This window comes from Cynocephalus volans, chromosome 2, assembly GCF_027409185.1.
Source record: "Cynocephalus volans isolate mCynVol1 chromosome 2, mCynVol1.pri, whole genome shotgun sequence".
Taxonomy (NCBI): Eukaryota; Metazoa; Chordata; class Mammalia; order Dermoptera; family Cynocephalidae; genus Cynocephalus; species Cynocephalus volans.
The window spans coordinates 107895874-108017769 of record NC_084461.1 but is presented as its reverse complement, the minus strand read 5'-3'; the positions used below and the strand labels follow the sequence as shown (position 1 = coordinate 108017769).

At 38.1% G+C, this 121896-nt stretch overlaps 1 protein-coding gene across 1 annotated transcript; it reads right to left on the bottom strand.

Moving 5' to 3' along the window:
- Window positions 1–11099: 11099 nt before the first annotated feature.
- On the bottom strand, window positions 11100–67181 carry SNX2 (sorting nexin 2). The gene is made up of 15 exons (XM_063085501.1): window positions 67067–67181; window positions 41457–41574; window positions 35772–35935; window positions 33787–33853; window positions 33586–33629; window positions 31864–32005; window positions 27454–27532; window positions 20450–20525; window positions 19407–19520; window positions 19058–19151; window positions 17454–17659; window positions 14133–14276; window positions 12825–12905; window positions 12633–12704; window positions 11100–11265 (listed from the first exon to the last, which is right to left on the bottom strand). Exons 1-15 carry the CDS (start codon window positions 67172–67174, stop codon window positions 11215–11217), a joined length of 1560 nt encoding a protein of 519 aa, XP_062941571.1. The 5' UTR covers window positions 67175–67181; the 3' UTR covers window positions 11100–11214.
- Window positions 67182–121896: the final 54715 nt, after the last annotated feature.

The window sequence follows — 121896 nt, the reverse complement described above, 5'->3', positions numbered from 1 at the left end:
GCCAATCCCATGAGAAGTGTTTGCAGCACAGGAGGTGGGGGAGACAGGCTCATCAGGGGAACACTGGAGCACAGCAAGGTCAACAGATCTGCCCCCGAATCAGTGAAGGATCACTCAAAGGAGACTGGTCAGGAATAAAGAATTGCATGGGGTGCAGTTTGATGAAAAAAACTCAGGCTCAGATCAGAGTTGTTTTTTTTTTTTTTTTAAAAGATGACTGGTAAGGGGATCTTAACCCTTGACTTGGTGTTGTCAGCACCACGCTCAGCCAGTGAGCAACCAGCCATCCCTATGTGGGATCCGAACCCATGGCCTTGGTGTTATCAGCACCACACTCTCCCGAGTGAGCCACAGGCCGGCCCTCAGATCAGAGTTTTTACACAGCCCAGGTGCACCAGGTCTCTGGAGAGCTGCAAGTACCTATGAGGTCAACCATTAAACCCTGAGCTGCACAAAAAGCCTTCCCTAGGGAATCAGCAGCAAGGCAGCAATTTAGCTAAACCACACAGCTCAAGCACTGGTCCCCACAGGAAGTTCCCCCATTTTAGAAATAAGCAAAGGACAAAAAATTAGTTCTGGCCCAGGTGTACCACCAGCACCTCAGGGCCCACCCTGGGACCTGAGGTATGGAACTGGGGGCCGGATCCCCCTCCCACAACCTGGCACACCACCAGAGCTTCAGGGCCTGCCCGGGGACCTGAGGCTTGGATCTGGGCCTGGATCCCTGCCACAACCAGGCACAGAGACAGCATCAAGAAATGTGCCAAAAACATCACCTCCAGGTGGGTGGCCCACCATAGCCACCACAATAAACATGGCTGCTGCGAAAGCAGATAGATGCTACAACCACCATGCTGATGGTCCACCAGCCACTGTAGTGCATCGAGACAAGGAGAGTCACCAGCAGAGACCAAAGAAAAGAAGAGGATGTCTTTCTCCACAAAGCCCATTCCAGAATGACAGAAGAAGCATATATCTGATCTATGATAACATTGGGGGAACTGAACACACCTCTCAGCATTGGACAGATCATCTACAACAAATCAACAGAGTAACCATTACTCTTTCAGAGGAGAGAAGAAATCTAGGGTTATCAGAGGTGGGAGGAGGAATGGGGGGGATAGGGAGATATTGGACAAGGGGCATAAAGAATAAGTACAATTTGTAACTATATATATGCTTCTAATATTGACTTGATCAACGTATGTCAACATTGTACCCCCAAAATATGTATAATCAATTATGATTCATTAAAAATTAAGAAATAAAAATTTAAAAAGATCAGAGCAAAACTAAATGAAACAGAGACCTGAAAAGTTATAGAAAAGATCAACAAAGAAAAAGTTGGTTTTTCGAGAAGGTAACTAGACAAACCAGTAGCTAGGTTAACAAGAAAAAAAGAAAAGAAAAAAAAAAAAAAAAAAGAAGAGAGAAGACCAAAGTAACAAAAATCAGAAATAAAAAAGGAGGCATTAAACTGATACCACAGAAATATGAACAATCATTAGAGTCTATTGTAAATAACTGTATGACAACAAATATGAAACCCTGGAAGATACTGATAAGTTTCTAGACACATACAGACCACCCAAACTGAACCAAGAAGAGGTAGAAAACCTGAACAGACCAATAACAAGCAACGAGATTGAAGCAGTAATCAGCAATCTTCCAACAAAGAAAAGCCCAGGTCCAGATGGCTTTACAGCTGATTTCTACCAAATATTTAAAGAGGAATTAATACCAATTCTCCTCAAACTATTAAAAAAAATTGAAACAGAAGCTGTTCTTCCAAACTCATTCTATGAGGCCAACTGATTCAAAAACCAGATTAAGACACAACAAAAAAAGAAAATTACAGGCCAATATACTTGATGAACATAGATGCAAAAATCCTCAACAAAATATTAGTGATCAATACAGCAACACATCAAAAAAATTACACACCATGATCAAGTGGGATTCATCCCAGGAATGCAAGGATGGTTCAACATACGAAAGTCAATTAAAGTGATACATCACATCAATAAACTCAGGGGAAAAAACCATATGATTATCTCAATAGATGCCAAAAAAGCATTTGACAAAATTCAACATCCCTTCATGATAAAGACTCTCAACAAATTAGGTATAGAAGGAAAGTATCTCAACACAGTAAAAGCCATCTTTAACAAGCCCACCACCAGTATCATTCCGAATGGGGAAAAATTGAAGGCTTTTCCCTTAAGAACAGGAACAAGACAAGGATGCCCACTCTTATCACTTCTATTTAACATAGTACTGGAGGTACTAGCCAGAGCAATCAGGCAAGAGAAAGAAACAAAGGGCATCCAGACTGGAAAAGACGAAGTCAAACTATCCCTATTTGCCAATAACAAACTATATATAGAAAAACCTAAAGACTCTATCAAAAACTCCTTCAGCTGGTTAATAATTTCAGTAACATTGCAGGATACAAAATAAATTCTCCCAAATCAGTTGCATTTATATTCTCCAATAATGAGCTAACAGAAAGAGAAATCAAGAAAGTAAGCCCATTTACAACAGTCACACAAAAAATAAAATACCTAGGGATCAATTTAACCAAGGAGGTGAAATATCTCTACAACGGGAACTATAAACCATTATTGAAAGAAATTAAAGAAGACAAAAAATGATGGACAGACATTCCATGCTCTTGGATTGGAAGAATTAACATTGTGAAAATGTCTATAATACCCAAATCGATCTACAGATTCAATGCAATCCCCATCAAAATACCAATGACATTCTTAACAGAAACGGAAAAAACAATCTCAACATTCATATGGAGCAACAAAAGACCACGAATAGCCAAAGCAATCCTCAGCAAAAAAGATAAACCCAGAGGCATAATACTACCTGACTCCAAATTATACTACAAAGCTATATTAATCGAAACAGCATGGTACTGGTATAAAAATAGACACTCGGACCAGTGGAGCAGAATAGAGAACCCAGAAATCACCCCTCAGGCTTACAGCCATCTGATATTTAACAAAGGGAACAAAAACATACATTGGGAAAAAGACTGCCTCTTCAATAAGTGGTACTGGGAAACTTGGATATCCATATGTTGAAGAATGAAACTAGACATGCACCTCTCACCATGTACTAAAATCAACTCAAAGTGGATTAAAGACTTAAGCATAAGACCTGAAACTGTAAAATTACTAAGGGAAAATATAGGTGAAACACTTAGCAACTAGGTCTGGGCACAGACTTTATGAACATGAGCCCCAAAGCACAAGCAACAAAAGAAAAAATAAACAAATGGGACTATATCAAACTAAAAAGGTTCTGCACAGCAAAGGAAACAATCAAGAGAATGAAATGACAACCTACAGAGTGGGAGAAAATTTTTGCTAACTATGAATCTGACAAGGGATCAATATCCATAATATACAAGGAACTCAAGCAATTGTACAGTAAGAAAACAAATAACCCAGTTAAAAAATGGACAAAGGAACTGAATAGACATTTCTCAAAGGAAGACATTCAAATGGCCAATAAGTACATGAAAAAATGCTCAACATCACTAGTCATCAGGGAAATGCAAATGAAAAACACATTGAGATATCTCACCTCAGTTAGACTGGCTATAATCAAAAAGATGGTGAATAACAAATGCTGGTGAGTATGTGGAGAGAAGGGAACACTCCTACACTGTTGGTGGGACTGTAAATTAGTACAACCACTATGGAAAACAGTATGGAGGTTTCTCAAACAACTACAGATAGATCCTCCATATGATCCAGCAATCGCATTTCTGGGTATATACCCAAAGGAATGGAAATTATCATGTCGAGTTCATCACAGCTCTTTTCCAAATAGCCAAGATAAGGAACAAACCTACACATTCATTGACGGATGATTGGATAAGGAAACTGTGCTATATATACACCGTGGAATACTATGCTGCCATATAAAAAATGAAATTCTCCCATTTGCAACAACATGGATGAGCTTGGAGAAACTTATGTTGAGTGAAATAAGCAAAGCACAGAGGGACAAATACTGTATGTGCTCTCTCATAAGTGGGAGCTAAGAGATAAACAAGAAAGGAAAGAAAGACCACAGTGGTGCATTGGACTTGCAGAGGGAGAAAACATACTTAGGAAGATAAAGTGGAGTGGGGAAAGTGGGATGGGGAGGGAGATCGGGGATAATTGGGTTGAGGACACAGCCTATAATCACAATTTGTGGTAATGGACATGCTGCCAGTATGGATCTGGCCATCACATCTTAGGCACGAGTGGTAACAATTTGCTTTGTACCCCATAAATATTCATAAACAATAAAATAAATTTTTTAAAGAAGTCCTCTTACTCATCTCTATTTCTTTTTCTTTCTTTTTTTTTTTTTAAAAAGATGACCGGTAAGGGGATCTTAACCCTTGACTTGGTGTTGTCAGCACCACGCTCAGCCAGTGAGTGAACCGGCCATCCGTATATGGGATCCGAACCCGGGGCCTTGGTGTTATCAGCACCGCACTCTCCCAAGTGAGCCACGGGCCGGCCCTCTATTTCTTTTTCATAAACAGATACCATTCTCTTTTGGCTCCCAGTCTTCTTTGGTCTTCCTGCTGACATCATCACTACTGATGATGGCTTAATTTCTTACGTCACCAAGAAAATAAAAACCTTCAGTCTTGAAATAATAGAACTTTTTTCATCTCCAAATATACCCAACCATCCCTTTCCTTTTGTTCAGAGGAAGAAATATCCCTGCTTCTTTCTGAGGCTTTTTCTGTCTACCTAACTTTTCCTGCACTCTTCCCTTAGACTTTATTTTTACCCAGGATTTTGAGATCAATGCTGATCTCAAAATGAATAAATGAATAATTGAAACTTGCCCATTTTTATTTCCATTTCTCTGAACTATCTCCTCTCCTACTTCCACTGCTGTGGTTCAGGCCCTGACCATCACTTGGCTGGATAATTCCCACTCCATCAATTATTGTTCTCATGATCTTTTCATTCTCCATCTTTCTTCAGTGACTACTCTTTCCCTTAGTCTGCAACATATTCAAGACTCTTACACTTGTGTGGAAATAAACTTCTCTTTCCCTAAGCAATCAACCACATTTGCTCTTACCCTTCCTTCTGAGTCTCCAGGCTTCTTTAAAGGTCCCTGACATTTACTGACAACACTCTTTAACTACAGTAGAGTATCTCTGTAGTGTGTGTGTTGGGGGAGGAGGGAGTTCTAAACTTTGGTTGGCTGAATACAAACTGATTTTGACTGCAAGCATTTTTCCCCTTCATCTCTGATTCTCAGGCCCACGGCTCCCAAATCTGATCTCCTAGGGCAGACCATTCTGGGAGCGAATCTTTTTGGTAAGCCCATTTAGACCCTAGCCAAGCATGAACACATTGAAGAAGCCCTGAAGATAAAGTAATTGTAATGCAGGTGCTTTGTTCAGACTGGGATGTTTAAGTGTTCAGTAAACATTGATTGGATGTATAAAAGCTAATATTTATTAAGTACTTGCTATTGCTACGAAATTCACATTTGTTATCTTAAAGCCCATAAAGGAGCACCTGAAGGAGGACTTTCATTGTACACATAAGGAAACTAAGTTTTAGAGAAAAATAACTTGCTCAAAGTCCATATTGTAGGGCCAACGCCGTAGCTCACTCGGGAGAGTGCGGTGCTGATAGCGCCGAGGCCGTGGGTTTGGATCCTATATAATAGGGATGGCCCAGTGCACTCACTGGCTGAGCGTGGTGCGGACAACACCGAGCCAAGGGTTGTGATTCCCTTACCAGTAAAAAAAAAAAGGCCATATTGTAGGTTCTTGAGCCAGGATGCAAAACTGTGTTCTTAATCACTCTGTTATACTGTCTTGGCTGTAATACACTAGGTTCTATGAGAAATAACAAGGGCAGAGTCATTCCTCAAGAAACAGACTAGTCAAGGCAGTAAGGCAGGCAACCCTAATGCAAGACAGACATGGATAAGTACAATCTGAAAGGAACGAAGTGTTATTAGAATTCAATTGAGAGATCAAGAGATTCCTTCCTTCTAGCTAGAGCACTTAAAAGGATATATGTAGGATGTAAACTTTAAGTTCGGCTTTAAAGTTTAAAGGATGGGTAGGATCTAAACAATTGCTGTTAAAAGGGAAAGGTAACTCAGACAAGGGGTATCATTAACAAAAGGTTGTGAAGGAAAAGGGAAAGAATCAAAACAAAAAGTAGTTTGAAACGAGATTTTGGAGCATTTGGACTTTATCTGCAGACTGTAGGGAGTCTACTGAAGATCTCTGAGCATAGTACTGTGACAAGAGTTCTTTAGGAAGATCAATTTAGCAGCAGGTTGTAGGACTGTCAAGAGTAAAAAGAGACTAAAGAGCAGTATTTCTTAGGAGACTTAAGATAGTTCGCGTAAATGGTCACAAGATCTTGACTCTGGGAGAGAGAGTGGAAATGAGAAGGGCAGAGATTTCAGAAATAGAATCAACTCAAGTTGGGTCTTGGTAAAATTATGACATCTAACCGTCATAACTCTGAAAACATAGGCATTTGACTTTACATCTTAGTTACAGGAGGCTGAGAAACATTTTTAACTGAAATTTAAAAACTTAAGTTTGGCTTAAAAGCCTACTCTCATACATGCACACACAAATACACACACACTGTATAAACATGTATAGTGAGAACATTTGAAATAAAGATATATACAGGTTAAAATCAAGATAACTTGAGATTTGACTATGGAAGCATTAAGAAGGCAATTTATTGTTAAAATAGTTTTATTTGGTCTGACTTTAGTTTTTATTAAAGTTACACATATATAAATTTAAAATAGAACTTTTTTTTCTGTCAAAGTACTCCCTTGAAATGGATTATCCCATTAACTGGCCTTAATAAAAAAAAAAAAAATTTCTGTGTATTAACAAGTGGGCAGCTTCACTTTGATTGGCTATAATTACAAAGTTTCCATTTCACCCAGTTAAGAAAAATACTTAAAAGTATTTAATCTTTAGAGAACTTGTAAAAAGTATGTAATAACAGGAGAAGGGAAGATGAGCACTTTGTTTCTTCGTGTGCATTAAAACATTAGACAGCAAGCCACAGTTTCCCTTTTCTTGTACAATCTTCTATTCTTACCATTTTCTGAAGCAACAGTTTGAGGAAATAGGTTCTCGATATCTCGAAGAACTTCCTACAATTCTATATGTTAATGATTAGAACAGGAACCTTGTAAAACTTATACATTTTCAAAGAATGTTCACACAAGGTTAACACACAGATTTAAGGGGAAAAAGCATCTCAATCTTAAGCCCTGGATCTGTTTGCTTATCTGTAAAATGAGGTTGTACTAGACAGTTTGTAAGTTTCCTTTTCATAATACAGTACTACAACTCACTCATAGTAGATGCTTAGTACCCACTACTTGCAAAACAATATGCTATAAAGTCTTGCACCTAAATTGCACCTGCCTGTGAGAGCAACACCTATGAGTATCTTTTATTCGGCTTCAATTTCTTCACTGGGTTCAGGATGGTAAATAAACTATTAGACTCCCTCTCCAATTTCATTTCCACAGGTTTTATCTAAGTCTATGCTGTCCAATATCATAGCCACAAGCCACATGTGACAATTGATCATTTCAAATATGGCCAGTCTGAACGGAGAGGTGATGAAAGTACCATATATCAAAAACTTAAAATATCAAATGATATCAAAAACACAAAAATCATAATGTAAAATCTTAATAATTTTTAATATACTGAATTACATGTTAAAATAATGCCTTGGAGCTACTGAGTTAAACAGTAAAATTACTTGTACCTGGTTTCTTTTTACTTTTTAAAATTTGGCTATAGAAAATTTTTAAATTATACATGTGGCTCACATAATATTTCTATTGGTCTAAACTTTAAGGACCTCATCCATAGATTACCATGACCTCTTCAAAGGCAGGATAACGAACAGTTATTCACATTTTTCTTGTTGCAATTCCCTTTTCTTACTATTTCCATATCTGGCCAATTATTTACTTTCTTTATTACTTGAAACCATATCCTTCACTGTGAGGGTTATGAATGAAACTTTATTCTAAATTTCAGATAAAAGGATGATGATTTCATTCAGTTTTTTCAATACTTTGAAACAATGACTAAATCACACAGAGATAATCATAACACACATATTTCTTGACTAGTGAATATGATTTGGAAATGCCTCCAAAGTTCCTAAGCCAGTGACTGGACTTCCCTTTCACAGGTGGTATTTTCCCTCCTCAATACCAGTGATCCCCCCACCTTAATTTAAAGCAGGACTACTTTGCTTAGCCTATCTGTAGTTACTGTTATTAAGTATCTGCTGTCTCCCTGACTCTTGTTAATCACGACTACCCTTGCAATGCAGGGAGCCATGACAAGAAAACTGAAGTAGCCATTTAGCTTAGTCACATCCCTTATTTAAGACCAAAAAAAAAAAAAAAAAAAAAAAAAGTCTTCATAATTCCCTCAGACACTAAGATTAAGAAGCATTTTTTAAAGGAATATACCTTTCTCTCTCTACTCATCTGACTTCTTTCCTTTAAAGAAAAATAATTATGTTAAGAGGCTTATATTTAAAAACCACTTATGAAACAATTTTACAATGAACTTGGAAAACTTTACTAGATTTAGATAGTAAAGAAAAAAGTTTAAGGAGTAGCACCAATAAAACAAGGGCATTTTAAGATTAGTATAAATATATGTATAAAACAAGCTGAAGAGCTGAAAAGATTCAGTAAAAAAATACAATCAAGAAAACTTATATGTGAAATTATATTTTTACATACATTCATTTTGCTCTAGCATTGTTTTATTTTATCAATAGAAAGTGGTCTTTGATTAGAATTTGGTTTTCTAATAGAAAAATATTTATATTGAAGTTTGATATTTTAAACAATATCTTAAAGCAGAAAGGCACTTCAGGAATCAAGAGTTTTATGCACTTACTTTATAGATAAGATGTATGCCCAAAGTCATACAGCTACTAAGTGACTAAACACAAGCAAGGCTAAACACATGCATGCTGAACCCAGGATCAGTTTGCTCCACTATATTATGCTGCCTTAGACCTTCTTTAACTTTCCATCTGGTTAAAAAATAATAATTCAGACCTACAAAACTAAACGATTTTGTAATTGGAAAATATTTTAGAAATATGAACGAGAGACATGAAGATTGATGGGTGGTGTGTTTAAATCCTGTTAAAATGATGGTAGGTATCAGTGGTTTATATAATTTACTTGAAATTCCAAACACACTCCTTATCTTTTAGTAAACATGAGTAAGGAGAATGAAGTCTAAAATAGAGTCTGGATCTGTTATTTTCTTCAACTTGATTAAGACTAAATATATTTATTATTTTATTTGAAGGTACTAAATATTCTGATGAATGTACCTGAGCCGGATAGAATATTTTGGCTTAAACGACCAAGTTATTATCCCATGCATAAACCATACCTTTGGAAGTAATATAACCCTAGATATAATAAATACTAGGACATCATTCTAGTGAAACTCCGTTACTGGTAAGCCTATTTTTGCTTGATATTAATAGGGTAACAAAATAGCATCTGATATATATTACTATGAATTACTCATTTCTCAAAAGGATTTATTTCCAGTAGAAGCAGCAATAGAAGATTGTACTATTTCTGCTTCAGTTTCTTCTTAAAAGAGCAAACATTATTTTGCATTTTCTGCAATTTTTTTTCTTGTTCAACTCATCAAGTCTTTATTATTAACCTATTGCCTGTCAGACACTCTTCTGGGTTCTAGGAATATAAATATGAATAATACCTACAGTAAGATTAACATTTCAACAAAAATAAGTAGAAGTAAACACATCCTGAGGATACTCGGATATCCAGTAAGCCATTAGATGACTTAGTTACACATACCATATCTTATTCCTATGGAAGGGAGATACGGTCATTAAGCTCAGGAAGAAGGGTTTTTTGTTATTGTTTTTGGCAGCTGGCTGGTACCAGGATCCAAACCCTTGACCTTGGTGTTATAACACCATATTCTAACCAACTGAGCTAACTGGCCAGCCCTGAAGAGGAGTGTATTTAAGAATACTTTTTAAAAAGCAAAAATAACTCTGATACCAGTTATCACTTCAATTTTCATCAGCATTATAAGGATTAGATAACATCCATCTAAGTCAAATACAAAATAGGTAAGAAAGCTGCCAAAGAGAAAGTAAATTTCATTTCCCTTCAAATTTGCTTTGTGTTGCCCTTGGTTATTCATCAAATCACAGTATATTTTACTGTAGTACCGTTCCTTGTCAATTATGACCATAGATGATCTACTTTTAGTATAAAATAAAAAATAAAAGGCAACGAATAAATTAAATATATGCAAAGTCTTGGATTCTGAAGACAAGAACAGAAAATGAGCAAAATCCACGGGACTTGTTAACAGAAGCACATAAATACATTTTTTACCTAATTCTTAAATTGGGCACTTATAATAGGGATGGATAAAAACAAAGACAATTATTCTCTTCTTTAACCAAGACAATCAAGAGATAAATGTTCTTTGGTTTATGCTGGTTACATAAGATAATTTAAGCTTCACTTAGGCATTTAATAATTTAAGAGTTCAGCATTTTCTGTCCATTGAAATAATTGAGGAATCACAGCATTTCCTATACACATCTAGTAGAAAAAGTTTCTTTCTATTAAAAATGCTTTAAAAAGATCCCTAATATGTTTACATATCCAAATAATTTGTTACTAATACTTCACAAGGAATATCATTTTATTATTGTAATCACAAAATCATAATTTCTGTACAGGAATGTATAAGCGAACATTAATCAATGCATTGATAATTAACTTCATAAAGAGGGTAAATGTACTACAGAGCATATTGTAAAGAAAAAAAATATTGTAAAATTCTCTGGCCTTGCAGTGCACTTTTTAGTGCAAGTATTTAAGACACAACAGTGTTCAATTCAGCAAAGTATTGCAGAATGTCATGCCACAGTCCACTTAATTCAAAGAGAGTGAGGACATGCAGCTTGTAATAAAATGTCAGAGTATATATATATATATAAAAAACCACATGTAATTCATAAAATATATAGTGTTTTATTTAGATGGTTTTAAATGATTTAACTGTGGAATTCAGCATAACTGGAACAAACATCCAAGGTCTTCTCAACAGGAATAATCTTATTGCTAGGCAATGGCTTTGGCTTCAGGTAGGAATGCTTCCCAGTATTTTATCAGCTGTGGATGATAATAAAAATAAAAGATATCTTCATTACCTTTTTGTCATTTGTATGCATATAGCCTGTATGGCATTAAAAAAAAAAAAAACTGTACAAATAGCTAACCATGATTAACATTTACTGATGTCTTGTTCTTAAAGGTACTTTAACTTCCTTATCTGAAATCTGCCAATATAAATCATATATAAGTTATTTAAAACAATTACTCCTGGCTAATTTCAGTTTTTGATGTAAACAATACAATTTTCAAAAATCTAAAACTTACAATATTTTTGGTTTATGCAAAATCGTATATAGAAACACACGTTACCATATAGTAAAGTTTACCTTAAATAATACAACTATGATGACCGTTAAAGTGATAACATCTCCTAATTCAGAGGATATTCACATTTTATGTTACTGCTAGCCAAGAAGAATGGGATAAAAGGAGGAAGAAAAGAAAATATTGAGCAAGAATGGAAAAAAAAGGACTAGAGAGAATTAACTGCCAGTCTTCTCTGGGTAGCCCAGAGAACAGATTGAATTATAAACTAAAATTACATTTAAAACAATTCCTTGGGCTGGCCAGTTAGTTTAGTTGGTTAACATCAACGTCAATGGTTCAGAGCCCCGTACCAGCCAGCTGCCAAAATAAATAAATAAAAATAAAATAATTCCTTTAAAAACAAGTTTGTATGTAGTCATTAATGTGGTAAAAATAAATTAATACATAACTTATTTTCATATTTTAAAAATCTGAGTTTTATGAACTGTTTAAATAAAAACTAAGTACAATTTAAAGACACTGAATTCAAAAATATAATCTATTAAATTTTACATAGAGAAGTTTCTAGAGCCACATATTTTAAGACTGGAAGAAATCCTTCTATTCAAGACATTAAATTACTTGATCTGTTATCAAATTAACATTAAAATATACAAAAAATAAAAAATACATTAAAATATACAGAAATAAAACTCTATTACCTTATCCTGTTTCAAAATTTTATTTAATGTATCATTAAAACTCACAGTCTTCTGTAGTTAAGAAGATAAATGCCACTTGCAGCATTCAACCACCACCAACCCCAAACAAAACAAAACTCAAACAGTAGAAATAATAAGAAAAAAAACTTAAAAAGCCTAATATTGGGAAAAGCATATCTCTTTTGCCTGGTGTTTAGGAGAAGCAAAAAGGGCCTGAGACAGTTTCCAATTACTTTATCATTTTTTCCTTTGTTGCCACTGGCTTTCTCTATTCCACTTCTTATTCTTCCTTGAATTTAAAAGCCTATTTCATTAATCACCTCTTTTAAAATGAAAAAGCATACCAAAAATAAACTCCGAAATTTTGTAAGTTTTATTAAAAAAAAATTTGCTTACCTGTTGTTGTGTTTGTACTAATGATTCTAAGTATTTGATGATAACAGTTTTAAAATCCTTCACTCGTTCTTTCTATTAAATAAAGTGCAATATATGAAAAAAGTCCATTAGTATAAAACTAAATTCAATTTTACCACAAAAATACAGCAAAACTTGACCTTGTTAAGAAAAGTGCAAAACTATTATACATGCCTCAAATCTTCCCACTTCTTTTCGAATTGTTTTAGAGATCTGTTCAAAATCTCTTTCTCCTTGTTGTACTTTTGCCTCCCACTAATAAAAACAAAACAAAAAAAGGAGTAAATATTTTATTCTTGTCTGAAAAAGAAATTATATTACCAGCTGTCATGGCCACTCATTTAATTTAAAACTAATACCTGAAAACCCTGAGAAAGCATAATATTGGTGAAGCTCAATTTAGTATCATCCAAATTTCTATCTAACTTTCTAGTGGTCAAAATGCATGTCAGCTTAATTTCCATTAATATTTCACTACCAGATTTACTCAAGATTATTAGAATATTCCAATATTTAATAAACTACAATGTCCACAGTTTAATTAAACATAACTAAGAAAAATTTTAGGTACAAAATTCATAACAAATAAATTAGCAGTGTCACAGTGAAATGTTCTCATTGTAAAAATATCATTAATTATTTCAGAATATATCAACAATATTGATAATTTCAAGAACACATGTTCATCACAATTTATATGCTCATGGAAATACTTGAAATTAGAAAAATTATGTGGCAAACATTTAAAAAACATTTTTGTATGTAATGGTAATATGACCAGATTTTTAAAAAAGTAGAATTATGGTCTACTGAAGATTCATCAGTAAACATTAAATTCAGTACAGAAACAACAAAATGTTGTGGTTTGTGATAAATGGAACAGCTAAAATAAAATAACTGAAAACTTAAGTAATAAAATGATATTTTTCTCACTATGTAACCAAAACACTGGTACATACTCTTCAAAGAGCAGGTACATTTATTTTTAGTAATATAAAGGTTGTCCTACCTCTTCAATTTCCTTATTGAAGCATGGCAAAAAAAGTGTATAAATTATAATAAACTTATACAAATTTTCTAAAGTACCATATATAATACATATATATGGGGGATAATATTGCCTGGACAGCTAAAAGTGGGATAGATCTACCTCTAAAAGCATTTTTAGACACAAAATAAGTAATTATATGAAATCAAATTAACCATCTAAAAAGAAAAGTGTAATTATTAATGTACAGGTTACTTTTAGATCTTATCCTTGTATGTTTCTTTTTCCATTTGATAATCATGTGGAGGTAACAAAAGGGCTCTGGAGATTTCAATAATGATCAAAATGTTACAGTAATTCTAATACAGTTCATAGAAATATGAAAAAATAGCTAAGTGTTGAATGGTTCAGAAAAAAATTTATGAAAAATTATGCACATATGAATGACTCATGAAAGATCTGAGTAAAGAGATAAACTTAGAATCAGTAATCACCTCTCTTATTTCATTTTTAGCTTGCTGTATTTTATCTGGTTTGTTAGCAACCATCATTTTTGCCTCAGTTTCACGTTTTTTGAGCAAAGTAATTTGAGCATCTTCCCATTTCTGCCAGCATTTCATTCGATGGTCAAACACACCCTATAAGTGAATGACATAATGCTAGTAAGTAACACTGTAAAATAATTTCATAACACTAAAAGTGCTGTAATATTGAAAGCAATAAAACCGAGTATTTAAATACTATTCTAATACATTAAGATGCACAAAAGAAGCATGCTGATATCAAAAACAAAATTTCCATATTCATTTGCTTAAAACAAAACAAAGAAAACCCTGTTGCTGGATGAAAAATGAGAGCTCAGAACCAAAAAACTATACTCAAAATCCGTTTCACTAGCCTTTAGGGTTTTAAATGTGGTATATAATAAGATTTCTAACAGAATTTTATGCTTTGAAGAAGGATGTCTATTCGATAGGAAAATGTGTCATACCTACATTGGAAGTTTTCCTGTTAAATAATATCAAAAGCAGATTTACGTATTGGAAAATGTCAAAATTTGAAAAATGAAATGGAAAAAACTCATAAGAAGAAAGGAAGTTAAGTAAAAATGGCAGGAAGAGATTCCAATAGCAAATAAAAAAATGGCAAAGCAATTAAAAAGTAATGGTCTAACAAAATAAAAAATAAAAAGACAGTCCTACATAAAATGAAAAGGGTGGAAGTTTATTTAGTATGTAGAACTAAAGAAAGAAACATACAATAAGACCCTAACAGAACAAGTTAAACAAATCCACACCTCTCAGGGGGTCTAGCAGAACAAGAACAAGTGAAAGGAGAAAAGAAATAAAAATGTAAACTTCTGAGGGTAATTAGAAGTCTCATGAAAAAAACTGATGGGTAGGATGAGAGAATCCACTAAGAATCCTTTTTGTAGTTTGATGCTGAGGATATATTAGTATTATTTTAGTATTTACTAATTGAACAAATGAAGCAAGCATTAATAAATTTTATGAACCAGAAAATACTAAACTAGTTATTTTAATTTATTCCAAATAAAAAAATTTTGGGCCAAGCCCGTGGCGCACTTGGTAGAGTGCTGCGCTGGCAGCGCGGCGACGCTCCTGCCGCAGGTTCGGATCCTATATAGGACTGACCAGTGCACTCACTGGCTGAGTGCCGGTCACGAAAAAAAAAAAACAAAAAAAAAAAAAGCCAAATAAAAAAATTTTGAATCAAGAAGCAGTAAATAAATACATGCTCCTACAGGAACCTGATAAAGAGAAAAACAGCATATTTAAAAAAAAATCAAATTTAGGTTCTAATATTAGATTTGTCACTTGTTTGACCTTGCGTAAATTCATTTAATTTCTCCAAGCCATAGTTCTCCCAAATATAAATGGGTGGAAATGATGCCTACTTTTGTGGATCAGATATAACATGACAAGTTATATCAGAGTGACAACATAGTGGATGTTTGGTAATTAGTAGGTACTATTATGGATTACTTTTAAATAACATATACATGTAAATGTAGTTTATTAACTCCAGATTTCTACTAAAAGTGCAAAGAATCATAACTTGGTAATTTATAAAATATTAATTTTAAATATTAATAAAATAATTAGTAAATAAAACATTATTTTAATAAAATACTAAAATTAAAATATTAACATTTATTAATATGAAATTTGGACAGCATTTATATCATATGGCATATTTTTTTAAAAATTTAAAATTTATTTATTAGCATATTTATTCTTACAAATCATACTTATTCTTCATGCCCTTTATCCAATCTCTCCCCTTCCCCCTCTCCCTTCGCCTTTTCCTCTCTCCCTTTCCCCTTCCACCTCCCCCTTCCCCCTCTAATAACCATACATTTGTTTCCCTAAAACAGTCCTTATTATGAATTAACTTTGTTTCAGCCAAATTAATTTGGGTCAAAATCACAAAAATAATACGTCTAACACAAATAAATTCAGAAAAGGTCACTATTATTTAAAACAAATAAATAATCCCAACCCCTTACCTCCTACATAGACACCGACAGACACAGACGGACACACAGACACACACACAACCAAAAAGCAATCTAAGATTTTAGGCCTCGGCTTTCTTTAGGGGAACAGGGCCATACCAGTTCTTTATTTAAAAATTTGGGTGTTCAATAATGATTTGATTATTTAAAATATGTCCCAATACAGAGCAAAAGCTAACCAAAATGTCCTCAAATTTCATATTTCCTTAAGTTCTTAATATATATCAACTAGATTTTCATTGATATACTAAATTTAAACTAATTTGGTCTCTGCTCAATTTCTTATTTCATAATATTCCAGAACCATCCGTGTTTATTGTGATATAGATGTAGGAGCCATGGTAAAGGTAAGACTACTAAAGTCAGATTATTTCAGAAAAATAAATCAACCTTAACTATACAAATTAACTTTTTCTTCATTTGTTTTCCTACCTTTATAACATAAAAAAAGAAATTAAAAGAAAAAAAGAATGAAAACCATACTCAAACTTCTAACAATGCTATCTCAAATCGATTGAGTCATAACTTAATATTTCCCTTTGTATGACAAGATATTAATCCACTCTAGTAGAACCAACCTTTCCAGTAAAAGGGGTAGGTTTGTCTACACTGATCATCCACTTAGGACCTCCATCCCCCTTGCCAATTTATGACATACATTTGTATGCAAGCCAGTCTAGGTTAGACAAGGCTGCAGGTGTGAAACAGTTTTCCTGGCCCACCAGAAAACTTAACACTGCAATTTTAATTTAATTATCACCATATTTTAATCCAGTGACTCTAAAAGTATGCTGCCTAGCTTCTTGGGGTTTCTAAAGGGATCTTAACCCTTGACTTGGTATTATCAGCACCACGCTCACCCAGTGAGCCAACCAGCCGTCCCTATAAAGGATCCGAAACCATGGCCTTGGTGTTATCAGCACCACACTCTCCTGAGTGAGCCATGGGCTGGCCCACCATTTATTCTTTCTACTGTACTGTCAAGTCATAGGGGAAGAAAATATTAAGTTATGAATACTCAACTTGAAGCCATTTTATTTTATTTATTTATTTTATTGGTGGCTGGACAGTACAGGGATCCAAATCCTTGACCTTGATGTTGTAACACTGCACTCTAACCAACTGACCTAACCGGCCACCCCTTAAACTATTTTATATGTACTAGTATAGTACAAATTTACAGAGTTAAATACAGGCCTAATAAAAAACCAAATGTTTTATAAAGCAAACCAATGAAGTCAGAAGAATGCAAGAAAAATTGTAAAGAAGGGCTTACTTTCACTGCAGCAATAAGACGAATGTAGTCACTAAGAAGTTCTGAAAACATGTAAAAGTCAGCAAAAGCTTGTTCTTGATGTAACTGGTCTATCTTCTCCTCAACCTCTGCAAGCTGAGACAAAGCTCTAGATAAAGCAGTATGATCCTCAGAATTACCTAACATGGCAGCACTTTTAGCAAAGGCAGCTGTGTTAGCTGAAAGTTCTGAAATAAAAAAGCATTAACTTTAAGTGTTCACAAGTAAAGTTTTAAAATTATTGCATTGATTTTGAATTTTCTAAATTTTATCTATTCACTGATTGCTAAAATAATATGTTAAGTTAATTAACATGAAACAATTAGTCATTAAAATGCCTTGGTCATAAATGCCAAGTGCTCAAAGATCTACCGAAAATTAGGAATCATCACTGCCCAGGGGAATGAGCTATGCTTAAATAATTTAATATAATAATATGCTTCCTCTTTCTCCCTCAAAGTGCTCACACACTGTTCATTCCTAAAAAAAGACAAGAAATATATTTTTAATATGAGAATCACTGGGAACACTCATAATTGATTCACACTACATTCTTTGGCCTTTAAATATCTGTCATTAAAACTAATGTCTATAATTTCTAAGGAGATTATAGGAGAAAAGGTAAAATATACACACATTCACATAAACCTTATTCCTTTTTTCCTTGTTATGCAACAATGTTCATTAAAATATTCAAATCTCTAAAACAATTTTTGAACATGACCATCTCAGATATTTCAAATAAAGAAAAATAGATGTTTATAGGTTGCATTCTGTACACTGCCTGGAAATTGCTCTGTTGCTTTAATTATGTAAAATTCTCTAAAAGAAATATAAAGCCCATTCCCTAAGAGATGCATAATATAAATGGCAAAAGCTGTTACAAACTACTTTTAATAATAAATGTATTAGTAGGTTTCTGTAATTATCTTAACAAAGTGTATTGCTGGTAATGTTATACATTAAATTACTTATTAAATATTTTGGAAAAGTGACATTAAAAGCTCTGGATTCTTTAAAAATAAAACAAACCAAAAAAACACCAAAATACCTCACTATGGATTAAAAAATGGAAACTAAACCTTTCTATGAATTTTTACCAAATCTTCCTCCAACCCCAATCAAGGTTTTTAAATACTGTGGTTTGAAAATGAAGAAAATACTTCAAAGGGTTTTCCAGGAAACAGAGGAACAAAACAAATACTTCCGAGAGAATTTTCAAATATCAATTTTTGAATTTTAAGTTTTTTATTATAATCAAAGTTACTAATCAATAGGATTTTACTAATTAATAAGATTTCTTCATCCATTAAATTGTAAAAAACATTTAGCAAAGAGTTAATCAAGTTAGCAACTTTAATCCAAAATTTAAATATAGTTTTATAAGCTCAGCATTTTTCTATTTCTAAACTAGAAGTTAAATTAAAATAGAGCAAAAACTTTTAAATAATGAAGTTGAAATAGGAAACATTCTCCAATTATTATTTTCTCTCTTCTGTAATAACTTCAGAATATTTAAATAAAATTAACAAAATATTTTAATTAGCTTTATGGTACTAAACATACAAATAACAAGGCGAACAAACCTTTTCTATGACAGACCAAGGCTTCAACATTGGCATGAAGTTTCCTAAGTTGCTGATCCAGATTCTCAAATTGCTGCTGCTTTTCTTCAAACCACTAAAAAAAAAAAAAGAAAAATGGAGCTAATTTAGAAAGAACAAACCATTGTAAATTAGGTTACCAATAGCAAGCTACATTCCCTGTTTTAAAGCAACAAATTAACCATGTATAAGCATGGTGAACAACTAATGTGGCTAAGAACTAAACTCAATAAGCAAATTAATATCCTATTTTCTACTTGTACAGCTTTAAAATGCAATTGTTGGGCTCATTAATTCATCTCATTATTCAAGTCGAAAAATCAGCTCTTACTGCATCCGATTCATTCATCTTGATTGTCATTTTGTTGACAGCGTCGGCAGCCTTGTTCACCATCCTCAATATTCCTGCTCCACTCAGAGCCTGTGTATTAACTGCTCTAGGCAGCTGGAATTGAATGACAAATAAGGGCAAACAAACCGGTTAAAAGCCTAGAGGTTTAACTGAGCACAAAAGGAACCCCCCAAAAGAAAAAAAAAAAAAAAAGAGAGGTGGTATTTTCTTCACTCTCATACATTTCAATAGTGAGATCTAATTTCTCAAATACACTTGTACATTCTCAAAGGAAAACTTAAAAAATAGACTTTCCATTTGGTTTTCTCTTGCACGTTTACATTTAGATGAAACAAACACCCTGTTTGTCAAAATATATTAAGAAATTGCCAAGACCCGAACACTGGCCACTTGTATGCTTGCAGAAATAAACTGTTTATAAGGAAAGAAGAAGAAAATCTTGAGAAAAATCTCCTTTTGCTCAGTTAGGATTGTGTGGTTTAGTGTTTTTAAAAAATTCTGGGTCTCAAGTAAATTTTTACAAAATCTCAAACAATAACAATTAGAACTCTAAACTTTACAAGCCTAAAATGTGCCAAACATCTCAAATATAAAGAACAGCATGATTATAATTCAGGCTTTTTCAAATCACAAATTCACATTTCAAAACCTTAACAAGGATATTAGAATGTAGACACACAAGCACATATTCAGCTTTCTCTAAAATGAGTTCTGAATAAACTTATTTCTACATGACACCTAAGCAATAACTTAGGGCATTCAGAGTTAGACTATCTATAAACCATTCTCTTAAATCTGATTTTAAATTTTCAAAAAAGAAACTGATCATCCTATAAATATTGATGCGCAGAAGATATTTTGATAGTAATTTAGTTAAGTAATTAAAACACTAAGCAAAAAAAAAAAAAAAAAGAGCTCTATTCCATCTATTAATCCAATTATTTACTGAATATCTATTCTTATGTAAATGAGAAATTTTAATAAGGAATTTTATATATAAAAATTTTAAGTAGAAATAATACCTCTGAACTTTCCAAGAACTGCCTTAAGTCAGGATCCTGTAGTAAAGTTGGATGTTTTACTGTTCTTTGAAGATACCTAGATTTAAGAGTAAAATTGCTCCTTTATCAGTGGCATTTTGCTTTAAATCATGTTTCAACAAAAGAATAAAAATAAAAAATAAAGAAACTAAGTAAAAAGGTGTCTTCAGTCTGCTTCCTATTAGTCTGCCCTCACTGTAATTATTTAGAATCTTATAGCAATTTAATAACTAAAAAGCTTTTTGTTCATCTTTTAAAAATTAATATGCTACCCTCTTTTCATAATTATATAAAAAGAGAAATGGCAGGGGGTTGGGAGTAGGAGTGGGAAGAGGTTAAATAACTTACCAAACCTCTCACTGCAAAGTATCAGAGTTGTAAAAGGGTACCTGAGCTTGCTGAATAATTTTATCTTCAGATGGAGACAATATATTCCCAGTTATAATTTTAGAGTCCTAAGATACTTATTAGTCCTTATTTCTCTATATATTCCACCCAACAATTTTTTTAGTTGCTATTCTCACCAAAATGGGAAACAGCCTACCAATTTCTTTCTTTTATTTATTTATTTTTTTTAACTTAGCAGCAGATGTAAATAATCACAATCAGCTTTGGTCATTATTTGACAAGAACTAAATTTCCTTCAGTATTTCTATTTTTAAGGTTTTGCTATTTTTGATAAATATCTTACCTAAATATAATACCACATGAAATAAAAATAAAAAAGTAAAGAGAAACACCATTATAAAATCACTATGAACCCAATTAGTCATGTTCCTTTACTAGAAAAGCTCACATTTGCCTGTTACTCATAATAAATTACCAATCAAATTTCATAAAAGAAAAAAAGTCAATATTTGATGATTTTTGATTATTCATCTAATCTCTTTTTTTTTTTTTTTTGTCATTTTTTCGTGACCAGCACTCAGCCAGTGAGTGCACTGGTCATTCCTATATAGGATCCGAACCCGCGGCGGGAGCGTCGCTGCGCTCCCAGCGCAGCACTCTACCGAGTGCGCCACGGGCTCGGCCCTAATCTCATTTTTTAAAAAATTGCTGTTTACCCAGATTAATGACTTTATGCAGTAAAATTTCAATTATAACATTTTACTTCACAGTTAATATACCTTTATTCTATTTCTCTAAAATAAATGTAGTAATTTCTTCTACCTTTTTACAAGATTATAAAAATATGCCTTAAAATTAATAAAGTTCCTGAAGAAAAGTGGTAACCTTCTATAAAGTCAAATTCTACACATGGTCAAAATGACATTTATTAATGTTTAAATGTTAACTTCCGTTTTATATATTTAAATGAAATACATACCATATTAAACTTCATTTTAAGACAGCAGTCCACATAAAAAGTCATTATAACAGAAACAGAGCATTTAACATATATGTCTAATATAATCTATGCTGTGGTTTAAAAAAATATTTGCTGCCTATATTATCAAGGCAAAAAAGATGTAACAAAAACATTGATCCTGTAAGTTTAAGCAATTTTTCCCACTAGAATTTGACCTCCAATTTTAACTGAAATTTTCCCCACACTATCAGGTAAGTTATTTAGTTGTTGAGACTACATATTACCTGAAGGCAGTTTGCATAAGTTGTTCATCTTGGTATACACAATAGCTGGTAAATAGCAGGCACTCAGATATTGGAAAAAGAACAAGCAGGAAGACAAAACATCTAGTACCCAACATTTAAGAAACAGTCCAACGTTTCAAACCTAAATGGAAATACCTAATACCACTTATATTATAAAACAGCTTTCCAAAGTGAGTTCTGTAGAATACTAGTCTCATGCAGTATTCCATAAAGAAGATTGATTCTATAATCCAGAAAGTTTGAAATATATTACACACATATTCCTTTCTCTAAGATTCATATTGGGTGAGGGGGGGAAAAAAGATTCATATTGAGCAGCATTATATTAAGTGCTGTAAGAAGTCCTACAAGAAATAAACCTCGTTTAACTTTGTTAAACCCTATGCTAACAAAACTCAACTGACTACAGATCCCTTTTTTCACTCCACCACATACTGGCATTCTGAGGAATAAATTTTGAAAAATGATAATCTAGAAAAAGAGCAAAATTTTCCTTTTTCTTAAGGGTTACGTGAAAGTAAAGAACTAACTAAAAGAATATATATGTATATATATAAAGCTTATATCCTGTTAAATTAATAACAGAAACATAAAACAGATTTTAAAACAATGAATATACACCAATTCAGAATTAAGATCAGAGAAAGTTATAGACATATAAAGGAAGGAGAGAGAACAAAAATGGAAAAAGTGTAGGAAGAAGGAAGAAGACATAAAAATAGCTATTGGGAGAAATAGAAACACTGAAGGAAGACTGAAATGGAAGACACAATGGAAGTGATGAAAATATCAAGGAGCGAGTCAACAGGGAAAAAAAAAAAGAAAAAGTATCAGACCCAACAAGAGGTGGTCAGTGGTTGTTCTTGACATTTTCTCCAAGTAAAGCTTACTGATAAATTTATTAAATAATTTATTTATTTAAAAGATGACCGGTAAGGGGATCTTAACCCTTGACTTGGTGTTGTAAGCACCACAGTCACCCAATGAGCTAACCAGCCATCCCTATATGGGATCCGAACCCATGGCCTTGGTGTTATCAGCACCACACTCTCCCAAGTGAGCCACCTGCCGGCCCTTACTGATAAATTTAGAAGAATCACTTAGGGCTATCAAGTTCCTATTTACTTACCCAAAACAAAACAAAATAAAGCAGGTTATATAAAATGCTTGACAGTAAAGTTAATATTTCTCTTGCTTGGAACTCAATCATAAGTGCTAGCAATGAGAAAACAGAAATGCAGAAAGAGCCTGGGTCTTGGATGACATTCATCCGTTCGTTCAACAAATATTTACTGGGCACTTACTACATGTCAGGTACTTTTCTGAGTACTTGCAATACATCAGTGAACAAGAAACCAAGATCTCTTCCCTGGTGGAACTTATATTTCAGGACAAGTCAGACAGTAAACTATAAACATAATAAACATATAAATTATGTAGTATGTGATAAGGTGGCAAGTGCTGTAGTAAAAAAGAAAAGACAGAATAGGGTAAGTGGGACCAAGTGTATAAGATGTGGTTGGTGGCAATTTAAATAGAATTGGTCAGAAAGAACCCAGTGATCAGAACAGGCTTCACTGGAAAGGTATTTGAACTTGAAAGAGGAATGGCAGTTAGCCATGCAGATACCTAGAAACAAAGCATTCTAGGCAGAGGGAGCACCTGGTGAAAAGACTCTAAGGTAGGACAATGCCTGAGATGTTTGAGAAGCAGCAAAAAGTCGGTGTAGCCCAGGGCAAAGTGAGAGATCAAGAAGGATATGAGATGAAACAGGTAACAGAGTGAGCGATTCTGGTCATGTAAAGTCTTGTAGTCCATTAAAAGGACTCTGGCTTTTACTGAGTGAAATGGGGGTTAATATGATCTAATTTATGTTTTAAAAAAATTACTCTAGGTGCTGTATTGAAAAAAGAGTAAAAGTGCCAAGGATAGAAGCAGAGAGACCAATTAGGAGACTACTGAAGTTAAGTAAGGCCTTTGGACTGGTAGTCACTAGACTGGTGAGATATGGTTGTATTCCAGATATCAGAAGGAAGCAATAGAATTTCCTGATAAATTAGGTAATCCTGAATCGTTGACTACCTCCAAACTCCTTGATATGAAATAATGAATTAGTTAACCTGCATTAACTGTCCAGGCTTTGCCAGTTGGGTTTTTAGATGCTTGAAATGAACACAATCCTAACTGATATACTTTTATTTTAGAGATAAGAATGCATTTAAGTAATGTGCCCAAGGTCACACAAATAGTGTGGAGTGCAATACAGGTTTCAACTGAAAAGGTATTTTAAATCTTATATTCTATTATCATGCTCCTCTAAATCTCTTAGTTTATATTTGCAGAAGTGCATCCTTACCTATAAAATAAACTCAGAAAGATTTTAAGATGTGAAGCACTCTCAAGAGAACCAAGTGAGCCATCTTAGAAATACTCTTAATGGAAGTAGTCTCTGCTCACTTTACTGAGAATGGCACAGGGGAGTACTTGGGTACTTAACCACTCCCTTTCTCCTCCAAGCTTTTACTTTTTTTTTTTTTTTTTTTTTTGGCAGCTGGCTGATATAGGGACCTGAACCCTTGACCTTGGTGTTATCAGCACCATGCTCTCACCAACTGAAATAATCAGCCAGCCCCTAGCTTTTAATACCAGATGTTTATCCTTTCATTCAAGATAGTCACCGGATTCTCTAAATTGAACATATAAATATGTAAATAAGTATCACAGTATTAAATAAAGTAATACAAAGAGAAATACTTCCCTGACCCACCAGAACCAGGGCTGGATATCCCACAGATATGCCTCTTATAATGTTCAAATTTTAAAAGATGTCACAGGAAAATCATTTTAGAAAGGTTGGCTATATGAAAACGTTAAGAAAAATGCAGTTTTAAAATATTGTACAGATTAAAAAACAAATGTGAGGGCTGGTCTGTGGCTCACTTGGGAGAGTGTGGTTCTGATAACACCAAGGCCGTGGGTTCGGATCCCTATATAGGGATGGCCGGTTAGCTCACTTGGGAGAGCGTGGGGCTAACAGCACCAAGTCAAGGGTTAAGATCCCCTTACCAGTCATCTTTTAAAAAACAAAAACAAAAAAACCAAATGTGCACAGGAACTGATTAAAATTGGCTGGGATAGAAGAATTAGGATTAGAGTAAAACTAAAGAAATCACTCCAGTTCCTTTGCTTCTATACTTTTATGCCTGTATTTTCTTTAGACATTTCTTCTAATGGAAAATGAACTTTTCCCTCATATTATACTGTTTATTTTTTTCACCACTGCAAATTCCACTAAGGTAGCATTTAACAAGCAACGTTTATCAATAAAGAAATTATCTTTACACAAATGCTGGGTCAAGTTTCAATATTCCCTTACAACTCTACTCAACATTTTATACTACATGAAGGTATGGTAAGTACTATGTAATGCAGTCAAGTTATAAGAAAGGTGAATGTAGAATCAAATTATATGTCCTTGGTACGATAAATCTTCATTAGGTTCCTTATCAAGCATGCCGTCCAAAATATTTCAAATTTACTCATAGAAAAATAGGACTTGAAAGGTCTCTCAAAGGGTCATGGTTACATTTTCAAAAAGGACTAAGTGAAATCAAGGCAGAGCATTATCTACCTTTACTCTTAAAAGTATTTAGTCTATGACCTCTCCCACAACAGAATCAATCCTAATGCCTAACCTAAACTTCTTTTGATGCAATTTAAATCCTTTTCCTGGGTAATTGCCACTTCTCACAGACATAATCCCATCTAAATCTTCTCTAATGTAAGATTTTTACATTGTATATTTCTTAGCTTTTCTTACTGCCTATTGTTCAATCCTGACTTTACTGTGGCACTTTCTTAAAATTTAAATAATTCACTACTAAAAACCAGAAATAAATTGCCTTAATATAGTTTTAAGAAATAATTTGTACTCTGGAGATATATATATATATACCCCCCCCCCCCCAAAACCTATCCTCCCACCCCAACCATTGATTTTAAACCAAATGAGAAAAAAAAGAGTAAGCAAATTTTTAAAACTATGAAATTAGATAATGTTTCAAGCCTGGGTAATTACCAACTTATATTCTAAAAGTAGGGCTTTAAGAGAGTTTCAAATTTGTTTTCTCACATTGTCAGCATATCAAGGAAGAAATAAATGTTAAGATTCTGGGAGTGGGATTCCTCCCATCCATTCCTCTTTTAATCTGCCACAATAAAGACAAGTCTTCAAAGCTACAGGAAATGTGCAGAGTCAAGTACTCTAAAGGAAGATAGAGCATATATATTAATCTTTAAGTATACAGTCAACTCAAGCAACGACTAATACTTTTGTACATTAAAGTCAAAATCAAGTGTACAAAAATGAGGGGCAAAAACTGTATTTTCCACTGTATTTAATGATGTTCTTACCAAGTAATAACTAAAAAGAAAAATTAATTCAGATGAACTATAATTAGCTAGATGATCTAACACAGTACACGAATATGGTATAACTTCCTAAGAACCTAAATAACACCAAAGTGAGATTATTTTTATCCAAATATTTTTTTATCAACTCTCCCCCGTTTACAACTTCCATGTATTCCTTTCATTAGCCTAGCAGTTTCTTAGTGCTCTTGGTGACTACATCTGTGATATATACCTTTATATGCCTGCTTGTAGCATATGACACAAAAACAGGTGTTATTTTATTATACAACTATCGATGAAGATGAATAAAAACAGAACAAGTATATAGTATTGTGTTGCTGAAATAAGTAATTTTTTTTTGTCGGCTAGCCTGTATGGGACTCTGAAAATTTCCTTAATAAAATTTAAAGTACTTTTTAGAACCACTAAGTGTACTTTGAAAAAAATCATTAAAACACAGTCATACCATGTAGTGGATTGAATTATGCTCCCCCAAAACTCACTGAAACTTGAGTTGTGTCCCCCAAGTTTTATGTATTAGGAATTTAGCTCCCACTGTGACTGTAAAGAGGGTGGGAATCCTATTACTGCAATTGTAAGGTGGGCCTTGAAGAGCTGATTGCAGGATTGTACAGTAGTGAATGGATTAAAAATGGTGGTCAGGGGCGTGGTTCTGAGGGCTTTAAAAGAAGAGAAGAGTCTATCTTTCTCTCTCTCTCTGCTTCCACCATCTTGCAATGTGAGACCCCTGGTTCACTGTTGCCATCACCAGATGGACTTTGGACTTCCAAGCCTCAGAAACTGTAAACAATAGATTTCATTTTCTCTATAAATCACCCAGTTTCAGGTATTTTGTTATAAGCAACATCAATGGACTAATACATACCATATAATGGAATTAGATTTATATTAATGAAGTAAAAACATTAGAGTAATAAAGTATAGCTATCTAGAATTACCTTTCAAGAGCTGCTCTCCGCTTTTCTACAAACTCAGTGGATGATGAATCTTCTTTACCCACTTTGACCTTGGTCATGCCTTTGAAAAAGGTGAATGAGATTCATGATGATTTTATATTATTTTGACACAGTCTTTTATAATCACTTCTTCATAATTTAAAATACACTTTGAATTTGAGCTTGACAAAAAAGCTCCTAAATTTGCTACTAGTATCTTACTTAAAAAGCGAAACCTTTTGAGAAATTAAATCTCATGATATGTTAACATCTTTACTTTGGAAATGCTTACAACATGAGAGAATAGATAAAGAAGCTGAGCTGTGTTTGTAGTGTTCTGACCCATACTGTTTATGTGAAAGCTTATATCAAAAAGATTCCTTATCTGTTGTGTTTTATACTCCTGGTAAATTAAAATGTGTCTGCATTTCAATATGCATAGTGGAATTTCAAATAGCAAATTTAGGCTCAATTAACATTTTCATTCTTATAAGCAATAATTAAGGTTCTTTACTTTGGGGGTGACGAAAATAAAAATAAATATAACCTATAAATTTGCTAAACGTTTTCCCTGCTGCAGATTCTAAGACCATGCTCGTGTTTATTTATTATAACTTGCTTTTTAATAGTTGAAAAAACAAGCTCTTTAACAGAGATGTTTAGAAACTTCAAGTTTAAAAAATAAAAACCACGTTAATCATTTTCCGTACTGGCAATTTCTATTTTAACACCAATATTAGACTGCAGATTCCTTTTTTCTCCTGTTCTTTTCCTTTCAACGATGTATTCTGTGGAAATAAAGTACTGAGACATGCTACAATATGGAAGAACTTTGAAAGTATAATGCTAAGTAGAAGCAGCTTGTCACAAAAGACACCCACCCTAACTGAACTACTGAATGTGGAATGTTAATGACTTCACATTTCCTGTTTCACTGAAAAAAATCTCACCACTATGTAGTTCTTTGCTTTTTCTTCTACTCTCATGCTACTTCCTAGAGATAACCATTATGGAACACTGTGTCAAAAACCAACAACAACAAAAACCAGTAAACACACACACAAAAAAGCCCCAAAACAACTTACCCTAACCAGTTAAACCTTAAAACTTTTCAACTTTGTTATTGTTCTTTTCTAATAGTTTACATGGAATAGTGTTTTGAAGTCAACCAGGGTCCTATTATAATGGTTAACAGTTATGTGCAAATGAAGACTCTTCTTCCTTCAGCAGCACCTATAGCTTCCACCAAAGAGAAGTTACTACTGTTATTCTAGCACCTCACTCTAAGTGTATGTTACTTTAAAAACACTTGCTATGTAATTAAAAAGATCTGCCATGTTTTTAGTTTTTCTTAGTGTACTCATTTTTTATTAAAAAAAATTTATGGACAATATAAAATTTACAAATGACTGCTTCTCTACTTGGTTGGCTACCAGGAAGTTCAAGGATCAATTTGTTACCCACCTTTAATAATTGTTCAAGACTATGCACATGTTGAGAAAACTGTTTTTCTTGGCTTCATCTTACCATTTGGCTATATGTATTTTTCCTGCTTACATATATACATATATAGATAGATAGATGGGGGGTGGGGTGGGCACTGTATTACATGTGCTTGCCTCAAATCCTTTTTGGAATAAAATGTATATAAATAATTTTTAAATAATTTAATCTCCTTCAAATGTATTTTAGATTAATTCTACAATAACATAGCATAATCATATCAAAATTAGGAGTCAAAATAGACTAGTGGTATAGTGGATTGAATTATGTCCCCCCAAAACTCATTGAAACTTGAATTGTGTTCCCCAAGTTTTATGTATTGGAAACTTAGCCTCCACTGCGACTGTTAAGAGGGTGGGAAATCCTATTATGGTAATTGAAAGGTGGGGCCTTGAAGAGGTGATTGGATTGTAGGACCTGTGCAGTAGGAAATGGATTAAAAATGGTGGTCAGGAGCGTGGTTCTGAGGGCTTTAAAAGAAGAGGAGATTCTGTCTCTCTCTCTGCTCTCTCTGTTTCCTACCATCTTGTAATGTGAGACCCCTGGGTCACTGTCACCACCACCAAACGGACTTTGGACTTTCCAGCTTCAGAAACTGTAAGCAAATAAATTTCATTTTCTTTATAAATCACCCAGTCTCAGGTATTCTGTTATAGCAACACAAAACAGACTAATACAAGTGGTTAAGAGTACAAGCTCTGAAATAAGAGCCTACATTCAAAGCTCAGCTCTGCAACTTAGTTGTGTGATTTGGGGCATGTTACACAATCTTGATTAATCTTAGTTTCCCTGCCTATTAAAGAAGGACAATGATAAGTTAACCTCATAAAATTATGAGGATTAAATGAGAGAATGCAGATAAAGTACCTAGCACAATGCATTAACCCAGTAAGCGTTCAGTGAATGTTAGTTATTCCTATAATTTAATTAATAGTCTTATAATTTAATAGGCTAGCCATGACCATGTACATGGATAATATAAACTTAACTATGTCACTGCCCTCTATTACCATTTGAAAGCTGTAAGAATCAATAACAAAAAAGGTTGCTCTTAAGATTTAGTTTCTTCTATTTTGAATTTACATGTGCTGCTTATTTATACAGCAACAATTCATGGAAGACTGAAGATTATTAAGGCAAAAACTTAATTGAAAACATAATGAATTTGGGCGTAAGAATTTATTCTTTAAATCTTTCTCTCTTTTTTTGGTCATAACGTGAAGATTAGAATAGCACATCTAGCCAACAAATGAGAAAAATAATGTGTTGTTTTACTACCTCTTTCAGTATATAAAAACAGTTGCGTGACAAAGTCAGAGGAAAAAAGAAAATAATAAACAATTTCTGACAAATGAAACTTAAGTTCCCTACATAGATATAGGATGCCAAAAGATACCACTGCAATAGTTTAGAGTACAGAGAAATAAGATTATTAACTAGATAGCAGTTCTTAAATTATGGTGCAGAATACCTGGAGAAAAGGTTTCAGATACTCTTTTGGGGGGGGGGCACTAAGTCTATTTTCATAATAGTAGTAAGTTATTATTTGTCTTTTTTAACTCTCATTCTTTCATAAGTGTGCAGTGGAATTTTACAAAGGTTACGTGATGTGTTATCACAATAAATGCAGAAGCAGATATCAGAATACAGCTATCTTCTAAGAAGTCAAAAATTAAAGAGATTTGCAAACTTTAAAAAAAAAGCAAGTCACTCATTATTAAATCTTAAATTTTTGTCTTACAAAAATTATTTTTCACAAAAATGTTATTTGTTAGCATGCAACGAGTTTGTTATTTTTAAATAAATTAACAAAAATATTTTAAAAAGGAATATGATATATGTCAACAGATATAGCCCACGTAAGTAAAAGCCCTTTAGGGTCCTCCATAAATTTAAGAATATTGGTCTTGAGACCAAAAAGTTGAAGAACGTTTCATCTAGATTTTTAACTTTAGAAAAAGAGAAAGAATATAACAATTTCATCTATATACATCAGTTTTCAAGATCATAAAAGGTACCAGTAAAACTGTTTTTCAAATGAAATGTTTAAAAAAATAAAAACAATTCAAACATCAAAATTCACGTAAAATATTTTTTCAGATTAATAATCTTCAGTATAAAGAAAAGTCAAGTAAGGTAAATAAAAACTTAAGACCAAAAAAAGATTGGTTGGAAAAAATACTACAAAATTTTAAGATGATAGATATCTTTTGATGGGACAATAAAGGATTTCCTCTTCTTCTGTAATGTTCTGCATTTTCTTAACTAAGCCTTTATTACTTATACAGTAAAAATGTTTTTAGGGGCCGAGCCCGTGGTGCACTTGGTAGAGTGCTGCGCTGGCAGCGCGGCGACGCTCCCGCCGCGGGTTCGGATCCTATATAGGACTGACCGGTGCACTCACTGGCTGAGTGCCGGTCACGAAAAAACGACAAAAAAAAAAAAAAAAAAAAATGTTTTCAGGCATTAAATTGAGGTACAAAATAAACTGAGTTTAAATAGCTATTAAATGAGCCAGGCTAGATCAAATCTTTTAGGACAACGTATAGCTTACAGCCAAACACCTCCATCCCTTAGAAAATGTTAATATATTAATAATATTAAATATACTCAATAAAATGGTATTCTAATGACCCTAAAAGGTTAGAATTTTTTAACTGCTTTTAACTTGGTAAATTTTGATCTGATATTTAATATCACTGTATCATATAAACCAAAATCTTCAGGTGTTAGAAAATAAAACTACTGGCTATATATTCCTCAATGGATGTATAATTATTATAAATAAAATATTTAAATTCAGTATCTCTGGACATTATGATATGTTGATAGTAGATGGTTATGGAATCCAAACAGTTAAAATTGAACTAGAACAGTAACAAAAATTAGTTTTTTTTAATTCATGCTTACCTACTATACTCTTTTCTGGAGCTGGTGGCACAATATAACCAACATGTAAATACTTGCTTGCTAATTTGCTATGCAAACCAAGAAAGTCACTGAATCTTCTTTTAACTGAAAATTCATTCTTACTGAACATGGAAAGAGAAGTCTACGAGTGAAAAAGAGGTACTTCAAATTTTGATAGTAAGCAATTATTTAGATGTGAATGTTATACATAACATTGTGAACATACACACATACACACATAGGTCTACTTAGCAAAAGAATGCAGAGTATCTAACTAATAATGTGGCATATAGATTTCTAACAACAAAAAAACCCCCAAACCCAAATTAAAGATGTTTTTTGTAGAAACTTAAGAGGACAGAAAATACTTGCTTTATTCTATCCTTGACTCATCTCATCTACTCTATTTATGCTAATGTTCTTAAATCATTACCTCTGGCCCAGATCTCCTTCTGAGCTTCAGTCCAATATATTCAAATGCTCAAGAGACACCATCAGTTAAATCTAACTAACACCTCAAACTCAACGTATTTTCCCCTGCTGGAACGTAAGTTCCATAAGAGAAGGGTGCTTGTCTGCACTGTTTACTTCTATAATCCAAGGATTGCAATAGAGCCTGACACCACAGCTGTTGCTTAATATTTGTTCAAAGAATTAACTAATCTCACCCCCATCCTGTGTTCCTCCCTGTGTTGCCTTTCTCCATGAATCCCTCCCATAACTACAAAGTTCCTTTAGTCAGTAACTTAGGCATTTCTCTCCTTCCTCATCCCTTATATCCAAGTCCTATTGATTTTACCTCCTAACTCAAGAAGGAATTTATCTTACTCACCTCCAGAACCATTTCCTTAGTATACAGTATTACTTCTCACAGCTAGGATTGCTGCAACAGACTCTCTCTTTTAAGATTTGAAGACTTACAATCCGTTAATAATTGCAGTAGACTCTTAACTGGAAATCCTGATCTCCACTTTGACCCTCCCAATTCACATTGAGGCTAGAGATCTTTCTTTTTTTTGTCTTTTTGACCGGTAAGGGGATCACAACCCTTGGCTTGGTGTCATCCGAACCGCGCTCAGCCAGTGAGCGCATGGGCCATTCCTATATAGGATCCGAACCCGCGGCGGGAGCACTGCTGCGCTCCCAAGCGCTGCACTCTCCCGAGTGCGCCACGGGGCCGGCCCTGAGGCTAGAGATCTTTCTAAAACAAAAATCCAATTGTGCCACATTCTGGTTTGAACCTCTTTAATGACTCTCCATAATACTTATGAAGCCAAACTACTTAACGTGTCTGTTTATAATACACAGAAGCTTATTGCCAAATAATTCAATCATGTACCACTACCTACAGATCCTAGAAAGTACAACGCTTTCTTGACTTCTGGCTTTTATATAAGCAAGTCTCTTTGCCTGGAACAAACATTCTTCTCATCCCCCTGTCCCTCCACAAATTCACTTCCCTCACCTTTGTCTTGGCTTAGACACAACTTTCCCAAGGCCTTTCCTGACCCCTCAGGTCTAAATTAGGTCCCTTCCTGCATACTCTCACAGAACACTTTACTTTACCTATCAAAACACTCACAACTCATTGTAACTACTTCTTGGCAATCTTCACAGGATGGTAACCTTTATAAAGACAGGGATTACTTTCACCTTAATCATCGTAACCTCATACTTCCCATAGTGAGGGTTTAATATTTTTTTAAAGGAGCAAAGTCTCACCTTTGTTGTTACTCTATATGCCATGTAAGCATTCATGCCATCACCTATAAGGAAAGTCAAACAACTATTAAAAATTACATGCTTAAAAATAAAAAATACCATTTTAATACTGTACTAATGCATTTAGTGAAGAAAAACAGCACATAATAGCCAAACTAATAAAAGAGGAGTACAAAATATAAAAGATAAATAATGACTCACCAACTTTCTCTGGATCTGATACACCAATTTCTATATCAAAAATATCTCCATTTGCTTCTTCTTCAATCTAGAAAGCATAATTTTTATTTATTTACATTTTTGGTGTTAAAGAAGATTCCAATTTATATTACTGTCATAACACTAATAACTATAATTTTTACCATCTATTTTCTATTAAGGTCACTATCACAACAAATAATTTAAAAAGGCATTCAGCACTCCATTTCTGAAAAATAATAAAAGCATTCACCTTTCCTATGTTTAAAAAAAAAACAAAAAGAACAATATACAAACACAATGGGAAAAGGATCATTTGTAGAAGTAACAAACTCTTGTGTTCTTACAACTTCTCCATTGTAGAAAAAAATATTTTAGCCTTCTGTACAAATACTATGAAATTTTTTCATTCTATCTACTGAGCCTTCAGATTCAGACTATTAAAATAATTAACTCAATTATTTTTAATAGTAGCACTTTCAAAGTTGTATCTCTACTCATCAATAACCAGGAGCTAGTCACTACTTTTACCAGAAGAATCATACATATCTGTAGAAATTATATTTTACTTAAAAGCAACTCTAGCATCATGATTTTTCGAATTATCTAATAAATACATGTTCTTCTTGAAGCCATGAAAGCACTATATATAAGACTCACTGTATAAAAGCACTGAGGAAAAATGATAACCCTATGAGACTACAGAGAAGCCCTTCTCAATGCCACCATAAATAAGCAATCCAAATAGCAGTTCTACTATTTGTTATTCTCAAAAAGAAAGCTCAAAAATTATTAAAACTTGCAAAATTTTCAAGGTAATATTAACAGTCTAAGACAATCTAAAAGAAAAGTGAGTTTTTTGGGCCGGCCCGTGGCTCACTTGGGAGAGTGTGGCAGTGACAACACCAAGTCAAGGGTTAAGATCCCCTTACTGGTCATCTTAAAAAAAATAATAATAATAAATAAAAATAAATAAAATAAAATAAATAAACAAAAGAAAAGTGAGATTTTTTAAACCATAATCTTTCTTTTCAAGGTTGCCTTCTTGTACACATTTTTTTAAAAGTAAACCTTTCTTGAATCATAACATATATATAGAAAAGTGTATGAATCACACACAATACAGTTCAATGAACCTGCACAGAGAACACATTTTTCTAACCAAAACCTAGATCAGAAACAAACACCATCATTACAGCCCAGAAGGCCCTCTCTTGATTCTCCTCCAGTCACAACCCATCTTTCACCTCTCCAACACAACCACTATACTGACTTCTAACACTGTAAATTAGTTTTACCTGCTTTTAAAATTCATATAATGGAATCATATAATGAGTACTCTTTTATGTCTTGATTTTTTCTTTTAATGTTTGTGAGATATTCATGTTTTTGTGTGTGGTTGTTATTTAATCATTGTCATTTTAATGGTCTATTTCTACACAAATGACTTTTAAATATATAATTTTACCATTTAAAATAACCTCAATACCATGATTTTTTCTTTCCCAAATTCACCTTATTAAAAATTACTGCCAGATCATCAGAATGTATCTTTAACTGATACATATCCCTTCCCTTTAAAAATAAAGGCTAGACATCAATCTTTAAGTATCAATAGTATATATTACATGCTTTTATCAAATAAAATTACTCAAAATACCACTTCATTGTGATAAACAGTTTTCAAAGCACTTTTACATATCATCTTATCTGACCAACATAGGAATCCTGAAAGGCACACATTACCATCATAAGATCACAAATGATAAGTTCCTTCACTTAAGGTAAGTGATATGCCCAGGTCACTGGGTTAAAAGTGGTGAAAATAAAATTAGAAACCAGATCCCTCAACTTCTTTAGGCCAATGCTCTTTTTCCAAAATGTCTGAAAAGCTTTGAATAGGAATGAAAACAGGAAAGTGACGCTGGGTGGGGAACAAAAGAGGTATTATTTACATATTAATTTAGACTACAAACATTTTCCCATACCTCCTCCCTGGATCTATCAAAGATCACAGGAGCAGACATACTCTTTGATTCAATTCTAGGAGCAATGAGTGCAGTTGGGGTGACAGGTGTGACTGCAGGAGAAGGTTCCGAGGAGCGGATAGGTTCCCTTTCTGGGCTGTCCAAAGAAACTTCTTCTGTGGCTTCTAGACACAAGTTAAACAAGTTAGTTAAGGACACTGGCAGCAAATTCCCAATATTCTACACAGCAGTTAATAAATTATGAACAGAATTTTTAAACTACCCACAAATCAATATCAAAATGTTATTTTAAAATAATCATTACAAAAGAATTTTATGAATCCTTCCTTGTAGAGAGCACTAACATTAATAAAGCAAATGTATTTCACAGGGCCTCGCCTCCAAAGCCCTGTAGTTTCAGGTTTAGCCTAACTTTTAAAAATTACATATAGAAATGTTAAGCTTGCAAAAAGACAGGAAACTTTCCACAGGCTAAAGTCTCTGTTGTGGATATAGAATTGTAACACAGCAAAGTTGCTGGCTCAAGGACAGATGTCCTTGGTTAACCTACTGATTGATATGTTAAGAAAGTTACTTGATTATTATGTAAACATACTAAGGAAATTGCTGTAAAGAAAGACAGTGTTTGCTAAGAAAAAGCTTTTGTTGGTGGATTGACTTAACTTTTTACAAATTAATGAGTGTTGCCATGACAATTATCTTACTATTCTTTTTGTAATCAACTATGTTCCTTTTTTGTAACCTCCTGCCCTGGAAAATAAATACTGGGAGAAGACCCCAGTCCAGTATTATTTTTCCAAGGAGGAATGCCTCTCTCTTGAAGGTTCTTGGAAAATTAACCCCTTCGGGGCTTCTCACTGCTCAGAAGAAATGGGCTTTGAGTTATCCTTTGCGTCTCTGTCACCCAGGGAGAGAGAGATGACACTTTCTAGTCGTTTATCATAACTTAAAAACTGACATTAACTTTGTTGGTTGTAAGAAGAATCCTATGATGTCAGATTAATTATCTATACTAGTGGTAGGGTTAGGATATAGGAGAAAAGTAAAGATGTGGATAATTCCACATTCATGTTTGGATTTGTAATATATCTTATACTTGTGATAACTTACCTTCCAAATATTTTATTCAGGCTAATATTATGATTATTTTATATATATGAACATAAAATTTATGGCAGAAGGCTGCCCAGAACTATCCCAACTAAGATTAAAAATTTGTTATGGAAAAGCCACAAAATTAGTAATCTAAAGCATTTAATTGCCAAAGATTACTGGATATTAGTTGAATACACAAATATGACACAAAGCAAATAGGTGTTTAGGTTTTAACTTAAAATGCTCATTCACTTGAAAAATCTCAAATTAAATATATTTAAAATCACACCAAACCAATAAACTGAATGTCTACAGGCTAAGTAACATTGTGCTAAGTACAATGAAGAAAACACAAAGAAATGTAAAATATCATACCTGCCCTCAGGGAGTTTATAATCTAGTTGGGAAAATAAAACATAAGCATGTGGAATGTTAAATAATAATAAAACACTTAAATAATAGCCAAGAGAAAATAAAAAGAATTTAATTGCTATATGAACTACAGAACAAATATTACAATTTGAGGTGAGATGGGAGACAATACTTTGGGTGGGGAAAATAAGGAATGGCTTACAAAAACTTAACTGATAAGATTTAGATGGGGAGAGAAAAAAAGGGAGGAAGAATTCCATGAAAATGGGATCAAGGGTTTGGATCCTCTTGCTGGCCAGTTGAGAAAGAGGGAAGGAGGGAGAGAGAAAGGGAGAGGGGGGAGGGAGGGAGAGAGAGAGAGAGAGAAGGAGGGACAGAGGGAGGGAGGGAGAGAGAGAGAAAGTGAATGAATGGATAAATTCCATTAAAATTGTGTAATAAGATAAGCAAAAAGCAGAGCCAGGAAAGTGAAAATAACAAGTAGTGGCTATAATGTAAACGACAGTTCTGCTGGTTTGTAGAACTGATATCAGGAAAAGGAAGGCAGGACTATAAGGGAAACAGGATCAGCCCAGTGGTTTCTAACCTGAGGTTCTTAGATTCCTAAAGGTTTGGGAAGGTAGTAATGGTAGTCAGTGAGCCATTTTAATTTTAATACCTTAAAAAATATAGCAGTGGGCCGAGCCCGTGGCGCACTCGGGAGAGTGCGGCGACGCTCCCGCCGCGGGTTCGGATCCTATATAGGAATGGCCGGTGCGCTCACTAGCTGAGTGCCGGTCGCGAAAAAAGACAAAAAAAAAAAAAAAAAAATATAGCAGTAATAGCACATTAACCTGAAATAAGGTTGCACAGGTTAACGTTTTATCAAGCTATTCTTACTGGTTATCTCATGTTGATGAGATCCTTACTTGGCGTAAATCGCTTTATATTTTTACATTAAAAGTAAAAATGATTAATAACTAAAATATTTTAAACTATGGCAACCAGAGGAAGTAAAATGAACCATAGACGTTGAAACAGACAACAGATGACTCTAACATTACAAACTAAAAGTTTATATGCAATGCAACTTCAGGCTGTGAAAATTGCTGGCATTTATTATTCTTTTTTTTAAAGAAATGAAACCAATGAGCAATGAGAAAATAAAATAGCAGTATACTAAAAAGCAAGGAGATATGATATCTTTACTCTACAAACCACAAGCAAAACAATAAGCACCAAAGGAAGCATCAAACAAAACAACCCCCAACCCAAAATCTCTGAAAGAGGCACTGTTCTTGGTAACAGATCCATAGTCAAAAAACTGTGAAAAAAAAAAAGTAATTTTTTTGAGATAACAGCCATTTTAACTTTTCTTTCTTTCTTTCTTTTTTTTTTTTTTGTCTTTTTGTGACCGGCCGGACGCGCTCAGCCAGTGAGCGCACCAGCCATCCTTATATAGGATCCGAACCTGGGCGGGAGCACTGCTGCGCTCCCAGCGCCGCACTCTCCCGAGTGCGCCACAGGGTCGGCCCCATTTTAACTTTTCAATCACATTTTACTTCACTGATACCAAGTTTTGTGTCGGGCCTTAAAAACTAACGCCACCTTAAGTGACATTACAAACGGTGCCATTATGGGCCCACAAGGGTGTATTAACGTGGCAGCCTAAGATGGCGCCGGGAGGAAGTAGGGTGGGAGTGTCTGCGGGAAACTTGCCTTAGCCCTTATTGGCCAAATACACGCTTCTGCTTTCCTGAACACTGCGTGATTGCAATAACTAGGCATTGAGACAGGATGCATGCGCTTGACCTTCAGCTGACTGGATTATGTTAAACCTCCCCTCCCCATCTTCCTATAAAAGCAAGTGCTTGTGTGATAATAAACAGAACTGCTTGACAGAACCCCCGCGGTGTCTGAGTGTCCTTTAAAACCGGGCTGGTTGGGGCCGGTGGCTGTGCTCACTTCTCTTCACGGCTCTCTTTCCCCGTCTCCTTCCAAAGGGGACTGGAGGGAAAGAGGAATCTGGGCCATTCGCTCGCCCACCGAAAGGAACGAAGCTAGGGCTGTTCGGGTCGGCTGGCGGCAGACCTGACAGTTTTGTGTTCTTTGCACTGACTAACAGGCTGCTTCATAAATAGGAGACCTCGTGATAAAAAAGCTAACTATGATCTAAATAGCTAATAGGTAAAAGGAAACAAAATAGAGATTTACATTTAGCATACTAATATATAGTCTGCCTTAAATTCTTTTCATGAATTCCTTTAAATTAAGTAAAATAACATACTACAAATTCACAAGATTTAATTTAACTAGATCTAAAGATTTAGGAAGATGTCCCTTAGGTACTAATTATAAAGATTAACTTTTCCTTGGAGACATACTTTAAGGACAAGTATAAATTGATTATGTCAAAGTCAACTAAGTAATAACTTTTACTCATACAGTAGATATAAGAGAATTTTCTAAGTGAAGGAATACTCTTTAAACTTACAACTGGCATCGACTGCTGAACAGCATAAGCAAAATAAGCTAGGTTTCAGATCACTTAATGATACCATTATGAAATAGAGTTGAGTTTAAGATAAAAAAGCATAAAAAGTATAAAAAAACACAGGAAACAGATGACTATGTTTATTGTTCCTTCATCCCCATCTGCTTTTTTTTTTCTTAAACGAGCACTGACATTGACCATATCTGAATCACAGTATTTATTACAGACTGTAATCAAGCTAAGTGTGCAAATATCACTGCATAGACCTCACTTTGCTAATTACCTGATCAGCTCTACACACTATAAAAACACCTTTCCTTGCATGTGCATACAAACATACACAAAATTGTATTATTAGAGTAAGGTTTCAGCATACCTGTTTATATAAAATTCTGAAACTGTCAGGTGAAGGAGTATTTTTTATTTTTTTGGTGGCAGTTGGCCAGTATGGGCACCCAAACCCTTAAACTTGGTGTTATAACACCATGCTCTAACCAACTGAACTAACCAGATAGCCCAAGTCTTTAATAAAATGGATAATCCAAAACCTCTCTGTATGACCCTATATTGTCAGAGGAATAGACACAACATTGGATTAGTATTTGCTTAGCAGAGAAAGGACTTGTGTCACCTTTTAGCTTAAAACAAAATGCCATAAAATAATTTTCAAGGATTGACTGGAAAAAAGGTCCATGAAAGGAAACAAAAGAATGTTAGAGTATAATAACTTTGGGAGAAGGGAAACAAACAAAAAAAAATTTACAACTTTGGTTAACTGTATTTTTGACTCTATATTGTTAGGTGACTTTAAAAAAAGAAACAAAAAAAGAGAACATGACTGATATTTGGTATAATACTTTTAATTTTTGACATGATAAAATACATGAATTCACCTGTCATGAAAATTTTTCGTGGAACTAATTAAGCTGTAAATTATATGGACTTTAGTGATGGAGGACTGTATCTTCAAACTTATTTGCACAAAAAATAGAGAACGGTTTGAATATTGAACCGCCACAGAAGTTGAGAGCATATTATTAAATTTTAACTCAATGAAAGCCAGTTCAGGTAAATTAAGCTATTAAACAACATAAAGATTTACTATTTTAATTTTTGTGTCATTAATTATAAGGAAGATTTTGCTTTTTAATATTAAAACATTAATTTGTACCTAAATCTTAATCCTAAAGCAGATAATTACTTTGAAAAGAGCCCAATTTTTTAAAAAGTTAGAATGGACTATACCAAATCCCACCCCCACATCAAAAATAAATTCCTCAAGCATCAATTTACTCACCTAAGAGTGAATCAAAATGGAACAGGTGATAAATACTGCAGCAATTTATTAAAACAGATGTCAAACAAAATAAAGTGATTTTTTAATCCTTAGCTTAATTTTGCTATGCAATAACTTATAAGTAATAAAAAAATACAATTACTGTTATTTCTCAAAATATGAATGCCACAACCATTAGTCTTTTGAATCTAAGTAATGAATGAAACTATCAAATTATAACGTGTAACTTATTTTCAATGCTTAAAACCAGAAAGGACTACATTTTTGCTTTTCTCTATATTTTTCAGAGTAATCTAATTGGAAATTGCTCATCCTTCTAAGTTGTTACAAGAAGAATTATCACTAATACTTTGCACAGAATTTCAGTTTTGCTTCAGAGAATATTTTCTACCTAATAGAATATGTACTAGGCTTGGCCATTATTAAAAAATAAAGATACGACAATTACCTGCAAAAATATCTTCTCTGTCATCATCTAGCACAACTTCTGTGGGTTTTGGGCCATTGGAATTTGCACTAATATCTTCTGCAGGAAGGCTGGCTGGTTCTGGAGATGATGGACTTGACTGTTAAAAAGAACAATAGGTAATGGATTGGCATGGTTATCTGCTGTAATGTCTCTGTACACGACAGAAATAGAACATTCTCTTGATAGGAAGAGAGGAAAGAACAAGAACAGCTATTTATATTACCTCCTCTGAGGGTAAGAATGAACCAAAACACACTTTTACTCATATTCTCCTTTCTTAAGAAAAAGTCACTTAAAATTTAATGGGCTGGTTGGTTAACTCAGTTGGTTAGAGAGGAGTGTTATAACACCAAGGTCAAGGGTTTGGATCCTTGTACCGGTCAGCCACAAAATAAATAAATAATAAAATAAAAACAAACTTAAAAAAAAAAGATTTAAAAAGAAAACATTTTCTAGTCATCTCTTTAGAGATACTAATTTGTCATGCTGAGTTACAATTAACAAAAACCAAGTTTAATGCTTTATGCAGTCATATACGATAGAATCAAAATCAGATCAAATCCCTTGATTTTTAAGAGTCCATGCTTTTGTTTGTGTTATTGCCATGTTTGTTTTTCTGGTGTGCAGATGTATCCAAACACCAAAATTCCAAACATCAAAATTCCACACAACTCAACAGATCTTGAAAACATACTGCATGTGCAAAAAGTTCAAAGCACTGCTTTACTGTAAGAGGAAGGCTTAATACTAGTTGATTAAGACTACAATTATTCTAAAATTTCTATAGTTTCAAACTAAAAATATTCCCTCTCCAAAAACATTTACATTTCAACTAGGCTAAGGATATTTTTATACTTTTTAAAGTATAATGACCAATATAATGGAGCTGTGCAGCCTCATAGCTTTATTGTAGTTTTCTTATAATAGTTAAAACCAGTTGTCTATTTTAAAAAACTTTTTATTGAATAACACAAAAAGAAAATTGTATATATCAAAAGTTATAGCTGAATATTTTCAAAAACCCAAACTTAGCTGTGCAACCAGCACCCAGATCAAGAAGAATATTACCATCAAGCCCAGAAACTCCATTCATGCTCCCTCCCACTCTGTACTATGCAGGTTTCTACCAGCATGGATTAGTTTTTCCTTCTTTTGCTCTTCATAAAATAAAATTGTACAAAATATATTTTATTTGTGTTTGGTTTTTGTTCTTAATGTTTATATAACATTCTTCTATATTGTTCTGTGTAGTAAATCACTCATTCTTATTGCTATATAATATTCCATTGTGTGAATACCAGCATTGATCCACTCTACTGTTGATGGGCATTTGGGTGGTTACCAGTTTTTTAACTATTACCAATAGTGCTACTACGAACTTTCTAGTGTATATTTTTTAGTGAATGTGAAAAAACTTGTTTGGTATATACCTAGGAGTGGAATAGCTGAATTACAGGGTAGATGAATGTTCAGCTTTAGAAGATATCACTAAACAATCTTCTAAACTGATTGTATAATTTTTACTCCCACCAGTGGCGCATAATAATTCATTGCTCCACATCCTTATCAGTACTTTGACATACTCCATCTTTTTCATTTTAGCTACGTGGGAGGGTGCTGAGTATATACTGTTGTGGTTTGAACATGCATTTCCCTGATGAGTAATAATGCTGAGCAATTTTTCATATGTTTAATGGCTATTTGTTTCTTGGGTTTTTTTTTTTTTTTTTTTTTTGGTGGCTGGCTGGTGTGAGGATCCACAGCCTTTAAATGGCTATATGAATATGCTTTTTCTGTGAAAGATCTCTTCAAGTATTTTGCCCATTTTTCTTTTGTTCTTATTGAGTTGTAGGCATTCTTTACAGATTCTGTATACAAGTTCTTTGTCGGATATGTATTACAAATATTTTCTCCCAGTTTTCATTTTCTTAATGGTGAATTTTGGAACAGTGATTCTCAATTTAATGAGGGCAAACTACCAGTTTTTTCTTTTATGTTTAGTAAACTTTTTGTAAGACCAATAATCTTTTGATGCTACTCCTAATTAATAAGATTTTCTCATCAGCTTTTTAAGTAAACTATGCTCTATGGCATAAAGACATTTCTTTACAGCTTTCAAAAGCAATTTCAAATCCTCATGGGAAAATTTAAAGGAGAAGCTTTCTTTTTTCTTAGGAGCTCATTCTTACAGACCCAAATTCTCACAAAAGTAGGCCTCCATTTAACTTAGACATTTCACTTGAAAGAATTTAAAAAATAAGTTTATATATTATTTCCTCTGGAAGATGTTCTTACCAACTTCAACTGTACCTCTAGCAAGTCTGATTAGGTGACTGGCCTATATGCTTCCACAGAATATCTACTTTTGTCATAATTTCATTTACTACACTCTAACTATTAGCTGTTTACAGACTATAAGCTCCATAAGGAAAGAAAGAATATCTTATTGTGTGTGTGTGTGTGTGTGTGTGTGTGTGTGTGTGTGTGTGTGTGTGTGTGTGTGTGTGTGTGTGTGTGTGTGTGTGTGTGTTTTGGTGGGTGGGTGGTTAGCCAGTAAGGGATCAAACCCTGGTTCCAACCAACTGGGCTAACTGACCAGACCAGAATATCTTAGCTTTTTACTAATTTTTGCTCAGTATCTGGCAGCAAACACTCAAATGACATCTGTTAAGTGAATTTTAAGAAAATAACTATGGATACACCAAAGAATTAAAAAAAATTTTGTCAATCAGATTGTCTATAATACTGTAAAATTTGAAATAGCCTACACTCCCACACAGAAATGTAGCAGAGTGGCTCTAACACCCATTCACGATAAAAACTCTCAATGAACTAGGAATAAAGAGTAACCTTTCAATTTAATAATGAATATTTACAAAAATCCTACAGCTAACACTATATGTAATGGTGAGAAACTTGAAGCATGAGACTTGAAGCTAAGATCAGGAAAAAGACAAGGACATCCCTTGTACCACTCCTTTTCAACAAGGTATTGGAAGTCTTAGCTAATGCAGTAAGTCAAGAAAAGGAAATAAAAGGCATACAGACCGGGAAGGAAGAAATAAAAACTGTCTTTCTTTGCAGGTGACATGATGTCTATGTAGAAAATCCTAAAGAATTGACCAAAAAACCCTCCTGGAACTAATAAGCAATTATAGCAATGTTGTGGGATACAAGGTTAACATACAAAAGTCAATTGCTATTCTATATACCAGTAATGCACTAGTGGAATGTAAAATTAAAAACACAATACTATTTTACATTATCATCTCCCAAAAGGAAATACTTAGGTATAAATCAAACAAAATATGTACAAGATCTACACAAGGAAAACTAAAAAATTCTGATGAAAGAAATCGAAGAACTAAATAGAGAGATATTCCATGTTCACAGATAAGAAAACTCAATATTGTTAAGATGTCACTTCTTCCCAGCTTGATCTATAGATTCAATGCAATGCCAAGCATAATCCCAGCAAGTTATTTTGTGGATATTGACAAATTAATGATAAAGTTTATATGGAAAAGCAAGAACCCAGAATAGCCAACATAATACTGAAGAAGAACAAAGTTGGAGGACTGATACTACCCAACTACAAGCCTTACTACAAAGCTACAGTAATGAAGACAGTGTGGTACTGGCAAAAGAATAGACTATAAGCATACTCAACTGATCTTTGACAAAGGAGCAAAGGCGATACAATGGAGAAGCTAGCCTTTTCAACACATGGTGCTGAAATAACTGGACATCCACATGCAAAAATGTCAATCTAGAAACAGACCTTACATCCTTCACAAAAATAAACTCATCTAAATGTAAAACACAAAAAAGTATAAAATTCCTAGAAGATAACATAGAAAATCTAGGTGGCCCTGGGTTTGGCAATAACTTTTTCGATATGACAAAGGCACAATCCATGAAAGAAAAAACTGATAAGCTGGACTTCACTAAAATTAAAAATTTCTGCTCTGTGAAAAATATTCTCAGGAACACGGAAAGACAAACCAGACTGAGAGAAAAAATTTGCAAAAGACACATCTCATAAAGAACTGTTATCCAACATACACAAAGAACTCTTAAAACTCAACAATAAGAAAACAAACCAGATTTAAAATTGGGTAAAAAAATCCGAACAGACACCTCACCAACGAAGATATACAGCAATATACAAATATATAAGCAAATGAAAAGATGCTCCACAAGGTATGTCATCAGGGAAATGCAAAGTAAACAACAAGGTGCCACTACACACCTATTAGGATGACAAAAATTCAGAAAACTGACAACACCAAATGCTGGTGAGGATGTGGATCAGCAGGAACTCTCATTCACTGCTAGTGGGAATGCAAAATGGTACATACAGCCACTTTCAAAAACAGTTTGATGGTTTCTTACAAAACTAAACATACTCTTACCATACAATTTAGCAATCCTGTTCCTTAGTATTTACCCAATGGAGATGAAAACTTACGTCCACCCAAAAACCCACACAGAAATGTTTACCGCACCTTTATTCATAATGGCCAAAACTTTGAAGTGAGCATGATGCCCTTCAGTATGAATAGATAAATAAGCTGATATCAAGACTAAAATATTATTCGGTGCTAAAAAGAAACGAACTATTAAGACATGAAAAGTCATGGAAGAAACGTAAATGCACATTACTAAATGAAAGAAGCCAGCCTGAAAAGGCTACATATTATATGATTCTGACTATATGACAAAGGCAAAACTATGGAGGCAGTAAGAAGATCAGTGGTTGCCAAAGGTTAGCGGGCATGGAAGAATGAATAGGCAGAGCAAAAAGGATTTTTAGGACACTGAAACTACTCTGTCTGATATTACAATGGTGGATATATGTCATTATATATACATTTGCCCAAACCCACAGAATGTACAACACCAAGAGTGAACCCTAATGTAAACTATGGATTTTCAGTGATAATCATGTACCAAATGTAACACATGTACCAATCTGGTGTGGGATTTTGATACAATGAGAGAGGCTATGTATGCACAGGAAGTACGGGTGAAATCTCTGTAGATTCCACTCATTTCTGCTGTGAACCTAAAAGTGCTCTAAAAGATAAAGTCCATTTTTTAAAAAATGTAGCAGAATTGTTGGGTGGCAGCTACCTTCCTGGCACAGATGGTTGCTACACCTAATGACGACTGCTTGTTCCCTTCTCTGTTCTTCACACATGTTCAGGATAGCGCCTGGAGGATGTAAAGGTGGAGTGACTATGGTGTCCGGTAAAACCTCACCCCACTTACGGGGCTTAGCATCATTGGTGCAGAGAGCCTTCCGGGCTCGTGACACTTCATGATCTTTACTATAAGCATAGGCAGGAGCCATGCCCGCACGCATGACCTATAGGGTGATTGGCTTGTTAGGTGGAGACCCCCGCCGGAATCCCCCTCCCATTTAGCCCAGTTACGCATAAATATGTAGGCTCTGAGTTGAATAAACGGAACTGCTTGACAGAAACCCCACCGCATCTGAGTGTTCCTTTGCGAGCCGGGTTTGGGCCGGTGGCTGCACTTACCTATCTCCTGGGCTCTCCTGCCGCGCTCCCTCTCGCACGGGGAGGAGGAGGCAAGGAGTGATCTTCAGTCTCGTTCCCTTGAGCTGAGCGCGGTTTAGCTAGTTGTCAGGGCGCCGGCGCGCCAACTCCCCCCCCCATCCCAACACAGAATGGCATTTATTGATGCAGAAGGATGCTTATAATAAAACATTATATGAGAAAAGTAGGTAGCTATACACATGATCCAATTCCCTGACAATATTCATTAAAGACAAATGTTGCTTTCTATTCCTTCTCTTTGCCATCCTAGAAACTAAGATATACTTGTACTGAAAAAGATATAGGCACTAAGATTTCACATATAACTTATACTTTCAAAATTTTAAACAATTTTATCTCCAAAATTTCAACATTTTTTTAACCTATCCACTTTGTTATTTTATAACTTCTAGATCTAGAGTCACCTAACTTGATTTCCTTTTGCATTTCTGAACCTTGCTTGATACCTAGTTTTACAAGAAAAAGAAATAAATCTCGAAAGAAACAAAATAGCGAAATTTCTAAAAATTTAAGTGCAATTAAAATAGTAAATCACGGGCCGGCCCGTGGCTCACTCGGTAGAGTGCGGTGCTGATAACACCAAGGCCACGGGTTCGGATCCTATATAGGGATGGCCGGTTTGCTCACTGGCTGAGCGTGGTGCTGACAACACCAAGCCAAGGGTTGAGATCCCCTTACCGGTCATCTTTAAAAAAAAAAAAAAAAAAAAAAAAGTAAATCACAATTCACTGCTATAATTTAATGCCACATAAATTAATTTCTTTTGGCTGTTTGTCTGGCATTGCACGAAAGGGAAATTGAATGAAAGTAATTTTACAGGGATCAATATTAATACAGTCCAAATTTATACTCTAATGATTTGATTAAGACAAGAGCTACATTGCCACTAACTACATCTGGTTACTGAGCAATTGAAATGTAGCTAGTTCAAACAGTAGTCATGTGCTATGAATGTAAAATACACACTGGATCTTGAAAACTTAGTACAGTAAAATGTAAATACCTCAATAATTTTGATATTGATTACATATTGAGATATTTCAGATATATTGTTAAATATTTTGAATGTATTGAATTAAATAAAATGTACTAGTAAAATTAATTACACCTGTTTCTTTTTACCTTTTATAATGTGGCTACTAAAAAATTTAAAATTATATATGTGGTTAATACACCAGACAGCACTTGACTAGAAGTAGATTTTATTATATCTTAGGAATAAATGGAGAGTAGATGCTTCATGAAATTCACTTATTTTCCTAAGCTCTTCTTTTGATAGCAAGTGGATGGCAACAAATTCAAAGGTTTACTCTCTAAAAATTACCTGAATTTTACTATTTCACTTGGATCTATATGCATTTACAAATACTGAGTAATAATAGGCTACAGTGGAAGAACCAAAAATACATAACCTCAATCTAATCATGAGAATATATCATACAAATTTACATTAAGGGACATTCTGCAAGATAACTGGCCAGTATTTTTCAAAAGTATCAAAGTCATTAAAGACACCCCCCCACCCCACCCCAAAACAAACAAACAAACCTCCAACTATCACATTGGAAGAGATTAAGCAAAAATGATAACTAAATGCAATGCAGGATCCTGGACTGGATCCTGAACAACCAAAAAAGACACAAATCTGACAAAATTTGTATAAGGTCTATACATTTGTTAATTTTTAATCAACATTAATTTACTGGTTTTGATAACTGCATTATTTTTGTGTAAGATGTTAACTGGCATTCATGAACTCCTGTAATATTTTTGCAACTTTTCCATAAATCTACATTTCAAAATAAAGTGTAAAAACTTGCAAATGAACATACAGTTGTTTTAAGTTAAAATATTTAAGGTATATATATATGTGTACACACACACACACACACAAAATCATAGGTTTAACTGTTTTGATTATATGACCAATTACTGTTCCCATATTATCTACTATATTTGCATGAATCTAATTCTAATTTTCAAAAAAAAAAAAAAAACATTCACAAGTCACACACACAAAATACTAAACTATTAGAAATCAGAGAAATACATACCAAACAAGATATAAAATTTTGCCTATAAAATAAGCAAAGATTAAAACATATGCCAACGCTCAATTTTGGTGAGCTTATTGAGATTGCCACCTTACATACACCACTGATGAATTCCATTTCTCTGAAATGCTAACAAACACTAAAGTCTTTTTAAAATTTCACATACAACTTTTTACCAGGGATCTAGCCTTAGAAAATAGATGTAGACCAAAAGTTAGATATAAGGATATTTTATTATGTTATGACAGGGGAATAGCTTAAAAATTAAATTATATTTAAATTCATGAATAAATATTTTACAGACATTAAAAAAAAAATCATTGTTACAAAGCACCACCTAATAACACGGGAAAATGTTTATGCTTTAAGGTTAACTGGGAAAAAGTATAATATTGTAAACACATTGTAAAAGTACAAATTGAATAAACTCATTCCTAATTTTGCATAAAAAATGTATGTTACAAAAAAGGTTAGAGAAAAACAGTGTTAACCGTGATCATCTCTGGGTGGCTGCATGTGATGATTTTTTTGTTTGTTTCTTTATACCTTTATTTTCCAAGAGTTGAACTAAAGAATCAAGAGGAGCCAGATAGTGAATGGTCCTGTAAAGCATGCTAAGAACTTTGGACTTTATTGTGAAAGCAATGGGAAGGCACAAAAAACTTTTTAGGGAGAAAATTATACCTGATTTTAAAAGAACATTCTATAAGTACTGAGATTAGAATGGAAGCTAGCAAATGTGTGGGAATGAAGACAGATTAGCAAACTATTAATCTAGACAAACTGTGAAGGAATAGCAGTGGTGAAAGATTCGTGAGCTATAAATTAAAGATTCACAAATACTGCGAAATTAAAGCAAATCAAAGAATCTTCACTTTAGCCATACCAATGATGAGCTACAATGAGGCTGAACAAACCACTGACTTTACTTAGACCCTGAACAAATCAAGTTTAGATTGCTTAATTAGAGTACATTAAATTATCTCTGAGGTTTAGCTCTTTATTAGACCATTTCTGATGCTTGTAACAAAATAACTGGAACTGGGTGATTTAAAAGAAAATGAAATTTATTGCTTATAGTTTCAGAGGCCTGGGAAATCCAAAGTCCAGGGAATACATCTGGTGAGGATCTTGGTGGTGGTAATAGTGACCCAGGGGTCTCACATGGCAGAAACTGGTGGAGCAGAGAGAGACTAACCTCTCATGTGCTCTTTTAAAGCCCTGAGAATCACCTATGACCACCATTTTTAATCCATTCGAATGGCAAGGTACTACAATTTAATCACCTCTTTAAGGCCCCACCTTTCAATTACCATAATAGGATTTCCCACATTCTTAACACCGTCACAGAGAGGACTAATTTGGGGGTGACGTTCAACCCAAGGCATTCCATCCCCCAGACCCCCAAAACTCATGTCCTTTTCACATATAAATACATTCTTTTCATCCCCAAAGTCTTAACTTGTTTCAACTCAAAAGCCCAAAGTTCAAAGTCCCATCTGTGAAATTGAAACAAGTTATCTACTTCTAAGATACAATGATGGGACAAACACAGGGTACATATTCCCATTACCAGAGGTAGAAATAAGCCAAAAGAAAGGTGTTAACAGGTCCCAAACAAGTCCAAAACCCAGCAGGGCAGGCCTTAAATCTCCAAGGCGGCAAATCATGCACCTTGACTCCATCTTCACATCCTCTACACGCTGGTGTGAGGGGTGGGCCCCCAAGTCCTTGGGCAGTTCCTGCGGCTTTCCTGGTCTGAGGTGATGCTTCTGCTCTCGCAGGCTGGCTTTGTACCCTGGTAGCTCCACAATTCTGGGGTCTCCATGGTGGTCTCAACTCTTATGGCTCCACTAAGCATGGTGCTGAGGGAGTTTCTCTGCTGCAACTCTGACCCCATGTTTCGGCTGGGCATTGCTCTAGTGACAGTTGTCTGTGGTGACTCTGTCCCACCATAGATCTCTTCCCAGGCTTTTCCATACATCCTCTGAAATCAGGGTGGAAGCTTCCAAGCCTTCACAGCTCTGGTATTCTGTGAGCCTGCAGACCTAACACCATGGGGATGCCACCAAGGCTTCTGGCTTTTATCTTTCGAAGCTGTGGGTCCAGCCAAACCTGGGGCAAATTTAGCCACAGCCAGAGCAGCCAAAGTAGCTGGGGTGCTGGTGTGGGGAGCAGCATTCTGAGGTAGCCCTGGGCAGCGAGTCTATGAAGGGCACCTGAGACCTGTTCCCCAAGACCATTCTGTGTCCCTAGGCCTCTGGGCCTGTAACTGAAGACAACTTCCAAGATCTTTGAAATACCTTCATGGCCCTTCTCCCACTGTCTTAGCTATAAGCACCGGGCTGCCTCGTAGCCATTTTAATGTCTTTAGCAACCAGTCCCTTTGCTGCACCACTGGATTTTTCTCCTGAAAATGCTCTCTGCTTCTCTACCACATGGCCAGGCTGCAAATTTCCTAAATCTTTAATCTCTGCTTTCCTTTTAAATTTTGGCTTTATGTCATGCCTTTTCTGCCATAACAGCATAGGCTGTTGCAAGTAGCCACGCAGCTTCCTTAATGCTTGGCTGCTTAGAAATTTCTTCTGCCAAATATTCTGGGTCAGCACTTTTAAGGTTCTCATTTCTTAAGACTTTCAGGCATAAACAGAAGGCAGCCCAGCAAGGTTGATCTTTGCCTCAGTTTCCAATAAACTCCTTCTTATTTCTATCTGAGACCTCCTTAGAATGGTCTTTACAAGCCATATTTCCATAAGCATTCTGGTCACCACCATTTAACCAGTCTCTAAAACATTCCAAACTTTATCTGGTTTTCTTGTCTTCTAAACTTTCACCAGCATCTAGGTTTTTCCTAGCCTGTACTTCCAAATTCTTCCAGCCTCTCCTTAACACCAAATTCCAAAGCCATTCCCACATTTTCAAGTATATGTTATAAGCAATACCCCACCTTTCTGGTACGAATTTTCTGTATTAGTCCATTGCTGTTGCTTATAACAAAATACCTGGAACTTGTTGATTTATAAGAAAATGAAATTTACTGCTTACAGTCTTGGAGGCTGGGCAGTCCAAAGTCCAGGGAACACATCTGGTGAGGGTCTCAGTGGTGGCAACAGTAACCCTGGGGTCTCACATGGCAAAAACTGGCTGAGCAGAGAGAGACTAACCTCTCGTGTTTTTAAAGCCCTCAGAACCATGCCTATGACGACCATTTTTAATCCATTCACTAAGGCATGGTCCCACAATCTAATCACCTCTTCAAGGCTCCACCTTTCAATTACCAGAATAGGATTTCCCACCCTCAACAGTTACAGTGGGAATTATGCTTCTAATATATGGACTTTGGGGAACACAATTCAATTGCCCCACAGCACTTTGGATGAAAGAAGTGCAAGAGAAATTGTAAATACCTGAATGACTAAGAGACTGTTTTTTCCCTCAAGTTCTTTAAAATAGATATGACTGTTAAATATTGTAACAGAGTATAGCTATAATAAATGTGGACTATTTACAGTCTATACTGTATTCTTATCACAATGAAATGTGCACATTATGCTAATATCTTGAGTACTCATAGTATTCATAGTATTCTGACACTATGAATCAGAGAAAGAAAACTAACATGTTTATACAACACAAAACAAACGTATTGTCTCACAGTCCAGAGCCCAAGAGTAGAACGTGGAACAGGAATTGTATAGAAAATGGGCCAACTCCAGTAGAGGCTGCTGCTGCAGCAGTCACATCACTAGGGAGAAACTATGAGGCATGCACTTCTTTGGGGTGTCCATCTATCAGCAGCTTGTAGTGCCATGCTCCACTGCTGAGGGAGTGGTCATGAAACAGTCACTCACTAAAAGGCGTAAAGACCTACTTATCTCTACCCCTGCCTCTTCCAGGTTCCTCGTGAGTACAACAAGAACTGTTGTTCTCTAGTGGATGGAAAGGAGGGTGGAGAGTGACCAGCAAAGGAGAAATGATAGTGGAAAGGAATACTGATGGCTTCTTAACCTGGAGCACAGGTTCTGTGTGATTAGAACTACAGATGTCCAAGACATCCAACTGAATAGACACCAGTATTCTTAGTAAGTGTATATACTTTTATCTCCCTATAATATCACCTAGCAATGTTCAGGAGATTTTCTTTTACAAAAAAATTCAAGGTTTTTGCTAATATCTCTTCAATTAGAAAGTGGTGCTTTTGGGCTGACTGGTTAGCTCAGTTGGTTAGAGCACAGCCTTATACACCAAGGTCATGGGTTCGGGTCCCCATATAGGCAAGCTGCAAAAATAAATAAATACATACATACATACATACATACATACATACATACATACATACATACATACAAACATAAATAAAATAAAGTGGTGCTTTGTATTACAACCATGATGAAAGAAGCTCACTACAGCCCCTCTCTCCCACAGACTGACACTAAAAACTATGGATAGAATACAAAAAGCAACAATATAAAAGCAAATAACAGCAGGCAGACTGGGGAGGGAGCCAGAATGTGAAAAATGATCCTTACAAAGTTCATTTTGAGATTTTTTTTTTCTTGTTTTCTATCTTGCTGTTTCCTGAGGATGGTGCCAATTACAGAACTGTGCTATGGGTGTGTGCAGCAATAAATCCAAGAGAAACTCTTCGTCTTTCTGGCCATAACATCAGGGCCCCTGCAGCCTAGAAAATATGGGTGGAAAACTCTTTTTACTTTCCCCTTCTTCACCCTGTTTTCTTTCCTGGCCCTGCCCTGAGGCCAGACCAAGTTGCTTAGCTGTATGACATTAGCAGCGATGAGAGTACTGACACCTAAAACCCAAAGAGAAAATCTAATTCTCTGGCAAAGTGAACCAGGAAAAGGGGACACAATAGTCTAAGAAGTTGCAGGCAGAAGACCTCACTAGTATTTTCTCTCCTTTTCTTTAGTGCTTTTCTGAAAGTGTGGCCCATACTGGGTAAAAGTGCATGACAGTGCAGGCAGATAAAATTCTGAGAGAAGCTTGTGTTTCTGGCCAGAGGAACTGGGAAGAGAAGTCCCTGAGAAGTCAATAGTGGAGAATGGGTAGATCCTGGAGAAAGGACAAATGGAGAAGTGTCTCATTCCCAAGCAAAGACCAGGTTTATTTATTGTGCAGTACAATAAAAAGAATGTCTCCTCCAAAGCAAAGAATTGGCAGACTTATTGCCTATTATAAATGATTTAGGTTCCTTAAGCTGTGTTTCTCAGCTGTGACACAAACCAAACACAGGTGCAACATTTGCCTGGGCCCATCCCCTCACTCCACTGAGACATGAGAAACCGTCCCAAACATGACACTCATGCTGCTTGCTATGCTTTGAGTAATAAAGTTCTTTATCGTGCCTTCTTCCAAGTAACCATAAAACTGGTTAATTTATTAGCTTACAATGAAGGTAAAATTGCAGACCCTTTACAGTTCTTCAGATAAAATGTCAGTGAACTTGTAGATCAACAGAAAGTATTCAATCTGAATAACAAAGAGGAAAAAAAAGAAAAGAATCTCACGGACCTATGAAACAATATAAAAAAGTCAATAACATTCATGTAGTAGTCCTAGAAAAAGGGAGAAAGAGACCAATGCAGAAAAAAATATTTCCAGAAATGATGGGTAAAAACCTTCCCAAATTTGGTGAAAGACATAAATTTACAGATTTGGAAACAAGCAAATGCAGAACAGGACAACTTCAAAAAAAAACCAAACAAACCAAATTTGGTTACATCATAAACAAATGGCTAAAAAGCAAAAATAAAAAACTTGAAGCAACTAAAAAAAACAAAAAAATTACATTTTGGGAAATGATTATATTTCTCACCAGAAATCACAGAGACCTCTCTTCCTAGTTCCTCTGGCCAGAAACACAAGCTTCTCTCAGAGTTTTATCTGCCTGCACTGTCATACACTTTCACCCAGTTTGGGCCATGCTTTCAGAAAAGGAGAGAAAATACTAATGAGGACTTCTGCTCCCTACTTTTTAGACTACTGTGTCCCCTTTTCCTGGTTCACTTTGCCATAGAATTATATTTTCTCTTGGGGGTTTAGATGTCAGTACTCTCATCACTGCTGCTGTCATGCAGGTTAAGTAACCTGGACAGGGCACAAAATCTTTAAAATGCTAAAGGAAAGAAATGTCAACTCAGAATTCTATACCCATCAAAAATATCCTTCAGGAATGAAGGTGAAATAAACACATTCTCAGATGAAAGAAAACTACAGAAATCTGCCACCACTAGGCCAGCTCTAGAAAAAAACAAACAAAAAAACCCTAGAACTAAAAAGTTATTCAGACTGAAGATATATGATAGAAGAAAGTAACAAAAACTTGGAAACTATTAAACTATTTATCTTCTCTAAGTTATTTAGAAAAGGCATGACTACTGAAAGCAAAAATTATAACATTAAGATTTTTAATATATGAAATATATATGAAAACTGTAACATAAAGGAGGGGAGGTAAGTAAATTTATATGGTTGTAAAGCTCTGCATTTTACTTTAGAAGTTTATTATTAACTCCTTTTTCTTTTTTTTGGTGGCTGGCCGGTAAAGAGATTGAACCTTGTAGTTATCAGCACCACACTCTAACCAACTGAGCTAACTGGCCAGTCCTTTTATGAACTCTTATTGGGCTGTAAAAGGGGTTAAGTATGTACATTGTAATCTCTAGAGCAATCATTAATATATATATATATATATATATATATATATATGCACATAAAGAGATAACACAAAAAATCCAATAGTTATAATTAAAATGGAACACTAATAAACATTAAAGTAATACAAATAGAGGAGAAAAGGGGAAACAGAGAGAAAAACAGTAAACAAATAAAATGGTAGATCTACTCTAACCACATCAATAATTACATTAAATTTTAATACCCGAAACACAGCAATTAGAAGACAGAGATAGCCAGACTGTCAGATTGGATACAAAAATAACTACATACAACAATATGCTGCCTACAAAAAACCTACCTTAAAGACATAGGTAAATTAAAACAATGAAAAAAATGTCATGCAAACAATCAAAAGAAAGTTGAAGTGCTATATAAACAACAGAGTAAACTTCATAATAAGAAACATTATCAGCTATAAAGAGAGGCATTACATCTTAAAAGGATCAATTTTCCAAGAAGACAGAATGATCCTAAATGTCTATGTGATGAACAACAGAGCTTCAAAATACATGAAGGAAAAACTGATTGAACTAAAAGGAGAAAGAGGATGATCTGAAGGTAGTAAATTTTGTCAACTGATTGTTCAATTAAAGATCGAACTCCTTATTCTACTCCTTCTCCCTTTCTCATTACTGCACTTATCAGTCTTTTTTAAAAGATTAGTAAAAAATAAATGGAGAAGTAAAAAAATTAAAAATCCACAATCATACTTGGAGACTTCAATACTTTTCTCCCAGTAATTGATAGAACAGATCATGGAGAAAGATAGAGAAAACCTTAAAAACACTACCAACCAATTTGACCTAACACTTATAGAACACTCCACACAACTACAGACTACACATTCTTTTCAAAAGTACACACATGGGCCGGCCCGTGGCTCACTCGGGAGAGTGCGGTGCTGAGAACACCAAGGCCCCGGGTTCGGATCCCATATACGGATGGCCGGTTCGCTCACTGGCTGAGCGTGGTGCTCACAACACCAAGTCAAGGGTTAAGATCCCCTTACCGGTCATCTTTTTAAAAAAAAAAAAAAAAAAAAAAAGTACACACATAACATTCACCATAATAGACCATATTCTGAGCCGTAAAACAAACCTTAACAAATTTTTAAAAATTTTGAAATCATAAAACAGTCTCTGAGCATCATCAAATTAAACTGGAAATCAGTAATAGAAAGTTATCCGGAAAATCCCCAAATTTTGGAAATTAAACAATACATTTCTAAATAATCTGTGGGTCAGAGAAGTAGTCACAAACAAAACTAGAAAATATTTTAAATTGAATGAAAATGAAAACACAGTATCAAAATTTGTAGAATGCAGCCAAAGGCAGAGCTTAGAGGGAACTATATAACTAAATACTAATACTAGGGGAGAAAAGTCTCAGATCAATGATCCAAGCTTCTACTTTAAGAAACTACAAAAGCAAATTAAACACAAAGCAACCAGAAGAAAGAAAATAAAGAGCAGAAGTCAATGAAATTCAAAATAGAAATAGGAAAAATAAATAAATAAATAAACCAATGAAAGCAAAAGCTGATTCTTTGAAAAGATCCTAAGAAAATAAGCTTCTAATCAGACCAAAATACACAAACAAACAAACAGAGGACATAAATTTCAAATTTCAGGAATGAAAATGGAGGAGTACCACCCATAGGTTCCACAGACTTAATAGGATGATAAGGGAGTATGATGAAAAACCTTATGCCCATAAAGTTCACAATTAAGACTGAGTGGACAAATTCCTTAAAAAACACATATTACCGACTGGTTCAATGGTCATGGGTTATAAGAACTTATTAACATTAGTGTCACTAACATTGGTATACTTGGACAGCCTCTCACTGCTAAATTTGACTATATCAAATTAAAAAGCTTCTGCACAGCAAAGGAAACAATCAACAGAGTGAAACAACAACCTACAGAGTAGGAGAAAATTTTTGCTAACTATGCACCCGACAAAGGATTAATATCCATAATATACAAGGAACTCAAGCTATTATACAGTAAAAAACCAAATAACCCAATTAAAAAATGGGCAAAGGAGCTGAATAGACATTTTTCAAAGCAATCCCACTTCTGGGTATATACCCAGAGGAATGGAAATCATCATGTCGAAGGGATACCTATTCTCCATGTTCATCGTAGCTGTTTACAAAAGCCAAGACATGGAACCAACCTAAATGTCCATCAATGGAGGATTGGATAAGGAAACTGAGGTATATATACACCATGGAATACTACCCTGCCATAAAAAAGAATGAAATACTCCCATTTGCAACAACACAGATGAGCCTGGAGAAACTTACATTGAGTGAAATAAGCAAACCACAGAGGGATAAATACCACATGTATTCACTCATGTGTATTCACTCATATGTGGGAGCTAAGAGACAAAGAAGGAAGGAAAGAAAGACCACAGTGGTGTGTTGGACTTGAAGAGAGAGAGAACATTCCTTGGGCTACATAGTGGAGTGGGGGGGAAAGGGGGAGGGAGAGGGAGGTTGGGGATAATTGTGTGGGGAAGACAGGGTACAAATAAAATTTTTAGTGATGGGTATGCTGTCAGTATGAATCTGGCCCTTATATAATGGGCAGGAGGGTGACAATCAGCTTTGTATCTCATGAATATTTACAGCCAATAAAAAAAGAAAAAAATACTGAAAAAGACACATACTACCAAAATTCAGCCACACCTCCCTGACATCCAGCCCAGCAACAACAGAGCTACTGCTGGAAGCCCCCTTGTCTCCCCTGAAGGAATGAGGGGGGTGCCACGGACCTCAACCATGTCCCCCCCTTCCTCCTTCTCCTACCCTATTTCTTTCCCCCTTCTCTCTCCCCCTCCCCTCCAACTGCTCTGCAACATCTCAGAATGTAAAAACATAATATTAATAAACTTGAAAAAAAAAAATTAATTTTTAAAAATAAAAAGACACATACTATCAAAATTTACCAGGAAGAAACAGTCCTGTATTTATTTCAAAAGTTGAATTCATGGTTACAAACCTTCCAACAAACAACAGTTCAGATGCTTCACTAGTAAATTCTATCAACACTTAAGGAATACATAAGACTAATTCCATACAACTTCTTCAAGTATGCAGAAGAGGAGACATTCCTCAATTCATTTAACAAGCATTTCTGATACCAAAACCAGACAAACACATTATAAGAAAAAGAAAACTACACACAAATATCTGTCATGAACATAGATACAACACCCTAAAACAAAATACTTGCAAACTGAATCCATCCATATATAAAAAGGATAAATATATTACGACTGTGTGGGATTTATTCCAGGAATGGAAGGCTGATTCACTATTTGAAAATCAATCAATATAATCTACCTTATCAATAAACTAAAGGAAAACCATATGATCATCGTAATGGATGCAGAAAAAGCATTTGTCAAAATTAACATCCATTTATGAAAACTCTCAAAAAATTAGAAATAGAAGAAAGCTTTAATTTGGTGAAGTTCACCCCTCTCCACACACACAAAACCTTACAGATAACATCATATATAATGGAGAAATAATGAATATTTTCCTCCTACAATCAAGAAAAATGAAAAGATATCCAGTATTACCACTTGGTTGATATTATACTGGTGGCCCTAGCTAGTACAGTAAGGCAAGAGGGAAAAAGGCATAAAGACTGAGTAGAAAGAAATAAAACTCTAGTTATAGACAACATGATTATTTACATAAAAAAGTCCCAAGGACTCTACAAAAACCCACTAGAACTAACAAGTGTTTAGCACAGCTGCAAGACAGAAGGTCAATATGCAACTAATGAGTAAATGTAAAAAGTAATACAAAAAATGAAAGCACCAAAAAAACCATGAAATACTTAGGTATGAACTAACAAAATATGTGCTGGATCTGTATGTTGAAAAGTACAAATAGTGATGAAAAAATCAAAATAAGGCCTAAATAAATGATTTGGAGAGAGAGATTGTGCTTGTAGCTTAAAGGCTCAATGCTGTTAATATGTTAATTCTCCCTAAACTAATATATGTATTCAACACAATTAAAATCTCAGAAGGATTTTTTGGTAAAAATCAATAAATTGGTTCTAAAATTATATGGAAAGGCAAAAGAACTAGAATAACCAAAACAATTTTAAAAACAAGGTCAGAGGACCTCATACAACATGATTTCACACTCAGCTACAGTAATCAAGATGGTACAGAAGGGCAAAAAGTCCACAGATTGATGAAACAAAATAGAGTCTATGCATAGACCCACCCATACACAGTCAACTGATTTATTTATTTATTTATTTATTTTAGTTTTATTTTGTTGATATACATTGTGGCTGATTATTGCTCCCCATCACCAAAACCTCCCTCCCTTCTCCCCCCCCCAACAATGTCCTTTCTGTTTGCTTGTCGTATCAACTTCAAGTCAACTGATTTTTTGACAAAGATACCAATGCAAAAAAGACTAGTCTTTTAACAAATGGTGCTGGAACCACTGGATATTTATAATGTCCCCCACCAAAATGAACCTCAACCTATATTTCTTACCTAATATGAAAGTTAACTCAAAATGAACTCTAGGTCTAAATGTAAAACCTAAAACTATAAAACTTCTAGAAGAAAATATAAGCAAAAAACCTTGGGTTAAAGTCAGCAGAAGATTTCGAATACATGGCATCTAAAGTACTATCAATAAAAAAAAGAAAGGATAACTTCCTTTACCAAAATGAGAAACTTGTGCTCTGTGAAAGATATTATTAACAGAACAAAAAGACAAGCCGCAGGCTGGAAAAAAATATCTGGAAAGCACATATCTGGCAAAGGATCTGTATTCAAAATACCTGAAAAATCTCAAAATTCAATAAGGAAACCCAATTTTTAAAATGGGCAGAAGATAGGGGCTGGCCCGTGGCTCACTTGGGAGAGTGTGGTGGTGATAACACCAAGGCCACGGGTTCAGATCCCTATATAGGGATGGCCGGTTAGCTCACTTGGGAGAGCGTGGTGCTGACACCAGAAAGTCAGGGGTTAAGATCCCCTTACTGGTCATCTTTTAAAAAATAATAAAATAAAATGGGCAAAAGATGTGAAAGGATACTTCATTGAGGAACATAATATTCAGATGGCAAATATGGACATGAAAAGATAATCAGTATCATTAATCATTAGGGAATGTATATTAAAACCACAATGAGATAACACTACACATCTGTTAGAATGGTTAAAAAATCAGTGGTGTGCTGGTAAATGTTTAAAAACCAGATTTGCGGGAGAAAAGACTCAGATTTTCAGCTTTTGCTGATTTCTGAGATATAAGCGCACCTGCCATAGCTGGTTATCCCTCATTCAATGTGGAATTGGAAAGACGTACTTTCCACCATACAGACACAACAGACATAAATAACCTCAAGAGCATAAATAGTAACATGCAGTAAAAAAAAAAAAAAAAAAAAAAGGAAGTGATGAATTTTAAATATTACCTTTGTTGTCAATTTAATTTATCTAATTATAAGTTTATACCATTTAATTTTTAATAATGATTGTGTTTACTAAGTAGTTCACAAAATTCCTGACATGTTAACACTTGCTAGCCAGTTTAAACCAGCCTCAAGCTCACCACTGTCTAAAATAAAAACTGACAATAACAAGCGCTGATAAGCATGTGGAACAACTGACATTCTCGTTCATTGCTGGGGGCAATGCAAAATGGTACAGCCACTTTGGAAAATAGTTTGGCAGTTTCTTACATTATTAAGCTTATATTTTCCATACAATCCAGCAACCCTACTTCTAAATATTTACCCAAAAGAAATGAAAACTTGTGCTTATACAAAAACCTGTAGGTAAATGTTTATACTGGCTTTATTCATAAATGCCAAAAACTGCAAACAACTGAAACGTCTTTCAACTGATGAATAGATGAACAACTGTGGTACAATAGAATACCAAATTCAGCAATAAAAAGGAATGAACTACTGGTACATGCAAACATTAATGAACCTCAAATGCCTTATGTTAAGTTAAGAAGCCAGTCTCAAAGTTTCATACTATATGATTCCACTTATATTACATTCCAGAAAAGACAAAACTATAAACAGAAAACAGATTAGTGATTGCCAGAGACTGAGAGTGGGAGAGGTTAACTAACTACAAAGGGAAGCATGAGAATTTGTTGGAGTGATGGAAGTGTTCTGTATTTTGACTGAAGTGTTAGTGAACTTTACTAAATTGAGGTAAATTTTACATTGACTAAAAACTATCAGAGGAAAAAAACACAAGTGTTCAATTTTATAGCACATCCTATATTCAGCCACTCAGAATTACTTGTAGTTCAGGGCCGAGCCCGTGGCGCACTTGGTAGAGTGCTGCGCTGGCAGCGCGGCGACGCTCCCGCCGCGGGGTCGGATCCTATATAGGACTGACCGGTTGGCTGAGTGCCGGTCAAGAAAAAAAAAAAAAAAAAAAAAAAAGAATTATTTGTAGTTCCCTACAATATGAACTGAACTTTAAGTGACCCTCGCCATTCTTCCACTTTGAAATTTCATCCCACCCTTCAAGATCTCTCTTAAATACTACATCCCAATGAGTTTTTCCCAGCAAACAGAAACATTTATTGTTCATCCACTATGTGTCACAAGCATTGATAGGAATTAGAATCTCCTCCCTGTTTCACTAGTACTTTGTGTGTTTTCAGATCATATAATCATAATCTCTCTGTAGTATCAGAATCTTCTGTATGCATTTTTCTTCTCCACTGGAGATTTTTTCCATCCTGAGACTTAATAGTGTTTTGCTGATCTTGTACAATCATTATCATTTAAACAGTATGGAAGAGAGTAAATACTCAAGTATTCACTGAAGTATTGGTATTCACTTACAGCCTGAGGTTATATCATTGGAAAGGAATTCTAAGATCTGTGAGGCTCTCATCTGGAAACTACGGTTGAAATGCTTTATAAAAAATATGTGATAACGTTGGGAAAACTGTGATACTCATCTTAACTTCAGTTGGTCCTTAGATTTGAGGTTAGTAAAAAAAACAGACACAAACACCTATATGGTCAACTGATTTTCGATGAGGGTTCCAAAACCACAACTCTATGGGGAAAGAACCATCTTGTCAACAAATGGTGCTGGAACTGGATTGTCACATGCAAAAAATGAAGCTGAACCCTTACCTCATACCATATACAAAAATTAGCTCAAAATATATAAAAAACCTAAATGTAAGAGCTAAAACTATAAAACTCTTAGAAGAAAACACGGTAAATCTTCATGACCCTGGATTTGGCAGAGGATTCTTAGATATGACACTGAAGGTATGAACAAGAGAAAAAAATAGATAAATTAGACTGCATAAAAATGTAAAAGGCTTGTGCTTCAAAAGACCTCATCAAACTCTGAAAAGATAAACCACAGAATTAGAGAAAATATTTGTAAATCACATACCTGATAAGGAACTTGTATCTAGAACATATAAAGAACTCTAACAACAATAAAAAGATAATCCAATTAAAAAACGAGCAAAGGATATGAACAGGCATTTCTCCAAAGAAGATATACAAATGGCCAATAATCACATGAAAAGATGTGTGACATCATTAGTCACTAAGAAAATGCAAATCAAAACCCCAATGAGATACCATGTACACCCATTAGGATGGATAGAATCCAAAAGTCAGATAATAGCAAGTGATGAGTATGTGAAGAAATTCATATACTCACAACCAAGACTGGATGGAATGTAAAATGGTGCAGCCATTTTGGGAGACCAGTCTGGCAATTCTCCAAATGATTAAACATAGAGTAACATATTACCCAGCAATTTTACTTGTTTGTGAATGTTTACAATAGCATTATTCATAATAGTCAAAAGCTGAAAACAACCCAAATGTCCATTAACTGACAAATGGATAAACAAAACGTGGTATAGCTATACAATAGAATATTTTGTCACAAAAAGGAATGAAGTACTGATACATGCTATAGACTTTGAAACTATTATGCTAATTTTGAAAAAGCCAGTCACAAAAGCCCACATATTACATGATTCCATTCATATAAAGTCCAGAACAGAGAAATCTATAGAGACAGCAGATTAGTGGTTGCTTAGGGTTGGAGGCAGAGGGGATGGAAGAATGGGGGCTGGGGGGACGAGTGAGAGCTAAAAGGTACAGGTTTCTTGAGGTGATAAAAATGTTCTAAAACTGATTGTGCAGATGGTAACACATCTGTGAATATACTAAAAACCATTAAATTGTACACATTAAATGGGTGAATTGTATGGTATGTGAGTTATAACGCGATAAAGCTGTTTTAAAAAAAAGAACCAGGTATGTAATATAAATTCTTGACTTTTTTCTTTAAAAAAGTGCTATCTACTACTCCATACAAAAACGTGCTTAAAGGTCAAGCACCTTTAAACTTAAGGTTGTACATCATTTAAGGAAAAAGCACTATTAGTAAACAATTTAAAGCCTTGCCTCTCAGGTACCAAAAAAGAACAAGCTTTTACCAGATTCTTTCCATTTTCATTCCCTTTCCTTCCCACCCCAGCCCCCCACCACTTTCTTGTTTCACAGTCACGACAGAAACATATAGTAAGGGTTTGAAATACGTTTTATTTATTGAATATAGCTCTATGTGAACATTCTTTACTTTGAAGGAGTTTAATATTGTGTTTAAAAATACACAAAGATATGCTAATACACAGATATACTAATGCACAGTCATAACAAGCTGAACAATTATGCCTTTGAAGCTATCTACAATTTGATTTTTACTTATATAGACTTGAATTGCTTTCCCTCCCAAATCAAATGCCCTCAAATGAAAAGGTTTTCATATGAATAACATAATTTTTTAAACACTGACTTACTTATTTTCTAAATTAAAAGACATTAGGCTGGCTGGTTAGCTCAGCTGGTTAGAGCACAGTGTTTTAATACTAAGGTCAAGGGTTCAGATTCCTGAACTGGCCAGCTGCCAAAAAAAAAAAAAAAAAAAAAGCAGTAAATAAATTAAAAGACATTCATTTATATGTCTTACTTTCAATTTACATTTTAGGTAATATATATTTTCTGTATATATTATATTCAAGGTAATAACTACTCAAGGCAGATGATCCGCATCAGAATCACCTAGAGCTTTGTAACTCAGTATTGTCTAGGGATCAGAAGCACTGTCATCAGGAAAGCTTGTTAAAAATGCAGAATACTGGGCCCTACTCCCGCCCTACATAATCACAATTTGCACTTCAACAAGATCCCCAGGTAACTTACTAAACATACAGATTCCAATGAGGCACAGGCATCTACATTTTAAAAATGAACACTGTGGATTCTTCTGCACACTAAAGTTTGAGAAGCACTGTTTAAAAAAAAAAAGTGGAGTATGAAAGAGCATTTCTTTACAGCAATTTTGGTATACTAGGAAATACTGCTATATACCCTTCCCCAAACAGTTTAAAAAGAAAAAAAATCTGAATTTACAAATCTCACAGCCATACCACCTTCTTAAAATTAATAAACTGATTGAATTTATGAAATAAGGGGTTCAAATGAACTTTATTTACAACTTTCACAGTGCATTAACTGAGATAATTTTAAAGGTTCATAATCAAACTTTGTAGACTTTTACTTAAAAAGTTCCATCCACATGAGAAATACAGATTATAGTTCCTTTTACTCAATTCTAAACGACTTCAATCAAACAGAATGCTCAGTGTTCACAGTATCCTAGTTCACACCAAGGTCAATCAAATTTGTTCTGATCCTTGCTGGTGGAAAACCTTTGTATCCCCTAAAGGGAATACAGGTTTTAGGATTCTGCAGACAATTTACTTTCAACACCTACTAAGATTGCCGTATACTATGTATAGAGTTAAAAGGATACGAACCCCTCAAAATATATTCTGCAAAATAATTTTTACCAATTCTTAGGAGATCCTGGTTTTGACAATTAATCCAGCAAACATTTATTAAACGCAAGTATTCGAAATTTCTGAGAAACACAAAGATGACCAAGGCACTATCTCTAGCCCCAGAAAGTCTATAATCTGAGGGGAGGGAGTGGTTGGCTTGGACACTGCACATACAATTAGCAGAATGTGGTCAATGCTGAAAACGTTATCGGAAGTTCCCAGTTTCAGGTAACCGAATTTCGGATAATGGATATTTTACAGTAATTTCCAATTGATTTGATGCACAGTTCAACAAGCCAGGAAAGCTTACTAAAAAGCACTTTATAGGGAAGCACAGCCCGAGGTAATCAATCCTCTGGGAAATTTGCTTACATTTTAATCCCCATGCACACACTTAAAATTAGGCTACGAGGTGTGTGTGCTCTCATCAAATGCAAAGCAATTCAAACGTGAACTGGATATAGGAGGGCCCAATACAGCTAAATTCATTAAGGGTGTTTCCTTTGACAAAAACAGGAAGACTCAGCTGCAGAGATCGCTGACCATGCGAGCAAAGAGGAAAAAGGAGTGGAGATCTGTTTCTATTCCCCCCCGCCTCCCCCCGTACATTTAAACACACACACCCACACACACGCACCAAAAAACAAACAAACAAACAAACCCACAGCAATTTCCTGGACTACTCTATCCCTTCAACTTTATGAACACCTTGGCCCCTAAAAGTCTAGAAACTAAAGACAGACAAAAACGGGCAAATGCATTTACCTACTTAGTTCAAAAGAGAGGGAACTCCCTCAAGGGGAAGTAGCAGTCCATGAAGGGCCAGGACTGGGAAAAGTGCACCCACACGAACCCTACGGACCCGTGGCCCCTCACAGCTCACTTCATTACTCTCTCTTTTCAGGGGCACACTTCTCCCATGGGAAGTGAAAAGCAAGCACCCCTCCAAAGGAGCTACAGAAGCCCCCGGGGAGCGCGGTGACGTTTACTGGGACCCAGGGCAAGATCTTGGCCCTGGAAGAACAGGGGCAACTGACACCCAGAGAGGCCAGCTGAGCGGGGAGAGATCGCTGCGAAGCTCCGTCCAGTCTCGGCCCCTCAGGGAATTAGGTCGGCCCCCCAGGCCCGTAGGCTGGTCTCCTAAGGAGGCCTTGCCGCCCAGGCCAAGCTGCGGCCCGCTGACAGGCACCAGAGGTGGGGGTCCGAGTCACAGGTGTCACTCCGACCTGGTCCTGGCAAATACGGGGGGTGGGGAGGGACAAGTCCGGAAAGGGGAAAGGCACCCAGAGGTGAGACGCACAGCAGAGGCGCAGCGCAGCACCCACGGCGACGCAGTCTCACCTCTAGGGTGGAGACAGTGCTGGTGAACAGGTCCTCTCCGTCCTCCAGGTCCTCAAAGTCGGTGGACTTCGCGTCCCCCAGCGGAGGAGGCTCCCTCTCCGCCGCCATCTTCGCTAGCCCGGACGACTGCGCGAGCTGCGCCTCGCGGATCTGTCACGTGAGCACGCACGGCTGGGCTGGCGCGTCGATCCACCGTCCCCCGCGCCTCTCCGGCCCCGCCCAGCCGCGTTCGGCCCCGCCCCCGGCCTCGAGACAGCGCCCGCCCTGAGCGCGCCGCGCTTGGCCCCGCCCCTTTGCCTCTGTTCCTCCCACTTCCACGTCCGGGTCATGTCTTTTTCACCGCAGACTTGCTGACCTGACTTAGACGGAGATTCTTGACCTTTGTTACCACGTCATCTTATTAGCAGAACCAAGCCAAATGATTTGTGTTGGCACTACCAGTTTTAAAATCTCCTTTAGGAAGTGGAAGAGCTTGGGGACCAGTCTTTGGGCTTGGATTATACACAGAGAGCAAGATTGTGTATTGGTGGAAGAGAGACAGAGACTCTCTGTTAAATGTCTCCAGAGACATCCAGTAGAACTTTCTGACATGATGGAAATGTTCTATATCTGTGCTGTCTCATCCGGTTGGTTCTGTTTCTCTGGAGAACCCTAGCTAATACACAAGTATAGATTATCCTTTTAAGGAATCTAAATGGAAAAGAACGACAGCATAGGTCAATAACTTGTTAAGACCCAGCTTTGTTTTGTGTGTATTTGTTATTTAATGGGAGAGATTTAAACAGTTTATGTATAAGGGAAAGAGGTCAAAAGAGAGAAAGAGGTTGAAAATACAATATAGAGAGATACAGTTATGCATCGCTTAAGTGGGGATACATTTTGAGAAATACATCTTTAGGCAATTTCATCATTGTAAAAACATCACAGAGTGCACTTACACAAACGTAGTTGGTATAACCTGCTACATACCTAGGCTATGTGGTATAGCCAATCTCATGGGACCACCGTCATATATGCAGTTCATCATTGACCGAGACATTGTTATGCAGCTCATGACTGTATAATCAAAGGGATGAGGTTTGAAATGCAAGAATGGAATAAAGAGCAAGTACAGAATTTGCCTTAGAAAAGAGAATGGATACTCCCTTCTAGTAGAGAGATGTAGGTGAGAGTTTGTATAAGATAGTTATTGTTACAAAACAAACCATCCCCAAACTTGAACGATTTATTTCTCATGAGTCTACAGGTTAGCTAGATGCTTCTACCAAACCAGATTTGGCAAATCCTATCTTTGAGTTTGTTCATTCCCTGTGGTCAGCTGATAGACTGGCAGGGGGTTAGCTGGACTAGGATGGTCTTGGCTAGGACAACTCAGTTCTGCACCACATGCTCTCACTCCAGCAGGCTAGCTTGGACTTCTTTTCAAGGCCCTGGCAGTGTTCCAAACAGAAGGTGAAACAGTACTTTTTCAAGCCTTCACAAAAGGAAGTTACAAGGTCAATCCCAGAGTGAGAATGGGAACGTACTACAAAATTGCAGGGCAAAGGGTGTGGAAAAGGAGGCTATTAATGCAATCAGTTTTCCAGGAAGTGGATGGACTTGTGTGTAAATGTAGTGGCAGGAAATGGAAAAAGTACACACCAAAGTAATATTTTCTTTTTTATGAGGGGAGAAAGGTTGAGTGCTAAGAGAAGAGAGGTCAGTATCAGCATAGGTGGCATGAGGAAATTAAAGATTGTTTTTATTAGATTGTATGTGGAATTGAAGAGAATATTCACCAGGGACATAAAAGGGATTGGCAAGTAGTATTGGAAACCTACGTGAGGTGGAGACCACGTGTTTCTGGTAGGAATAATTACATTTATGAGATTTTCACCACTAGCTTAGCAACGTTGATGTAGGAGTGGAGGTGGATGGTCAGGTTGATTCAAGGTTAGGCTTTTTTAGGATGATTTTGGTGAAAGTACAAGGTGGCTAAGGATTTTGAAGCTTCTCAATAGAGAGGAGTGACTAGAAAAATGTGTAGTTTCCAATGACAAGGAGGAATAGCAGGGGCATGTATCTCAAAGAAGGAGGAATCTTTTTTCAAGGATACTAAAAAGTGATGATATGAAAGTGATATTTGGAACCTAATGCTAGCTGTATTTTTGATAAAAAGTAACATACTCATTTTACTCAAGGCAAGAAGGGGGATACCCAGGAGAGAACTTACTTTTGAGCATAGCTTCTGGTGAGTAGGTGACATGCAGGTCAGCAGCTTTGAACAGGTAAGAATTCATTATGATCATTGCAATCATACTGGGAAAAATGATTGTTTGGTTGCTTAAATAAGTATGATTGGTTATTATTAAGTGAAAATATTTAAGCTTCTTTTTGGAAGATATTGAAGGGTTTCATATTAAAAAGGAAGGGAGGGAGCGAGGGAGGGAGGAAAAGAAGGAGAGAGAAAGTCAAGCATAGTGTTCTTTTCCTCAATGGCCATAAATGCAAACAAATAAAATACCATTACTATAAAAGTCTCAGCCCCTAATCAGTGACATTACTAATTCTTGTGAAATGACTATATAGTATGATCCATATGTCTCAGTCCCTGAAAGATAGCAGAGTCTTCCAGACTAAAGCATCCTTTTATAACTGTTTCTTCAGCTATATTTTTTGAACACCATAAAGGGGGGACATGCACATCATAGCAACACTTGAAAAAACTAACAAGAAAACTTATATCCTGGGCTGGCCGGTTCACAGTTGGCTAGAGTGCAGCCTTATAACCCCAAGGTCCCAGGTTCAGATCCCTGTACCATCCAGCTGCAAAAAAAGAAAGCTTGTATCCTTTCTCTCCATTTTAAAAATCATGTCATGATGTAAACTGTGCCTCTCTCACTCCAAAATGCCCATTAAACAAAAACCTTACCCTTTGTCTCTAAGCATGTTTTCCTGCTGCCCAACTGCTCCCCTACCCCTCCACCCTGCAACAGAAGTGTCCAGAGGTCCATCACTGCATGGACCTCTCGTGGACGTGAGACCTGTTTAGCCACGCAGGACCCACACTCAGAAGTGCTCCATGCTTGGTTTAATGCTGTGCTGTCACCACCTTAGAATTCTTACCAGGGAGTACATTTTCATTTTGCAGTGGGCTCTGTGGAGTATGTAGCCGATCCTGACTCTAGTCTGCCAGTTATGACAGCACCAGGGAACAGCAGGAGGATTGGGTGACTTATTGTGCCCAGGGCAGAGGAAAAATAGTTTGCGTTTCTCTCTCACAGCTTTTCCCAAGAGAATTGACTGGAAAATTGAGAATTGACTAGCCCTCACCTCTCTTTTTCTGGGAGGAGCAGGGGTGAATGTTGTAGACACTTACATAGTAAAAATTTTATCCCATCACACATCCTTTTGAGGGCAGTAAGTCAAGTTCAGGCATAAATTATGACATGTATCTGTACATGTTAACTTTACAACTGGCACATATAAAGAAAGGCTTAAAACAAATTTTTCAGTAGAACAGAACATTAGCAAAAAAGTAAGGAAGGGAATATTTGATATTTCTGAGATACATTTTATGAATACAGCAGTCAAAGGCTGCTGGTTACCTCACTTGGTTAGAGCACAGTGCTGATACCACCAAGGTCAAGGGTTTGAATCTCTGCACTGGCCTACTGTTGGGGGTGGGGTGGGGAAAAGAATTCTAGGGACAGAGTTTTTTACTTTTTTTTTTTTTTTGTGACCAGTAAGGGGATCGTAACCCTTGGCTTGGTGTCATCCACACCGCACTCGGCCAGTGAGCACACCGGCCATCCCTATATAGGATCCGAACCCGCGGCCTCAGCGCTCCCAGCGCCGCCGCGCTCCCAGCGCTGCACTCTCACGAGTGAGCCACAGGGTTGGCCCCAGAGTTTTTTACTTAAGTGAGATAAAATGGTAATGAAAACTATTAAAACTATTGAGAAAAGAACTAAGGAAAATAAGATACAGCATTTGGGATCAGGTAAAGAAACTGGACCCAAACCAAAACTGAACTAAAGTAAAAAACAGTTACTGTAACCTCTTTTTAAAAAATTTTAGTCATGAACACTGTCTCCTCCATCAGAGACTTTTCTTGTTTCCTTGAAAGATTACATGTTTCTGTCCTTCATCACCCTTGACATGGTACCTTATACACTGTAGTCCTCAACTGATATTTGTTGTTTGGTTGAAAATAATAAATCTAAAAAAGAAACAGAGCCTATTCTTTTAGATCAAAGGAAGCAAAATGTTAGCCTGTGGGCGTAGCGTGAATGTGTTTTATTGGCCCATGCTGTTTTTCTTAATAGTTTAATCAACTAGCAACATTTAAGAATCAGGAAATTTCAAATAAAAATCCAAATTTCTGGCTTTTCTTTGAAAAACTAATAGATCTGTTTGGATCCCCCTACCAGCCAGCCACAAAGAAACAGAAACTAAAAGATCTGGCTACCTATGGTTCAGACCTGTGTGGGAACGTGCTTCCCTGTTCTCCATAGCCCCAATTAACCCTGTTGTCCATCTAACATGAATGCATTTTCCTCTCCTATGGCAGAGACTGTGGGTTGATCTCCAAAATTTCTCTCTCCCACATTGTTCCTTAATAATAAGTCTCCTGGTTTCAGCAGCCACCAGGGCCACCCAGAATAAAGAGAACTTTTCCTCCTCCCTTACAGCCATGGGTGGCCATTGTGACTAATTTCTGGTCAGCCAAAAATATAAGCAGAGTTGTTTGTGCAACTTCTGGGAAATGTCTTTAAAAGGGAGAGGGTGCCCTTCTCCCACTTTCTCTTTCTGCAGGCTGGAATTCAAATGTAATTGCTGGAGCTCCTGCAGCTATCTTGAACCATAAGTAAAGTTGGGACTGTCAATAAAGTAAAGGGGCCTGAATCCCTGGCTTCGAGAATATGCTGCATCAGCCCAGAGATATCTGCCTTGAGCTTTTATATGAGACAGAAACAATCTTTTGTCTTGTTTAAGGCACCACTGTTTGGGGATTTCTGTCACAGCCAAGTCTAATCCTAAATAACATAGCTACAAATCATCTCTGAGAAGCAGAATTCTTCGTTGTCATGGCTACTATTACTAAAATGTAAATACTATGAAAGTCACAGCCTTTGGAAAGAAGGATATATGCAGTAGATCACACAGTGTGAAACTGATAGGGTAGTTGTGCACTCCATGAATGCAAATTGCCTGGGTCTCCTCTGTCTGGTAATATTGTGTGGTGGTGATGCATATAGATTTTGGAGTTTCTGAATCTCTCTGTAACTCAATCTCCTCCTCTATAAGGTAAGGATAATAGAAATAGCAACTTCCTTAATACATATGGTCCCTGAATTAACAATTGTTCCATTCATGATTTTTAGACTTTATGATGGTGTGAAAGTGATACACATACAGTAAAAATCATACTTTGAATATAACCATCCTGTTTTTCACTTTCAGTACAGTATTCAATAAATTACATCAGACATTCAACAATTTATTATACAATAGGCTTTGCATTGGATGATTTGGCTCAACTGTAGGCTAACATAAGTGTTCTTAGCCTTTCTAAGGTAGGCTAGGCTAAGTTATGATGTTCAGTAGGTTAGCTATATTAAATGCATTTTCAATTTCATATTTTCAACTTATGATGGGCTTATCAGGACATAACCCCATGATACGATGAGAAGCATCTGTAGATTCTTGGGAATATTAGATGAGATAACATGCATAACCAAACTCATGAAAGAGCTCAGAAGATTGAGCTCAGAAGTTGTTTTTTGCTTTTTCCTTTTTCTTTTTTTTTTCCAGCTGGCCAGTACAAGGATTGAACCCTGGACCTCAGTGTTATTAGCACCAGGCTCTAACCAACTGAGTGACCAGGCAGCCCTTGGTATATTTTTATTTCAAGCCAGCATAGATAGAATCTATTTAAAGTTGAGACTATGACTCATATCTATCTCACTGTTTTTATATCACACCTAAATTATCTCTAAAATCAGTGAATCTGATGGCATTTGAATGGGAATTATATTTTCTTTCAAGACACCATTATTAGATAAGTATATTCTCAAAATAGCCCCAAATTTACCAAGAAATGTAATTTCTGGTGTTGGAGTGAGCTCCTAGTCAGGAGAGGGCACATGAAATAAGAATAATGTACATTCAGAACATAGACATCTCTGCTGTTAATAGAACAATTTACACACATTTGAATAATTTTTTTGTTTTGTTTTGTTTTATAAAACCAATGTGCCAGCAAACTAGAAACAGAGAGAAATTCTGCCCATTGGATAGAGTTTTTATAAAATTGGATGTCTCTCTGGGACAGCATAGCACAATAGAGCACACACCCAGTTCATGCTGCCAGTGTCACAGCCACAAGCTAATTCAGGTTGACCTTGTTTATTGGAGCAAGGTCAAACTCAATTTCCCTGAAGACTTGTTGGCTGTAGGAATGCTTCCACCCAGCCATCTCCTCCACCAGTCTAGAGTGGTGACATAAACTAACTCTTAGCCTCTTCTTGACTAAGGATCCGGTCATGAGAACACGGGGAGATGACAATCAATTTGTTTATGTTTTTGCTACAATCTTTGGGACTGCGTCTTTATGAAAAAGTTTACTTATGGTGAGCAGTGATTCTCAAACTTTAGTGTTCATCAAAATCCCTTGTGGCGCTTGAGAAAACACAGATTTCTGAGCTCTGTCCCCAGCATTTCTGATTCAAATGGTCTGGGGTGAGACCAAGAATTTACTCTTCTAAAAAGGTCTCCATGGGGCCAGCCTGTGGCTCACTCGGGAGAGTGTGGTGCTGATAACACCAAGGCCACGGGTTCGGATCCCATATAGGGATGGCCAGTTAGCTCACTGGGTGAGCGTGGTGCTGACAACACCAAGTCAAGGGTTAAGATCCCCTTACTGGTCATCTTTTTAAAAAATAAAAAAATAAAAAGGTCTCCATAATGTTGAGGCTATTGGTGGGGGGTAACACTGAGAATTTTGAGAATCACTGATAGAGGGAAAAAGAGCCCATTTTTGGTTCTGCCTCTGGAACTAGAAAGTTTGTTCTTCAATCAGCTGATACAAAATTTTAGGTCTTCCAGATCTTTGGGTGTTTAAGCGTAATTTTGTTTGTTTTCATAGTATACATTGCATGGATTCTTATTGTATGTTATTCAAGTAGGTGCTCTTAAGATTCAAAACTTAGAACTCTGGAGTTCTGGTCAAGATGGCAGAATAGATGGTCCCCAGCATCACACTCTCCCACAAATCAACCAATTTCCAACAATAAAAATGTAACAACAGCCAAGCTGGGGCCGCTGGAACTCAGAGGAAGAGGAGGAAAGACCTACGGAATTCATGAGAGGGGAGAAGCCATGATGAGAGAAAGAAAAAACTGTTTGGAGCGTTTTGGGCCATGGCTGCTTTAAGGCTGGAACTGCTGAGTGCATGGAGCAGGAGCTGGCAGAAGCCACAGCTGTGCCCTTCGGATGGAGTTGCTTGGAGGTGGCAGGGGAAAAGAGGGCCTTGGTGGCCTCCAGGACAGCAAGACCACCAATAGGGTTCCTGTGGACCCATGCAGGAGCAAGGAGCCAGAACAGCAGAAAAAAGGGAGCCATTCAGAGGCCGGTGAGTCATCGCCACATGGTGGTGGAGGAGATGGGCCCACCGGGAGAACGCTGGGACACAGCAAGGACAGCCAATCCGCCCTCCAATCAGCACAGGACCACTCAGAGGAGAGTGGTTGGGAATGCAGAATTGCATGGGGTGCAGTTTGATGAAAAGATTCAGATCCAGATCAGGGTTTCTACACAACCCAGGTGATCCCAGTCTCTGGAGAGGTGAAAGTACCTATAAGGTCAACCATTAAACCCTGAGCTGTACAAAGTCTTCCCTAAGAAACAGCAGCAAAGCAGAAATTTAGCTCAACAACACAGCTCAAGTACTGGTTCCCACAGGAAGTTCCCCTGTTTTAGAAGTAAACAAAGGACAAAAAATTAGTTCCAGCCCGGGCGCACCACCAGCACTTCAGGGTCACCTGGGGACCTGGGGTATGGAGCCAGGGACTGGACCCCCTGCCCACACCCAGGCATACAGCCAGCGCCAAGGAGCATGTCAGAAACATCACCTCCATGTGGGTGGCCCACCACAGCCACCACAGTAACCACGGCTGCTACGAAAGCAGCTAGACGTCACAACCACCACACAGATGGTCCACCAGCCACTGGAGTACATTGACACAAGGAGAGTCACCATCAGAGACCAAAGAAAGGAATAGGATGTCTCTCTCCACAAAACCCATTCCAGGGTGACACAAGAAGCATCTGCTCTATGACAATATTGGGGGACCTGAACACACCTTTCAGCAATGGACAGATCATCTAGGCAACAAATCAACAGAATAACCATTACTCTTTGAGAGGGAGAGAAGAAATCTAGGGCTACCAGTGGTGGGAGGGGGGAGTGAGAGAGGGATAGGGAGAGATTGGACAAGGGGCATAAAGAATAAATACAATTTGTAACAATATACATACTAGTAATATTGATTTGATCAACATATGTCAACATTGAATTCCCAGAATATGTACAATCAATTATGATTCAATAAAACAAAACAAAAGAAAACAAAACAAAAAACCTAGAGCTCTGGATAGACACCTGACTTGATTGGTAGTGGGAGCAAACAGCCACCTTCATGATTTGTTTCTTTCTCACTGGCTTCTCATTTGGTTGCCTGACCTGCCAATGTCACCTGAAATTTCTACAGTCACTTTCTAGTTTATATAATGAAGGCCAGAGCATTGTCTCCAGAAGGATATGGTTGAAAGAAATGAAGAAAGGAAGAAGAAAGGATGAAAGGAAGGAAGATGGAAGGAAAGAAGGAAGGAAAAAAGAAAGCTTTAAAGGTTGGAAACATGTTCTGAAAAAAACAATGCATTTAGAGAATGCCTGGAAGGAACTATATTGATTTGATAATAATAAAAAAGTAAAATAGCAGCTTTTATTAAGTGCTTACTTGTGCCAGGTGTCTGCTAAATGTTTTAAATCATTTAACCGTCACAAAAATCCTGTGAAGTAGATACTAATATTATCCTCATTTAAGATGTTTTAGGGGGCTTACCTATTAGCTCAGTTGGTGGGAGCATGGCACTGATAACACCAAGGCCTGGGGTTTGATTCCTGTACTGGACAGCGGCCAAAAACGCAAAAAAGAAAACAAAAACAAAAACAAAAAACAATGTTTTTGGTGATGGTGAATCAAATTCAGAACCAGATTTTAATGAAAAATTTTAATGTATTGAATCAAAGCATAAGGAATGCTTACATTTCACGTAAGCTGGGTAGTCAAAACTGTAACTGTAAAGAAACAGCTGGCTGTTGCCTGGTATTGCTTTTCTACCGCTTCATTTTTGCTCCCATTATTCTCTCTGCTTTTCTGTCCCTTTCAATCATAACTGAACTTCTGCACTTTCTTCTGGTCAAACTCCAATGATACCTCTTTCCTGTTTTCTGTTGTCACCTTGTCTTTTGAACAGTCACTCACATGTAATGAAGAGATGAATGTGTTTCAATACAGAACACCATGGTACTATTCTGTTTTACCACGTTAGCCGTGGAACTTTGAGCACTTAATGTCTGTTTCTCTACTTGAAAACTGGGATCAATAATACATTAATAAACAGCTGTTTTAATCTCATGAATCTTATGAATTAGTAAATAGCTGAGTTTCTTCTGTGTTGGCTGCTAGAAAGCCCAGAGACTAATTGCCATGCTCCCTCTAGAAAATGTACTGTACTGGATCTAGGGCATGCCTTCCCTGCACTACTTGCTTCCCTTTTGTACCTTTTCCTATAGACTTACCTGAAAGTAATAACCATTTAGAAATTTAGGGCCGCCCTGTGGCACACTCGGGAGAGTGCAGCGCTTGGGAGTGCAGTGGCGCTCCCGCCGCGAATCCTATATAGGAGTGGCCGGTGCGCTCACTGGCTGAGTGCGGTGTGGACGACACCAAGCCAAGGGTTGCAATCCCCTTACCGGTCACAAAAAGACAAAAATAAAAAAAAATTTAAAAAAGAAATTTAATTTACAGAGATAATTGAACTCTGTACATACAAATTGGAAAATGCAGACACTCTCCTACACACACTCTCCACCCATAATCTGGCTAATGAGGAATAATCACTAGTAATACACAGATTCTCTCAGTATTTCCTGTCTATCTCTATGTATCTATGTATCTGTCTAATCTATTTTAAATGGTATTCTGCTATACATATTGTTGTGTGGCCTGATTTTTTCTTTCCATTTAGGAATATATTACAAACACTTTCTTATGCCAATAGTTTTCTACAAATGAATATTTATCACCTGTGGAGTTTTCCTTCATAAGGAGTCACCATGATTACTAAATCTGAGCAGGTGGAAGAGGATGGAACCCAGCACGCAGATTTAACTTTAGGAAGGCGGAGAAACATTTCTTCCACTTTCCACTGAAATAAGAAGAAAGGATATGCACAGATAAAGGTAGATTAGAAGGATACACACACGCATGTGCACACACGTTTGGTTTGTTTGTTTTTTGTTCTTTTACTTTAGTTTTGTTGCTATTCTTGTGTTCTGGGGGGGAGGGTGAGAGAGGGAGGGAGGGAGAGAGAGAGAGTTTGGTGAGGCAGGCGGGCGGGCGTCAGCCTCGGGCGTCCGCCTGGCACAGCCATGCTTTCCAACCTATGGCTTCAAGGGCCTTTTGGCCAGTTACGTAGCTCATACACCTGCATGTAAGGGGTCTGGTGACACAGCCTGGTATGTGAGGGGTCTGGGTACCCAGCCTGGCGTGTGAAGGGTTTGTGACCCGGTCTGTGAATGGGCTTGAGGAGTCTGGGAGCTCCAGACCCAGCCCTAGCTCAACCATCAACCCAGCTGGTGCAGGATTATCAGCAGGTAAAAGAGCCCGACAACTGGTGTGGCCGCCTAGCCGGAGCACGAACATGATTAAGAGCTCTACACTTGGTGCTGCGAACAGGACTCCGACATCAGCCTTAGCAGACCGCCACACTACTCAAGCCCCGAAATTCAACTGGACTTAAAGTAAGCACTTACTTAGGACATCATAATGAGTGAAGCTTGTAATGGTAACTAGGAGTTTTCATATTGCTGAATTCTTGTATAGTATTTAAAAAAATTTAAAATAATCCTACTTTAAAACAAATCTTCATAATTTTAATGAATTTATGTTAAAATCCTACTGAGTGAAAAAGCATGCTATGAATTTTTACTCTTGTAAGTACTTGTATGAGAAATGCCAGTTCTCTGTCCTGGTTCTAACTCCATCCTAGCTGTTTGCTCTGAGGACCCCAAATATCCTGTCATTTGCAGATTGCTTTGTTTCCTCAGTGAACAGGGGGATCAGGCATTAGAGCCTTCCTTGCTAATAAGGAACTTGAAAAACTGCTGCAATTGCTACTCAGTTGAGATTTGAAGCCCTGAGCATGTTGTCTGTCAGCCACGTAGTCAGTCCTTATAATACATTTGGGGAGATGGCAGGATTGCTTGGCCTCCTTATACCCAGGACTTTCACCTTTCCCCACAGGGGAAACTGACTGTAAGAACCCAAATGCCCCAAGGGATCACACCCTGATCACATAAGCCCTTCTCGGCCGCACCCCATCATGGCGCTGGTTGCCCTTCTCTTCCACATTCTCCTTCCTGCCTGCGCGAATCGCATGCCAATCAGCTCCCCCCCAAGCCCCATGCGGTATGCTAAATAGGGATTGTGTTTTAAACCAATCAGCTTTCCCTTAAAACCCTATATATATGTGTGTGTGTTGGCTAATAAAATGAGCTCTCTCCGGTGGATCATCAACTGGTGTCGACTCGTCCTTTCATTTGGTGCTGAAACCCGGGGCGGAGTTCCCCTCGAGCGGCGACACTTTTCGGATCACAGTGGCAACACTTTCCGGGTCGCCCCTTGGGGCTCCCTTTTCGAGTCGCCCCTCGGGGCTCCCTTGAGCAGCAACACTTTTTGAGTTGCCCCTCGGGAATTCCGTCCTGCCAGCACCGGGCTCCCTTCCACCGCTCACCACTGACGGTCCACCCTCGTCCATTCTTTTCGGCACTGGTTCCTTCTGCTCACCACCAGCTCATCATTAGGTAAGCCCCCTTTCCTAAAGAGCACCAGCCCTTTTTTCAGGTTACTGCAGGGAGTCTAGCCGTGATCGTCCGGTAGCCCCTAACGCCCAATACCCCACCCCACCACGGTCTTCACGACCACCATAAATTCCCAAACTGTAACAGGTTCCAAAGCCCTGGTAAACTTTTACCTTCATTTTTGGAGGTTAAAAGCCCCATTCTGTTCTCTCCTTCTCTCTTTCAGCCTCCTGTCCACCACTCTCTTCTCTCCACTTCCCGGGTCTGGACCCGACCAGAAATTCCTAGCGCTAGGTTCCTTCAGGCACCAGGCTTTTGCCCTAGAGAAGTGAAGGTCTGAGTGACAACCCACACCTCCGTTCTCTCCTCCTGGTTTGTACCTGAACCTGCCAGGACTGACGTGACCTACTGGGGACGCCCTCTAGGATCTGCCTTTCCCAACTGGCCTAAGGATCTGTCTTATCACTAATCTCTGTCTGATTTCTGTCTAAATTCCCATTAAGAGATGAGAATGGGTGCTTCCTCCTCCTCCCTAGGGGACTCTCCACTTCATTGCCTTCTGAAAAACCTCACCAACCTTTCCCTCAGGCCGGATATTATGCCCAAACTCCTCACCATCTTCTGTACACAAGATTGGCCTTATTATCCTTTAGATAATCAAAACACATGGCCCCCTGAGGGCACACTAGATCCTAACATTCTATGAGACCTCTTTAACTACTGCCAGTACCTAAAAAAAATGGAAGGAGATCCCCTAAATCGAGGCTTTTCACCTCTTGGCTCAGAACCCCACCCTCTGCTCCTCCTGTGCTCCCTCTCAAGTCCTTTTAGCCTGTAAACCATCTTCACAGTCACCCCTCGATTCTTCCACCTTCAACCCTGCTGATGAACCCCCACCCTACCGACCTCCTCCTCCCCCAGTGCCTCCGGCGTCCGCTCCTCCTCCCCCGTCATCCGCGTCACCTTCTGCACCTCCTGTGCCATCCACTCCCCCATCTTTACCCTCCCCTACTCCTGACCCACTAAGCCCCCCTTTCACCCGTTCCCGAGGACCATCCCCGCCCCTTTAACAATCGCCACACTATGTGAGGTAGCTGGGGCTGAAGGAGTAGTTAGGGTCCATGTTCCCTTTTCCCTAGCTGACCTTACAGAATTAGAAAAAAGACTAGGCTCTTTCTCTACCGACCCTACCACCTACATTAAAGAATTCCAATGGATCCTGCAGGCCTACAGCCTCACACATCATGACATCTTCATGCTCCTAGCCAATACCCTCGTCCCTGAGGAACGCCGCAGGGTCTGGGATACAGCCCAAACCCATGCCACTGACACCCATCGTACCAATCCGAATCACCCGCCAGGCCCCCAAGCAGTCCCAGAACAGGAACCTAATTGGGATTATAACACAGCCCAGGGAATCCAGGCTCGAGACCATTTTGCCTCTTGCTTAATAATTGGCCTCAAAAAATTGGCTCGCAAGGTCGTCAATTTCCAAAAAATTCAAGAAATTGTCCAAAAAAAGGAGGAAACTCCCTCCGAGTTCCTCAATAGATTAACTCAGACCTTTCAACAATACACTAACTTAGATCCCAACTCAGAAGATGGCTGGCATGTCCTTATGACCTATTTCCTGGCCCAATCCTACCCCGACATTAAAACTAAACTTAAAAAATTAGAGCAGGATCCTGCAACCCCTCAGACCGAAATCCTGTCAGTGGCCTTCAAGGTTTTTCATAATCGGGAGGAAGAAAAGGAGCGTTGAAAACAAAAGGCCGACCATGCCAACTTCCAGATGTTGGCCCAGCTTACCAACCCCCCTGGGCACCCTCCCACAGCCTCCACCTCTAAGCCTCCACCTGGAGCCTGCTTTAAATGTGGAAAGGAAGGGCACTGGGCAAAAGCTTGCCCCACCCCCAGGCCACCCACCACTCCTTGTCCAAAATGCAAAAAGAAGGGACATCGGGGATCTGATTGCCCCCTCGCCTGAAGGGGTGAGGGACCAGCTGCCCCACAGTCCCCCGAACCGTGGACACCACCTATGGTGGGCCTCGCTGAGGAGGATTGACGGAGCCTTGGGCCCTTTCCAACCATCTCTATAACAAAGCAGGAGCCCAGGGTACCCATGGTTGTGGATGGCCACCCAATATCTTTCCTCCTGGACACTGGAGCCACCTTTTTGGTCTTAAGGGACTATAAAGGCCCCACCACCTCCAGCAGCTCTCCTATAGTCGGGGTAGGAGGTAAACAAATCTTTCCCCCCAAAACCCCTCTTTTAACTTGCTGCCTTCAAGGCACTCAATCCGTTTTCTCCCATTCCTTTCTAGTCATGCCACAATGCCCCGTCCCCTTGTTGGGTCAGGACATTCTATCACGGCTTCAAGTCTCCATTACTTTGCCCCTGTCCTCTTCCTCTTCCCCCGTTTCCTTCCTCCTAGCGCTAGTTCAAGCCCAAGATCCTACTAATCCCACCCCTCCAAAGAAGTCCTTACCCATCTTAACCCACCCTGTTCACCCCACAGTTTGGGACACTGCCAGCCCTGCTCTGGTCCAGTGATCCCCTGTACACATAAAACTAAAAGGCTCTTCCAAATATATTTGTCAGGCTCAGTATTCATTAACCACAACAGCCCTCCTCGGGTTAAGCCCCATCATTCAGGACCAATTAAAAAAGGGGTATCTCCATCCCACTCACTCCCCTTTCAATACTCCCATACTCGCTGTAAAAAAACCTAATGGCACCTTTCGTCTCGTCCAAGATCTCCGCCTAGTTAACACCGCTGTCATTCCCATTCACCCCCTTGTATCAAATCCATACACTCTTCTTTCCAAGGTCCCAGCGACCTCTACTCATTTCTTGGTTCTGGACTTAAAGGATGCCTTCTTTTCCATACCCCTGGAAACCGATACTCAGGACATTTTTGCCTTCACATGGACCGACCCCCACTCCCGTCACTCCGAACAACTCACTTGGATGGTCCTGCCACAGGGATTTCGGGATAGCCCTCATATTTTTGGGCAGACCCTAGCACAGGACCTCAAATCTTTTCGCTTAAACCATCCAGAATCCACTCTATTACAATATGTGGACGATCTCCTTCTATGCAGTCCTTCATGGGAACAATCCCAGGCTAACACTGCCCATTTGCTTAACTTCCTAGCAGGTAGGGGATATCGAGTGTCCCCCACCAAGGCCCAAATCTCCTTACCGTCTGTAACCTACCTTGGTTTTCTCCTTTCCCCAGGAAAGAAGGAAATCACCCTGGACAGAAAACAGCTTCTTACTGACCTGCCCATCCCCCAAAACAAAACAGAGATCCTATCTTTCCTGGGTCTAGCCGGATATTTCAGAGCATGGATCCCCAATTTCTCTTTGCTAGCCCGACCTCTCTATAATATGAGTAAGGGTCCTCCTGAAGAACCTTTACTCTCCTCACCTCAGCGCCCTTTTCTCAAGCTTCGGCAGGCCCTTCTAACAGCCCCTGCACTTCATCTCCCTGATCTAACTAAACCCTTTTTCCTCTATGTTCATGAAAATACGGGACAAGCTCTAGGCGTCCTAGGACAGAATTATGGCCACTCCTTTGCCCCCGTAGCATACCTATCAAAACAGTTGGACCCCACTGTATGAGGCTGGGCACCCTGTCTAAGAGCCTTAGCAGTGGGGCAGTTATTGCATAAGGAGGCATCCAAATTAACATTTGGGGCACCTCTCACCATTCTCTCACCACATCACCTCAAAGACCTCCTTACCTATAAGGCTCTCCAATCCCTCCCACCTTCCAGAATCCTAACCCTCCTATCCTCGTTTCTGGAAAATCCTGCCCTATCCTTCACTACCTGCCCACCGCTAAATCCGGCTACCCTACTGCCTATACCAGATTCCCCCAACACCCCTTTGCACAGCTGCGTAGAAAGCCTTCAAAATTTTATACCTTACCGCTCTTCCATCACTGAGGGACCCCTATCTCACGCTGATCTCACATGGTTCACGGATGGTTCCTCATTCAAGGAAGGAAACACTCATTACGCAGGGTATGCCATAGTCTCCCTTGATTCGGTTATAGAGGCCCAACCTTTATCCAAGGGTCCTACCAACCAGCAGGCCGAACTTATCGCTGCCACGCAAGCCTGCGTTCTAGCTGAAGGAAGAACTCTTAACTTATACACTGACTCCAAATATGTCTTTCATATACTTCTCTCTCATGCCGCCATATGGAAAGAACACGGTCTGCTTAACACCAAGGGTAACACAATCACCAACTCAGCTTTAATCTCCACATTAATTGAGGCATCCCATTTACCCCATGAATTAGGAGTCATTCATTGCAGAGCCCACCAGAGGGACAATTCCCCAATCACTCGCAGGAATTGTAAGGCTGACCTCGCTGCACGCACTGCGGCAATGCACCCACAGACACAAAACCAACTTCCCATTCTTCCATACAGCTCCCAAGGTTCACAGACACCCTCTCAGCCTCAACCGCCTAATGATGATAAGTTCTCTCTCTTTCGCTTGCTCCATGACCTGTTTCACTCTAGCCCCCAAGCTTTATCCCAGTTTTTACAAGCCTTCTTCTCAATCACCCCATCTGACAAAGCTCTCTTGCAAAAAATTTCCTCCTCATGCACAATCTGCCAGCGTACCAATCCTAACACCCCTCTCAAACCTGGGCCATACCCCTCCCACCAGGCCAGAGGTCTCACACCCGCGGCCAACTGGCAAGTCGATTTTACGCACATGCCTTCTGTCCGGTGCCTCAAATACCTATTGGTGTTTGTTGATACCTTTTCAAGATGGGTAGAGGCATTCCCAACATCCAATAAAAAGGCCTCCACCGTAGCCCAGACTCTCCTTTCCCAAATCATCCCACGATTTGGGATGCCCACTTCCATTCAATCTGACAATGGACCTGAATTTACCACCCAGATAATACAAAAACTCTCCTAGTCACTCTCTCTCCCCTGGCACCTACATTGCTCTTACCGACCTCAGGCATCTGGAAAGGTAGAGAGAACCATACTAACTAAATTTTCTCTGGAATTACACCTTGATTGGGTCCGTCTTCTACCTCTCGCTCTACTCAAGACCAGGGCTCTCTCAAAAAGTCCCTCCAATCTTTCTCCTTTTGAAGTCATGTATGGTAGGCCCCTCCTACCCCCGGGGATCACAGCAACTGAAGGACCCATACCACCCACCATGGCCTTACCCTTGCTCTCCCACCTTCGCACCGAATTATGGAAGTACCAGGACTGGCTACTTCCAGATCCGTCACTTTCCAAAAATAACCTTTCACTCAGCCCAGGCCAGTTAGTATTCTACACTTCCCTGGAACCCAAAACCCCCCTAACCCCTAAGTGGGAAGGCCCATGTCCTGTCATCCTTTGCACTCCAACTGCTGCTAAACTTGCCCTGCCAGGTAATCATGTTACTCCATGGATTCATATTTCCAGGCTGAAGCCTTACACTCAGGATCCACCCTTGGCCACCGAGAACTCCAATAACAAGCTGCAAAAGAACTTAACACACCGTTGTTTTAAGTGTATCCCTCATCCTACCGACCCTTTCAAACTCCGCCTATCCCGGACCTCAGCCTTACCCCCAATTCTGGAGACATGAACCTTCTCCTTGGCCTTCTCCTGTTCTTTCCATTTCACCCAGGAAGCTTTCAGACCCCTCTGCTAGCTCCCCAGGGTCACCCATTTACACCTGGCAACAGATCATTTCTGAAACACTCATCTTTCTCTCTCTCTTCCGGAAATTGTTTTCTCTCATGCAACCACTCCTGGTGGCCGTCCCCTTAAACGCTTCCCTTCCTCAACCATTTATAACCACACCGTCGCCCCACCAGGCTCTTTCTTCTGGTGCAATGGAACCCTCTCTACCTCCATCCTGCCTAATCTTACTGCCCCACGCCTTCTTGTCACCATCGTCCCTCAACTCACTCTGTACACCAGTTCAGAACTGTTCCATCTTCTTCATCCCCCCTCAAGGCAAAAAAGGGCCGCCTTCCTCCCGATCATGGTTGGTATTTCCCTAACAACATCAGCAGTCGGAGCCGGCCTGTCGGGAGGAGCCTTAGGACACAGTTTATGGGCAGTCGAAGACGTAAATGCTAAACTTGAAGGGGCTCTGACCTCCACTGCCAAATCTCTTTCCTCTCTACAGAGACAAATTACCTCTTTAGCTCAGGTCACCCTCCAAAACCGCAGAGCACTAGACCTCCTCACCGCAGAAAAAGGAGGTACTTGCATCTTCCTTGGGGAAGAATGCTGTTATTATATCAGTGAATCCGGTCTAGTAGAAACAAACATCATCAAACTCACCAACTTAGCTTCCAGCCTACGAACCACATCCAGTTCTAACCCCTTTTCTTCTTTTATCTTAAACCCTATCCTAACTTGGATTTGGCCCATTTTGGGACCTCTAATCATTATCCTCATAACCTGCCTTTTCTTGCCCTGAATCATTAGGTTTCTTCAAACCCAAGTGGGAAAAATCTCTAATCAGGCCTTTAACCAGCTTTTGCTTAGAAACTACCAGCTTCTAGGTACCGATGAACCCCCCCGCCTCATCTCGTGAGCACCTCAGCCGATGCTGAAGAGACACCACCTTACAGAGGGAACGCATTCCTACATGCCCTTGCCACCGACGCCTGGCTGCTCCCTCCGGTCTCCAACTACGAACAATGGAACCAGTGCATATTCGACTTGTAGCTTCAAGGAACGTTTATGGACTTTTCCCCTTTTGAAATTACTTGTTTCTCCACCCTCCTTTGGGGTTTCATAATGGGTATTTATGTACCTTCCTCCCTTTGCCCCCCCACACAATGCCCCAGTTCAGCAGGAAGTAGCTCGATGACTTCAACATCCCCTTTCCTAAAACAAGAAAAAGGGAGGAATGTAAGAACCCAAAAGCCCCAAGGGATCACACCCAGATCACATAAGCCCTTCTCGGCCACACCCCATCATGGCGCTGGTTGCCCTTCTCTTCCGCATTCTCCTTCCCGCCTGTGTGAATTGCATGCCAATCAGCTCCCCACCAAGCCCCATGCGGTATGCTAAATAGGGATTGTATTTTAAACCAATCAGCTTTCCCTTAAAACCCTATATATATGTGTGTGTGCTGCCTAATAAAACTAGCTCTCTCCGGTGGATCGTCAACTGGTGTCGACTCGTCCTTTCACTGACCTTGAACCCCCACTAGCCAGCTTTTTGTGTCATTTCTGCAACCATTTCCTGGGGACTGGGCCCTGATTTAGCTCTTCCATGTAGATTATTTTCTCTCGGACTTCTCTGGCTCTGTATGATCTTCCAACAACCCTATGGCAACCCCCTGAAGCTGTACCTCTTATCTGATCCTAGATCAGCCCCTCCTTCTCCCTACTCTTCCATTAGCTTCAGATTGCCTCCCTGCCTTGATATCTCTCCAACCACTCCCAAACTGCTCCAGGACATTTTGCTAAATGGATCAGGAGGCCGTGCCTAAACTGCAGGTAAAATACTCATTAGGAAATAACCCCTGGGCTGGCCTGTGGCTCACTCGGGAGAGTGTGGTGCTGATAACACCAAGGCCACAGGTTCGGATGCTATATAGGGATGGCAGGTTTGCTCACTGGCTGAGCATGGTGCTGACAACACCAAGACAAGGGTTAAGATCCCCTTACCGGTCATCTTTAAAAAAAAAAAAAAAGAAATAACCCCTGGGGCATAAACTTAGAAAATCATATTTACAAAGAAGGGCAAGAACATGAGACACATCAGAACAGTGAAGTGTCACCTGACAAACAGAGCCACTGTGTTACCATGACCAGAGAATCTATTCAGAAGTATTGAGAACAGTGCAGCGACTATGAAACACAAAGTTCTTGAGTTGCATCAGAGATGTAGATTAAAATCTTTATATTTAAGCAAAGTTCAGTCTATTCATGTTAATGTTTAAATGACAAAGGAAAATTTCCACCTGAGTAAGGAAAGTCTCCAACCATTAAGTGTACTCACTCTCTGTTCCTATAACGTCCTGTATCCCAGGTGAATTCTTGCTGTAGGTAGTATCTACATTACTTTTTTGACCTTACAATGACTAGTTTTCAGGTGTAAACTTATGGTATAAACAGTCATGTGGTTAAAGGGTTTGAACAATGTGATTCCTTAATGATAGGTTTGTGAAAAATAATAAAAATCAAAATCAATCAACAGACATTGATGCAAAAGGTAAAGCTAGCCTCTATGTTTAAATGAACTTGTTTATTCCCTAACAAAAGATTTATTTTTGACCTGTAGACATGTGGAAAGCATCATAAATCATTACATTTACAGATCATTAATTTAAAATAATATAGATGTAATCAACTAAATATAAAAGGCTACTGTATGTAGTCGTACTTGGAATAAACCAATAAAGAAAACGATGGTTCTTGATCTCAAGGAATTTACAGTGTGAAATTTATGATACATAAAGACTTTAACAGAAGTATTAAAATGTTGAAAGTGCTGGAAAGTCAGCTTAATGAGATAATGGTTTGTCCAGGGAGGTTTGGGGAGTAGAAATGGTCATGGGGGGTTGGGGAGTAGTCAGCAAAGGCCATAAGGGTAAGAGAGAGAGAAATAATGGACTTAAACTCATGATAGCAGTAAAAGATACCAGATAAGCAGGCAAAAATAGGTTAATAGGTATTCATCTAAGAGTCACAAGGCCCAGGGGTTTATAACTCCACAGGAATAAGAATTTTGAAAGGCTCGAAATTCAGATTACAAGGCTAAAGAAGCCTTGTAAAGAAGCCATTCTGTGGCATTCTCTTGTATCCAGAAAACATATTACATTTCTATTTTTTTTTTTTTAGCCAAGTGATCCACTTGGATTCATTAATGTCATTGATGCGTTAAATTCTGTAACCAATTAGATGTTAGAAGTACAACTATGACTGATGAGATTATCCTATCAGAATTTTATAGTGATTATTATGTTGAAGGTATAATTATGGAGTAAAAAAAGAAAGTGCAAATTTTACTTAGCCATTTTCCCACACCAGGAAAAAGGCAAATGGGTTCCTTAGCCATTGATATATGTGCTTCAGAGTGAACCTCTCATGGGAAATGAACACAGAAAAGGTGACAAATTCTTCCTAGAAGTTTTCAGGCAAGGGGTAGCTGTTACCTGCCACTTGTTGCCTTCTGTATGCCCTTCACAGATGTTGGGAAAATAGAATAATTTAATCAGGCCCCCTTGCCTGCCCGTCCATGTCCATTTGGGGGTGGTGCCACGCATTCTTTGTAAATAAGTTGTGTGTGGGTGGAGTTAGTGTGCATGGGCAGTGGGGCCAACTTGCTGGCATCTACTGCCTTGGGCGTCTGCCTCTTGGAGTCATATTCTCCAACCTACGGCTTCCAAGGACTTATTTGCTGGTTACCTAGCTCATAGACCTGCGTGTGAGGGGTCTGGGGACCCATCCTGGTGTGTGAAGGGTTTGTGACCCAGTCTGTGAAAGGGCTTGAGGGGTCTGTGAGTTCCAGACCCAGCCCTAGTTCAACAATTGTCCCAGTCGGCAGGATTATGGGCAAGTAAAAGAGCTTGACAACAGATAAAGCTGAGAATTTGACCCTAACTCAGGTTCTTCCTGTTCCTTAAGATTAGGGAGAGAAGGCTGGGACCACTAGCCCTGATTTTCTATTTTAATACAAAACAACTTTCTCTCTTTGTCTCTTTTCTCATTCTTTCTTTTAGGGTCAGGATCAGGGTGAGAGAAAAGTATCCCAAATGTGAATAGCTTGTAATTTTCTTCATACTCCAGGTTCTTGCCTTTGTCAAATTAAATCTAACCTATTAAATTGGCAAGGTCAGTATGTACCTCTAAGGTTGTTCTGGAAGGGGATGACAGTAAGTGTGCCAAAGGAGAAAATTACAGCAAATTTAATTTAAACCTCATTTGGCTGTATTGTGATTCTACAGTCGGGAAACACTTCATACTACAAAATAGAATAAGTGTTCCAATGAACCAAGCAGAGGAGGTTCATTTCATAGACAGAAAAGGACTGAAGAAAGCAGAAACAAAGAACAAAAAGCGACTGGTCATTTCAAAGTTACTTTCCTTGTAAGGTGGCAACAGGGAAACAGGCAATAGACAAATAACTGATTGGTTAACATTAGATTATTTAATCTTTTTTTGATAAGGATTAAAGCAGAGGAAACTTCATTATCATGCTGATTGAAACTGACCTGTTTGGGAAATCAGGCTGTTGTCTCCCCTGATTTCTCAGGTCAAATAACTTAGTTTTGGTTTGGTGATGTGGAACTTCAGCATGAATGACTTCATCTTGCTTTTTAATCTGGTCTGTTGGGGCCTAGTGCAGGAGCTTAGTCCAAAACAATGCCTCCTATAATTTTAATTTAATAAGGGGAGGGAACCCCAGATACTTGCCAATCTCCACAAAGCAGTGACATATTTATTTCCATTGACCACATTCCATTGGCCAGAATTAGTCCTAAGGCCCCACCTACAAGCAAGGAGGCTTGGAAATGAAGTCCCCAGACTCCTTTCTCTAAGACCCTGGGATGTCCTGTATGATGAATGCTGTCAGGCTGTGGGCTGAATTGGGTCTCAGACAGATTTTATTTGTCCCACACAGTGTTGGACAGGACAATATGTAAAATCTTTTTGAAGTAGTTGTCAGTGTTTTAAAATAAGGAGATTTTTACATTTAAAAAAAAATCTATGTTTTGGATTTCTTTCAAAAAATTCAGATGATCTGGGGCCGGCCCGTGGCTCACTCGGGAGAGTGTGGTGCTGAGAACACCAAGGCCCCGGGTTCGGATCCCATATACGGATGGCCGGTTCGCTCACTGGCTGAGCGTGGTGCTCACAACACCAAGTCAAGGGTTAAGATCCCCTTACCGGTCATCTTTAAAAAAAAAAAAAAAAAAAAAAAAAAAAAATTCAGATGATCTAGGCCTATATTTCTTCATGGTAACTGGTTAGAGCTGAATACTATTTTCCAATTTGCCTTAGTCCCCCCTAATAATTCCGGTTAGTCCATCCAGCTACATTCACTCCTTTGAATTTTTCGTTGGGCATTGCTGGCATTTGAGCTTGTGATTCTGGGGCAGAAACCCAAATTACGGCCTGTCTTTCCTGAGGCTGGGATTGGAGGAAAGCTTTTTGTTTTGCCATATGTGTTAGTTTGCTAGCACTGCTATAACAAAGAAACACAAACTGGGTGACTTAAACAATAGAAATTAATTTTCTCACAGACCTGGACGCTAAATGTCTCAGATCAACAGGTGTTGGCAGGGTTGGTTTCTTCTGAGGAATGTGAGAGAATGATCTCTTCCAGGCCTCTCTCCTTGGCCTATAGATGGCCGTCTTCTTCGTTAGATGGCATTCTCCCTGTATGTATATCTCTGTGTCCAAATTTCCCCTTTTTATAAGGACACCAGTCATGATGAGTTAGAGCCCACTTTAATGAGCTCACTGTAACTTTATTACCTCTGTAAAGACTCTATCCCCAAATAATGTCACATTTTGAGGAACTGGGGATTAGGACTTCACCATATAAAGTTTTCTTTTTTTGGGGGGACGTAATTCAACTCTTAACACCATATTACCTCACTTGGTTTCACATGTATTTCATAATTCCATAAAGATTGGGGAAAAACTCAAATGCTCTCAAGTAGAATGCTGATCATCTTACCAGTAGGTTGAAAAAATTGGGCATATTTTATGTGAAAGTTGAGATAAAATTTCAAAATGGATCTCCTTTCTTTGCAAGGAGGCTCTATGTTCTTGGTTTTCACTGTTCACTGTCATGTGCTATGCCAAGTTCCAGAAGAATCTTTCTACTACATGGAGAAAGGCTTTTTCATATAAAGAGGGGCAGTGCAGAGGGTGCTGTGTTCCTTGACAAAAGAACGAAGCAAACTTATTACTGTAGTTCTACTCATCTTGCATGAACTTTTCTTTTCTCCCAGGCGAAAATTCATGTAGTTGTCCATCCACATCCCCTATCCTGAAAGCAGTTGTGAAGCTACACATTTTCAATGGACAGTCAAAACAGTCAGTAGCAGGAATAGCCCCATAGAACAAGCTATCAAATATCGCCAAAGTTCAAAGTTATGGTAAATTTAATTGTTTACTGTGGTTAAGTGGAAGAGTTGCTAATTGCCATTCACGTTTTTTCAACTTCTCTCACCAAGCATTCACTGAGTTTTCTGTGGGGACGTGAAGCCCTCTCTACGTGGGTTTTCTTGCTAGGGACGGCCAGGACAGGCCATGGTGGTTCGAGTGAAAGAGCTCCCAGCAGCCAGGGCATGAAGGGCTAATATATCATTATTAAAAGTGGGAAACGAGGCCCAGTTTTTGAGTCTTCATGATGAGAAGTAGTCAGTTTGTTTCCTTTTTTCTTTTAGCCAGAGATTTGGCTGACTTTGACAAACAGATCAGATGTTTGGGGCCACATGAGCATAGCTTCACATAAAATGCTATTTGTAAATCTTTAAATAAAGTCAAATTAGAGGGTTATGAAGATAAAGAAACAATTCTGATGAAAAATTACCAAAACATTTTTCTTACTTAGAAAGACCAAAATTTGTAATTCTTGGGGCTATTGAGACAATTGAAGAGAACTTGATGCTAGAGCAGCTAGATGACTCATTTCCTCCCTCATCATATGAGAGAGAAGCTAAACCCTTATTTCATTGGCATAGGTTGAAAAAGAGGATCTACAAATCCTTCTCTGGTTGCTGAGGTGCTGAGTAGCTGAATGTAACTGTGTAGAATTCTATAACTCAGCACAAGTTAAATACTTGATGACTTGGTCTTCTTAGGAACAATGATAGGAAATAATCCATCATCACTTCTCCTGAGTAGACTTTCCGTAAAAGCCAGTGGCTACATCCTCATTTAACCAAGTGTCTGCTGCCTGGGACTCCCAAGCCCTCCATCCTTTTGGAGTCACAGTTTCCTTCAAGATCCAAATAACATGGCCCAAGCCCGCTCCCCGCTCACTGCAGTCAGAGCCCTCTCTAATAAACTCAGGGTATTTTGGGGAGGGGAGTGTCCAAGCTACTATTGCCTGCTTCTAGAGAATGTCCTGGTTCCTTACATCACTCTGGGCTATCCAGCTGTCTTACTTCTATGTTTCAAATATAAAATTATCAGGGCTGGTTGGTTAGCTCAGTTGGTTAGAGCATGGTGCTAACACCAAAATTCAGGGTTCAATCACTGTATAGGCCAGCTGCCAAAAAAAGAAAAAAAAAAAAAAGTGTGTACATAGGTATATGTATCACACTTCTCTTGGAGGCTGGGAGACAACAACAGCCATTCCTGTCCTAAAATTTCTCAGCTATTTTCACCATATAAAATTTCTTCTTATACAACTTTCTCTCCAGACTCTGCCTGCCACCATATTACTTGGGCCTCTCCCTTTTCTAAGTTACCCCAGACACCCCTCCTTCAGGTGCCACTAGAGCCCAATAGCCAATTCTTTTGATATAATGCCTATAATTGAGCTTAGCTTGTTACTTATGGTTATGAGATAAGTTGTTCTAGCGTTTCTAGTTCTAGATCTCAAACCCTGACTGAAATAACTTGTCGATATGCAGCTTCATCTAGCTGAGAAAATACTTCCCCAAACTTAAAAAAAGAAAGAAAGAAAATACTTCTCCAAACTTGCTCTAGAAAGCAAATCCCAAATTATATTTGACATAATTTTTCTTTCGTTCAGGTGTATTTGTAGTGCTGGGAAGATTTGTGATTAAATAAAGAAGTAAATCAAATCCATATTATTAATATATCTTTTGTAAAAAAACTAATTTGTGTTTAAATATTTATAATGTTTTAGATAATTTGGCCTATTTGAAGGGTTAGATGATTCCAGTTTTAAATAAATAATTGTTTTATATTCGTGATTTTAAGTTAAAATCTTACTAAGTTGATGGAGTATTAGAACAATTAAGAGAATGTAAGATTCACCTTATCTATAAATTTAACCTATTTGATTTATAAGAATCACTTGAGTAAGGAGTGAGAACTTTCTTTATGAATTGATTGTGTATAGTGGTATAAAAAAAGAAAAGACAAAAATAATAATAAAATTGATTTTGATGATGGTTTCACATCTCTGTGAATATACTAAAGTCACTGAATTATACACTTTAAATTGCACACTTTGATTTTATACTTTAAAAATGGTTTTAATTATTTTTTTTCGTGGCTAGTTTGTGCAAAGATCTGAACCCTTAGACCCTGGTGTTATAGTACCACTCTCTAACCAACGAACTAACTGGCCAGCCCTAATTTTATACTTTAAACAAGTGAATTGTATGGCATGTGAATCATATCTCAATAAAGCTATTAAAAATAATTACTTGAGTACTTAAGAATGTTTGTGAGTCAACTGTAAAACTGACAAAAGAAAACATAGTACATGTATAAATTCAGTTTAAAAGTACAGTCATATGTTGCTTAACACACTGAGAAATGTGTCATTAGGCAATTTCTTTTTTTTGTTTGTTCTTTCAGGCAATTTCATTGTAGTGTGAACATCATGGAGTGTACTTACACAAATCTAGATGGTATAGCCTACTACACACCTAGGCTATATGGTACAGCCTGTGGCTCCTAGGCTACAAACCTGTACAGCATGTTACTGTACTGAATACAGTAGGCAATTGTAACACAATGGTATATGTGGTCTATTGTTGACCCAAACATCATGTGATGCATGACTGTATTTAAAAGCATTATATTAATCAACTTGTAAAAGCTCTCTTAAAAGTGAGTGTTAGGGCTGGCCAGTTAGGTTAGTTGGTTAGAGCATGGTGTTATAACACCAAGGTCTGAGGGTTCTGATCTCTGCACCATCCAGCTGCAAGAAAAAAAGAAAAATGAGTGTTAAAATTAGCTAAATAGAAAATAAGAATTAAAGTATAATTAAAAGATAATGCAAAAGTAGGTTTTTAAAATATAACTTTAATATATTAAATAACAAGAATAAAATACCTCATGTGCTTAGAACTCTTCTATAGAATAAGAGAATGAGATTTATGTTATATGGTTAGTTATTATAATATAAATGAGCAATACTGGGATCATTGTACAATGGATTAACAAAAATTCCAGGAAAATTGAGGCTGAAAATCTAGTAGTTCTGAAATTAGAGTCAACACCTTTATTTTATTTTAGGCAGCTGGCCAGTACGGGAATCCGAACCCTTAACCTTGACATTATAACACTGAACTCTAACCAACTGAGCTAACTAGCCAGCCCTTCTATAAGCTTTTTGAAGACCCTTTGTACATATGAATTGCTGAGTTACTGGCAAGAGAAGGTGCTGAATAAATGTCATTTATTATTGTTAGTTGGTCAGTGACAGAGAACGTACTGGGTAAATGCACAGAATGGACATTTCATGTTCTTACTATCTGGGGGCCATTTAACATCCCTTCTCTCTTCCCAAGCCTTGATTTTGTTTTCCAAGAGTTACCTATTTCCCATTGTGCAATCCCTTGTATATTAAGGTGTTTGTTCTTATGGGTAGGCAAGTAATACAAGCTAGACTGACTGAATCCCCACCCCCTAATTCTGGAGAACTTGATTCTTGAGTGAGGTGGTGCAAGAAGGGAAAATATTTTCTTACCCGAGATCTGGGCTGTGTTAGTCCACAGCCAGGCATTGCATGGTGAGCCTGGGCCACAGTTGGTTAGCAGCACCAACAGTCGGGCAGATGAACAGGACACAGTACAGAGAGAGGACATGCTAGGATCTGCTGAGTACCTCCGTATCTGTCATTGTATCTGACAACTTCCCAAGAGTCATGTCTGCCGTTTGCTCTGCCTTCCAGATGTCAAACAAGTTCTCCTTTGCCCAACTCTAGTTTGGAACAGTACGAAGAAGGGGATTTTGAGAAAGAGAGCTCCCAAATAAATCAAGTTGACAACTGCACGTTTCAGCACAGTTCTTTAAGAAAATAAATGAAGATGATATACATGAATATACCAGCACAAGGCCTGGACTATGGTTAGTGTTTACTAAAAGTTCATTTATTATAATGTTCCTAAATCAAGTGATCTGTGCTAATAGTATTTAGACTTGAAGTCATTGCTTATGACCGTTTTAAACAAGTGAATTGCTGGCACACATTTTGTTAGAGTGAAGGGTATTGGTGGTCCATTGTGTCTCTTCCCAGGAATATCTTTGGAAACTGTTTAAAAAATAACTGTTAATTTGTTTAAACATCAAACACAGTAAATACAAGTTGTGCATTTTTTGTAGTTACATATCTTTTCACTAGTCTTGTAATTGTATCTTTAGCTTTAATAATAAGAGTAGTGATCTTTTTCTTATTTTCCTATCAAACTTTTGACTTGCATTTGTTAGCACAAGATATTTTCCTGTGTTATACTTTCTTCAACCTAATTTCTTTCTTTCAGCTTTCTAGACTTTATTATTTATTAAACTATGCTGATTTATTACCTGTATTCTTTTTGCCTGTACTTTTCTTACAAAAGACATAGCTTATTAACTCATAAAAATTTTGGTAAATGTAATTGTATCAGAACCCTTCTGGCAGGAAACAGAAGGGATGCTCAGCTGGAATGTTGAAGAGAATCTAATGAAGGGGCTATTCACAGAGGTATAGGCAGGGCTAAGGGAACCGACAAGGAATGTTGAGGTACCCAGGGACTAGCAACAACTGAAAGCTACTACTGCCCCTAGGTATTGGAGCCAAGGAAGAGGGGTTGCCCAATAGGAGCTGTAGTTGTAAAGGGACAGAATCTCCCCCAGAAACTTCTGCTGAAGCAGGGCAGGCATGAAGGAAGAGATGGTCCACCTTCTGCCACAGATCTCCTGCCAATGCCTCTCATTGAGGAACACAATTAGCAACCAGATGGCAAGGGGGTGTAGGCAATAACATCTCTGGAGGGTAAGTCCCCTGGGGAGCAGAGGACTCACATATGTGCAATTGTATATGTGTGAGTGCTAAGTCAGTTCCACAGGTGTCTTCTGGCATAGTGTCAGAGAAACCCCAGCATAGAGAGAAAGAGGTACTTAAAACAGATTGAGGTGAGGTGCTGTTGCTGACAGGTTGAGCATGAAACTGGTGGAACTTGTTACCAAAACTGTGGCAGGATTAAGAGGTAGGCCAAGAGGCTAAGAAGTGGTGTACAGGAGGTCTCTGTGATACAATTCTGTTAGAGCACAGATCATAAGCTATGGTCTTTCTTCCCAATTAGATGACTGTAGATTGTGTGAGTGGAGAGATCATGTCTCTTTTGTTTATTAGTGTGTATCCTGTTTGTCTTTTCATGATTTCTTGCATTGAGTGAAAAACCACAAATCTCAAAAAATACTGTTTTCTAGGGCCGAGCCCATGGCGCACTCGGTAGAGTGCGGCGCTGGGAACGCAGCGACGCTCCCACCACGGGTTCGGATCCTATATAGGAATGGCCAGTGCACTCACTGGCTGAGTGCCAGTCACGAAAAAGACAAAAAAAAAAAAAAAATAATAATAATAATAATAATACTGTTTTCTATTAGAATAGTTTTAACTTTCACCCCATAAAATCATTATTAGTAGAAAAGTAGTCAGTGAGCAGGAAACACAAATTTATTGCTTTGTCTTAGCAGCAGAAAGGGAGAAAAAAAAACAAAACAGTGGATAGGATTTTTCTACAACTGATTAATAAACTGAAAAGTTGAAAGTTATCTTTTTATAATTTTTGGTCAAACTAGTTGTGTTTCATGTATTTGTTAATCCAGTAAATGTTTATAGAATAGCTTTTAGCTTTTTTTTCTATTTGTTTTATTTTTTATTTTTATTCTTTTGTTGGCTGGTCAGTATGGGAATCCAAACCATACCCTTGACCCTGGTGTTATGACAACATGCTCTAACCAACTGAGCTAACCAGTCAGCCTCTGTTTGTTTTAGATCATTTTATTTTACTTTATTTTAGAGCAGCTTTTAGGTCAACTTACCTTCTTGATTTAGTTCTGTTTATCTTTTTACATTTTCCCATAAGTTCTATGATCTAATTCATTGATTTTCTGCTGTATTCAACTTGCTTTTAACTTCCATTATTTGTAGTAGAATAGCATCAATGGTCAAAAGACCAGATTCTGAGGCAGATTACTTTGAACATTTTTTTTTTGGCAGCTGCCCAGTATGGGGAACCAAATTCGTGACCTTGGGGTTATAGTGCTGTGCTCTAACCAACTGAGCTAACCAGCTAGCCCTGAGTCAGACTACTTTGGATTGAATTCATGGTGAGCCATTTCCAAGTGTGTATCTTGGGCAAGATATTTAAACTGACAAATGGTTAAATTTATCATTTATAGCCTGAGGAGAATATAGAGGACATATATGCCTAATCTATAAGGTGGTTGAAAAATTTAAGTGAGATAACAAATGTTAAACACTTAGTGCATCGACTGGCATGTGGGAAAGACTTGATAAGTGGTTGATGCTATAATGAGACTTTAAAATCAGCATTGATGATATTAGTTTCCACCCTTTTTATTTTTCAAGCTAATACATATCCAAAAATGAAAACCCAGAAAACGGGGAAAGAAACCTCACTCCAAATCAAAGAACCCAGAGGAAGTTACAGTTAATAGTTTGGTGTTGTTCATATTCATATGTAACAAAAGGTTATTATAGTTTCTGTACTGCTTTGTGATCCACTTTTTCATTTAGTGTTATATCATGAATATTTTACAAATAAATATTATTACACACAATTATGTTTATTGGCTTAACAGTATCCTAAATAATAAAACAGCATTATCATTTTTAATGATTACCTATGCAGACACACAATTGTATCCTAACCAGTTCTCTGATTTTGGACATTTAAATTGTATCTCACTTCCTTCTCTTATATACTGTACTGATGAACAGCCCCTTAATGAACACATTTGCACCCATGTTTGACTATTTTTTCAGGATATTTCAAGAAACTGGGTTATTCTTTCAGACCATAAAAATTAATGTTACATATTTAAAAACTACTACCTGTTGTTAAAATGCCTTTCATATGATGTTTATCTTACTAGTACTAGCATGTAAGCTCCATGAGGGCAGAAGTTTTGGTCTGTTTTGTTCACAATTGTATTCTAAATATGTAGAAATGTGTGAACTAAAAAAAAAAAAATGCTTTTCAATGTAGAATCAAACAAAGAAAATCTTATGAGTACTTTTGGTATGAACTAAAATCAGTGAGATTATCTTGAAGACCTCTGCTAACAATACAGGAAATTATTTAGGAAAAAAGTGAACAAGTATTTTTTAAAAAGACTATGACATTTTAATTGCTTCAAAATGTCCTCCTATATTCTAATGTAGGACAGTGAAAAATAATGCTAAAAACTTAATTGTAACATATTCATTATAATTCAAGATTTAAGAAGTCTGTGTTTGCCCTTGTGTGGCAGACCTGTTGACTGCCTTTATGACAGCCATTCACCTGCTCCATCTTTATAGAACTCTCATTTTGTTAAGGTGTCCTTTTCTACCTGGCCAGATATTTTGTATCTGGGCAGGTGTGTGAGTGCAGCAGTCATGATTAGTCTAAACCACTGATGGCAGTCTCATCCCTGTTGCAATGATTGGTTTAAGAAAAGCATGTGACACAATTCTGGCCAATGAGACCTGAGGAGAATCCTGATGGATATGTGAATAGTGAATTCTGGGAAAGTTTTCCTTGATCTTAAAAAGAGACTCAGAAAACAAAAAGATCTCTTTTCCCCCTCTTCCCTTTCTGTCTCTGAACACTGTATTAATTACCAGAATTATTGATGGGGAGAGTTAGTATGAGCATGAGGCTGATGTACTGAGGAGACAGAACAGAAAGATGGAAAGAACCAGGTTTCTTGGAAATACCATTGAGCTGCTGAATTTACCAGCCCTGAATCCTCTTACCTCATGACTTTATCATGTGAGAATCAGTTTTCCTTATTGTTTCAGCCAATTAAGACAAGGCTTTCTGTTCCCAGCAGCTGAAAGCATTCTAATCAATAAAATGGACCATAGGCATCATTCAAAATATTCTGGAGTAAGCCATATGTGTAGAAACTTACAGTTGTTTGGCCAGGCTGGTTAGCTCAGCTGGTTAGAGCACATCCTTGTAACACCAAGATCAAGGGTTCAGATCCCCAAAACTGCCAGCCGCCAAGAAAAAAAAGGAAAAAGGAACTTACAATCATTTGATAATTCTTAAAGCAAGGATTGAAATAACAACAGAAGCATATAGCTACATATTTAGCATATATGGCATATAGTTGGTTAAAAACATTTATAAAACACTTATGATGTGTCAGGCTATAAAGTATGGCAAATCATAACTAAAGCCAAAATGTTTCATTATTTTAGATATTATTTTAGTTATACTCAGTTTCCATTTATATAGTCAGAGCTAGAGCTCAGACCCTCTAAACCCATTGTATAGACTGGGACACTAGACCCCTCACATGCCAGGCTGGGTCCCCAGACCCCTTACACGCAGGTCCATGCTAGGTAATTGGGAAAGTTGCCAGGAGCTGTTGGCAGATGACATGAGCTCAGTCCTCAGCTTCCTCAGCGGCAGCAGCTTACAGGTCCGGCAGTGGCAGTGGCCTTGCAGAGGGTACTGGGGGCACTAGCAGCAGCAGCCTCTAGCAGCAGCAGTGGCCTCTCCATACTCCCCCATAGGGGGGCATCCTGGGGATGGGAGGCTCTGTGGGTCAAAGCCACTCATCCTTAAGTTCATAACCTAGAACACCTGGGTGCACATGCGCAATTACACTAGATAACCAAGAACACCTGAGCACATATGCCTATTTACATCAAATGCTTGGCAAGATTCTGAACATCTGAGGGGCCCTGACCATTTTTCCTATATTTTCCCAACACAGGCATTATTAGCCTCAGCTTTGGAACCCAAAGCTAAGACAAACAGGGCCTTTCCTTCTGGGAGAAAAATGTTTGTTTCACAGTAATTTTTATTTTTATCATGTTTCCAGGAATAAAAGTATGAACTTGTTTAATATTTGTTTACGTGGTTTCTTTTTTTTTTCTTTAAGATCTTTTAAGGATCATAAAGAAATTATGCTATTTTAAAACCCTAGAAAGAGAACTAAGGACATATATGAGAGGCTCAAAGACAAAGCCTTATTTAAGAAAACTGCTATACACACTCACACGAGGATACTTCATAAAGTTCATGGAAGAATGGAGTTAAAAAATGATTGGGCTGGCCAGTTAGCTCAGGTGGTTAGAATGTGGTGCGGTAACACCAAGGTCAGGGGTTTGAATCTCTGTACTAGACAGCCACCGAAAAAAAAAAAATGAAAAGAATCCTACCATGAAGTTTTTGAAGTACCCTGTGTGTGTGTGTGTGTATAAATACATATACATATCTAGACATATATATGTATTTCCTGCAGTTCTATATTAGAATGCTACTTTTGAAAAGACAAAAGGAAGCATGTTGTTCTGGATTCATAGCTTATCCCACTAGAGAGGTAAATGTGTATGTTAATGTCCTAATACATTTTTTAGCACATATTTTATGAGAAAGGTAAAATATAATACTTTTGATGGCTAATCAATAAGGTAGTTTTACTACTTTCCAGGTTATTAGGTTGTTGAGTGAAAGCAATGTAGCTAGTTAAAGAAGGTATCCATTTAATAAAAGGCATATAGAATGTGAACTAGTCTTTAGGATATATGCCTTGTTCCTAGTTGCCCTGTCAGATTTCCTTAGCTTGACATTTAAAATATTAAGTTCCAAAGTTCTCAGGCATCTTTCTCCCTCCTTTATTGATCTTCCTTTAAACCTGTCACTGAGCAACATTTAAACAGAACACATAAATCGTACATATAAAATTATAAGTCTAAAAGAGTAATGTAACAAGTAGTAAGATAAACCTGTGAAACCCTGGTTAAAGCCCTCAGTATTCGAGGGAGCTGTTTTCTGGAGTCCAGTGCTGTACTGTGAGGCCCAGCCCAGACAGTCATACCTCATAGCATCTTACCATAGGCATGTTGCCACAGGAATTGAGTGTTTTATTACTCTGAGAGTTCAAGGTACCATTCCTATGCCTCTCATGTAGAGGACTGAATTTGCATCTCTGGTCAGCTTATCAAATGATCAAAAAATACTTCAGAGGTATTTCAGGATTTTACCCTTTAATCCTGCTCCTGGCCATGTCACACATGACTCAATAAACAATTCTTGCCTTCTAGGCTATTTCCTGGTTTTTCAGACTCAGGGCTTATTGCAGTCATTACAGTGAAACTATGATTGCTTTCACAGAGGCAGTGGTGGGAGCATTGTTGGTGATGAGAAGTGTTGGGTTTTGGATATTATTTGAAGGTGGAGTCAGTAGAATTTGCTATTTTTTTTTTTTTCTTGGTGGCTGGCTAGTATGGGAATCTGAACCCTTCACCGCATACTCTAACCAACTGAACCAACCGGCCAGCCCTGATTAATTTTTTGAATAATGTAAGGTAAAGAGACAAATTAAGGCTGATTCTATGATTTTTTGGTCTGAGCAGCTAGGTGAATGGTAAGATGGGGGAATAGTCATGAAGGAGAGTGCTGTAGATTAGATGCCCCCCTCCCCAAACTCATTGAAGCTAAAATCCCCACTGTAATTGTCAAGGGTGGGAAATCCTATTATGGTAATTGAAAGACAGGGCCTTGAAGAAGTTGATTAGATTGTTGGACAATGCTGTAGTGAATGGATTAAAAGGGGTGGTCATTGGCATGGTTTGCAGGGCTTAAAAAGGAGAGAGAATGAGGAGCTTAGTCTCTTGCTCTCTCTGCTCAGCCATTTTTGCAATGTGATTCCCTGCCATCACTGAAGTCACCACCAAAGAAAGCCTTCAACAGATGTGTTCCCTGGACTTTGGACTTCCTATTCTCTGAAACTGTAAGCAATAAATTTCATTTTCTTATCCATTACCCAGTTCGAGGTATTTTGTTATAAGCAACAGAAATGGTCTAATACAGAGAGGGCTTGTGGGAGAAAATTGAGGATTCAGTTTTAGATATCATTTTGAAACATCTATTTACATTCAAATGAGTCGTATGGAGTTCAGATGAGGAAAAATCCAGATTGGAGAAGGGGCACACTGAGATTATTTAGAGAGCTGGTGTCCCTGACAGAAGCTGTTTCAGTGGAGTTGTCTTCAAAGCCGACCTGGCATGTATTCAAGAGAAAATGGGAGAAGAGGAATTGAAGATAGCAAACTTAGACAGTTCTCCTGAGGAGTTTTCCTGCCATTGATATGGATTTATAACCACAGTCAAAACGTACTTGAAACACCGCCAATCATTTGTACCTTATAGATGCTTTCATTAGGGAATCAGTGGTGACATTTTATTCAATTTTTATTCCTATGTATGTCTTTCCCACTAGCCAATCAGTTCCCAGAGAGAAGAATCTGTGTTTTTCTCATTTTTCTATTCTTGACAAGCAGAATGCATCAAATAGATGTTTATTGAGTAATAATCACCTTTTGTTAAGGGCTTTTCTGAATTAAATGCTTTGTCTATCTCTATAAAGTTCTTGGAAATATTTAAGAGTTCAACCAGGTATGGGTTTCATATGATCACAGCAGCCAAAGAACACAGGGATTAGGTGAAAACCTGTCCATTTTCTTTATAAATGTTGCTAGTCAAAGATGGGAAATAGGTATTGGCTTTTTAAAGGAATTATGTGTTTTTGCATCAGAGTAAGAGAACAGAAGAATAATCAGAGGTGAATTCAGAAAGTAAAGGGGGCATATTAGATTGTGTAATCTTTCTGAAGGTAAGTTAAGAATTTCTGTAATTGTATATTTAATCTATTTTTATCTTGATGCAATGTAAGAAAATGATTATAAGTATCAGTTGCACTTCTGACAACTTATTTACTCAATCAAAGGTTTAAAATTTTAAGAAGCATTAAAGCAGCTGAATTGTGTTACTAGAACTCTGAGGAACCTAGGAAAAAAAAAAGATAATTATTAGAGGAGAGATCCAAATGAGACTATTTGTGTATATTTGTAGATTTTTTGGTGGCTGGCTGGTCCGGGGAACTAAACCTTTGACCATGGTGTTATAAGGCTGTGCTCTAACCAACTGAGCTAACTGGCCAGCCTCTGTGAAACTCTATATTAAGAAGGATGGAGAACAGAAAAATTGGAATGAGTAGAACATCAAGACATTATAGAGCCAAGGAAATTATAGCATCGCTATAATAGATATAGATAGGTCTAACACAGAAAAGTTTTGTTACAATGTGAGTACTGCAATGCTATGTATTGAAGATACTATGACTGTATTGTGTCTCCTCAAAATTCATATGTTGAAGTCCTAACCCCCAATGTGACTGTATTTGGATATAGAACATATAGGAAATAATTAAGGTTGAATAAAGTCATGAGGGCAGAGCCCTAATCCCATTGGATTGGTGTCTTTATAATCCCATTATATTTGTGTCTTCCCACCACACTTGAGTGGGAAGAGATTAGATAACAACAGCAATGTTTGTTTTATTGGACACCTCCACCCTTTAGCTCAGAGAGAACACAGATAATGACACTGGTCCTTCTGGACACACATAATCTGGCTGACTATGGAGTTAAGCATCTATTATCTTTCTGTCTTGCCCTGCCCTCTACAGTGCCTTTAAAAACAAATCTAGGGGCTGGCCGGTTAGCTCAGTTGGTTAGAGCATGGTGTTGATAACACCAAGGTCCAGGATTCAACCCCTCTACTGGCCAGCTGCCAAAAAAAAAAAAAAAAAAAAATCTTAAACTCTAAACAGAACAAAAACATTTATATAGGTTAGGGAAATTCGAATTGAGATGATAAGAGATATACTTAAAGGCAAAACTAAAGTGTTACCCCAGGGAGGGACGTTACACAGGAAATAGTGGTGATTTGACAGGAAGCAACTGCAGATTACCAGGGATGTGGCCACCCACCAGTTTAGGATTTTTCTTACCTTTCTAGTTTACTGCCACTTCCCTAGAGGTGACTATTATCACCGTTACATGCAGGTTTTTGCAACTGGCTCCAAATAGACATCCCTGTCTCCCCCACCCCTCCCTGGCATCCCAGTCCATCTTCTCTCCTGCCATAGACTCCTCTGAACTCATGGAAGTGTAGAACCACAACTGCAGACCCCCCTCATCCCCCAGCTCAGCTAAAAATCCCACAGTGCCTTTTTGGGTACCTCTAGATAATTCTAGCTGCTGTGACTAATTCCAACTTTTAGTGGCTTAAAGCCATGGCTATTTTTCACATATATTCAGAAGTAGGAAGAGTAATAAAATGAATTTCTATAATTCCATCAGCCAGCATCAGCAATTTTCAACTTTTCTCCAATCTTGCTTCGTCAATCCCCCCAACTATTTGTTATTTTTGTTGGATTATTTTAAAACAAATCCTAGACACCATAGCATTTCAAATGTAAATACTTTAGCATGTAACTATAAGAAATAAGGACATTATACACACACATCCACAATGCCATTATCCTGCTGAACATGCCAAACGTTTCCTTAATATAATCTAATACTGAGTCCTTAAAATTTTTACAACTGTAAAAAAAATCTTTTTACAAGGGGTTTGTTTGAATAATTATCATTTGGTTGTTACGTGTCTTAAATCTCTTTTAATCTGTAACTGTTCCCAAACTATCCCCCCCTACTATTTACTGGCTGAAGAAATCAGGTTTTGCTCTTTAGATTGTCTCACAATGTGGAAGTGACTGATTGTTTTCCTGTGGTGGTGTTAAATTTGTTCCTGTACCCATTCTTCACCCCTCCCCTATTCTCTATGAATTTGTAGTTAGACCTAGAGGTTTGATTATATTCTGGGATGGTTTCATGGGGGAGGGGGCAAGAACACTTCATAGGATTGCTGCTCATTTGTGGTAGCCAGCTTCCAAGATGGCCTCAATAATCCCCAGTTTCTCATATTCATGTCCTTGTGTAGTCCCTTCCCACAATGAATAGGATTGACTTGTGAACCAACATGACATGGCAGAAAAGATGATATGGGACTTATAAGGTGAAGTCATAAAAGACATTGTGGCTTCTTCCTCACTCCCTTCTGGATTACTTTATTTTGGGGAAGCCAGGAGTCAGGGCAGCCGTAGACTCAAGGAGCCCCATGGGGAAGGTTATGTGGTAAGGAACTGAGGCCTCCAACCGACAACCATGCGAGTGAGCCATCTTGGAAGTGGATCTTCTAGCTCCAGTCTAGCCCTCAGATGACTGTAACCTTAGTTAACACCTTGACTTCAGCCTCATGAGATTCCGTGAGCTGGAACCACCAGCTAAACCACTCCTGAATTCCTAATTCAGAGAAAGTGTGTGAGGTGATGTTTACTGTTGTTCTAAGCCACTCATTTTTGGAGTAATTTGTTATACAGCAATAGATAAAAGAATTTACCAGTGTATCACCTACAGTTTGCCTGACATACTTGTAATAATGCTGAGATTGATGAGTGTGTTCAGGTCTTATCAACCTGATCCATCCATTGTGAAATTCTCCATGAACATTTCATCTAGTGGTATTAGCAGCTGTTGATGTTCACGGACTAAATTTATTATTTCATTGGGGGTTGGGTATTTTTGCATTTATTAGCTGTAATTCTTCTATAAAGAACAACATTCCCTCATCAACTACATAGATGCTCTGAAATACCATTTGTGTAGGAAAAGCTTGATAATGCCTTATTTAGAAGTCTTTAAATGACAAACATGGAAAAATTACAATGAACTAATTATTTGGTATTGAACAATACATAAAAACTTGGAAGTTTTCTGTAGGCTGAATTAAGAGACAATTTTAAAAAATGTAATTTTTATGTTCTTTTTACATCTCCTTCATTGACTGGCCTAAATGAATTAAAAAGCAATGTCTTCAAATCAGAACATTTTAAATTAAAATGACATGGGGTGGGATGAAGAGGCATTTATATGTTGCTATACAACAAGTCTGTCCTGTTTTTCAAGTATATAATTGACTGCTTTGATGTCCAGTGGTGAATGGGATGTGAGATTTAGAGAAAATGTTGCCAGTGAGTGCTGACTTTTACTGGAGGAACAGGCCTAATATGACTACTAGCATTTTCTGTTCCAGTCAGCTTTAAAGAGTCTCGAGGGCTAAGTGTTTTGTAGAGCAGCAAACATTACTGCCGATGTAGTTCTTATTATAATCACTTTAACATGATTTTATGTAATCACTTCTAGGCTATAAAATGGTGCAATTCCCAATACTATAAGGTCATCTAAAATCATAGCTAAAAATATACACAGTAACTGTCCACAATTCTAGAAATTATTCCCCAACCAGATCTAGTTATGAGGATAGATTTTTTGCTCTCCTCAAATGCATCACCTACTACAGATTGTATTTCCTAAAAAGTGAATCTGTTAAAATAGTTTATTACTTAGCATTGAGAATAGTAAAGTGCTAGTATTTTATTTTAAATGGTGTCCAACCATTTCCTCAGGGACAGCTTTTATGTACCTTAAGATTTTATTTCAGGGGCCGGGCCGTGGCTCACTCGGGTGAGTGCGGTGCTGATAACACTAAGGCCACGGGTTCGGATCCCATATAGGGATGGCCGGTTAGCTCACTGGGTGAGCGTGGTGCTGACAACAGCAAGTCAAGGGTTAAGATCCCCTTACCGGCCATCTTTAAAAAAAAAAAAAAAAAAGATTATATTTCACATTTTGTGAAAACAGGCTGTTTGGGGAAAGTAAATTGTGAGTTCTCATGTTTTAAATGCTCATTGTAGAAGAGCGTGTTAACTCATGATTAGCTTTGTACCAGTTACCACTGTCATTAACTTTCCTTTAGGTTTTTTCCTCCATTCAATTAAATTCCATTCCCCTTTTTTTAGGGGCAAAACTTTATGATCATAAGATACAAGTTAGTAGGGTTATAAATGTAGAAGAGTGACAATATAATGCCCAGTGTTCATCCAAAGTGGCTACAAAGTTTCATTGTATGTGCAAACTTTGATTGACAGGGACTTCAGAAGTACTGTGTAGAGCCACATTCAAGGTCAGCAGGCATGACTGCCACCATCAAAGTGATATTTTCTATGGTCTACAGAGTGGGAATTGGTGGTAAGATTGCAAATTTCATCCTAAAAATTACGATAAAATTTGGAAGGAAGAATCATTATTGATCAATTGCTTCATAGAGGAAGTAGCTATGAATTGGGCTTTGGAAAAAGAGAATTTAGGTATCAGAGAATGAAGAAGGGAAGGAGCATTCTAAGCAACAGGAATTGGGAAGATTACAAAGGTAAGCAATTCAGAACAGCCAAGAGATGAGACTGGAGCAAAGTTTGTGTGGATAGATGTTGGGGGAGACAAGTTTGGAAAGAATACACAATATTTAAAACAAAATCAAGGGCCGGCCCTGTGGCGCACTCGGGAGAGTGCAGCGAGTGGCGCTCCCGCCGCGGGTTCCGATCCTATATAGGAATGGCTGGTGTGCTCACTGGCTGAGCGCGGTGCGGGCGACACCACGCGGAGGGTTGCGATCCTCTTACCTGTCACAAAAAGACAAAAAAAACCCCCAAAACAAAATCAATATTTAGAACAAAATCATTATCTCATTAGGCATCAAAGGGGCTGGGCTTGCTACTTTTTATACTTGTATATCAGACCATAAGTGCTTGTGAACCAAAATGGCTCTACTTTCCATTTAAGAATATACAAACAATACTCAAAATGTCTTTTACTAACATCTTGTAACAGTATATTATAGTAGACACATTGCTGCTCAACATACATTCACATTCTTTTTAGTTTCTTACATTTCCTTTGGGAAACCACTTCCCTATGCTCTGCCATATTTGTATTGGAGTGACTGTTTCCTCTGTTAGGAGAAAACTGGAAAAACCAATGAGCATATCCCATTTCTCTGGCGAAGTAATAGGGTCATTGATGGGCATCCAACCCACTCAAAGACAAGGAGACATGAGGAGACACTGGCTTTGGCTGGGTTTCTGAGAAAGAAGAGCACTCATAAATCCACAGATGTAAGGACGTGAGGCTTAACACTGTTACAGCCATCTTGGTATGAGCATATGAGGTGGCTTCAGGATGAACCAAAACACAGAGGACAACAAAGTCAAGGTTTGGAGATTAACTGAGCTCGTGTAACATTGCATAAACCCCTGGATCAAGTTATGTCTGAAGCTTAGTCCTTGAGCCTTCTGAAGAGCTAGGACTAGGGCAAATTGTAACCAAAGTCAAAATGTTTCATTATTTTAGTTATACTAAGTTTCCATTTATATTGTCAGAGCTAAGGTTCAGACCCTTCAAAACCATGGTACAGACTGGGTCACCAGACCCCTCACACGCCAGGCTGGGTCCCCAGACCCCTCACGTGCAGGTTCATGCTAGGTAATTGGGAAAGATTCTGGGAGCTGTTGGTAGACGACACAAGCTCAGTCCTCAGCTTCCTCAGTGGTAGCAGCTTACAGGTACAGTGGTGGTGGTGGCCTTGCAGAGGGTCCCAGGGGCACTAGCAGCAGCAGTGACCTCACCATGTCCCCCCAGCCTGGGGCATCATGGGGGGTGGGAGTCACCATGGATCAGAGCCACTTATCCTTTATACTTAAGTCCTTAACCCAGGATACCTGGGTGCACATGCACAGTTATACTAGACGGTAACCAAGGAACACCTGGGCGCATGTGCCTATTTACTTCAAATGCTTGGCAAGATTCTGAACATCTGAGGGGCCCTGACCATTTTCCTATATTTTCCCAACACCTTCAGATAACCAACACATTCATTTTATTAATTAGACAAATTTGAGTTGGATTTTCCATTATTTGAAGGATAGAGTCCTAACTGATAGAATTATTTAAAATCGTCACAGTTTTCAGTTCTTTTTGAAGCCCAATAAAAGTTTTCTGTGATGTGAGTGTGTCCTTATTAACTTGCTCTTGAAACTACTTTTGAAGTGCAGCCTCTAGGGAAACAGACCAATTAATCTGTCACTCAGTGATTTATATATCTTTGTATATAGATAGGTTTCCCCAAGTATTCATGAAATGCTATTTTTTCTCTTTGACTTTCCTAATGAAGCCTAGTTTTAAATCCTCTTTTCATTTGGTTTTTGATGGACACTATCAATTCTCTTTAATTAGTAAAATCGCAATCTGAACACAGAAGTTCAGCTGAGATTCAGTTTATATAGGATTATGTTCGTATTTGCTCCATATTTGAGCAATATCTATAAATGTTCAAAAATCATGTTTACCTTTTTAACAAATAGCACCATGTGACACACTGTTTCACCTACTATGTCTTCTGACTCACAGCCAAACTTTTGAAAGTATCACAGGGATTTGAGAGAAAAGGCTACTTGGTTAATTGTATTCTAAAGTTGGACTTGATTCCACCTGCTCTCTTTTTGGATTGGTAGGCCAGAGTGAGTTTCTCTGAGATCTGAAACTGCTCTCAATACTTTCACTTAGGAGAAATTGACTTTCTTTGAGTCTTAACTCATAGTCTTTAAAAACATCAAGAGATGGTTTTTAACAAATGAGGAGAAACAAAGGAAACATTTTCAATCAGTGTCACTGTACTTTGGACTTTTTTGGGAAGACTTAACTATGAAAGTTTCTTTTGAAGAACTGAAGTGGTTTCATCCCTGTTTGAAAATTTAACTCTTATCTGGTAGTATAATGATCACTGAAGAGTGTTATTTCAGCTGATTAAAATAGCTTTATTGTAAAACTTAATTGCTGAATAGAATTATCTACAGAATAACTATTTTCTCTACCACCAATTTAAAAGGGCATTTATAACTCCACTGAAAAAAGATACTTAAACATAGAAAATTAAATCTATAAAGCATCTTCAAACAGGTTAAAACAAGGGACATAGGCATTTATAAAAATGTTGGATAGCCTGCTAAAAAGTCATTAATTTTTCTCTTACGTATGTTAACTTTTTAAGTAGTCATCATTGTTAAGAATGACATGTTTTGATTTAAATGTGTTGAACTTGAAGTGATGGTGTGTGTAAGAATCTCTTAGAGAAAGAAAGAGAAGTGGTGGTAAACAACCACTGCCCCATACCAGCCAGCTGCCAAAAAACAAAAATAAAAACAAAAACAAAACGTCACCACTACTGAAAATGAGGAGAGAGAAAAGGCCACACTGGGTTTGATACAAGGAGAGCACTTGGGACCCCTGGGAGAGCAGACTTAGAGAGAGGCAAGGAGAGAAATGATGTTCAGGAGTCTGGAGGAGAAAGTGGCTGGTGACATTCTGGCCCTGGAGGCATTGGAGTTCTCACAGTGAAAAACATAATACCAGGGCCAGGTAATTTTGAACTTTTGGGGTCACTTGGAAAGATTATTTAATTACCTTGTGCCTTAATTTTTCCGTTCCATTTATCTATGACTGAAGAAAAACAGCTCAAAACATAGTAGTTTAAAACAACAATAATTTATTTTGCTCAGAAGTCTGCAGAAGAGCTCTGTATTAAATTTCTATTGCTGCTATAACAAATTACCACAAATTTCTTGGCTTAAAACAACACAAACTTATCTTACAGTTCTGTAGGTTAGAAATCCAACATAGTTCTCACTGGTCTAAAATCAAGGTGTCAGTAAGGCTGTGTACCTTTCTGGAAGCTCCAGGGACAATCTGTTTCCTTGACTTTTCCAGCTTCTAGGCGTCTTCTGCATTCCTTGGCTCATGGCCCCTTCCTCCGTCTTAAGGCAACAATTGGTCAAATCATTCTCACATTGAATCACTCTGACCTCTGCCGGCTCCTTCCTACTTTTAAGGAAATTTTTATTACACTGGGCTCACTTAGACAACCCAGGATAATCGTCCTAGTTTCAGGCCAGCTGATTAGCAACCGGTATTAGTTCCTGTCTGTTTCTTATAAGAAAATATCCGGAACTAGGTGATTTATAAAGAAAACTAAATTTACTGCATACAGTTGCAGAGGCTGGGAAATCCTAGGTCCAGAGAACACAGCTGGTAAAGGCCTTGGTGGTGGGAACAGTGAACCAGAGGTCTCACATGGCAGAAAATGACAGAGCAGAGAGAGACTAACCTCTCTTGTGCTCTCCTTTTAGCCCTCAGATCCACGCACCTGACCACCATTTTTAATCCATTCACTAGGGTATGGTCCTACAGTTTAAGCACCTCTTAAAGGCCCCACCTTTCAGTTACCATAATAGGATTTCCTACCCTCTGAACAATGTCACAGTGGGGGTCAAGTTTTGGGGGGACACTCAATCCAAGACATTCCATCCCTAGCCCCACAAAACTCATGTTCTTTTCACATACAAATACATTCATTTCATCGCCAAAGTCTTACCTTGTTTGAACTCAAAGGTCTAAAGTCTAATGTCCCATCTGTGAAATCAATATAAGTTATCTACTTCCAAGATACAATGGTGGGAGAAGCATAGGGTACATGTTCCCTTTCCAAAAGGGAGAAATAGGCCAAAAGAAAGGTGTAACAGGTCTGAAAACCAGCAGGGCAGATAGTAAATCTCACAGCTGGTGAAGCATGTACCTTGACTCCAATTTGATGTCTTCTGCACGCTGATGAGGGGGCTGGGTCCCCAAGTTCTCAGGCAGTTCTGCTTCTATGAATTTCCTGGCTTCAATGATGCTTTAGCTCTCCCAGGCTGGCATTGCATGTTGGTAGCTCTACAGTTCTAGGGTCTCCATGGCAGTCCTGCTCCTACAGCTCCACGAGGTATGGCGCTGATGGGGTTTTTCTGCTGCAACTCCAACTCCACGTTTCCACTTGGCATTGCTCTAGAGAAGACTCTATGTGGTGACTCCACCTGTCATGGATCTCTTCCTGGGTCCCCAGGCCTTTCCATACATCCTTTAAATTGAGGTGGAGGCTCCCCAGCTTCCTTGGCTATGACTTTATGTGAGCCTGCAAACTTAACACCACACGGATGCCACCAAGCCTTCCAACTTGTATTTTCCAAAGCTGTGGGTCCAACCACACCTGGGACCAATTTAGCCACAGCTGGAGCAGCCAAAGCAGCTGGGATGCTGGTGTGGGGAGCAGGACCCCGAGACGGCCCTGGGCAGCGAGCCATGGAGGGTGCCTCAGGCTTGTTCCCCAAGACCATTCTGTCTCCCCAGGCCGCTGGGCCTGTGATGGAAGGGCTGGTCCCAGAGGCTTCTGCAATGCCTCAGGACCTTTTCCCCTTTCTCTTGATAATCCCTTTCTTCTGCACTAATCTCCTTAGCTAATGGTCATACACCATTGAATTGTTCTCCTGAAAATGCTCTCTGCTTCCACATGGCCAGGCTGTAAATTTTCCAAAACTTTACACTCTGCTACCCTTTTAAATTCTGGCTTTATGTCATGATTTTGCCACTGTAACTCAGTGTAGGCTGTTACAAGTAGCCATGCAGCTTCCTTAATGCTTTGCTGCTCAGAAATTTCTTCCCCCAGTAATCTGGGTCAGCATCTTTAAGTTCCACATTCCATAAAATGTTTGGGAATAAACAGAATGCATCCAATTTCCTTGCTAGTTCATAGCAAGGGTGATCTTTGCCCCAGTTTCCCAGTTCCCAAGTCTCTTCTCATTTACATCTGAGATCTTCTCAGAATGGCCTTTGTGAGGAGCTGCCCGAAATCGCCATTACAAGATGGCGCTGATTTCCGGTGGAGGGCAGGGCTGCTCGGTAACACGCCTGGGCCGATTAGGCAGCCACCAATAAGGTAGGAGCACGTCCTAGGCGAGGAGCAGTCTCTATATAAAGGGCGCGGGTTCCCTCGCTCGGGGTCTCCATTTTTGGCAAGCTTATGCTCTCCCTCTCAAGATGCATTAAAGCTGATCTGCAGAAGGATCCTTTGTGTGCCGCGTCGTTCTTGCTGGAGAGACGGTAGCGCGGGACATTTGGTGCCGAAACCCGGGAACTTGTGTCATCGTCAGCACCTTCGGAGACCCCCTGGAGACAGGGAGGATTCAGAACTGCAGGAGGGTAAGTTCGGAGAGGTATGCCTGTTCTTGGTCTGGGGTTAATCCGGTTGGTTTAAAAGGTTTTGAAATCGCCCGTTGGTGTGGTCAGACTGACGTAGATAAGCAGCTGCACCAGAGACCTGTGTGAGCCTCTAGTACGTAAGGGAACGGCGCGTCTCACAGCGCCTCCCACGGAGTGGGGCGCGTTATGGGTTCCACTCAGTCCATGGTTACCGCGTTAGAGGCCGTGCTGAGACAACGTGATATAAAGGTAGGGGGCCGTGTGCTCAAAAATTTTGTAAAAGAGGTAGATCGTGTAGCGCCGTGGTTTGCTTGTTCCGGCTCCTTGACTTTGAGCTCTTGGAACAAACTAGGCAGAGACCTTGACCGCAAGTACGCGGAGGGAGACCTCCGTCAGGGCACCAAGACCATTTGGAAGTTTATTAAAAATTGCTTAGAAGATGAGGGCTGTAAACCGGTAGTGATAGTAGGGCAAAATACATTAGAGGAGGTCCAAGACAGCATGTCAGAAACTGAACGGAGTGAGAGGATGGGTACCCGCAGGAGGAGAGACGTCTCCCATAAGAAAAAGGGCCCTCCCGGTAAGTCTACGGACGAGGGAGAGATTCTAAAACAACAAAGTGACACTCCCGGCACATCTGCCGGTAAAGGAGGGATTTCAAAACCCAGACAAAAGTTGGAAGGGAAAGAAGGAGGCCTCTACCCTATGCAAGAGCTGGGGGCCTTAAAACAAGAATTAGAAGATTTAAATCTGGATGAGTCCGACTCCGATCCCCTCAGCCCTAGTGAGGAATCCGATTTGGAGGAGGAAGCTGCCAGGTACGAGGAGGAGAGATATCATCCCGACAGGCGGCGGAGACCACTCGGGGAGTGGAAATGCCGGCCGCCCCCAGTGGCCCCCGCACGGCCTGCGCCTTCGGCGCCTCCTCCTTATGTGCAGTCTTCTAATCCCTTCTCATTCCTCTCTGATAAAGTGAGGAAAAAGGTTCAAGCTGCCTTCCCAGTTTTTGAGGTTGAGGGCGGAGGGAGAGTTCATGCCCCCGTCGAGTACACCCAAATTAAGGATCTAGCAGAGGCGGTTAGAAAATATGGTGTAAATGCCAATTTTACTCTAGTAATGCTAGAAAGGTTTGCTGGTGTGGCTATGACACCCGCTGACTGGCAAATGTTGGCTAAGGCAGCGCTCCCTACCATGGGTCAATACATGGAATGGAAGGCGCTATGGCATGAGGCTGCACAAGCTCAAGCCAGGGCAAACGCTGCTGCACTGACCCCCGAGCAGCGAGATTGGACCTTTGATATGTTAACAGGCCAGGGCCCATTTGCCGCTGATCAGACGGCTTTCCCATGGGGTGCTTATGTTCAAGTTTCTAGCACTGCCATTAAGGCTTGGAAGGCACTCCCCAAAAAAGGGGAAGCTTCTGGACAACTTACTAAGATCATTCAGGGACCTCAGGAACCATTCTCAGATTTTGTGGCTCGAATGACAGAAGCAGCGGGGCGCATCTTTGGGGACCCTGATCAGGCTGCGCCTCTTGTTGAACAACTGATTTTTGAGCAGGCGACCCAGGAATGCCGCGCGGCCATAGCGCCCAGAAAAGGTAAAGGTGTACAGGATTGGCTCAGAGTTTGTCGAGAACTCGGGGGACCCCTGACCAATGCAGGGCTGGCAGCTGCCATCCTCCAGTCGCAGAGACTGCCTAGACAGGGACAGCCAAGACAGGGGCGGAACCAGAGAGTTTGTTTTAAATGCGGTCAACCGGGACATTTAAAAAAGGACTGCCAAGCCCCGGACAGGGATAAGGGCCCCCAGAGTACAGACTCCCTCTGTTCCCGCTGTTCCAAGGGATATCATAAGGCTGCTCTCTGCCGTTCCGTTAGAGATATCAAAGGGCGACTCCTTCCGCCGCTCACAGAACAACACCAAGTGGTTCAAAAAAACGTGAAGATGGGCCCCCGTTCCCAGGGCCCCCACAAGTATGGGGACAAGGCCAACCAGAGTCGAGGAGAAAGGGAGGAGAGCCTGTCGGAAGACACACAGGCCCTAGAAACACAGACTGCGCTAAACGCTCAGCTGAAGGGAGGATTAATGGTGGTTAACCAGCGGGTGGATCTTGTGCAGGAACAAATAGACGTTTTATGGCAAATTGCTCAATTGGGGTGTCAATGGAAATATTCAGGGTTATGTGTCACCAGTATCCAATATAAAAAGTATACCAAAGCTGCAAATTTGTCTAAACAATTATCCCAGCATCTTTCAACAGGTTGGACGAGAGAATTTGACAACCTGATAAACCAGCTGCGCATGGCCATTGTGTCCGTGAATTCAACAAGAGTGGATGTCTCCTTCGCAGCCGGACTGTCCTCATGGATTAAAACGGCCGTGTCCCACTTCAAGGAGTGGGCAGGAGTGATTGGGGTTGGCATGTTCTTATGTGGGGGAACTGTGCTCCTACTATGGTTGGTCTGCAGATTAAAAGCCCAGACCCAGAGAGACAGGGTAGTCATCGCCCAGGCATTTCTAGCCCTGGAACAGGGGGCCAACCCTGACGTTTGGCTGTCCATGCTTAAGGATTAGCCTGCTCTGACTCCCCTTCCCCCTTCCTGTTGGCTGGCCTCCCTGAAGCTTGTTCAGAGGAGTTCACCCTTGCTCAAACAGGTCTATGTGTAACAACAGGCTCCAGTATGTCCAGAGACGGGCAACTTCCCCCAGACTTGAACCAACCTAAGACATGGTGCCCGGTGGCGATAGGGTCAACCTATGACGGGTAAGGTCAAAGTCTGTGGAGGGACGACCTAGGACAGGAACGCTGGCTAATTTGTCCGCGACCGCCGAGCTTGTACCAACCGCTTTAAATGATAAAAAAGGGGGAGATGTGAGGAGCTGCCCGAAATCGCCATTACAAGATGGCGCTGATTTCCGGTGGAGGGCAGGGCTGCTCGGTAACACGCCTGGGCCGATTAGGCAGCCACCAATAAGGTAGGAGCACGTCCTAGGCGAGGAGCAGTCTCTATATAAAGGGCGCGGGTTCCCTCGCTCGGGGTCTCCATTTTTGGCAAGCTTATGCTCTCCCTCTCAAGATGCATTAAAGCTGATCTGCAGAAGGATCCTTTGTGTGCCGCGTCGTTCTTGCTGGCGAGACGGTAGCGCGGGACAGGCCTTTGCTGTCCACATTCCTTTTTTTTTTTTTTTTTTTTTTTAAATTTTATTTTGTCGATATACATTGTGGCTGATTATTGCTCCCCATCACCAAAACCTCCCTCCCTTCTCCCTCCCCCCCCCAACAATGACCTTTCTGTTTGCTTGTCGTATCAACTTCAAATAATTGTGGTTGTTATATCTTCTCCCCCCCCCCCCGGTTTGTGTGTGTGTGTGTGTGTCTGTGTGTGTGTGTATGTGTGTGTGAATTTATATATTAATTTTTAGCTCCCACCAATAAGTGAGAACATGTGGTATTTCTCTTTCTGTGCCTGACTTGTTTCACTTAATATAATTCTCTCAAGGTCCATCCATGTTGTTGCAAATGGCAGTATTTCATTTGTTTTTATAGCTGAGTAGTATTCCATTGTGTAGATGTACCACATTTTCCGTATCCACTCATCCGATGATGGGCATTTGGGCTGGTTCCAACTCTTGGCTATTGTAAAGAGGGCTGCGATGAACATTGGGAAACAGGTATACCTTCGACTTGATGATTTCCATTCCTCTGGGTATATTCCCAACAGTGGGATAGCTGGGTCGTATGGTAGATCTATCTGCAATTGTTTGAGGAACCTCCATACCATTTTCCATAGAGGCTGCACCATTTTGCAGTCCCACCAACAATGTATGAGAGTTCCTTTTTCTCCGCAGCCTCGCCAGCATTTATCTTTCAGAGTCTTTTGGATTTTAGCCATCCTAACTGGGGTGAGATGGTATCTCAATGTGGTTTTGATTTGCATTTCCCGGATGCTGAGTGATGTTGAGCATTTTTTCATATGTCTGTTTGCCATTTGCATATCTTCCTTAGAGAAATGCCTACTTAGCTATTTTGCCCATTTTTTAATTGGGTTGCTTGTTTTCTTCTTGTAAAGTTGTTTGAGTTCCTTATATATTCTGGATATTAATCCTTTGTCAGATACATATTTTGCAAATATTTTCTCCCACTCTGTTGGTTGTCTTTTAACTCTGTTAATTGTTTCTTTTGCTGTGCAGAAGCTTTTTAGTTTGATATAATCCCATTTGTTTATTTTTCCTTTGGTTGCCCGTGCTTTTGGGGTCGTATTCATGAAGTCTGTGCCCAGTCCTATTTCCTGAAGTGTTTCTCCTATGTTTTCTTTAAGAAGTTTTATTGTTTCAGGGTGTATATTTAAATCCTTAATCCATTTTGAGTTGATTTTAGTATACGGCGAGAGGTATGGATCTAGTTTCATTCTCCTGCATATGGATATCCAGTTGTCCCAGCACCATTTGCTGAAGAGGCAGTCCCTTCGCCACTGAATAGGCTTGGTGCCTTTGTCAAAGATCAGCTGACAGTAAGTGTGTGGGTTGATTTCTGGATTCTCTATTCTATTCCATTGGTCAGTGTGTCTGTTTTTGTGCCAGTACCATACTGTTTTGGTTATTATAGCTTTGTAGTATAGCTAAAAGTCAGGTAGTGTTATGCCTCCAGCTTTATTTTTTTTGCTCAGCATTGCTTTGGCTATGCGTGGTCTTTTATTGTTCCATATAAATGTCTGAATAGTTTTTTCCATTTCTGAGAAAAATGTCTTTGGAATTTTGATGGGGATTGCATTGAATTTGTATATCACTTTGGGTAGTATGGACATTTTCACTATGTTGATTCTTCCAATCCAAGAGCATGGGATATCTTTCCATCTTCTTGTATCCTCTCTCATTTCTCTCAGCAGTGGTTTGTAGTTCTCATTATAGAGATTTTTCACCTCCTTGGTTAACTCAATTCCTAAGTATTTTATTTTTTTGGTGGCTATTGTAAATGGGCAGGCTTTCTTGATTTCTCTTTCTGCATGTTCACTATTGGAGAAAAGAAATGCTACTGATTTTTGTGTGTTGATTTTGTATCCTGCTACTGTGCTGAAATCATTTATCAATTCCAAGAGTTTTTTTGTAGAGGTTTTAGGCTGTTCGATATATAGGATCATGTCATCTGCAAACAGGGACAGTTTGACTTCATCTTTTCCAATCTGGATGCCCTTTATTTCCTTCTCTTCTCTGATTGCTCTGGCTAGTACTTCCAACACTATGTTGAATAGGAGTGGTGAGAGTGGGCATCCTTGTCTAGTTCCTGTTCTTAAAGGAAAAGCTTTCAGCTTTTCCCCATTCAGGATGATATTGGCAGTGGGTTTGTCATATATGGCTTTAATTATGTTGAGATACTTTCCCTCTATACCTAACTTATAGAGGGTCTTTGTCATGAATGAGCGCTGAACTTTAGCAAATGCTTTTTCAGCATCTATAGAGATGATCATATGGTCCTTGTGTTTGAGTTTATTAATATGGTGTATCACATTTATTGATTTGCGTATGTTGAACCAACCTTGCATCCCTGGGATGAATCCCACTTGATCGTGATGAATAATTTTACGTATGTGTTGCTGTATTCTGTTTGCTAGTAATTTAGTGAGGATTTTTGCACCTATATTCATCAAGGATATTGGCCTGTAGTTTTCTTTTTTGGTTATATCTTTACCTGGTTTTGGTATCAGGATGATGTTTGCTTCATAGAATGAGTTTGGGAGATTTGCGTCCGTTTCAATCTTTTGGAATAGTTTGTAAAGAATCGGTGTCAATTCCTCTTTGAATGTTTGGTAAAATTCTGCTGTGAATCCATCTGGTCCTGGGCTTTTCTTTGTTGGGAGCCTTCTGATAACAGCTTCAATCTCCTTTATTGTTATTGGTCTGTTCAAATTTTCTACGTCTTCACGGTTCAGTTTTGGGAGCTTGTGTGTGTCCAGAAATTTATCCATTTCCTCCAGATTTTCAAATTTGTTGGCGTATAGTTGTTTATAGTAGTCTCGAATGATTCCTTGTATTTCAGATGAATCAGTTGTAATATCGCTTTTTTCATTTCTAATTTTTGTTATTTGAGTCTTCTCTCTTCTTTTTTTTGTTAGCCATGCTAATGGTTTGTCTATTTTATTTATCTTTTCAAAAAACCAACTTTTTGATTCGTTGATCTTTTGAATTGTTTTTTGGTTTTCAATTTCATTCAGTTCTGCTCTGATCTTAATGATTTCTTTCCGTCTGCTAACTTTAGGTTTGGATTGTTCTTGTTTTTCTAGTTCTTTAAGGTGAAGTGTTAGGTTGTTCACTTGCCATCTTTCTATTCTTCTGAAGTGAGCATTTAATGCAATAAATTTTCCCCTCAATACTGCTTTTGCAGTATCCCACAGGTTTTGGTATGATGTATCATTGTTTTCATTAGTTTCAATAAATTTTTTGATTTCCTGCTTGATTTCTTCTTGGACCCATATGTCATTAAGTAGAGTGCTGTTTAATTTGCATGTGTTTGTATAGTTTCCAGAGTTTCGTTTGTTATTAATTTCTAGTTTTAATCCATTGTGGTCTGAGAAGATACATGGGATAATTGCAATTTTTTTGAATTTATTGAGACTTGATTTGTGACCTAATATGTGATCTATCCTGGAGAATGATCCATGTGCTGATGAGAAGAATGAATATTCTGAGGTTGTTGGATGGAATGTTCTGTAGATATCTGCCAATTCCAATTGGTCTAGAGTCTTGTTTAGATCTTGTGTTTCTCTACTGATTCTTTGCCTAGATGATCTGTCTAATATTGACAGTGGGGTGTTCAGGTCCCCTGCTATTATGGTATTAGTGTCTATTTCCGTCTTTAGGTCTAATAGAGTTTGTTTTATAAATCTGGCTGCTCCAACATTGGGTGCATACATATTTATGATTGTTATGTGTTCTTGATGGATCAGTCCTTTTATCATTAAGTAGTGTCCCTCATTGTCTCTTTTTATGGTTTTTAGTTTAAAGTCTATTTTGTCAGATATAAGAATAGCTACTCCAGCTCGTTTTTCTTTTCTGTTTGCATGGTAAATCTTTTTCCATCCTTTCACTCTTAGTCTGTGTGAATCTTTATGGGTGAGGTGGGTCTCTTGTAGGCAGCATATAGTTGGGTCCTGCTTTTTGATCCAGTCAGCCAGTCTGTGTCTTTTAATTGGGGAATTTAAGCCTTTAACATTAAGAGTTGTTATTGAAAGGTGTTGATTTATTCCTAGCATTTTATTGGTTGTTTGGTTGTTGTAGGTGTCTTTTGTTCCTTGCTTTCTGATTTACTGTTTGCTTTCTTTGTTTGTTGGTTCCTTAGGTTGTAGATAGTGTTTTTGTTAGCTTGTTTTCTCTTCATGAATGTCATTTTTATTGTACTAGCGGGTTTAGATTTTTCTTGGGTTTTTATGGCAGTGGTAGTTATTTTTCAGGAACCAAACCCAGTACTCCCTTGAGGATTTCTTGTAAGGGTGGTCTTGTGGTAGTGAACTCCCGCAGTTTTTGTTTGTCTGAGAAATATACTATTTGCCCCTCATTTCGGAAGGATAGCCTTGCAGGGTAGAGTATTCTTGGCTGGCAATCTTTGTCTTTTAGTATTTTGAAAATATCATCCCATTCCTTTCTAGCCTTTAGGGTTTGTGATGAAAAGTCTGATGTTAACCTGATTGGGGCTCCCTTATAGGTGATTTGACGCTTCTCTCTTGCAGCTTTTAAGATTCTCTCTTTGTCTCTGAGTTTTGCCAATTTGACTATGACATGTCTTGGAGAAGGCCTTTTTGGGTTGAATACGTTTGGAGATCGTTGAGCTTCCTGGATCTGAAGATCTGTGATTTTTCCTATACCTGGGAAGTTTTCTGCCACTATTTTGTTGAATATGTTTTCAATGGAATCTCCATTTTCCTCCCCTTCTGGAATACCCATGACTCGGATATTTGAGCGCTTGAGGTTGTCTGATATCTCTCTCAGATTTTCTTCCATGTCCTTGATTCTTTTTTCTTTCTTTTTGTCTGCTTGTGTTATTCCAAACAGCCCATCTTCAAGTTCAGAGGTTCTCTCTTCAACTTCGACAAGCCTGCTGGTTAAACTCTCCTTTGTGTTTTTTATTTCGTTGAATAACTTCTTCAGTTCAGCAAGTTCTGCTACATTTTTTTTCAGGACATTGATTTCCTTGTACATTTCCTCTTTCAGATCCTGTATACTTTTCCTCATTTCATCATGATGTCTAGCTGAGTTTTCTTGTATCTCATTCAGTTTCCTTAGAATTATCACTCGAAATTCCTTGTCAGTCATTTCAAGGGCTTCTTGTTCTATAGGATCTAGAGTATGAGATTTATTAACTTTTGGTGGTGTACTTTCTTGATTTTTTGTATTTCTGGTATCTTTTTTTTGGTGTTTATTCATTGTGGCCGGGGGTTTCACAGTCCACCGGTTTGAGACTAATGACTAACTAGGATGTTGCTGTGGTTGCCAATTTCGTATGGCTCCCTCCGTGACTGCTCGGTTGGCCTCTAGTGCCTTGTGTGTGTGGTTGCCTCGGGTCTTGGGCTTCTCCGGGGAGCCACCTTTCTGGTCAGCTTGGACTCTTCTGGGCTGGTGGATCACGTACCACAGGGTGTGTGATCTCTGTTGAGCTTTCACTTCCTGTACAGGACTTCTCCCTGTTCCATGTGCTCTGGCCCAGGCTGTTAGATCGTGCAGTAGC

Bases quoted from the DNA above. Each gene is read 5' to 3' on its own strand.
- SNX2 (XM_063085501.1), bottom strand. From the start codon at position 67,174: ATGGCGGCGGAGAGGGAGCCTCCTCCGCTGGGGGACGCGAAGTCCACC. The intron at 20,526-27,453 runs GTAATTCTAGAT...TCTTAAATCTAG, and splicing joins CGGAGAGCAGCTCTTGAAAG to GTATCTTCAAAGAACAGTAA. The intron at 11,266-12,632 runs GTAAGCAAATTT...TATCATCCACAG, and splicing joins TAGTACAAACACAACAACAG to CTGATAAAATACTGGGAAGC.